The sequence below is a fragment of the Nerophis lumbriciformis genome, linkage group LG19, assembly GCF_033978685.3.
Source record: "Nerophis lumbriciformis linkage group LG19, RoL_Nlum_v2.1, whole genome shotgun sequence".
In the NCBI taxonomy this organism is placed as follows: Eukaryota; Metazoa; Chordata; class Actinopteri; order Syngnathiformes; family Syngnathidae; genus Nerophis; species Nerophis lumbriciformis.
Genome location: NC_084566.2, coordinates 7,026,700 through 7,170,878, shown reverse-complemented (window position 1 = coordinate 7,170,878; position 144,179 = coordinate 7,026,700). Strand labels below are relative to the sequence as shown.

At 38.9% G+C, this 144,179-nt stretch overlaps 7 protein-coding genes across 17 annotated transcripts in view; 6 read left to right on the top strand and 1 right to left on the bottom strand.

Annotated features, from left to right (window-relative positions):
• Window positions 1–5,253, bottom strand: part of hars (histidyl-tRNA synthetase) — a 17,088-nt gene extending 11,835 nt beyond the window's left edge. Inside the window, exons 1-5 of one of the 2 annotated variants that reach the window (XM_061979612.2) lie at window positions 5,011–5,178; window positions 4,150–4,396; window positions 3,986–4,075; window positions 1,633–1,752; window positions 1,450–1,545 (exon numbers count right to left, since the gene is read on the bottom strand). In XM_061979612.2, the coding sequence (XP_061835596.2) occupies window positions 1,450–1,545; window positions 1,633–1,752; window positions 3,986–4,075; window positions 4,150–4,260 (417 nt within the window). In that variant the 5' untranslated portion in view covers window positions 4,261–4,396; window positions 5,011–5,178. Of the gene's footprint in view, window positions 1–1,449; window positions 1,546–1,632; window positions 1,753–3,985; window positions 4,076–4,149; window positions 4,397–5,010 lie in introns of both variants that reach the window. The other variant, XM_061979613.2, reaches the window with a different exon arrangement.
• A 2,730-nt stretch (window positions 5,254–7,983) lies between these two features.
• On the top strand, window positions 7,984–32,328 carry ugl (ureidoglycolate lyase). 3 transcript variants are annotated; one of them, XM_072915185.1, is made up of 16 exons: window positions 7,984–8,122; window positions 12,286–12,352; window positions 13,924–14,052; window positions 15,092–15,310; window positions 15,828–15,918; window positions 16,068–16,144; window positions 16,242–16,352; window positions 17,515–17,574; window positions 17,884–18,040; window positions 23,342–23,540; window positions 25,930–26,008; window positions 26,295–26,387; window positions 29,188–29,260; window positions 29,320–29,387; window positions 31,236–31,357; window positions 32,140–32,328. In XM_072915185.1, exons 2-16 carry the CDS (start codon window positions 12,347–12,349, stop codon window positions 32,288–32,290), a joined length of 1,635 nt encoding a protein of 544 aa, XP_072771286.1. In that variant the 5' UTR covers window positions 7,984–8,122; window positions 12,286–12,346; the 3' UTR covers window positions 32,291–32,328. The 3 variants fall into 3 exon arrangements, with proteins under 3 accessions (XP_072771286.1, XP_072771285.1, XP_072771287.1); XM_072915184.1 differs by lacking the exon at window positions 12,286–12,352 and having other exon boundaries at window positions 8,014–8,122; XM_072915186.1 differs by lacking the exons at window positions 12,286–12,352; window positions 16,242–16,352 and having other exon boundaries at window positions 8,014–8,122.
• A 5,165-nt stretch (window positions 32,329–37,493) lies between these two features.
• On the top strand, window positions 37,494–52,300 carry slbp (stem-loop histone mRNA binding protein). Its single transcript, XM_061979909.2, has 8 exons — window positions 37,494–37,663; window positions 38,366–38,482; window positions 41,759–41,872; window positions 42,433–42,504; window positions 44,021–44,143; window positions 47,727–47,879; window positions 47,951–48,059; window positions 51,819–52,300. Exons 1-8 carry the CDS (start codon window positions 37,509–37,511, stop codon window positions 51,888–51,890), a joined length of 915 nt encoding a protein of 304 aa, XP_061835893.1. The 5' UTR covers window positions 37,494–37,508; the 3' UTR covers window positions 51,891–52,300.
• Window positions 52,301–60,442: 8,142 nt separating this feature from the next.
• On the top strand, window positions 60,443–86,682 carry immt (inner membrane protein, mitochondrial (mitofilin)). 4 transcript variants are annotated; one of them, XM_061979620.2, is made up of 15 exons: window positions 60,443–60,619; window positions 62,830–62,894; window positions 62,976–63,165; window positions 68,086–68,212; window positions 68,458–68,478; window positions 69,896–69,988; window positions 73,446–73,595; window positions 73,672–73,805; window positions 74,093–74,196; window positions 76,415–76,550; window positions 77,322–77,451; window positions 81,646–81,869; window positions 81,944–82,075; window positions 82,758–82,887; window positions 85,854–86,682. In XM_061979620.2, exons 1-15 carry the CDS (start codon window positions 60,578–60,580, stop codon window positions 86,459–86,461), a joined length of 2,286 nt encoding a protein of 761 aa, XP_061835604.2. In that variant the 5' UTR covers window positions 60,443–60,577; the 3' UTR covers window positions 86,462–86,682. The 4 variants fall into 4 exon arrangements, with proteins under 4 accessions (XP_061835604.2, XP_061835603.2, XP_061835606.2 ...); XM_061979619.2 differs by having other exon boundaries at window positions 60,444–60,619; window positions 62,973–63,165; XM_061979622.2 differs by lacking the exon at window positions 68,458–68,478 and having other exon boundaries at window positions 60,444–60,619.
• A 2,429-nt stretch (window positions 86,683–89,111) lies between these two features.
• On the top strand, window positions 89,112–113,778 carry ccdc142 (coiled-coil domain containing 142). Of its 5 annotated transcripts, none has more exons than XM_061979625.2 (19): window positions 89,112–89,342; window positions 89,605–89,673; window positions 91,632–91,660; window positions 93,735–93,780; window positions 94,758–94,978; window positions 97,229–97,432; window positions 97,608–98,312; window positions 98,451–98,704; window positions 99,880–100,172; window positions 101,080–101,166; window positions 101,323–101,505; window positions 101,888–102,054; window positions 106,669–106,815; window positions 107,223–107,337; window positions 107,710–107,890; window positions 107,972–108,082; window positions 112,738–112,838; window positions 112,912–113,080; window positions 113,514–113,778. In XM_061979625.2, the coding sequence occupies exons 1-19, from the start codon at window positions 89,210–89,212 to the stop codon at window positions 113,620–113,622; spliced, it is 3,324 nt and encodes a 1,107-aa protein (XP_061835609.2). In that variant the 5' UTR covers window positions 89,112–89,209; the 3' UTR covers window positions 113,623–113,778. The 5 variants fall into 5 exon arrangements, with proteins under 5 accessions (XP_061835609.2, XP_061835613.2, XP_061835612.2 ...); XM_061979629.2 differs by having other exon boundaries at window positions 98,448–98,704; window positions 107,247–107,337; window positions 107,713–107,890; XM_061979628.2 differs by having other exon boundaries at window positions 98,448–98,704; window positions 107,247–107,337.
• Window positions 113,779–116,235: 2,457 nt separating this feature from the next.
• Window positions 116,236–125,606, top strand: igbp1 (immunoglobulin (CD79A) binding protein 1). Its single transcript, XM_061979910.2, has 3 exons — window positions 116,236–116,747; window positions 119,951–120,277; window positions 125,069–125,606. The coding sequence occupies exons 1-3, from the start codon at window positions 116,292–116,294 to the stop codon at window positions 125,324–125,326; spliced, it is 1,041 nt and encodes a 346-aa protein (XP_061835894.1). The 5' UTR covers window positions 116,236–116,291; the 3' UTR covers window positions 125,327–125,606.
• Window positions 125,607–126,508: 902 nt separating this feature from the next.
• abhd18 (abhydrolase domain containing 18) lies at window positions 126,509–143,245 on the top strand. Its single transcript, XM_072915183.1, has 14 exons — window positions 126,509–126,614; window positions 127,413–127,521; window positions 131,656–131,740; window positions 131,817–131,917; window positions 135,580–135,655; window positions 135,792–135,878; window positions 137,299–137,324; window positions 140,312–140,450; window positions 140,829–140,918; window positions 141,183–141,284; window positions 141,597–141,820; window positions 141,898–142,028; window positions 142,111–142,273; window positions 142,888–143,245. Exons 2-14 carry the CDS (start codon window positions 127,430–127,432, stop codon window positions 142,943–142,945), a joined length of 1,374 nt encoding a protein of 457 aa, XP_072771284.1. The 5' UTR covers window positions 126,509–126,614; window positions 127,413–127,429; the 3' UTR covers window positions 142,946–143,245.
• The last annotated feature ends 934 nt before the right edge of the window (window positions 143,246–144,179 follow it).

The following is a 144,179-nucleotide window of genomic DNA, read 5'->3' as shown; positions in this document are numbered from 1 at the left end:
ATGTGTCGGTGAGCGGTCATTAATCTCTGAAACATGTCCTAAACTAAACGTTGACATGATCACTTCAAACAGTGACTAAACTAAGGAGCTAAAGCTCGCAAGAACAATCCATAGACATACTACACATCTCATCTACTTGTGTTGTTGTGAATTACATCATCGATGTAAGATCGCGGGGATGCATACTTGCCAACCTTGGGGGGCGGAGGTATATTGTAGCCAGGAAGAGTTAGGGATGCAAGGGATTCTGGGTATTTGTTCGTTGTGTTACGGTGCGGATGTTCTCCCGAAATGTGTTTGTCATTCTTGTTTGGTGTGGGTTCACAGTGTGGCGCATATTTGTAACGGTGTTAAAGTTGTTTATGCGGCCACCCTCAGTGTGACCTGTTTGGCTGTTGAACAAGTATATCTTTCAGTCACTTTCGTGTGTATGCAGAAGCCGCATACAACATATGACTGGGCCGGTAAGCTGTTTGTATGGTGAAAAAGCGGACGCGTGGACAGGTTGTAGAGGACTCTAAAGGCAGTGCCATCACGGCACGCCCTTAATATTGTTGTCCAGGTGAAAATCGGGAGTAATTCGGGAGAATGGTTGCCCCGGGAGATTTTCGGGAGGGGCACTGAAATTCTGGAGTCTCCCAGAAAAATCAGGAGGGTTGGCAAGTATGCGGGGGTGAGGGACAAGCGGTAAAAAATGGATGGATGGATGGATGGATGTAAGATCGATGTACAAGCAGCAGCCGCAACTTCAGAGTCGCTCTCTTTTTTTGTACAGCCTCCAGTCCTTTCTTTACTTGTCAAGCTGAGAACAACAGCACAGCACACTTTCCCCCTTCACAATAATACCGCTTTGCGCCACATCCGGTCTGACTGGGCTAACAAAATAAAGGTTTAAAAAAATAGTACTTTACACAAGCACTTATTGTTACATTTTCACAATTATTATGCATTGACTTAAAATATTGGTCAAAACTGTCTAAAGATGTATTGCACCAAAACATTTTTTAAATGTTTGTATTTAATTAAAAAAAACATTTTATGACATTTTAACACAAAACGCACACACTATGGTGGCTAAATAAGGTTAAAAGGTAAAAAACTGAATAAAAAACAATTAACAGAATAAAATGTTTGTGTCTTTTTAATATTGTTATTGTTGTTTAACTTTATTGTTATTACTATTATTATTTTTGGCTTATTGTGGTTTATTCATTACTCATTTATATCCGTTTTTTAACTTTATTTAAATTTAGTTTTGGTGGTAGAATAAATACTAATGTTTTAAATCAAATTAATATGTTATTATAATATAAATTTTAAAAATTGGGATTATAATTTTTTACATAATCATCCAGCCCTCACGTGATGGAAATGTATATAAAAGACGTGTAGGTGAAGGACGTGTTAGTGAAGAAAGTGTACATGAAGGACTGTTTAAGTGAAGGATACAGTAAGATCATATCTGAGGGACAGCAGTTCTCCTCCTTGGTCTTTCAGGTCGTAGATGAGCTTGGAGTCTTCTCCATACTTGCCTGTCAGTGTTTCCTACATAACAGCAAGCAAATCACATGCAAATCAAGTAAATGTTTATAAATAAATACAATTATAAGTACAAGTTTTATGAATTTTGACCTTCAGTTCAAAAACTGGAGTGTCGATGGTTTCTGCTCCATGACGTTTGAAGCAGCTGATGATAATGTTGAAAACTTTTTCTCTTATGGCCATCTGCTTGGGGTTGTAGTCCCTTGTTCCCTGACACAAAGAGAAAGATTGTACACTTCAGTGCGTCTCTACACAAAGAGTCAAAGACACTTAATGAGAACAAGATAATTCACCCCCTTCTTTTAATCCCGGAATGGTACAAACGCGCAAATCTGTACTTTAAAAGGGCGCCGAAACTGGTACTTAAAAAATGTTAAACAAAACAATTACTTTTTATTTTTATGGAACTTTTTGACATTCTAGTTGAACTGACTAATAATCTAAATACTTCAATGACATAAAATAAAACATTAAGTACCGGTAATACATTCAAAAATATGAAATACAATTTACAAATTATCCAAATTATTGCAGCATAATAGAACAAAGAGAATGTGCAAAATTCTTAAAAATTGGGGTTGTTCCAAAATGTAACCTCGCTTGCCATAACAGTCATTGGTGCATTCTCCTTTTTTTGGCCCAGTTAATACCGTGTATATAAGCACCGGTACTATTACAGAACTAGGTTTTGGTGCCACTCTCTACATGTAACTTGCCTTTTAAAAAGAAAAACTAACTTTTAGATAATAACCACATGGTACTGTGCTCTCTTGTAGTTGTTGCATTTTTCTTTGTTTCTTGCTTTGGAACAATGAGAACACAAGTCAAATTCCGTGTGTGTTAAACATACTTGGCCAATTAAGCTGAGTCTGGTTGTATGAAAAACAATACAATAGTACCACAAACAACTACAATACAGTACTTTCACGAAATAGTAATGTGAAACAATCACCTCTTCTAGCAGACTGAAAAGGACTTCTTTAAATTTATTTTTGGTTTATTCTGATTGGCATGTTACCATCTCATTAGATCCAACATGTAACACTATGTAACTGCCAAAAAGGAGAGGGCTTAAAGGGAAACTGCACTGTTTATGGAATTTTGCCGATTGTTCACAATCAATATGAAAGACATGACGACGGATGTATTTTATAATGCATTCTAACTCGTAAATAGACGTAAATAAGAGTCCGCTTATAACTAAGTATTCCGTCCATAAATCCCTCTAAAAAAAAATCTAAGGAGTGCCAACAAGACTCCATTTACATTTTAGTGATATTGTTATAAGCACTAACGCAGACAAACTATTTATAGTGGCGCTGTAATCAAAAAGAGCTAATAGCTTGTGCTGGCTGTATTGACATCAGCGGCTGCGGTGAGCTGCTTTCAGGCATCGGCGCTCAAAAGTTTATTCTACATCATAAGTAATGCCTCTCTCCTTGATAATAGAGGAATGAAGACCTAATCTGACAAGTTGGTCAACTTTAGCATCCAATTTGGACCCAGAAATGGCGAGAAAAACACGAAAAATACACTTTGTTCTAACCCCCCTTTTTTCTTCACCAGGATTATGAGTCATTCTTTTTCTAAATGGGAATATTTGAACTCCGTAGCAGTTGGCATCCGAATGACAGCAGTGACAGCACTGAGTAATAATCAGTGATGTTGTGAAGGAAAAAGCGGACGATGTGATGCGTTTTATAAATTAATGCGCCGCCAAACGCTTAAAATGATCAAAATACGTAAATATTACATGTCATTATAAATGTGCCTGTTACTACATTACGTATATACTTACAGTGTGCATATGAAACCTTAATGGAGGTGTTTGGATGTTTTTAGAGCATTTTATAGGCAGAATAGAGCGATTGCCGGAGGCTCTATTGTAAGCAGACTTTTAATCGCATTTAATTACTATTTTGAATGCATTAAAAAAAGAAAAACATACGTGTTCTTCTCGTACATAAGGATTGTGAATAATAGGTGTTATGGGTTTTTTGTTTGTTTTTGTCATAAAGAAATACAATCATGTGTGCTTACGGACTGTATCCCTGCAGAATGTATTGATCTATATTGATATATAATGTATATATTGTGTTTTTTATGTTGATTTAATAAAAATTAATTAAATAAATAATAAAAAATATTTATTTTTTTATTTATTTTTTTAATTTCTTATGCGGCCCGGTACCAATCGGTGGTTGGGGACCACTGCTCTAGGCCACCAGTTGAATAGCCCTGTACTACGCCAACTAGTGGCGGGGAGGCTTACAACTCAAAATTATGCTCACAACTTCAAACAAAACAAAAAGTTGAAACACAGCTCATGTCTCAAAATATTAGCAAGTTGGGGCAATCGTAGAGTTGAGGTATTACTATCTCAGAAGTATTACTACAGACAGAAGGCGCAGAAAGTCATTTGCACCACAGTGTGCACTGTTACCTTGGCTGTCTTCAGGACGAACTGATTCTTTCCATCGTCTCCTCCCAACTGTGCCTTCAGCTCCAGAAGTTTAGCCACTTCTTTATCAATCTGTGACGGACAAAGCAATAATAAAAATGACATCACTTTTTACAAATCATACACACATTGGAATTCAAGCCTACCTGTGCAACAGTAATTCCCAAAAAAGAACGGCGAGATTGGACAAAGTTTAAAAGTGGTAGGCCCACCATAGCAGAGCAGGTGCGCACCGCAAACATGTCCAGTATGTTCATACAACAACACAAAGTGAGCAGTGTGCCATCCAGTGGAAATGGCAGCCAAAGCAATATATTCCGTAGACGGTCATGCGATGATGATGGTGAAGGTCAGGCAGGAAGAACAGGAGAAAAGTGGTAAGCAACCCTAACACTTGGGGTGTCGAGGTATGATGCATCATCATCACAGTTGAGGAGGATAGAACATAAGAATTACCAAGTCATTCAAAGCATCCAGCCTACTGCACATACATACAACATTGCAGTAATGCAGGTATAAAATATGTACAGTACTGTGTACATTACCTCTTAAGGTGTACATTTTAATAGCCTGGCTCTCAAACGCAGTTAAGACATCTAAATCTAAAACCAATACATTCATCAATAACAACCTTTAAGTAACATTCGTGATGTAACCAGTATTTCAGCATATTAGATGAATGTGTGTATTTGCAGTGTAACCACAGGGTGTCAACGTGGGTAGCTATTGCGTCATCCTCTGAGTTCCATGTACATTACATTATTATTTCGCGTTTATCCTACTTTTGTCATGACATTGCCAGCATTTTCAAATCACGTTAGCAGAAGACAGCCAAAATACAAAAATAAGATGTTGAATTGTGATAAAATACACAAAGCGGCACTACTTTTAACAATGGCGTATAATGCATGTACAGAAGACTAATTATTGTAATAAATGAATACAGCATGTATGTATTGTTACACAAGTGTGACTTATAAAAAGCTCATGACTGAAAGATTGCTGACCTGCTCTTTGTTCGCTTTCTCAGACTTCATCTTCCGAACTATTTCACCTTGACTTTTAATAGCATCCTGAATTTTTGCTTTGCCTTCCATCGCTGCTCGAGTGACCTAAGGATAAGACGACGTTTGCTCTCAGATCGAGCATGAAAAGCAGAATTAAAGCGGAAGCGGAAGTGGAATTATTTCTTCTTCTTCTTCTTGAGGCGAGCTGGGTGGGCGGCACCTGACGTCATCACTCGGTGAACCACCATCCGGACTGGAGTGAATAATAACAATTAATTAAAGCTGCGAGCATGAATGTCACATGCGGTCACGTCGTTCCGGATGCCTCTACATTTATTTTTTTTAATTTTTTTTTTTTTTTTTTTTTTTTAACAACAAACATACATTTATAATGCACACAAAAGTCAAGGCACTTTCAACATAACCAACAATCTACACATCAGGTTGAGCAAAACATGTCAAGAAAAGAAAACAAAAGCAAATACAGATAGAGTATTAAATATTAATAAATAATAATAATATAAAATATGGGGAAAAAAGACAAAAAGGGTTACCTAAATCACTTTAAATGTTTTTAACAAGGATATCAATTTAAGGACTTTTGTCTCTTAATTAGGGATGTCCGATAATGGCTTTTTGCCGATATCCGATATTCCGATATTGTCCAACTCTTTAATTACCGATACCGATATCAACCGATATACGCAGTCGTGGAATTAACACATTATTATGCCTAATTTGGACAACCAGGTATGGTGAAGATAAGGTACTTTTTTAAAAAATTAATAAAATAAGATAAAGAAATTAAAAACATTTTCTTGAATAAAAAAAGAAAGTAAAACAATATAAAAACAGTTACATAGAAGCTAGTAATTCATGAAAATTAGTAAAATTAACTGATAAAGGTTAGTACTGTTAGTGGACCAGCAGCACGCACAATCATGTGTGCTTACGGACTGTATCCCTTGCAGACTGTATTGATATATATTGATATATAATGGGGCAGCAAGGTGGCAGGAGGGTTAGTGCGTCTGCCTCACAATACGAAGGTCCTGAGCAGTCCTGGGTTCAATCCCAGGCTGGGGATCTTTCTGTGTGGAGTTTGCATGTCCTCCCCGTGACTGCGTGGGTTCCCTCCGGGTACTCCAGCTTCCTCCCACCTCCAAAGACATGCACCTGGGGATAGGTTGATTGGCAACACTAAAAATTGGCGCTAGTGTGTGCATGTCAGTGTGAATGTTGTCTGTCTATCTGTGTTGGCCCTGTGATGAGGTGGCGACTTGTCCATAGTTATATAATAGTTATCTAAATACATCTGGTGGTAACATCTTTGTTTGTGTGTGCTGTTGCCCAAAATGGCATCGTTAATGTCCTGTACAGTAGATATTGTTGCTCATTTGACTGCTAATTTGTTTGCTCATGTCAAGCTTTGGAACAATGATAATGGAAAATGCAACTACTGTAGTGTTTGGAATCATCAGCATTATCAAAGCAGATATGATGTGATTGGTTATTGTTGTACTGCGTAGATTTTACATGTGGGAATCACAAAAACAGAACATTCAAAGCAAAGCACAACACGGAAATACATGTAAAAAAATAAGGGCATTGAACATTATTTCTTTATTAAGGACATTATGTTTAATTTGATTGACATTTTTAGAGAGATATAACATTGGCAGTGTTTGTTCTTGTGGTACCATAGTTGTATTTTTAAGTATACATATATATATATATATATATATATATATATATATATATATATATATATATATATATATATATATATATATATATATATATATATATATATATATATATATATATATATATATATATATATATATATATATATATATATATATATATATATATATATATATATATATATATATATATATATATGACCTACTCAGTGGCCTAGTGGTTAGAGTGTCCGCCCTGAGAGCGGTAGGTTGTGAGTTCAAACCCTGGCCGAGTCATACCAAAGACTATACAAATGGGACCCATTACCTCCCAGCATCAAGGGTTGGAATTGGGGGTTAAATCACCAAAAATGATTCCCGGGCACGGCACCGCTGCTGCCCACTGCTCCCCTCACCTCCCAGGGGGTGATCAAAGGGGATAGGTCAAATGTAGAGGACACATTTCACCACACCTAGTGTGTGTGTGACAATCATTGGTACTTAAACTTAACTTTTTAATATATATATATATATATATATATATATATATATGTGTGTGTGTATACTGTATATATATGTATATCAAAGGGCTGCACAAGCCATAACGACATCCTCGGCTCAGATCCCACATCAGGGCAAGAAAAAACTCAACCCAATGGGATGACAACGAGAAACCTTGGAGGGTATAAATATATATATACGTGTACCCTGCCTTCCACCCGATTGTAACTGAGATAGGCTCCATGCAGCGCCCCTGCAACCCCGAAGGGAATAAGCAGTAGAAAATGGATGGATGGATGATATATAATGTAGGAACCAGAATATTAATAACAGAAAGAAACAACCCTTTTGTGTGAATGAGTGTGAATGAGTGTAAATGGGGGAGGGAGGTTTTTTGGATTGGTGCACTAATTGTAAGTGTATCTTGTGTTTTTTATGTTGATTTAATCCAAAGACATGCACCTGGGGATAGGTTGATTGGCAACACTAAATTGGTCCTAGTGTGTGAATGTGAGTGTGAATGTTGTCTGTCTATCTGTGTTGGCCCTGCGATGAGGTAGCGACTTGTCCAGGGTGTACCACGCCTTCCGCCCGATTGTAGCTGAGATAGGCTCCAGCGCCCCCCCGCGACCCCGAAGGGAATAAGCGATAGGAAATGGATGGATAATTTAAAAAAAAAACAAACAAAAAAAACGATACCGATAATAAAAAACCAATACCGATAATTTCCGATATTACATTTTAACGCATTTATCGGCCGATAATATCGGCAGGATTTTTTTGTTTGCTACAAAGGATAAGTATTCACCGTGTTGTACATGTACTGTATGTTTATGTATCTGTAAATGGCTACCACTTTTGTTTCAGAAACGTGTGTACTTTTGTTGCTACTTCTAAGGTCATTCAGGAGATTTTGGACAAATAAGGTAAATATCTCTTCAAGCGTGCACAGTTCATTGTAAATTGATATTGAAATGTGTGTAACAAGGTACTTATGACATGTTCTTGTATTTAATAGGGCAAAAAGACACTGCAGTTATTGTATTTGATTGTGTCATACCAAAGTTAAATCTAATAGTTTTAGAAAAGAAGGTGTTTTGTTTGAAGGTAACTCATCCTTTGTAACTTGTGAGAATAAACCTTTATTATTTCATTTATATAGGGTTCAGCTATCAAAATTTACCTTTCAGAATAAAGAACCATACAAGTAGTTTTGTGTCCCGTGCTTGATAACGATTTTTCCTATCTTAACTATTCTTCTTATCTTAACTTTAAAGTTACATTTTAATTAACAAGGTTACACAGTTTAGAATTAAACACAAATCTTGGGCTTTTTTATTTTAGCAATATCTAGGGATGTCCCGATCCAGGTTTTTGCACTTCCGATCCGATACCGATTGTGTTTTTGCACTTCCGATCCGATACTGATACTGACCGATACCGATACTGGCCTATCCGAGCATGTATTAAAGTTTAAAGTTATTTAGCCTACTTAGTTGTCAGAATCATGTTGAAAATGGTTTTAGTACTCTTGATAACAACTAGCCAGCTGAATTAGGGGAGTTTGAATAATACACAATGGTTGGTAACAAGAAACTGACCTGTTTATTCAAGGATAAACACAAAATAGACAAAATTATACATGACAAACAGAAATGGCATCATTGAAACTAGGGCTGGGTGATATGGCCTTTTTTTAATATTGCGATATTTTAAGGCCATATTGCGATACACAATATATATCTCGATATTTTGCCTCAGCCTTAAATGAACACTTGATGCATATAATCACATCAGTATGATGATTCTATGTGTTTTGATTGATTGAGACTTTTATTAGTAGGTTGCACAGTGAAGTACATATTCCGTACAATTGACCACTAAATGGTAACACCCGAATAAGTTTTTCAACTTGTTTAAGTCGGGGTCCACTTAAATTGATTCATGATACAGATATATACTATCAGATATATACTATCATCATAATACAGTCATCACACAAGATAATCACATTGAATTATTTACATTATTTATAATCCAGGGTGTGGAGGGGGGCGCCGGATGTAAGTGTCAAAAAGACAGCCAAAAGAGTTTGATATGAGAATAAATCTAAAGTTAAAATATAGGGCAGAAATGCACCCATTTGCAGGAAATGTAGTCTTGATTTTCAAAATTTTCTTTCAAGGCTTGCATGTCTACATTAAAACATTCTTCTTCATACTGCATTAATATATGCTACTTTTAAACTTTCATGCAGAGAAGGAAATCACAACTAAAAAAATCACTAATTTTTTTCATACGGTGTTGATCTGGAAATTTTTGCCTCGGCATTTTGATGGTGTGGACGTGTGTCACCGAATGGAGATAAGCGTCTCGACAGACGTTACAATATTTGAACAATGATGACGAAAACTGTTTTCTCTGTCGTGTCCGTGTGTCGAAAATTGTTATGTGCTTATTTTTTTATTTGATTTTGTGCGTGGCATATAATTGCTATGGGCAGAGGACGTTTGAGCAGTGCGCAATTGCACAAGCGCGCACCTTAGAGAGAACGTTGGTCACACGGCTGCGCTAGCATCACAGCTAATGTTAGCCATGCTGCTACCTCTCTGCTGGGAGAGGGCGTATACGTATGTGACGTATGACGTGACAGTATGTGACGTATGACGTGACAGTATGTGACGTGTGTAAGAAGATGCGCTTGCTGTCTGTGAGAGGGAGACACAGAAAAGAGTGAGAAGAGCCTGTCGTGTAATGCCAGCAGCTAAAAGCAACTGCGTGAGAATCCACAGACCTGTGGATGTGTTGAAGGTGTGCTGGAAAATGCGGAACGGAAATTAGGGAGCAGCAGAAAAGTGGAATGTATTATTTAAATAGGTGCTTTGGAAAACACGGAGCGGAGTTGTTTTTTTTTAACTGGATCTGGATCGGCATTTTCCCATGCCTTGCCGATACGCATTTTTTGGCAAATATCGGCGGCCGATCCGATCCAAATATCGGATCGGGACATCCCTACAATATACAAAGCTACTTTGACTCATGGTACCGTTTAAATACCCAGATAGCAGTGGGAGTACAAAGATGGCTGCCGTAACTAAATTGTAACTGAGAATGGTAGGCTGAATAGCTATATGGTATGATGATGATGATGTTGCGTTCATGGTAATGTACTCATGTACCGGTGGCATGTTATATACCAGAGGACCAATTATATGTATGTTAAGGTACATCAAATTCAGTCATAAATAATATTAGACATATATGGCAGTACTGTTCATGCTTGTTATATATAGTATTATATTTTGTATTGATAAAACTATACAGACCAAGCTCTGACACTAATCAGAAGCGGACCACCACAATCAGACTGTCCGATACCCCATACTCTCTGAGTACTCCCCTCAAGACCTCCTGAGTGACAAGGTCAAAGGCCTTCTCCAAGTCCACAAAGCACAAGTAGACTGGTTGGGCAAACTTCCATGCACGCTCAAGGAACCTGCCGAGAGTATAGAGCTGGTCCACAGTTTCACAACCAGGACGAAAACCACACTGCTCCTCCTGAATCTGAGGTTCGAATATCCGGCGTAGCCTCCTCTCCAGTACACCTGAATAGACTTTACCGGGAAGGCTGAGGAGTGTGATCCCACAATAGTTGTAACACACCCTCTAGTTCCCCTTCTTAAAGAGAGGAACCACCACCCCGGTCTGCTAATCCAAAGGGAATCGGCCCCAAGGTCCAAGCAATGCTGCAGAGTCTTGTCAACCAAGACAGCTCCACAGTATCCAGAGCCTTAAGGAACTAGGAGCGGATCTCATCTCCTGCCACCGAGGAGCTTTTTAACTACCTCAGCAACCTCAGCCCCAGAAATAAGAGAGCCCACCACAGATTCCGCAGGCACTGCTTCTTTGTAGGAAGACATGTAGGTGGGATTGAGGAGGCCTTACATGTATTCCCTCCACCGATCCACAACGTCCTGAGTCGAGGTCAGCAGCACACCATCCCAACCATACACAATGTTGACAGTGCACTGCTTCCCCCTCTAGTGGTGGCGGATGGTGGTCCAGAGTCGCTTCGAAGCCGCACAGAAGCCGCTTTCCATTGCTTCACCGAACTCCTCTTATGTCCCGTTTTTTTCAACAGTTCGGGGGGTTCTCTGTTGTTGATAAATGGCTTTGGCTTTGCATAGTAGAGTTTTAACTTGCACTTACAGATGTAGCGACAAACTGACAGTGGTTTTCTGAAGTGTTCCTGAGCCCATGTGGTGATATCCTTTACACACTGATGTCGGTTTTTGATGCAGTACCGCCTGAGGGATCGAAGGTCACAGGCATTGCCGTTTTAGTGATTTCTCCAGATTTTCTGAACCTTTTGGTGATATTACGGACCGTAGATGGTGAAATCCCTAAATTCCTTGCAATAGCTCATTGAGAAATGTTGTTCTTAAACTGTTGCTTTTATACCCAATCATGGCACCCACCTGTTCCCAATTAGCCTGTTCACCTGTGGGATGTTCCAAATAAGTGTTTGATGAGCATTCATCAATTTTGTCAGTGTTTTTTACCACTTGGGCCAGCTATTTTGAAACATGTTGCAGGCATCAAATTACAAATGAGCTAATATTTGCAAAAAATAACAAAGTTTACCAGTTTGAACGTTATGTATCTTGTCTTCGCAGTCTATTCAATTGAATATCGATTGAAAATAATTTTCAAATCATTGTATTCTGTTTTTATTTACAATCTACACAACGTGCCAACTTCACTGGTTTTGGGTTTTGTACATAAATATACATGTTGTAATTGATTTATAGAGATATCCATCCATCTATTTTCTACCGCTTGTCCCTCTCGGGGGTGCTGGAGCCTATCCAGCACCCCCGCAAGCATAGACAACTTTACACAGGCACATTTTTTATACACACTACACAAATAGACTGTTCTAGAAACTGTAAGCAGTGTCTGTTTTAGTAACAGTAGTTTTTGTTGAAAATGTATGAATATGTCTTAATGGATGTGAAAATATGTACATTTTACTGTGTGATAGGACTTTACCCTTCTGCTATTAGCAAACATTCCTTTGTTCAAACAGTCACGAAATCATGTTGACAATCAAAGTCCACCTCACTCAGTGAACAAGATCAGCCTTCAGTATGTCTGTAAGTATCTCACTTTTTATGTTTTTATCACCTTCTTACACCTTTTCTACTGTAAAAATAAAAGTAATCAATTAAAAACACATTGTACTTGTAATGATACATGCTTGTGTAAATGAATATGCAGCAAATATATTTATACCATGTAATATCTATTTGATGTTATTTTTCATTTTTAATGGTAACATGTCGCTAGAATAAATAAATATATTCATACAAATCATGGTGCTGAAGGTACTAGAAGGTGTTTGAAGTTGACGAGGCATTCATCATGATGATAAATTATTTTTAAAATAATTTAGATAAAGAAGGATTGTGGATTTGTGGGGAAATTTGTCAGGATGCTATGGACTACGCTCATGTTAAAAATGTACAAGTCATTAATTACATACATTTGTTAATATGTATATATATATATATATATATATATATATATATATATGCATCATAAGAAAGAATTGGCTCTCTTGGTTGCTTTGTTGGGTCTGTTCCTGTCTGGCCGTGTGGCCCCCCCACCCCAGCAGATGATGGTGTGGAGCACTGCAAAGGGCAACATAGTGTTTATGTGGGTGTTGGAACTGGGTTTTTTTTGCTGTTTGACTTTTTATGGTGATATCTTATGTGCGCAATATGTCATAATAAATGCTCATTTTTTGTTTTATAGTTTTACTTTTGTTGCTGTATGTAGAAATGGCGACACTGAAGTGACATAACCATGAATGCAAACAAAAGCATAGACAACTTTACACAGGCACATTTTTTATACACACTACACAAATAGACTGTTCTAGAAACTTAATGATAACCTACTTTATCCATTTAAGAACACTTGCAAAACTCAATGATCCATTCATTCATTTTGTACAGCGCTTGTAATTAATACTAATGATAATAACAATAATTGATTGGATGTATATAGCGTCTCTCTCAACACTTAAAGCGCTTTACAAAGAAGCCATCATTCATTCACTCATAAGCTACATTTGTAGATGAGGTAACCCTAACTCACTTTGGGTGAAAGACAGAATGCACGCTGGACTGGTCACCAGCCAATCACAAAGCAAAACACTCAATTGTGTCAAGTTAAGATATTCTTGAACCTTCAGCACCAATACTGTATGTGTGCGTATGTATATGTTTGATCTTATACACATTACATATTGTCACTGTTCACATGTAAATTGAAAGTAAAGCAAACACGCTTGTAGCATATTTACAATGTGAGTGTTTAATGTTGGAGTAAACATGGTGCAACGTGTTTAGTCTCTAGTTGAACATGTAAAACTTTGGGAGAACATTCTTAAAGTTGTCCTTATTAAAGTCCTGCTGAACACACCTTGCTTATGGATGGTGTTTAGTAGGAGAGCGAGTGTCATGTTTACATTACCTTGGGAGGTTCAGTGAGTGCTTGCACAACCAAGCAAGGAAGAAGTTCAAAAATAAGTTGTGTGACCATCATACTATCAGTAATGTTAATTGTTTCAACATTGTGTTGATGAAAGAAAATGGTTTGTTTTTAAAAATCATTATTTTAACTTACAAGTGCTTGAAAACTGTATGCTTTTTGTTGACAGGCACCAGTTGGGATGGAGATTTCTCCTCCTCCACCAGGACTAGAAGCAGCCTATGAAACACTTTTCACCACCGACTGCCTGAACTTCCTGTATGAGCTGATCTCCACATTTGATGAAGCAGTGGATCAGGTAGACACTATTAATTAATAAATAATAATTCACACCTGTACATGTTTTATGCAGCATAACAATCAACAGCATATTAACATATAGAACACGCTTGTTCCTAGACTCGGATGTAAGTCTGACCTTATACTCAAATTATGTTGAAATGAACACTTAAGTCTCTCACACTGCACACAAAACACGTGAAAGACATAAATATGATCAAAAAAAATTAAATACAGGACTCAAATTAAACAGTAATAGAATATTTGTTTTACTTTTATTGCTGTGGTTTATTGGAAAGATGCAAGAAAACATTAAAAACAACATTTAAACTTCTCCTGAATCAACAAAAGACTTAGAATTGATTTTGATCTTCCAGCCAAACCATCATCTTAATAATAACAGTGCTTAGTCGACTACGGGCAAAATCTAACTAATCGAATTCAACTACGAAAATCCCTAATCAAAGCTGATCCAAACATGAAGACGTCATGAAGAATAAAGATGATATCTTTGAAAATGTAATAGGATCTGCTCCTACAAAATTTACAGTGAGTGCATAGTGATCTCATTATTGACTCTACCTGTATCTCCTTCCTATGCAAACTTCCAACAATAAAAATAAATGACTGTTTAATTTAATCTTTTTATTACTGTATTTTAAATTTACTTCATGTGTTCTCTGTACAGTGTATACTAACTTAGGTATTTATATATATATTATGTAGGTATAATTCTGACTTTCATCATAGTCTCGTAACAGAACTTGTATGTAGACCTGTGACCTATTATACTTGGCTTGCTCAAAAATGATACAGTAAGTTGAATAGAACATCTATTAGTTTATAGTATTGTACATATGGGTCAACTGGAGGCTATCATTTTGAAGGTTCAACTTGAAGTAATATTGTTTACACAAGGAACTTCCATCACTTTAGAGTTAAGAATATAACAGTTGGTGGACAACTTTACAACTTTGTAAACCTTCAGCCTTCCTGCGTAAAACACTTTGTTAAAGCCTGAGAAGTTTTGGTAATCATCTTTACTTGACTCCCTTCAGATTCTGCGGTTGCGAGTGTCCAGAAAGGCTGACTTGGACTTGTCAGGTAAACTTCCAGACTTCTTGGAGAGCACCAGGAACATCCGAAACGACTCAGCTTGGAGAGTATCACCTGTGCCTGCACGACTCCAGAGGAGACATGTGGACATTGGAGATGTGGCTCCCTGTGATACCCAGCGCTTCCTGAAAGCTCTCCAGTCCACAGCACAAGGAATACAGGTACCATTAGGAAGCTTTGACTGGTGACTAGAATGTTTTTTTGTTATTTTTTTACTTTTATGTTTTTAGTACTTACCGGTAAGCAAAACTGTGAAGACAAATTTAAATCAAATCAAATTAAATCAAGCACAAGAACAATAAATGCCTACGGGTGTTCTCAGTCATTCAGGTCATTGTCATCTCAGGGCATTCAATCACTTGCAACTGGACTGTTCAGTTTGTCTTAGAAGACGTTTCGCCTCTCATCCAAGTAGGCTTCATCAGTTCACGTTCATAGACTTAAATTGGTCAGATCGAGTCTACTATAACTAGATTTGCAAGAGAGTCTAAGACTAGATCTGACCAATCTAAGTCTATGAGCATGAACTGTTGAAGCCTACTTGGATGAGAGGGGAAACATCTTCTAAGACAAACTTAATAGTCCAGTTTCGATTAATTGAATTCCCTGATAAATGAACAATAAACTCAATTAAGCCTATATCCAATTAGAATGCACTGTTCGATTTTTCTTTTGAAGGTTGACTTTGATGATGGCAATTGTCCGACATTTCACAACCAGATCAAAGGAATTCATAATGTTTTATTGGCGGTGCACGGCCGTTTACCTGGTAAGTGTTCGTTTTACCTCTTTGGTGTTTTATCTGTTTAGTTTTTTTTCCTGGCAGGTGTTTTTTTTATATCTGGTTAATGTTTTTCCTGCTGAATTTTGACAGAAACAAAATATCTTCTTATTGATGTCTTTCCATGTTTTAAACAGATGTGCCACACATAAGTCAGGCTCCTGTGCTCATGATTCGTCCACGTGCTTGGAATATGGTGGAGCACAATATGATGGTACAGCATCTGTGTTTTCTTTCACATCATGTAAATGAGTGCTGATACCTGCAATAAGTTTTGAGAAAAGTCAGTCTTTTTTTAAAATTATTTTTAGGTGAAGGGGAAGGAAGTTCCTGGTCCTCTGTTTGACTTTGGGCTGATCTTTTTTCACTGTGGAAAAACTCTGTTGGAAAGCAAGAGTGGGCCCTATTTCTACCTGTCCAAAGTAATGTAATTTATAACACTTTTATGTACATGAAAAACAATATGTCACATATTTTGTCATCAAGGGATGAACAATGTAAGGATTTCAATGCAAACCGTGGGAACAGTTGGTAATGGTTATGTGCAGTAAAAAAAAAAATATTATGAACTCAATTCACCTTAATGTGTGTTCCTAAATTTGCGTTCCACGTCTAAGATAAAGAGAGCAGTTATGGTTTTGGTTTACAGAGTATCAATCAAAGTTTATTTATATAGCCCTAAATCACGAGTGTCTCAAAGGGCTGCGCAAGCCACAACGACATCCTCGGCTCAGAACCCACATCAGGGCAAGAAAAAACTCAACCCAATGGGATACAATGAGAAACCTTGGAGGGGACCTGCTCTCGACATGGAAAGCGTGGAATACACATTTAAGAACACACATGATTTTGGCAAACATATGATGACTTTTGCTACAGTATAGCCTGTCTAAATGCTAAATTTCATTTTCATTGGTGTTTTAGAACAAGACAGTAAATTACATTTTCTTCATTATTTCTACTGTTTATTCTTTTGACATTGAATAGTTGAATCATTTTGAAACATAAACAACGTGACTGCAAGATGTTTATTTCATGCTATAAATCACAAATGGCTATTCAGATAAAGAAAGTTAGCTAAGAGAATAAACATTGTTTATACTCGTTATGATTTTTGCATTTGGAGCAGTTAGAAGTGGAGAGGGAGTTAAAGAGACAGATATTGGCTATAAAATCCAAGGCAGAATCCACTAAAGCAGAAACAAAAAGGAAATTTCAAGCTGCTCAGAAATTTGCCAGGAAGGCTCATGTCAGAGCCATCAAAGCAAAAATGCCAAAGTAATGTGTAAATAATGTAAATAACTAGATAAACCATCTGTGGCTGTGAAGTGATTACTAATAAGGTTGTAAATACTGTAAAGAGTAGCCTAACCCTTGTGGTTCATGTGGATGTGAACACAAGTTGTAATTACTATAGTGACTAAATAACATAGTGACTGAAACAGACATATTGATTCATTTGGATGAATGGTGTATGCATTTATGTAGACTCTGTTGATAATTTTTCAATTATTTAAACACTAAAACATAAAATATAAGATTATTATTATAATCATACAATGATTTCTTCTGTTTGTGTTTCAGGTGGAAAGCTTTTTGGAGGCCAGATTATGGAACACTGTATTTATTTGGACACAAAACAAGGTTCAGTCTTATTAATAAATAAATAAGTTCCTCTTTTTATATATTCTCTCTATGATTATATATGACTTTGTAATGGATATTGTTTAAACTGTATTCAATCCACATTGTGATATGTTGATCAGATATTGCTAACAACTTTATATATATATATATATATATATATATATATATATATATATATATATATATATATATATATATATATATATATATATATATATATATATATAAGCCAGACTACATTTGTTGATCATTTTATTATTATTTATTGGATCTGTTAATGATTAATTTGAATATGTGTGCGTTTAGCTGCTTCTTCCTCAGGGCAGCATCAAGGCGACGGTTCTCATCGAAAACATTTTAGCAGCGTTTGAAATGGAGGAAATTCTTTATGAGCTGCGAGAGCACTCAGCAGGACTGAACTGCGGAATATGGGATTATTCTGCCTCTTTTATCAATAAATTTGGTGAGTTTCAGTCATCAACAATATGACTACATATTGAAATCTCGAACTGCTTTAGTAAAATGGAATAAAAGCTCAGCAAAATGGTAGACAGGAAGTTGAGAGTCACTTTTTAATCAGAGAATTTCGTCAAACCATGTCAAGACACCTCTCATATCAATCACATACTTACAGCTTCACAATAATACCGCTAAATAATAGCGAAAGAATGTCTTACATTTTGATCATACTTTGTCAAAGATGTTTTGTAATGTAATCTGGGATATTTCTACCTAAATAAATGTTTTCTGGCATATTGAAATAAAGTGTGTATCCTTTTACAACATTATGATTGGCAGTCCGCAATTTCAGAATGTTTAGCAGACTGAATATTAAATTTTATCAATAAACAAAGAAGTTTGAAACATTATCATGCAGAGATGTTATTGATATGTGAAACTGGTGTCTAATAGTGGTGTAGCTCCTCTAAATGCAAGTACTTCTACAGCAGGAAAACAAACTCTGTTTTCCTGCAAAGTACAAAATCTGGCAAGACACCAATGCACTGCAGGTAATTTTTTTTTGTGATTGAAAGCGTCCTATTTGTATTGAGCTGTTTAAAAAAGCATTATGTTTAAAACACATTTCATTAAAGCAAACTAATTGTACAGTCATGGTAATAAAAACATTCTAGGGTACACTTATTAATGACGAAAAAAGAATATCTGAATAATCGATAAGTAATTTTAATGTTCAATTATTTTTTATTTCAAATATTATAAATGTTATATATAGCCCTAATATGTATGTACATATTTTATAATATATATTTATAATGTGTGTGTGCGTGCATGCGTGCGTGCATGTATATATGTATATAGATATATACGATATGTATAGGTATTTCTGATCTAGTAGTTTATATATATATATATATTCAGTGTTGGGACTAACGCGTTACAAAGTAACGCGTTACTGTAACGCGTTACTGTAACGCCGTTAGTTTCGGCGGTAACTAGTAATCTAACGCGTTATTTTTTATATTCAGTAACTCAGTTACCGTTACTACATGATGCGTTACTGCAATTTTTTACGTTATTTTTTATGTAGTATCGGCTAGAAACTGAGGATCTGATCGTGTTATATCGCAGCGAAGCAATGACATGCTTCTGATTCTTCCTCTGCGCTCTCTGTGTGTGTGTGTGTGTGTCTGGGTTTGGGGACGGGAGGGGAGGGGGGTGCGCAATACAACGTAAACCGTTGGCCAACCAAAAAGTAACCACGGAACACTATACGTACGGTATAGTGTTCTGTGGTTACTTTTTGGTTGGCCAAGCGGACGTGACGACAGGCTGTCCTCACTCAGGTCCGCACGGACCGGGAGGGGGCGTGCCTTAAGTCCGGCTGGAAATCGGGAGAAATTTGGAGAATGGTTGTCCCAGGGAGAGGCACTGAAATTCGGGAGGGTTGGCAAGTATGAGATATTCTCACTTCTTTTCTTTTGTCGAGCACAAAGAAAAGAACATTTTAGTTAAATGTAAGTTGTGTCTTGGATCAAATATCCCGTCTACTGCCCAAAACAACAATTCAAATCTGCCTGGTTAGGCTCTGTGTATGTCACGTGTGCCTTCCTTAGGTGAAGCCAGCTTTACAGCTATGTTGTTGATTGATTGATTGATTGAAACTTTTATTAGTAGATTCCGTACAATTGACCACTAAATGGTAACACCCAAATAAGTTTTTTAACTTGTTTAAGTTGGGGTCCACTTAAATTGATTCATGATGCAGATATATACTATCAAATATATACTAACATCATAATACAGTCATCACATAAGATAATCATCAGAGTATATACATTGAATTATTTACATTATTTACAATCCTGGGTGTGGGATATGGAGGGGGGGTGGGAGGGGGTTTGGTTTGGTTGGTATCAACACTTCAGTCATCAAAGAAATGGACATTGAAACAGTGTAGGACTGACTTGGTAGGATATGTATAGCAAGTAGTGGACATAGAGAGAGAGATCAAAAAGTATAAGAAAAAGTATCTACATTTAATTATTTACAATCCGAAGAGGTATTATGAGGAAGGGAGGGTGTTAGTTTAGGGTTGAAGTTGCCTGGAGGTGTTCTTTTAGTGCGGTTTTGAAGAAGTATAGAGACGCCCTTTCTTGTATACCTGTTGGGAATGCATTCCACATTGATGTGGCATAGAAGGAGAATGAGTTAAGACCTTTGTTAGTTCGGAATCTGGGTTTAATGTGGTTAGTGTTAGTGTTAGTGTTAGTGTTAGTGTTATTATGCTGTTTGTTACTTATGTATGTTATGTTGCAGCTATTTAAAATAGTTTTGTCAATTTGTTCTGGCCTGAAATAAATTGGCCCTTTGAAACATATCTTTGTCTTTGTGTGTTGTATGTAGACCACATTGCTTAGCAGAGTTCAGTGATGCAAATGCATGTCAAGTTGATCAACAGATTGTATTATTCTCCAGTGCAATAACAGTACTGAAATGAAGGCTAAAAGAGCATTAATGGGAGCTTTAAAAAAAAAGAAGTAGAAGAAGTAACTAAATAGTTACTTTTCACAGTAACGCATTACTTTTTGGTGCAAGTATCTGAGTTAGTAACTGAGTTACTTTTGAAATAAAGTAACTAGTAACTGTAACTAGTTACTGGTTTTCAGTAACTAACCCAACACTATATATTAGGGGTGTGGGAAAAAATCGATTCGAATTCAAATCGGGTGTGGGAAAAAATCGATTTGAATTCAAATCGCAATTCTCATGTTGTGCGATTCAGAATTGATTCTCAATTTTAAAAAATCGATTTTTAAATAGGTTTTTTTTAAATTATTTTTAATTTTTAATTTTTAATTTTTTTATTAATCAATCCAACAAAACAATACACAGCAATACCATAACAATGCAATCCAATTCCAAAACCAAACCCGACCCAGCAACACAGAGCAATTGAGAGGAGACACAAACACAACACAGAACAAACCAAAAGTAGTGAAACAAAAATGAATATTATCAACAACAGTATCAATATTAGTTACAATTTCAACATAGTAGTGATTAAAAATCCCTCATTGACATTATCATTTGACATTTACAAAAAATTTAAAAAAAGAACAATAGTGTCACAGTGGCTTACACTTGCATCGCATCTCATAAGCTTGACAACACACTGTGTCCAATATTTTCACAAAGATAAAATAAGTCATATTTTTGGTTCATTTAATAGTTGAAACAAATTTACATTATTGCAATCAGTTGATAAAACATTGTCCTTTACAATTATAAAAGCTTTTTACAAAAATCTACTACTCTTCTTGCATGTCAGCAGACTGGGGTAGATCCTGCTGAAATCCTATGTATTGAATGAATAGAGAATCGTTTTGAATCGGGGAAAAAAATCGTTTTTGAATCGAGAATCGTGTTGAATTGAAAAAAAAAAATCGATTCTGAATCGTATCGTGACCCCAAGAATCGATATTGAATCGAATCATGGGACACCCAAAGATTCACAGCCCTAAAATATATATATATATATATATATATATATATATATATACCGTATATATATATATATATATTAGGGCTGTCAAACAATTAAAATATATATTTGTGATTAATCACAATTTGTAGATAGTTAACTCAAAATTATTTGTGTGTTATCACAGATAGATATATTTTTTCATCATTAATAAGTGCACCCCAAACAGATCATTTTCAAGTTTTTAATACCAATTATTTTTAATGAATTGTTTTTTAAACATTATGCTTTTTTAAACAGCTTAGCAAAAATAAATGAACGATATTTATTATCATTGCACAAGGACAACAACATTTTGTTTTCAGCACAAACTCATTCAAGATTACGCAAACACTGTACAGGGTTACAGAACAGGAATGCTGATGGGTCGCCACTTATGGCGCCCTGTAGGACATATACATTCTTTTAATGACAATAAAATAAAATGATTGCCGTGCGTTGGTCTCTTGCAAGATTTTGTATGTTGTAGGAATACATAATTTGTATTGCTGCTGTAGAAGCACTTGCATTCAGAAGAATGAAGCTACACTTCTGTGTATAGATACCATTTTCACGCAGTAATAACACAAAATGTGGATTGTTATGATCATGGTTTTATTGGCAAAGACGTTTGGTAATGTATTCTGTGATATTTCTACATGAATACATGCTTCTGGTATTCTGTACATTGCATGTTGCAAAAGTTAATTGTATTGATATCGCTCTATGACGATGTGTTTACCTTTTTTATTCATCAATAAAGGGTAATGTTCAGCCTGCTAAACCTCTTGTAATTAAGGACTAGCAACCAGAACATGCTATAAAAGAATATACACAATATTTTAGCCTGCCAGAAAAATTCACCATATAAATAACTCAACTGATATACTAGCATTTGTTTAGGTAGAAATATCACAGATTTAATTTCAAAACCTCTTTGACAAAACATGATCATAATGCAAGACATTTTTCATTTTGTTAGTGTAGTTGACCGGATGTGATGATGTGATTATTGTTTATCCATCCCATCTAACTAATTCAGTTACAGGACCGTAACAATCTACATTTTATGTTATCAATGCAGTGAACCGTAATCTTAACACGGAAGTGAAGTTTTACCCCTCTGAATGCAAACGCTCCAGCAGACATTGCTATAGCGATGACGGCTTACGACGATCATGAATTAAAATAGTCTTGTCTTGTCCGTAGAACGACTTACCATGACTTTGGACCTGGGCTTTCCATAATGTACCCTTTTATTTGTCCATTTCGGCTCGCTATTTTTCCTCGCTTGTGGCTCAACGGTAACTGAACGCAGATACATTTTACCATGCTACGGAATAATAGGCGCCGATCCCGTGGGTGCTTCGGGGCCCGAGCACCCACGGACAATGCCGAGCACCCACGCTGGATTGATGGAAAATTATTTCTCACCACCAAGCAAAAACTGCGCATGCTCAGAAAAGTAGCGTCAAATTTACCGCCCGTCCGAGCACCCACTGGCAGAAATGTAGATCGGCGCATCAAAAAAATGTGTGCTGTTAAAGACTTTGACTGCCTTAATATATCCATCCATCCATTTTCTACCGCTTGTCCCTTTTGGGGTTGTATCAATATATATATATATATATGTGTGTGTGTGTGTGTTATATAGTAGTATTTATTTATATGTGTTTGTGATATAGTAGTATTTAGATAAATGTATTTGTGATTTATAGGAACATTTAGATAAGTGTATTTGTGATATAGTACTATTTATATGTATATGTTTTTGTCACATAGGTCACAGACGTGACTTCCTTCTTCCTGACCGCAGTAAATATGTCAACATGGAGAAGTATTTTCTGCGTACTTACATGTACTTGTTGGTTGAGACGTGTCATCGACGTGCAGCTTTGGCAACAGGAGGTATGGCAGCTCTTCTGCTTCCCGAGGACCCCAACAGCAACTCCTACAAGACATTGATGGCTACTGTTAGCAGGTACAAGACCCACAATTATGAACGAATGATACACACATATTTTCTTTATCCACATCTTAAATATTTCAGGTCACTCTTGTTCTAAGAGCATCACATACGTGTAATTTCAAATGATATAAATAGGAAAAATTAGAGGGGGGAAAAAACTCGTATTTGAGGCAATTATGCCACCAATCAATTTGATTCAATGTAACTTAGTTAATACACACCTGGTCGACCAGAGAATAAGAAGACGTAGCAGGACGGCTCAGTGTTGCCTATTTAGTTACTTTGTTGCTATAACTAGTAAGTGTTCTAGTCCTAGTTTCTTTGGGAAACTAGGAGTGTAATGTTAAATAATATTCTTCTAGTTCTACTAAATTTTGAATAATAAAAAATAGGTAAGCGTAGTGTTCTACTAACTAAGTCATTAATAAGACACCCAAAGCTTCTTAAGATACAATGGACACAATGTTGTTGCTTTCGTGGGGTCGCGCATAGCTGCGATGGCTGCGTTCCCAAGGATGCAGGAGCAGCGTGCAGGTCGGAATCTATTTTAATTCCACAAGACATGGCAAAAAATACAAAACTTAGACGCTTGCATAGCATGAAGACAAAACACAAACAGTGGCCAAGGGCAAACAGCATGAAAGCGTGGCAAAAACAAGAAAACGCAACTGTCGCGTGTAGCAAACATTGATCCAGCGACTAAGGCTGGGTGACTAAAGAATATAAAGGAGAGTGGTTAACTAAGGGGCAGTACAGTAGTACAGGGGTTAGTGCATGTGCCTCACAATACAAAGGTCCTGGGTTTGATCCCGGGGCTCGGGACTGCCTGGGTCCCCTCTGGGTACTCCGGCTTCCTCCCACCTCCAAAGACATGGACCTGGGGATAGGTTGATTGGCAACACTAAATTGGCCCTAGTGTTTGAATGTGAATGTTGTCTGTATATCTGTGTTTGCCCTGCAATGAGGTGACAACTTGTCCAAAGTGTACCCCGCCTACTGCCCGAATTACATTGATTGATTGATTGAGACTTTTATTAGTAGATTGCACAGTACAATACATATTCCGTACAATTGACCACTAAATGGTAACACCCGAATAAGATTTTCAACTTGTTTAAGTCGGGGTCCACGTTAATCAATTCATGGTAAAGACATAGGCTCCAGCACCCCCCGCAACTCCAAAAGGGACAAGCGGAAGAAAATGGATGGATGGTTAACTAAGGACCCAGGTGGTGAGACCACTAATCATTAAACAGAGGACAGGTGTGTCCATTCTGTCCCAAAGGCAACAAGAAAGGTAAACAGAGGAAGCAGCGCTGAGGACAAAACAGAACACTAAACTGGGAAGAATAACCAAAACACAAAACAAGACACGACCCAGGACATCGGATCATGACACATGTAGTACAAGGTGTCTGATAGAAAAAAAATATTACTTTGTATGTGATATCAATTAAACCATGGCTTTGTATGTGATAGACATAGAAATATTACTGTGTAGGTGATACTGTAGAAATATAAAAATTACTTTGAATGTGATGGAAATGGAAATAATACTTTGAATGTAATAGAAATAGAAACAATACTTTGAATGTTATGACACAGAAATAATACTTTGACTGTGAAGATGATTTGAAATTTGACATTTGATTAAGGGCTATACAAGTAAACTTTGATTGATTGAAATGAATTATACATCTGATGAGTACTTGTCAGTGCAGTGAAATATGACATATTTTCCTGGTTCTGGTCAGAACTTGTGCAGCAGCATTTTGGATCAGTTGAAGTGTTTTTACAGACTTGCTTTGGCAACAAATAAAGCAGAGCGTTGCAGCTTTCCAACCTTAAAGTCACCAAAGCATAAACTAGTTTTTAGGAAGTTTCTCATTTGTTTGATGTTTGGCAGGTGAAAACATGTTGTAGTAGATTGATCTAAAATGTCATCTTTTGCATGGATTTAAATGACATTAACAGGTGTTAGTAAAACTTCATGTTCCATAATTTTCACACAGCCAAGAAAAAAAATGCATCATAGCAAAATTCACTTCATTAATAATGAGCCCACCTTCATTCACGACCTAAAACAATTTTGTCGAACTTGTGTCCATTGGCTGGATGCGGAATATGGATAAGAGAAACCTGGGTAACTTCCAACGCATAGAAAAGCACTTGTGGGTGAACGGGAGATTAGGGCCCTTGAAGTGCTTAAAGTCATGCATGACTCTTTACTCATGAGGTAGCCTTTTTCATGATTTCTGTGTAAAAATTATGGAACATAAAGTTTTACTAACACTTGTGAATGTCATTAAATTCCATGAAAAAATATAACTCTTTAGATTTTAAAAGGCCTTATCAATCCATGCAGTGCTTCTAAACTAATTGTTTTCTGTCTTCCCTTCAGAATGAAAATGCTTGAGATCAAGGCAGGTGTTGATGGTTTCATGGTCTACGACCTGAAACTCATCCAGCCTATGCAGGAAGTAAGTACAATAAGATATCTATCCATCCATCCATCCATTTTCTACCGCTTATTCCCTTTGGGGTCGCGGGGGGTGCTGGAGCCTATCTCAGCTACAATCGGGCGGAAGGCGGGGTACACCCTGGACAAGTCGCCACCTCATCTCAGGGCCAACACAGATAGACGGACAACATTCACACTCACATTCACACACTAGGGCCAATTTTAGTGTTGCCAATCAAATCTAATCTAATCATTGTCAATGTCCACGTCTTCTCCAATAAAATACAATGAAAATCATCTGTCAGCTGTTTCAGATCCTCACTGAAGGTGATAACCAGCTTCACAAGCCTGTCAACCATGTCAAGGTGACTGCCAATGACCTTCTAACCATGCCTCTGGTAGGTCATGTGACATTTCAATTGTACAATTTACATGGAGAGGAAAGAAAGGTTAGCTATAGCGAATACAATCAACGAGAGACCAGGAAGCACCACTAGTTCTAGCTAGCATAAAAGAAAATACAGGTGACGACACATTGTGGTCAGTACACCAAGATCTGGCTTCTTTCTGCTGCTGCTGCTGAGCTTTTAAAGGCTCAATGTGTGCAGGTGGCTCCGCCCCAGAACACCAAAAATTGACCCTAAAACAGAGAGCTAAAAGACTGGCACAGGTGTGGTAAAACAGGCCTTATTTGGTTTTTCACTTTATTTTATAGTGCATTTTAAGTTGTTCAATACTTTTTCGAACAAATGTGACTAAAAGGACAAACAATTAGTTTTTGTTTTCAGATTTTATTCATTAAATCTAGTTGGAATATTAAAGCTCCAAAAGTTTGTGTTTGACTTGGACAACTACACATTTATTTTAAATAAAGATCACACAGCTGGAGCTAAGCTAACAAAAGTTAGAAATGATAACAAAAAGCACATAGGAAGACCAAACTAAATGACAAAGATACGAAAATAAGAGACGTAACATTGAGGCACAGCAGGAAGAAGCATGAAAAGCAAATAGAAAAACATACATCATAACGTAGAAGACGGTAGTAAAAAGGAAAATAGGAAAAACAAACAACAAAACTTGGTTGCAAAGAACAAAGTGGAGTTTGATGAGTAAAAGCAACTCTCACTGCTCTAAAGTTTTTACATTGTATCTGATGGTATATGAAAATATCAAATGGTATCTGATGATATCAGATGCATTAGATGGTGTCTGAAGGTATCTGGTGGTATCAGACGGTATCAAATGGTATCTGAAGGTATCAGATCGTATCTGAAGGTATCAGATTATATCTGAGGGTATCAGATTGTATCTGAAGGTATTTGATAACAATTGAAGGTATCAGATGGTATCTGAAGTAAGGTATCAGATGGTATCTGAAGGTATGATATGGTACAGTACCAGACGGTATCAGATGGTATCTGAAGGTATCAGATGTATCAGATGGTATCTGAAGGTATCAGATGGTATCCGAAGGTTTCTGATGTTATCCCAAGGTATCACAAGGGCATATTCTTGATATCAATCTACGACCAGATGAGAGGTGTAGCTTAAAGCAATCCTGCAGGGGGGCTCTTTCACTGCTCCGTTTGCAGGTTCAACTAAGAAAACCTGGTTACAACCTTTACTTCCAATACATTTTCAAGCTTGAAGAGTTGAACCAGAGGGCCTCAATAAATTAACCAATATTTGGTTAGTTTCTTTGAGGTTTCAACGTCAACTTTCAGGGCTGCTGACGGGTCAGCCAACTTCCGGGGCCCCTTAAAAAGGTGGGAAACAGGTAAATATTGGGGTAGGGGCAATGAGTAAAGAAAATTAACTCAGCTGTGCTCTTAAAAAAAGTAAACAAAACAACACAATCTTGCAAATCAGATTTGACAATAAATATCAGTCCTAATAAATTTAATTTGTTATCCAATAAAAAGAATCACAATAATAGTATCCAATTATATTATTACCAGTCCTATATCTAATTGCTGTAAAAAAAGATGCGGAAAAATAGCACTTTTAATTACCATTTTATTAGCACAAGAGGTTGTACACCACCAACATCATGTAACGTCTCACAGCATGGAAGTCTTTTATCAACACCTGCTTTTCAAGTCTTAAATAAGCCAACTATGTTTGCAATACAAGGTGCAATGCAGTTATGTCATCATGCAAACACTACACAGATCCATCACTGTGTTTCCATTCATTACATATACACACAGCTGGAAATAATTTGTGTGATCGAGTAGGTTACTCTGGATGTAGAATGCTGATCTGATATATTCTTAGGAGAAGGACTCTGGTCAGAGAGTAGGACACAGGGAGGCTTTCAGGCGCTCTTTAATGGTGAAGTTGGACAATTCGGGTGTGTGTGTGTATGTGTGGTATTCTAGTCAGGAACGCACACAATGCTGTTTACACCATCACCCACGAGCCAATATTACTCTTATTAGTGTGCGCGACTTTAAGGTACTTTTGAGGAGGAAATATTTTTGTGTTACAAACTTTTGTGTGGTGTTGTTTCCCTACTTGTTTTTATTCCAAGATGACTATCAGAGCTTAACCGTGTCTTTCTTTTTGCATAGCAGCACCAGCGGCACTTGAAGTGTATGTAAATGGTAAATGGTAAATTGGTTATACTTGTATAGGCTTTTCTACCTTCAAGGTACTCCAAGCGCTTTGACTCTTTCCACTTCACCCATTCACACACACATTCACACACTGATGGCGGGAGCTGCCATGCAAGGCCCTAACCACGACCCGTCAGGAGCAAGGGTGAAGTGTCTTGCTCAAGGACACAACGGACATGACGAGGTTGGTAGAAGGTTGTCATTAAACCAGGAACCCTCAGGTTGCTGACATGGCCATTCCCCCAACTGCGCCACGCCGTCCCCAGTGTTTTATAATTACAACAGTAAGCTGGATAAAAAAACAAAAACAATCATTTGTCCAAAATCTTAACGATCCTCATAGACTGACCCAAATTACGAACCGGTACCAAAAAATACAGAAACTTGTGTAAAACCCTAGGTTTGAGTTTTAAAAAGTAAACAACAAGTAGTTGTTATGATTTCTCGAGTATCAAGGTTGCCAAAGACTCATGAGCAAGGCAGCAGATGAGGACTGCACTGAGTTGGGATGTCATTGAGGTATGGAGGAGCCATGTTGTAGAACATTGTGTTTATTGTTCATAATTATATCTTCTAGGGAGGAGTTACCCTTTATGGGTTGAAATATAACATTGCTGTTGGAGTCCTCTTCATTCATGCTTGGCTGTCTGGTAAGTCTGTTTTTAAGTCACAATTTGGACAAGTACATAAATCATGTCTTGTTTTCTAGGAAAAGGACATTTTTACTATAAAGGCCAGGTAGAAGATTCCGCCACAGCAGAAATTTCTCGATCGCAGGTACGGTGACAGATGAAATGCACCTTTTTGTAAACATGTAACATACATTCATATATTCAATTCAAAAGTTTGTATTTGTTCTATGAATTAGAATATTCACTGAGAATAAATACAAGTGATTAATGAGAATAATCACTGAGAATAAAAAAAAACTGATGAATGAGAATCTTTATACAGTCATAGCAGAAGTAAGGTGAGAGAGAATGAGAAAAAGTATATAATTACCTGTTGTAACGGTGAGGAAAGTAAAACAAACACTTAGGGCATTGTTTATTAAAGGTTTGCGTGTGCTAAAACACGTGCAAACCTGATAGCACACGCAAAGCTGATCTACTAAATGTGTGCAAAGTGTATTGCGTCTTAAGTGAGCAGAATAAGCTGTGCAATCCACTTTGCGTCTGCGCCTTCATTAATATGCAAAATATTTGCTGATCATCAAAACGCCCACAATACTGGGAGGAGAAAATGCAAGTATAATTATTTAGCACGCGCGATGTGATTTATCAACACACATCACTGTTTTGCAAGCATTATTTGGCGTTTTATTTAACTCGTATCAGAAGGACGTGCATACTGACAGTTCCACACACAGCTGCAGGATCAGTGCATGCGCTGCAAAGACAGACGATGTCCATTTGTGTGTCAACATTTTGAACGGTTAGGAATAAAAATATTAGACATATCGTATATTCAGCCATTTCATTTTATAATTTAATTGCAGCTGGATTACTTATGGGTGTAGTGAAATGAATTCAGTTGATGCATTCTGGTGTCTGCTGGCTTTTATTTTTAACGTCATTGATTTTTTTAAATGTAGGAAATATATCACCATATATACCTGCGACATTAAAAGACATCTTTTATTGTGCATTTTCCTGCATTTGAGTCTTTCAATCCACAGCCTCTTGCACAGAATTTGAAAGTAAACGAAAACTGTCAGATAGTGTCAGTGTTCATTAATTTGTCTAGATTGCGATTGACAAAAGGTGTTACAGATTATAGATGTGTGCTGCTGGTTCAACACATCACACACAGGTAGGAGCGTGACAACATGAATGTGAAGAAAATAATCATCTGTCTCCGTAGTAAAAGCCCTGTATGCACGCAAAATCCTCATTTAAATAAAGCGGTCTGCACCACTTTGTTTTATTGCACACACAGTGTTAGTACGGTAGATCACATGCAATACACCCACTCAAAGTACCGTACACGCTTTTTTATTTTTTGCATACGCTGTCAAGTGCGTGGTATTTGGATCTTTTTACTGTTACTTTTTACTGAATGACAATATTTGCTGAAGACCAGAAAAGTAATATTTAATTTTTTTTTTTTTTTAATATTGCACAATTTTCTAACAAATCTAATTTGTTGTGTTGTGTAACTGTAAATAGTTTGTAAATGTTTGCAACAAAAAACAAATGCTTAAATACCAATCTGTTCCATGTTGGTTGGTTGGTTGGTTGGTCGGTTGGTTGGTTGGTTGGTTGACCTTATTAATAGAGCCAAATAAATTGTTAGCATTTATTATACCTTTATGTGTAAGTTAGACATTGTAAAATGTATTTTGGTAATATATCAATCTGAGAAGTTATGAGTGGGGATGAGAATTTGGGTTCTTTTAAGGGAGTTGGTTCTTCTGACTTGGCTGTCGAAAAAGAAACATCATCCCTATCACTACTTATGGCAACTACCGGTATACATATTATAAAGAGTAATATTTACTCTACTATTGGAACTTGAATGTGAAAGCTAATCACTATCATCAATAATAATTGAAATTGTTATGTCTTCTCGTCTCTTGACCTGTGCCACGGATAATATGTATGTATATCGATGTGCTTATCACAGGTGTGGCAGTGGATCCGTCATCAGGCTTCACTTGAGGATGAGGAGAAGCTGGTGAGTCGACAGCTGGTGTCTGAGCTGACCACTGAGATGCTGATGGAGTTCTGGCCAACCTGCTCTGTTCGGTATTTCATCAACTCTCTCTGTACTCCAATCTCACACGAAAGTCTTCAAATGTTTTGCTAGTTTACTTTTACAAGATGTTAATATTTCATATCAATACTATCATCTGAAGGCAACATTTTACAATGAAGCCCTTGGCCTTTCCTCATACACTGAAAGCAGAGAAAGTGAATTCCATAGTACTATTTTTTATTTTAGACCACAAATTTCATCAAACACAGCCTGTGTAGTATTTGTCCTTATGTATAATTATGTCCATCCATCCATCCATTTTCTACCGCTTATTCCCTTCGGGGTCGCGGGGGGTGCTGGAGCCTATCTCAGCTACAATCGGGCGGAAGGTGGGGTACACCCTGGACAAGTCGCCACCTCATCACAGGGCCAACACAAATAGACAGACAACATTCACACTCACATTCACACACTAGGGCCAATTTAGTATTGCCAATCAACCTATCCTATGTATTATCTATATTATTCTACATTATGCTGCAGAAGCCTCATGAACCCTTGAAGCTTTCCTTGAAATCAAGCTTTGGGGATTCAGTGAAAGCAACATCAGTGACATTTGGTAGAAGAGTGAAGTCAAAGCAACATATGTCACTAAGCTCTACTTTTATCTTTCAGCAATAAGAATACAATTAAATAAATACTCTATTTACTGTTTGTGTTTATTAGCATACTCATTTAAAGTCTGTACAAACATAAATATTGTTGTTATTAACTGACTTACAGGGTTTGTTCATCTACAACAATATTTTGATTTTGTGTTGTCATGTTTAAGGGAGAGACAGAAGTTCCAGACAGCTGCAGACATGTTCTTGGAAGTTGTTCTACGAAGAGATTTCCCCGAATTCATCACCTCCTTCTTGAACCAGGACCACACATTTCTCAGCTCCCAGAACACCCAACACATCAAACATGCCAAGTTATGATATACTAAAATTCAAAACAATAAACATTACCAACTCTACTTTTTAGACATGTTGTTTCTGTGTGTGTGTGTGTTTGTGTGTGCGTGCGTGCGTACGCTTGTGTGTGTGTACTGGACGCAAAGCTCTCTTATATAATAAAACACAGGTAATTACAAAAAATAATAATACAACAATCAAGATCAATCAAGAGTCATTAATCCGATAAAATTAGAACTGAGGAGTTGGTATTGTTTTTTTTAGTTTATTTTCAAATGTAGTTTTGTAAAAACAGTGGCCCAAATTTACGAGGATTAAGAAATACTTTATTTAGGAAAAAAATATTTTTAATATGATTTAAATAAATAATGATTTAGAGTCAAAAGATTTTCTTCCACCATACATGGTCAAAATTATACATTATTATTTCACACACTCTGACCTTAGCTTTAAGTTTTTCCTCAACCAGACACTTTTTGTATCTATCAGCAGCATTCTGACATAATTTTCTCTGAATGCTTGACCAGTCTGCTAGATGAATTCTGGCATTGATTTTACAAACAGTCAATAGTTTGTGTGCTGCGGCATTCAATCGATCACAACTGGACTGTTTGGTTTGTGTTAGAAGACGTTTCGCCTCTCATTCGAGTAAGCTTCATCAGTTCATGCTCATATACTTTGGATTGATCAGATCTAGTCTTGGACTTAGTTTGGTCAGATGTAGTCTAGCGGCTAGTGTCAAAACCCCAAATATTTACACTCCAAAACCAGTAGGGTGTGCCTGGCCAAGGATGGTTTTGCCCTATTGTAGTGAGAAAAACAACTGTTTTGATGCAAACGAGCAATCCTACTGTCAAAGCCAACGACCGTCGTTGAAGTGTAATTTCCCCCTCGTTAGATTTGAGGTATTGTGTGGCAGAACGATCGCAGTGGATCGACTACTAACAGTCCAAAATAGTCGGAATCACCCACATTAGAATTTCATTCAGTTGTAAACGAATAGCACAAATGGTATTCTGGTCACAGAAGGTGACCGAATGTTTATCATGATATGTTCAATGTGGTCTTGTGAAATGTGTTATTAGTGAGACATTTAAATAGCCTCAATACAAAAAAGTTAAATGTTCAAAGATTTGTTGTTTGTTTTTTATACTAATATAAAATAAAACACACCATAATAGCTGACAACAACAAATTCAGAAATTGGGACAGTTTTACACTGACTTTTAGGCCACCTGTGATTGTTGCAGGTGGAGAAAGGGTGTTTAGCACACTCAAACTAGTTAAGAACTATGTCAGAAACACAACAAGCCAAAAAGGCTAAATAGCCTTGCGAGACTGATTGATTGATTGATTGATTGAGACTTTTATTAGTAGGTTGCACAGTGAAGTACATATTCCATACAATTGACCACTAAATGGTAACACCCGAATACGTTTTTCAACTTGTTTAAGTCAGGGTCCACTTAAATTGATTCATGATACAGATATATACTATCAGATATATACTATCATCATAATGCAGTCATCACACAAGATAATCACATTGAATTATTTACATTGTTTACAATCCGGGGTGGGGGGGTTAGGTTTGGTTGTTATCATCAGTCATCAACAATTGAGAACAGAGAAATGGATATTGGAACAGTGTAGGTCTGACTTGGTAGGATATGGACAGCAAGTAGTGGGCAGAGAGAGAGAGAGATCAGAAGGCATAAGAAAAAGTATCTGCATTTGATTGTTTACGTTTGATTATTAACAATCCGGGGAGGGTGTTAGTTTAGGGTTGTAGCTGCCTGGAGGTGAACTTTTATTGCGGTTTTGAAGGAGGATAGAGATGCACTTTCTTTTATACCTGTTGGGAGCGCATTCCACATTGATGTGGCATAGAAAGAGAATGAGTTAAGACCTTTGTTAGTTCGGAATCTGGGTTTAACGTGGTTAGTGGAGCTCCCCCTGGTGTTGTGGTTATGGCGGTCATTTACGTTAAGGAAGTAGTTTGACATGTACTTCGGTATCAGGGAGGTGTAGCGGATTTTATAGACTAGGCTCAGTGCAAGTTGTTTTACTCTGTCCTCCACCCTGAGCCAGCCCACTTTGGAGATGTGGGTAGGAGTGAGGTGGGATCTGGGGTGGAAATGAGGTGGGATCTGGGGTGGAGACTTACAATAAAAAGTCAGCTAAGCCAACAATTGGACTTTTATCAATCAATCAATCAATGTTTATTTATATAGCCCTAAATCACAAGTGTCTCAAAGGGCTGCACAAGCCACAACGACATCCTCGGTACAAAGCCCACATAAGGGCAAGGAAAAACTCACCCCAGTGGGACGTCGATGTGAATGACTATGAGAAACCTTGGAGAGGACCGCATATGTGGGTAACACCCCCCCCCCCCCTCACCCCCAACAAAAAGGCCCGGCGTTGGGCTTTCTGATGACACTTACAGTGAACAACAAGCCAATTTAAACTTTAATTGAGATTAGATGAGACTCGTTGTTTTTTTATATTTGTTTTAACAACGTATTACTACATGTTTATACATTTTACATGCTTTATTTTATTTGCACATTTAAGGTAAATGTTACATATTTACCTGTGGACTATCTTGAGCAAGGACAATTTGTTTGTTTTCCATGTCAGTGCTTGATTAATAAATACAATAAAATGCTGTCACGCTTGCAGGGCCGCATGTTAGCGGTAGTTGTTGTGATTTCGAGATTCAAATAGAATGCATGAATGCAGATTCCCGGTAAAATAATATATAATAACACTAGTAGTCAAACTCTTAACAAACACTCTCGTGCAGGGATGTGCACGTAAAACAGAACACTAGTGCGGTTGGGAGTGCGCAAAAAGACTATACGGAAACTCATAACAAGACACTAATTAAACTAAAACAGGAAAATAGACCAAAATAAGAGTGCTAGACCGGGACTAAATCATCAAACACAGGAAAATGCCAAAAAACTCAAAATAAGGCATGGTCTCTCTCTCTCTCTCTCTCTCTCTCTCTCTCTCTCTCTCTCTCTCTCTCTCTCTCTCTCTCTCTCTCTCGCTGTCTCTCATTTCAATTTCAATTCAATTTAAAGGGGCTTTATTGGCATGGGAAACATACGTTTACATTGCCAAAGCCAGCATTAGAACACATTTAAAACAATTAAAATGTATCAAACTTAAACACCTATCGAAATTAAAACTATGTACAATTAAAATATAGGTATGGTATACTATTATATAATAAAGAAATCTGTGGACAGAGTCGTGTTACATTGCACCTTAAAAAAACACTAATTAAAATAAAATAATAGTAGAATAAAGTAATAGTGCGTCTGCCTCACAGTACGAAAGTCCTGGGTTCGAGCCTGTGCTCGAGATCTTTCTGTGTGGAGTTTGCATGTTCTCCCTGTGACTGCGTGGGTTCCCTCTGGGTACTCCGACTTCCTCCCACCTCCAAAAAAACATGCACCTGGGGATAGGTTGATTGGCAACACTAAATTGGCCCGAGTGTGTGAATGTGTGTGTGAATGTTGTCTGTCTATCTGTGTTGGCCCTGCGATGAGGTGGCGACTTGTCCAGGGTGTATACTTGCCAACCCTCCCGAATTTCAGTGCCTCTCCCGAAAATCTCCCGGGACAACCATTCTCCCGAATTTCTCCCGATTTCCAGCCGGACTTAAGGCACGCCCCCTCCAGGTCCGTGTGGACCTGAGTGAGGACAGCCTGTCGTCATGTCCGCTTGGCCAACCAAAAAGTAACCACAGAACAATAGTGTTCTGTGGTTACTTTTTGGTTGGCCAACGGTTTACGTTGTATTGCACACCCTGACGGCAAGTGTGGGAGTCGTTTCTGAAGTATGAAGTAAAGAGACGTAACTTCGTCACCTCGCCTGGTTATTGACTCCAACCCAGAATATTACACTGCCCATAGCTATGCTCCTTCAAAGGCTGTGCTACTGGCTGCAAAGCATCGCACTTTCAAATACAACAATGAGTGTTGGGGTGTTATGTATGTATATGTGTAAATAAATGAACACTGACATTCAAGTATTTATTTTATTTATATGTATATATATATATATATACACATACATATATATAAATATATATATATATATATATAAATATATATATATAAATATATATATATATATATATATATATATACATATATATATATATATATATATTTATAGCTAGAATTCACTGAAAGTCAAGTATTTATTTTATATATATATATATATATATATATATATATATATATATATATATATATATAAGAAATACTTGACTTTCAGTGAATTCTAGCTATAAATATACTCCTCCCCCTTAACCCCGGCCCCGCCCACCTCACCACCCCTCCACCCCCAAATCTCCCGAATTTGGAGGTCTCAAGGTTGTACACCCTTGCCGGGTGTACGCCGCCTTCCGCCCGAATGCAGCTGAGATAGGCTCTCGCACCCCCGCGACCCCAAAAAGGGACAAGCGGTAGAAAATGGACATGAAAGTAAGGATAACTTGTAAATAGCTCTCTCTCTCTCTCTCTCTCTCTCTCTCTCTCTCTCTCTCTCTCTCTCTCTCTCTCTCTCTCTCTCTCAGGCACACTTGGCTCTCCCCCCTCCCAGTTCCAGGAGAGTCAGCACAGATGGTATTTAAAGCGATCCCGAAGGGAATAAGCGGTAGACAATGGATGGATGGATATATTGTTATCTTGGACTCTTTACTCATTACTTTTTTCTCAAACAGTTGTGTGTAGTAGAACGGAGTAAGGAAATTATTTGCCATTCTTTATAATCTTACGTTGATTTATATTGTTGTAAGTAGCTAATAAAAATATATTTATTCGCGTTACCATGAGTTGATTAAGTTGAAAAACTTACTCGGGTGTTACCATTTAGTGGTCAATTTAGTGGTGCAATCTACTAATACAACTTTCAATCAATCAAATCGTACAACCTTTGTCCTGGGTTATCATAATAATAATCAATTAAGTAGAGGCAAATTCATGAACTTATTTTGCCATGACGTTTCACGTAGAATGTATCAATATTCCTGTATTTACTTGGTATCGGATCGATACCAGGATTCTTGGTATCGCCCAGGCCTACAGTTTACTTGATATTAGATCGATGGCGAAATGTCCAGTATAGCTTGCTCCTGTTTCATTGGTTATCCATGCGCATGCGCGTTGTCCTTCGAAAGGGCTATGACGTGCCCAGCCATATAGCAGCCTTTTCCGGTCACATGACCCTAGTAGGAGAGTTTGGCCGCGTAAGTCGTGTTGGCGGGTGTTTGTTGTCTGTTCGTCCTGGATTAACACAATTTAATTTGAGCGTTAACAACAACATGTCTGACTGGATCAAACGCACAACACTTGACAGGAGCGCACCGGCAAATAGGTAACGTCATTGTTGACATTTGATATTAACTAAATTAGTATCATGCCAACCTTTTAAACATGTAAGCAGCCATCATAGTGTGTTCCTGCATCTTATAATATTTGTGCTAATGGCCAAAAAATGAGATAAAATACGCCAGTTTAAGCCTTTTTTGAGCTAATAGAAGCTAACAAAGCTTGGAAGACATCTTTTGTGGACGGACCATCAACCGGAAGTGGGAATCTAAAGGCGGGAGAAAGCAGGTTTAACAAAAGACGTTTTGTCGCGTTGCCACTCAACATTTTCTTATTTTTAATGTTTGGTTTTGTACTAAATTGTAAAATAATCAACATGATTTCAGTCAGTCAGTGAAGACACAATGCTGTATCGTTTATTATTGTCATTTGAACCTATTTTTCATTTCTTTTGCAGTTCCAATTAAAACAAAAACTTAGGGGGAAAAAAGAGTAACGCATTTAAAATAGCTGTACATAAAATAAACACAGAAAAATAAGTCAAATCAAGGCAAAATGATGGAATATTATGTGTGATGTTAAAAGTCTACATTAGATAAACATTTCTAGTTCCATAAACTGATGATAAGCAGTTAACAACCTTCTAGTAATGTAAACATAGAGGACAAGTAGATTAGGGTATGAATGATGTATTGTTTTTTTAGATAATCATGGAACTATATGATGAATATCCACTGTTTTTGTGTAGGACGCTCGGCTCATCGCGCTCGTCCAACTGCAGGAAAAGAGCGGTCGACGGTAGCTTGAGGTCCAGAAAGGATGAAGGTGAAGAGGATGATGCTCATACTGACAACAGAAATGCCAGGTAAGACGTGTGTGTACTTCACTCTCTACTCTGTTATACTCTGTATTAGGGCTGGGCGATATGGCCTTTTATTAATATCTCGATATTTTTAGGCCATGTCACGATACACGATATACCGTATTTTCCGCACTATAAGGCGCACCGGATTATTAGCCGCACCTTCTATGAATTACATATTTCATAATTTTGTCCACCAATAAGCCGACCCGGACTATAAGCCGCGCCTACGCTGCGCTAAAGTGAATGTCAAAAAAACGCTGCGCTAAAGTGAATGTCAAAAAAACAGTCAGATAGTTCAGTCAAACTTTAATAATATATTGAAAACCAGCGTTCTAACAACTCTGTCCCAAAATGTACGCAAATGTGCAATCACAAACATAGTAAAATTCAAAATGGTGTAGAGCAATAGTAACATAATGTTGCTCGAACGTTAATGTCACAACACACAAAATAAACATAGCGCTCACCTTCTGAAGTTATTCTTCATTCGTAAATCCTTCGAATTCTTCGTCTTCGGTGTCCGAATTGAAAAGTTGCGCAAGCGTGGTATCCAAAATGGCCGGTTCCGTCTCGTCGAAGTCATCGGGAGTCAGTGTCGCTGTTGTTCTGTGAATCCTGCCTTCCGGAAAGCTCGGACCACAGTTGTGACCGAAATATCTGCCCAGGCATTTACGATCCACTGGCAAATGTTGGCGTATGTCGTCCGGCGCTGTCTGCCCGTCTTAGTGAAGGTGTGTTCGCCTTCGGAGCTGTGTGAAAAAAGCCACCCGGCCTCTTCGCGTAAACTTCCCTTAACCACTCGCTCATCTTTTCTTCATCCATCCATCCCTTCGAGTTAGCTTTTATGATGACGCCGGCTGGAAAGGTCTCTTTTGGCAAGGTCTTCCTTTTGAATATCACCATGGGTGGAAGTTAGCATGGCAAGCTAGAACCACAGTGAAGGATGACTTCTCATTCCCTGTGGTGCGAATATTCACCGTACGTGCTCCCGTTCCACAGTGCGGTTCACAGGAATATCAGTTGCTGTGAAATACGGTAGTAATCCGTGTGCGGATGGAGAGATTGCGTCTTTTTATGAACCGGATCGCTTAGTAGGAGCCATTTTGTGGTCTTTACAGATGTAAACAGGAAATGAAACGTACGGTGATATCCGCGCGTTTTTTCTTCTTCTTCCGGGGGCGGGTAGAAGAAGAAGCGCTTCCTGTTCTATGGGGGCGGGTGCTTTCCTTGGCGGTTGCTTGCGTAGAAGAAGAAGCGCTTCCTGTTCTACCGGGAAAAAAGATGGCGGCTGTTTACCGAAGTTGCGAGATCGAAACTTTATGAAAATGAATCGTAATAAAGCGCACCGGGTTATAAGGCGCACTGTCAGCTTTTGAGAACATTTGTGGTTTTTAGGTGCGCCTTATAGTGCGGAAAATACGGTATATCTCGATATTGTGCCTTAGCCTTGAATTAACACTTCATGCATATAATCACACCAGTATGATGATTCTATGTGTCTACATTAAAGCATTCTTGTTCATACTGCATTAATATATGCTCATTTTAAACTTTAATGCAGAGAGGGAAATCACAACTAAGTCAATTTACCAAAATTGTACGTATTAAACAGTTATTAAGCAGTGGCACAAACATTCATGTAATTTCAAAACAGAAAGTGCAAGATTGTCAGAAACATTTTAAAACAAGCTATTAGTGCACTTTTGTGCATGATGTCACTAAGATGACATATCAAAACAACACTAAATTAAAGTGCACTTTTTGTACAGAACACCGCTACAATAGTTTAAAACAAATAAAGTGCACTTTTGTGCATGATGTCACACAAGATATTTCAATAACTCAAATAATAATAGGAAATCTAATAGTGTATGTCCTTCGCTATGTGGTAGGTTACTGCAGACGTTATCTCCTTCTGTTTTTGACAATTTTTTTCATACTGTGTTGATCTGGAAATGGAAGACGCCGGGCTCAATTGGGTCTAAGGCTGCAACTAACAACTAATTTGATAATCGATTAATCTGTCGATTATTACTTCGATTAATAATCGGATAAAAGAGACAAACTAAATTTCTATCCTTTACAGTATTTTATTGAAAAAAAACAGCATACTGGCACCATACTTATTTTGATTATTGTTTCTCAGCTGTTTGTAAATGTTGCAGTTTATAAATAAAGGTTAAAACAAAAAAAGTAGCCTCAGCGCATGCGCATAGCATAGATCCACCGAATCAATGACTAAATTAATCGCCAACTATTTTTATAATCGATTAGTTGTTGCAGCCCTAATTGGGTCAGTGCATTTTGTTGGTGTGGCACCGGCCAAGATTTTGACATGCAGAGTTTCAAGCACTCTTCATTCTCTAGCGGGTGACTTTTCAAATGATGCTACACATTAGCAGTGCTGCTACTTTTTATAGCAACGCTTTTGCAGCATAGTTGACATATTACGGTTGTCTGTTCAACATCTTCCCACTTGAAGCAAAACCACCGCCAGACGATGGACCCCATGCTGTTTTTCTTGGGAGTTAATTCTTCATTTGTTACCAGATTCGCACCTTCTTTCTCTCGTATTACCACTCGCACTGCTCCGCTAGCACCACAGCTAATGTTACCCATGTAGCTACCTCTCTATTCCGCGAGAGCGTATGACGTTGCACGCGCGACAATATGTGACGTATGTAAGAAGGTGCGCTTGTTTTATCTCTCTGTGAGAAGGAGAGACAAGAAAGAGTGAGAAACGCCTGTAGTGTAATGCCCGCACCTAGAGTGTACGCCCTGAGAGAGTGTCCGCCCTGAGATCGGTAGGTTGTAAGTTCAAACCCCGGCCGAGTCATACCAAAGACTATAAAAATGGGACCCATTACCTCCCTGCTTGGCACTCAGCATCAAGGGTTGGAGGTTAAATCACCAAAAATGATTCCCGGGCGCAGCCACCACTGCTGCCTACTGCTCCCCTCTCCCCCCAGGGGGTGAATAAGGGGATGGGTCAAATGCAGAGGACAAATTTCACCACACCTAGTGTGTGTGTGACAATCATTGGTACTTTAGCTTTAACTTTAAAAGCAACTGTGTGAGAACATATACTCGAATACTCACGATATAGTCATTTTCTATATCGCACAGAGACAAACCCACGATATATCGAGTATATTTGATATATCGCCCAGCCCTACTCTGTATATGTTTTAATGTATTTTTACATTCATGGTGTTCATAGCTGATCGTTGTGCTTTTCTATCACACTGCAATAAAGGATTTATTTTTCTTGTCCAGTTTTACCACTCCAGAGGGCAGAGTTCCTGTGTCTCGCTGTGCTCGACCGGCCGACTGGGCGAGTCAGGTGGAGGAAGACGAGATGAGGAGAGATGTTCACAGGGACATGCAGCGGTACCAAACTACTTTATCTTTGAACGTAGAATCTTTCTTCTTTGTGCTGTTATTAATGAGAGCATAGCATAACTCTGTCAGCTGAAAGCACTTACAGGCTGGAAAGTAACCTTCACTTAGGAACTCTGTAGGATAAACAATGTGAGCCAGCTACACTTTGTGAAGGATGGATCCAACTCTTTTTTTCATCATATTATTCTAATACACATTTTCGGCCAAAATTTTAGCGGATGTTTTTTATTTAGTTATCTTATATCCTCTCGGTTGTCGTACGGCCAAACATTACACATTGCCAGATGCCTTACTATTATTATCTTATACTGTTTTGTTTTTTTACTTCTGTTGTGTATTTTTATTATTAGACAAGAACATTGGCAGAGCCTTTTTGATTTCCTTGTGTTTTAAGCAAGGCTGTCCTTGACTAAATGTTTTCATACTCCAATCTGATTTTTTTGTATGCTAGCAAGTATGTTAGAAAGAGCAATAAATAAAAAGACTGGTGTTGAACATTTAAATGTGATTGTTTGTATTTGTTGCTAAGCTAGTATTGACCTTTTTAGTTACAGGAGGAGAATACTTGCTGCTGATGTCACTCAGAGAGAGAGAAAAACCTCTTCTGGCTCTTCTGGCAGGTGTGTTACCTCTCCTACATGACAAAATAAAGTAATTTATTAGAACTTAGTCTTTCCTCTACTGTTATATTATGTCATGTTTAATGTTGTTTAATTTATTAAGCACCGGGTGAACACAGAAGTAATTCAGGATGTTACAGAATCTCACAACGCCCCATTCAATTTGAATTCCGTTACTTGGGGTGACCATTCGAATCAAAATCGATTTCTACGACCTTATATAGGGTATAAGTAACGATAAAACCTGTACGTGTATACGCGCAGTGAGTATGCTAATAAACTAGTAGGCCTAAAAACATCTTTTTGAAAACTAATTCTTGAAAACTTTGAATCAATTCAGAATCATAATGAAAAATAATCGAGATTTGGACAAGACCCAATTTTCTTCTGGCACATTGAGAGGTCTTGTAAGGATACTTTCATATAGAACATTGTTTTGATTAAAGGGAACCTATTATGCAAATCTAACTTTTCTTACCTATTGGTACCTGCATTTGTTGTGTATTTGGGATCAGCATAAGTCCCGAAAATGTTTTATCAAACTGGAGGCGTTGCAGAGATGTTTATAAAACTATGTTGTCTTCCTTCATACTTCCTCCAAACGAGCCGTTTGGAATTTGTTCTGTCCTGACGTCAGCGGATATCTCCATATACTGTATGTTTGAAATGTACTTAAAGATCTTTGCGTGAGTCCGCCGTTGTAGTCCGATACTGTAGTCAATGAGTTCCTTCTTTTTCTCTATCCTCTTGTCGTGGGGCAGACTGGCTTGTACATGCATATGTTGTAGTTTTTAGCGCTTCCATATGGAGTCTACTGACTGATATAAGTTTGTATTATACGCTACTTTGTATTAGAAATGACAACAGCGGAAAATGCATATGCATGTAGTTTGCTCCACAACAAGAGGATAGAAAAAAGAAACTTATTAACTGCAATGGTGGACTTGAGCAAAGCAGTTTGGGTACATTTCTACCATGTATGGAGATAATTGCCGGCATCACAATTGGGGCAAATTCAAAACAGCTTTTTTTGGTGTAAGTAAGAAAAAAGGCAAGATTGTATTTAAAATATCTCTGCCATGCTTTGATGGTTTGGGTTCACATTTTCACGACTTCTGCAGATCCCAAATACCAAACGCGGGTACCAATAGGTAAGAAAAGTTGGTTTTGAATATTCCTTTTATTTATTTTTAAAAGTCTTTTTTTGTGGCCGATTGTAACTCAAAGACGACTTCTGCGCCTCTGCTCGCTGTGCGTGATAGTGAGCAAGGCAGCACAAGAAGCGGACAGTTAGAAGAATTTTTTGGGCAAGGAACTTGATTCACTTTCTGCACAATTGTAGTAAATGAATCATTTGGATGACATTGTTGTGAGGGGGTTTCTATTGCTTTCCATTATGAAAGTTTGTGTGTTGGTCAGTCAACCTGCGATGAGTCTCCAATAAGCCTTGCTTTCATAGAGCTGCAAAGTGTGAGTGATGTCAGTACCTTGTTAAAAATGTTTTTTTCTTGTGCAGCTGCGACTCTAAAGAGGGTGATCAAGTGGAGATGGATGAGTCTGTGTTGCTACGACGACAGAAACAAATCAACTATGGCAAGAACACTCTGGCCTATGACCGATACATCAAAGAAGTTCCCAAGTACGGACAAATACACATCCTAACCAAAAAGTAGTACACAATATTAATAAGGCATACCCACTAATTTGTATCACTCTTAATAAGCAGTACCTTACATTATATTACTCATAATAATAAGTGTTCAGTACTACTAATAGTAAGCAGTACCGGTACTTAGCAAATATACTACTTATAACTGGCTATATATCGTAATAGAAGATAAAAAAAAGGGGGGGGGGGGGGTTTCTATGCATATTCTAAATTATTTTGGCCTAAATTAATTTGTATCAATGTTTTGTATGTGTTATGGCGCATATTTGTCTTATTTTCTATTCTATTGTGATGATTAATAATAACCAAGCGGGTCTTTCGTTTACGGGTTAATGTTGAACATCGCTAATGATAACACAGAAGCTGTTCTTAGCGCTATCTTTACCGCGACAATCACGTTGACCAACTTTTGACAGAACAACTTTTGATGCACTTCATCTTAAACTCCTGCCTCATCAATAACACATCGCTATATTGGTGAGACTTTGACATGAGTGATATCAAAAGGCGACAGACTTGATGTAACTCGGGGCGCCATAATTGCTAACAAGACTGCTGTCAACTCAATTTGAGTGAAAATATCTCATCTTGATGGCGTTTCTCAGCATTTTAAGGTGAGATTAAAAATAGATTATTTAGATAAATTAATTACAGGTCATAATTAATCACTTGACAGCACTATTTCCTTTTAACAGGGCTCTGATGATGTTAAAAACCTTTTTGGAAGATCGTTAAGTTTTTTTTAATGTTTTGTTTATTTTCTACCGTAATCTTCGAAAATCATTGAACAATTATTCAACAAAAGATTGGACAAAAAAACAAAAGTGAAACACTCACAGAGAACCAATATGGATACAGAGCTAATATTTCAACATCAATGGCATTAATCAAAATAACAGAGGAAGTTGCCAATGCAATAGATAGTAAACCGTGTGCAGCTAGTATTTATGGATCTAACAAAACCTTTTGACACAATTAATCATGATATCTTAATCAACAAATTAGAACGGTATTGTATCAGATCATTGGTTTTGAACTGGGTAAGAAGCTACTTAACCAACAGAAAGCAATACCGTATTTTCCGCACTATAAGGCGCACCGGATTATTAGCCGCACCTTCAATGAATGGCATATTTCATAACTTTGTCCACCAATAAGCCGCCCCGGACTATAAGCCGCGCCTACGCTGCGCTAAAGGGAATGTCAAAAAAACAGTCAGATAGGTCAGTCAAACTTTAATAATATATTAAAAACCAGCGTTCTAACAACTCTGTTCACTCCCAAAATGTACGCAAATGTGCAATCACAAACATAGTAAAATTCAAAATAGTGCAGAGCAATAGCAACATAATGTTGCTCGAACGTTAATGTCACAACACACAAAATAAACATAGCGCTCACTTTCTGAAGTTATTCTTCATTCGTAAATCCTTCGTCTTCGGTGTCCGAAGTGAAAAGTTGGGCAAATTTACGATCCACTGGCAGATGTTGGCGTCGTCTGGCGCTGCCTCCTCGTCTTAGTGAAGGTGTGTTCGCCTTCTGTCATCCATTGTTCCCACGCAGTTAGCAGTCTAGCTTCGAATGCCCTGTTGACACCAATATCTAGCGGCTGGAGGTCTTTTGTCAATCCACCCGGAATGACGGCGAGTATTGAATTAAGCGCGTAAGCGTGTCTCTCAATGTGCTGTTATGAGCTAGCAAATATAACAACTACACTACCCAGCATGCAACGATAGTTACGAGCATGCGCGGTAGCCCTGAGAAGCGTTGTATGCTGGCAGTTAGAATGTGGTTATGAGCACGCTGTGAGTAAACGTTGAGAACTCAGTTAACACGCCTCGTCTGCATTATTTATAATTAGACAGACAACACACTTAATAGGAGCCATTTTGGGGTCTTTACATAAACACACAAATGGAAATGAAACGTCACATATCCCAGCATGCACCGCGCGCTTCTTCTACGGGGAAAAAAGATGGCGGCTGTTTACCGTAGTTGCGAGACCTAAACTTTATGAAAATGAATCTTAATATTTATCCATATATAAAGCGCACCGGGTTATAAGGCGCACTGTCAGCTTTTGAGAAAATTTGTGGTTTTTAGGTGCGCCTTATAGTGCGGAAAATACGGTACATAAAGACAGGTGAAATATATGTAAACAGCACTAAATATACCTTGCAATGTACCCCAGGGATCAATTTTGGGACCAGAATTGTTACATTTTTATACAAACGACATCTGTAAAATTACTAAGGACTTAAAATTAGTGCTATTTGCAGGTGACACAACTGTGTTTTTTCCAGGATAGAACACACAGAAGCTAATACAGATACAAAAATAAATTAAAGAAACGGTTTGACAAAAACAGACTATCCTTAGACCTCAGCAAAACTAAAATAATGCTATTCGGTAACAGAACAAGAGAACGTCGGATACAAATAGACGGAGTAGACATTGACAGCGTAACAAAAATCTAATTTTTAGGTGTCATAAAAGATGATAAAATGAACTGGAAATTGCATTTAAAATATACAACATATGGTGGCAAGACATATTTCAATAATGAATAAAGCAAAATGTTTTAAATCGAGACCAAAAATCTTTTTACATTCTCTACTGCTCACTAGTGTTACCATATCTGAGTTACTGTGTAGAAATATGAAGAAATAACTACAAATGTACACTTCATTCACTAATTGTGTTACAAAAAAAATCTGTTAAAATAATACCTAATGTTGGATATAGAGAACATACAAACACTTTATTAATTAAATAAAAAATTCAACGACTTGGTGCACTTGCAAACAGTTAAAATTAAATACAAAGCAAATAATAATCTGCTACCCAAGAATGTACAACAATTCTTCACAACGAAAGAGGAGAAATATAACCTAAGTCTAACTTAAAATATGTGTATGCATGTACAACACATAAAACCCTTAGCTTTTCAGTATGTGGAATTAACTTATGGAATGAATTAAGCAAAAAAGGCAAACAATGTACTAATATGATCCAGTTTAAAATGCTGTTCAAAGTACAAGTGTTCACAAAGTACAAGGAAGAAGAATTATGATACTGTAAATGTATTGAACTTATTGAAAATGTTATCATTCATCTCATTAAGGGTATCATAACGGACTTACCGTAACTATTTATGAAGAGAACTGTTGTATTTAGAATTCATTGATGGAAATTGTGTACAGTACGTGAACATTTGTGGGAGCAGTTGCTGTGAAATAGAAAGTGTGTAGGATTAAATAAGCTTCACTTCTTCCTGTTACTACATGTTGTAAGGGGGGAGGGAAATGAAGATGTGTACAATATGTGATATATCTTATTGAAACTTGACACATGTTCGAAATTAACTTAAACTCAGACTCAAAACTATGAAAATATTAGATTTATTGATAATAATCCTACTTTGCGGAAGTTCTCTGACCAGTAATAATACTCATCAGCAGTGAGTATTATTATGCAAGTATTAAGTAGTAAACTAATATTACTAGTAACCAGTATTAAGTAATATAAGTAAAGTATGTTGTGTGATTTACAGACACATGCGACAGGCAGGTGTTCATCCGAAGACTCCTAATAAGTTTCGTAAATACAGTCGTCGTTCGTGGGATCAGCAGATCAAACTTTGGAGGGTAAAACTTCACGCTTGGGACCCGCCAGCAGAGGAGCAGCAAGAGCGTGTTGATGCCATGTAAGTAAAGATGATGATGATGATGTACAGTCTATACTGTACAATACTCTTCATGTACTTTGCTCCTGCAGTGAAGAGCTGGGTCTGGACGACTTGATGGACATCGAGCTGGACTTCCCCTTGTTGTCGGATTCTGGGAACGGCTCCTGCTCGCTCACTACACACAACGTGGCACTAGAGGTGAGCTTTACTGGGTTCAAGTATCATCAATAATATTTACTGGGTGTTTTGTTCATGATATTTAAATATCATTATATATTTACTGGGTGTCATTAAATATCATAGCAGGCTACCCGTTTCCAGTCATCAAAAATATCTATCTTTTCAACAAAGCAAGCTTTAACAGGTCATCTTTAGGCTAATACTATAGTATTTCACACTTGTAGTATTGTCTTACAGTAAAGACTATTTCGTGTATTGAATTAGAGCTGTCGAAAATAGTACTTAATTAGCATTGAAAGCACTTCAACACATAACAGAGTAGAGCTGATCAATTAATTGAAAAATAAATCTAAACCGACATTTAGACCTTCTAACTAATGCAAAACTGCCCTGTCAGTTATTTCTTTTTTTTGCCCACTTATAGACAGTGCCCTTAAAATACACTAGAGCTTGTTTAGTTACATGGAGTACAGCCAGGTGTCGCAAAAGTGTGAAGGCTGCCAGAAAAGCAGAAGAAGAACAAACTGTTCAATCCAATTTGGACACAGTCTCATTGGGCTACTGTTTGTTTATTTACCTGTATCAATGCGGATTTGAGCTTATTTAGAAAAGTTTATAGGCAAATATGTAAGCAAACATTAATAAATATTTAAAATGAAAGAGTGGATTTATACACTCTTGAGGAAATACATTTTTGAAAGATTTAAAGCGTCATCACCAAGACATTACTGCTCGCCTCAACCTCTCTTCCTTTAACACTTAGAATGATTAAATACCGGTAATAAAAGATTGAAAGCACATCATGTCAAGCATGGTCCGATTGTATTCTACAACATGATGAAAATGATATTTTTAAGACCCATTTCCTTTAACACACTTTCGTTTTTCCCTGACTTTATTACCTTTATGAACCACTTCTTTTGGGACGCTATGAAAGCTCTTCCCTGTTTGTCTATTTGAACGATTGGACCACCCAAGACCAGAACAGCAGTACAGCATTTTTTCCTCAAACTACACTCACTCACTTGTTTTAATGCAACGCTCAAGTCACGTCATATGCAACCCAGCAATAACTATTAACAATGATGTAATTGCGCTTGAACGTAGCACGCATTAGCTGTGTGTTCTGTTGTTAGCTATCCAAATCGCTATCATTAGCTAGCGTTGCCTATCATTAAATGTATATTCTATCATAAAACAACATGACTGCAAATTGTTAGTTACTTCTCTTGGACTGTTTTTATGTCTGCATGCGCTTCCCACGTGTATGTGTGTACGAGATGACAATCCTGAACGCTAGACTAATTCCTCGGGCTGACAAGCAATTTTTATTCAATATAATTATTGTGAAAAATGTAGACTTTTTTCTTTTTTTTAACTGTTATTTAAGCTTTTTTTTTTTTTTGGTGGCTAAGTGAGAATTTCAGCTGTTAATTGAACTTTATTCTGTAACTTTTAATCAAATCCAAAGGGGCTTGATAGGTTGGTTGAACAACAAAAGTGAGCGTTGTCTTCTTATTACAGAAGTGAGAGACAGTGTCAGTGTCAGGAAGACGTCACAAAGTAAGAAGTGAGTGGCTGGAAGGACCTTCAGTTCAGGGAGGTGTCAGGAGATGTACAAGTCTTGTAGCAAGTATTTGCAGGTTGGCAGCTGAAAAGAGTCAGGCAAGAGCACATGAAGACAGCTAAACTTTGACCAAACCAGACACATGACATGAGGGTGGAAGTACCGTAACTGCATTGAAAGTGGCATGAAAACATCACAAGGTGGCTCCAGTACACAAAAAAAGCTAGATGAGTGAGTTAGTGAAGTGAATTATATTTATATAGTGTTTTTTTCTCTCGTCTCAAAGCGCTTTACGTAGTGAAAACCATTATCTACATCTTTAAGCTCCATTTGAACCTGTGAGCTGGAAATGACTCCAGTTTGTCATCAATTCTAGCCATACCTAAGTAATAAACAAACAATCTGGCTAACTGTACATGCGTTATCTTATGGCGTGATAACTCGTCTCTGACACTATATAAGTCCTGGAAAATTGTTTAAGGAAATTGTGCAAACCCTGCATGACTTGATTTAATACAAACATTTATCAGGTATGTGGTTTTTTCGTCTGGAGTCGGAAATCTGTCTTTTTTTATCTCTGTAAAAAAAAAAGTTTCCTTTTTTTTCTGACCTGTGTGTTAAAATCTTGATCAGTCTCTTTGCCCTACCTGCCAACAACTACTGTTTTCCCGTAATGAGTATGGTTTTTGATAATCCAGTGGTAAAAAGTACGGTTTTCCAATAAAAATGATTAACTTAAAAATCGAAGCTACGTAGCGAAGCAATTCCACGGGCAGGGGGCAAAATATACAGGAAACAACAATGATGATTGGTTTGTTTGCATATAAGGAAATCCATGTTGGTTTGGTTGGTTGGTTTACTATGATGAGTCACGATTGGTTAAGATTAGTGCAAAATATTACGGACAGGTCAATCACAGGCAAGATAGGGTGTCGAACCAGAAAGGGAAATTACAACAGACGCGCACAACCCAAATGACGACGAGAGAGCCTGAGAAGAGAAGAGAAGAGGGAATGTTCAAGCGGGCGATTTATATATATTTTTTTTTAAAAACTAATGGAAGATGGCATAGGGGGATTCTCTTCTTTAGATTTTTCTTTTAGCGATGTAGACGACGTCCAGGAATCCCACAATGCGTCTACTTGGCTACATTTGGATAAATGTTTGCGTCTGGATAAAACAATTCCCAACACATTCATTTTAGTTGTTCATCACGTAAGCCCAAATTGGAATACACATTTAAGAACACACATGATTTTGGCAGGCATGTGATGACTTTTGCTACAGTATAGCCTGTCTAAATGCTACATTTCATTTTCATTGGTGTTTTAGAACAAGACAGTAGCATAGATTTTGTTAATTATTTCTACTGTTTATATTTTGACATTGAATAGTTGAATCCTTTTTTAAACAAACAATGTGACTGCAAGATATTTATTTCATGCTATAAATCACAAATGGCTATTCGGATAAAGGAAGTTAGCTAATAGAATAAACATTATTTGTAGTCTTTATGATTTTTGCATCTGGAACAGTTAGAAGTGGAGAGAGAGTCGAAGAGACAGAAATTGGCTATAAAATCCAGGGCAGAATCCACTAAAGCAGAAACAAAAAGGAAAATGCAAGCTGCTCAAACATTTGCCAGGAATGCTCATGTTAGAGCCAATAAAGCAAAAATGCCAAAGTAATGTGTAAATAATGTAAATAACTAGATGAACCATCTGCGGCTGGGAAGTGAACACTAGTAAGGTTGTAAATACTGTATAGAGTAGGCTAACCCATGTGGTTGTGAACACAAGTTGTAATTACTGTAGTGACTAAATAACATAGTGACTGAAGCAGACATTGTGATTCATTTGGATGGATGGGATATGTATTTATGTAAACTCTGTTGATCATTTTTCAATTCTTTAAACACTAAAACATCTTTAAAGGGTGCCTTTTTTGTTAATTTTTGCATGATCAATTGCTGAAAAACCAGGAGCTTCGGGGGGTTGCCTCCCTTGTCCCCCCACCTCCGGCTTATTTTCAGTCTTTTTCATTCAGTTCAAATCACATGCCTGGTTTAGTTATGAAATTACTCATGATTAACAAAAATGACTGCGTGATTTTCAATTGGTCCTTTATTGAAAATAAGTATTCACATTTTGAGTGCAACAATTAATGCTATATATATTTTTGAGAAATTATTAGTTTCTCTTCTGCTTCAGGATGAAGACTGCTCTGGAACTCCTGTCAAAGTGCAGAAGATGGAAACAACTGTGGACCTCAACACCGCATAGCACGCGTCTATTAAACAACGCTTTTACTTCACTACTCCCAATAGTACAAATTTTACACATTAGTGTTTAGTTCTGTCTCTTCAAAAATGTTTTTACTTCACTACTCCCAACCGTACAACTTTTACACATTAGTTCTTTAAACAAATTACATTCTCAGGGATTGTTTCTTTACAATACTATAGCATCATAATTGGGTTTATTCATCGAAGCATTTAAATCACACATTCAGTTGCAGATTTGGGCGCATTTAAGACAAATCATTTTCTTTTTAAGACTGCATTGTAAGATGATATTGCCGTGTAGAATTTCAAAAGCTGAGTTGCATTGGGCTTTTTTTTACACTTGTGTTTTTTTTTTAAATAGAAGTGTTGTTTTGCTTCATGGTGAATATGTTGAAATAAAAAAATAATTATGTATAAGTAAGTATATGTCCTTGTATTGTTGAAATTGTTTGACATGCGTGTAGTGCTACAGGAAATCAGTGTTTTTAGGGGCCCCCAAACGTGCACTCCTTTGTACCAACTTGACCAAATAGAGCAAAGCAAGCATCACAGGTAAACTACTGCTAAATGTTTATTTCGACATGTCCTGCTTTTAAAACAAACCAGTTACAGCATTTGTCAAAATAGTATTCTTTATTGTAATACAAAACAGGTCCTTCATGTTAGACATCAAACTTTGAAGTCAAATAGCAAGTTCATAATGTATTTCTCCACGTGCATGGTGATGCCAAAGTAATTTTTCTACTGTCCAAAGTAACTTGAAAAGGGCATTGAGACAGGCAAGGAGAGTGTACAAGGTGCGACTGGGGGAGAAACTGCAGAATAACAAAACACGTGAAGCGTGGAGACTAAACCATGAGGACCATTACTTGCTACAAAGAGAAGGCCGGTAATGCAGAATAGTTTAACCGCTTTTACAAAAGGTTTGACTCCTACCCTGTCCACTCTGCTACTGCTGTGACCTGGACTGCGTCACCCAGCATCTTGTCCTGCTCCACCCAGCAGGTACACCATCCTTGCTGCTGCTGTGAAAGCTTTCACTGTGGAGGGGGTCCGTGAGGAGCTAAGAAAGCTCCAGGGGAGGAAGTCTGCTGGTCCTGATGGAGTAACACAAAGGCTGCTTAAGGAATGTGCATCGGAGTTAGCTGTGCCTCCACATACCATCTTCAACAAAAGTCTTCAAACTGGATGCGTCCCTGCTGACTGGAAAACTTCCTGCCGAGTGAGGCTGGTAGGGTGCAAGGACTGCAGACCAGTAGCACTAACATCTGTCATTATGAAGACCTTTGAGAGGCTAGGACTCTGTCTGCTCAAACCACAGGTATAGCAGGCTCTTGACCCCCTACAATTTGCCTACCAGGAGGACATGGGAGTGGACGACGCCATCCTCTTCAAGCTATATCGGTCCAGTCCTTCCTGGAGGGAACTGGAAGTTATGAGGCTGATTTTCTCTGACTTCACTAGTGCGTTTAACACCATCCAGCCTCTCTTACTAAGGGAGAAACTGGTGAGGATCGGAGTTGATCCTATTTTTACCAACTGGATCTATAACTACCCAACGGGACGGTCACAGTGTGTCGGGCTAGGGAGGAGCGTTTCAGAAACTGGTAAGCAATACGGGGGCACCACAGGGTACCGTTCTGGCCCCCTTCCTCTTCACAATTTATACCGCAGACTTTGCACACAAATTTGCTGCATGCCACATAACAAAGTATTTTGATGATACCGCCCTTGTGGCTTATGTGAGGGGAGGGGATGAAACCGACTACAACGTCCCGATGGCTGCTTTCTCAGACTGGAGCAAGAGAAATTGTCTTATCCTTTAACGCGCCAAAGACCTAAGAGATGAGCATTGACTGTTGAAGGAGTTCCTCCCATCAGTTGGTCTAGATCGGGGGCAGCAACCCACGGCTCTAGAGCCGCATGCGGCTCTTTAGCACCGACCGAGTGGCTCCCTGGACCTCTTTCAGAGATGTGTGAAAATGGAAAAAGATGGAGAATTTTTTTTTTTTTTTTTTTTTGTTAATATATTTTCTGTCGGAGAACAAACATGACACAAACCTTCTTAATTGTTAGAAATCCCACTGTTTATGTGATACATGCTTCACTGACGAGCAGGCCCGGCCCTAACCAATCTGGCGCCCTAGGCAAGATTTTAGGTGGCGCCCCCCCCACATCGGCAGTGAAGTGTATATACTCACAAGAACCCGAATAGCTTTGTCTTTGACCTTTTTTTTTTACATACAACTATACCTAATATATAAAGGGGTGGAAAGTGACTATTACCTGCAGGGCAAACATTAGCTAACCAGAAGGCAATAATGTAAACAAAAAACACCTGCTTAAAAGATCTAATACAAATGTCCCTGAGGAATGTAAGGTGGGAGTACTGTAATTACCTAACGTTACATTATTATTTTCCATAACAATTTAGCCCCCTCCACAATATTAACCCGACGTTAAAACCAGAGGTGGGTAGTAACGCGCTACATTTACTCCGTTACATCTACTTGAGTAACTTTTGGGATAAATTGTACTTCTAAGAGTAGTTTTAATGCAACATACTTTTACTTTTACTTGAGTATATTTATAGAGAAGAAACGCTACTTTTACTCCGCTACTTTTATCTACATTCAGCTCGCTACTCGCTACTAATTTTAATCGATCTGTTAATGCACGCTTTGTTTGTTTTGGTCTGTCAGACAGACCTTCATAGTGCCTGCGTTTCAACAAATACAGTCACTGGTGACGTTCACTCCGTTCCACCAATCAGATGCAGTCACTGGTGACGTTGGACCAATCAAACAGAGCCAGGCGGTCACATGACCTGACTCAAACAAGTTGAAAAACCTATTGGGGTGTTACCATTTAGTGGTCAATTGTACGAAATATGTACTGTACTGTGCAATCTACTAATACAAGTTTCAATCAATCAATCAAAAGTGTGAAGGAAAAAATACACTTTTTTATTTCAAACGTACATCCCGTCACAAGCCTAAAGACTGACTGCACAGTTCCTGTCTTCACAATAAAAGTGCCGCTCCATCGCACCTGCGCTTTCAAAATAAGAGTCTCCGAAAGCCAGCGCAAACAAGCTAGCAAGCTACGGAGTTTGCCGCCAATATATTTCTTGTAAAGTGTGTGAAAACGAATATGGAAGCTGGACAAATAAGATGCCAAAAACCAACCACTTTCATGTGGTATTAGACACAAAGGAGGAACTTTTCTTCTCCTCCATTTGAAAACGTGGACATTAAGCACTGCTGTCTGATTACAATCAATGCAAGTCATCAGAATCAGGTAATACACCAACTTATATTCTTGTCTTCATGAAAGAAAGGAATCTATATGTGTTAAACATGCATGTATATTCATTAAAACACCTTTAACATGTAAACAAAAACGGCAAAATAAATAAATATAAATGATATACTGTATATATCAATGTATGTGTATATATATATATATATATATATATATATATATATATATATATATATATATATATATATATATGATATGTGTGTGTATGTTACTCATCAGCTACTCAGTACTTGAGTAGTTTTTTCACAACATACTTTTTACTTTTACTCAAGTAAATATTTGGGTGACTACTCCTTACTTTTACTTGAGTAATAAATCTCTAAAGTAACAGTACTCTTACTTGAGTACAATTTCTGGCTACTCTACCCACCTCTGGTTAAAACAGAACTAGCAATTGCCGAATCATGTAACATTAGCTTAATGCTAAAAAGCCAGGTTACTATCACATTCTGTAACAGACAAATAATTTCATGTAGGCTAACGTTACCTACCTGCTACCTCTGTCTTTTCTCGTTTCTCCTCTTCTTTTCTCTTTTTTCTTCCCTGGGCACCTGACAGTTTTGGCCGTTTTGACATCTTGTGTTGATTTTTTGATGTGGTGACGTCCAAAAAGAGATACGGGAAGGGAGGGGGCGCACCGTGCGGGGGGAGGAGGGGGGGGGGGGGGGGGGGGGCGTAATGTTGTAACAAATAATATTTCTATTAAATAGGCTTTACTTTGCATTTTAATTAACGTGAGATTATTTTTTTGTATTTAGAAATAATAGTAACAACTTTTTTTTTTTTTTTTTCTCCAACATTTGTGGCACTGGCATGGCGCCCCCTGATGGACGGCGCCCTTAGCATTTGCCTATACGGCCTATGCCACGGGCCGGCCCTGCTGACGAGAGTATTTGGCAAGCACCGTTTTGTCCTACTAATTTCAGCGATCCTTGAACTCATCGTAGTTTGTTTACATGAACATTTTTCTCCGATGCTTCCACAGAAAGACATGTTTTATGCCACTCCTTTGTCTCATTTTGTCTACCAAACATTGTATGCTGTGCGTGAATGCACAAAGGTGAGCTTTGTTGATTTAAATGATTTGCTGGAGAGCTTACCAGGCACATTTGGTCAATCCATGACTACTGTAAGCTAACATGCTATTTAGGCTAGCTGTATGTACATATTGCATCATTATGCCTCGTTTGTAAGTATATTTGAGCTAATTCAATTTCCTTTACTTATGTCCTCTGCATATTTAATTTATATTTGCATGTCTCATGACACATTATCTGTATGTACTATTGGCTGCATTTCTGATAGTTATTTTTGTGCCATGTTGTTCCAGACCACAGCAAACGTTACCCAGCTTGCAACGATTGCAATAAATCCATTAGAAGAAGAGAACCTGCTGTTTCCTTAAACTTGGACACACACATCTATACCTTTGGCCCTTCTGGGCCATCTCATTCTGTGAGAAGCCTCCATTTTACTAATGATTTCCAATGCCGCCAAAATGTGTAGAATAAAAATTAAAATACAACATTTCTGTCAACAAAGATTTGCGTCAGCCTTTGATAGCAGGCTAATATAACTAATATAGACACTTACATCATGTGTTGCCTTCATTTTAACACTTATATAAGGCTTTTAATTTTTTGCAGCTCCAGACAGATATTTTTATTTTGGATTTTTGGTCCAATATGGCTCTTTCAACATTTTGGGTTGCCGACCTGTGGTCTAGATAAATGGACAGGACATTGAAGTGGTCCAGTCTTTCAAGTACCTGGGAGTCCACCTGGACCAGAAACTGGACTGGTCAACAGGCAAATGCTTTTTATAAGAAAGGGCAGAGGAGACTGAGGTCTTTTGATGTGAGCGGTCTGATGCAGCTGTGCCATTTTCTTTGGTGTTGTGTGTTGGGGTGGCAGCATGATCTCGAGAGCTAACCGGTTGGAGAGATTGTTCAGGAAATGTGTCTCTGTGATGGAGAAAATGTGGACTCTGGGATCTGTGCTTGAGAGAAGGAGGGCTCTCATGCAGGGCATCCCCAGACATCTTTTGTGTGACACTATGGCTGCTGAGAGGAGTAACCGTAGCAACAGGCTCCTCTCATTACACTGCAGAACAGACGGTTTAAAAGAGATATTTTGTTCCTTCGGCCATAAGACTGTACAACAGATCTGTTTGAACTATGCATGTGCATTTCATTACTGTCGTCGGTATCTTCGAGAAGTAAGTATTTATTATTGTTGTTGGAATAAATGGATATGCTTTTATGCTACCAGACATCTGAATTTCCCCTATTGTGGATCAATAAAGTATTTATATATCTGTCTTTTGTTCAACCAATATATATATATTTTGATTACTGCATCTGGTACATATTCATCAGTTTGACCCAAAAAATCACTTTGTAAGATTTAAATATGCATGTCTTCACATTACAAATTAAGAACTGAAGAAAACTAATATAATCCACTTTAAGAAACGCTTCAAACTTAAAGTGTCTACAAAGAAGAAGAACCATGATAAACATTCTGAATTTATTTCATCCATCCATTCATTTTCTAGATAATCTTATTGATATCACCATATGAAATATACCTTCACTAATTATTATTTATTTTTAATGTTAGTACTTATGGAGTCTATTGTGAATACATTGAGAACAGGAAGTTAACAACAGTTTTAGCATACTGCTATGCAAAGGAAAAGGGGTAGGATTGAATAAGCTCTGCTTCTTCCTACTCCTTTTCGAACATGTTGAATAGAGCAGTGTTTTTCAACCACTGTGCCGCGGCACACTAGCGTACTGTGAGAGATTATGTAATTTCACCTAATTGGGTTTTGCAAACCAGTAATTATAATCCGCAAATGTGCCGTTGTTGAGTGTCTGTGCTGTCTGGAGCTCGGCAGAGTAACCGTGTAATACTCTTCCATATCAGCAGGTGGCAGCAGGTAGTTCATTGCTTTGTAGATGTTGGGAACGACGACGATGGTTTGCAGGTAAAAAGGTATCTAACGCTTAAACCAAAAATAAACAAAAGGCGAGTGTCACTAAGAAAAAGCCTTGAAGCTTAAGGATGGCTATGCAAAACGAAGCTAAAACTGAACTGGCTGCAAAGTAAACAAAAACAGAATGCTGGACGACAGCAAAGACTTACAGCGTGTGGAGCAGACGGCGTCCACAAAGTACATCCGTACATGCCATGACAATTGACACCAAAATAGGAGCGCAAGACAAGAACTAAAACACTACACACAGGAAAACAGCAAAAAACTCAAAGTAAGTCGGGGCGTGATGTGACAGGTCGTGACAGTACACCTACTTTGAGACAAGAGCGATAGTGATGCATGGTTGGTTATGGTTTGAATATATATCCAACAATTGCGAGAACGACATTTTACTGTCAATATCGGTTGCTGAGTTTCATTGTTTAATGTTTTCTGCTGGTCTTGAGCCTCGGGACTTTTTCAATGAAAAAAATGTGCCTTTGCTCAGAAAAGGTTGAAAAACACTGGAGTAGAGAAATTGGAAATTGTGATGTATCATATTGTATGCATGCATGTTCGAAATAAACACAAACTCAACTCATCTACAGGTAAAAGCCAGTAAATTAGAATATTTTGAAAAACTTGATTTATTTCAGTAATTGCATTCAAAAGGTGTAACTTGTACATTATATTTATTCATTGCACACAGACTGATGCATTCAAATGTTTATTTCATTTAATTTTGATGATTTGAAGTGGCAACAAATGAAAATCCAAAATTCCGTGTGTCACAAAATTAGAATATTACTTAAGGCTAATACAAAAAAGGGATTTTTAGAAATGTTGGCCAACTGAAAAGTATGAAAATGAAAAATATGAGCATGTACAATACTCAATACTTGGTTGGAGCTCCTTTTGCCTCAATTACTGCGTTAATGCGGCGTGGCATGGAGTCGATGAGTTTCTGGCACTGCTCAGGTGTTATGAGAGCCCAGGTTGCTCTGATAGTGGCCTTCAACTCTTCTGCCTTTTTGGGTCTGGCATTCTGCATCTTCCTTTTCACAATACCCCACAGATTTTCTATGGGGCTAAGGTCAGGGGAGTTGGCGGGCCAATTTAGAACAGAAATACCATGGTCCGTAAACCAGGCACGGGTAGATTTTGCGCTGTGTGCAGGCGCCAAGTCCTGTTGGAACTTGAAATCTCCATCTCCATAGAGCAGGTCAGCAGCAGGAAGCATGAAGTGCTCTAAAACTTGCTGGTAGACGGCTGCGTTGACCCTGGATCTCAGGAAACAGAGTGTACCGACACCAGCAGATGACATGGCACCCCAAACCATCACCCAACCATGCAAACTTTGCATTTCCTTTGGAAATCGAGGTCCCAGAGTCTGGAGGAAGACAGGAGAGGCACAGGATCCACGTTGCCTGCAGTCTTGTGTAAAGTTTCCACCATCAGTGATGGTTTGGGGTGCCATGTCATCTGCTGGTGTCGGTCCACTCTGTTTCCTGAGATCCAGGGTCAACGCAGCCGTCTACCAGCAAGTTTTAGAGCACTTCATGCTTCCTGCTGCTGACCTGCTCTATGGAGATGGAGATTTCAAGTTCCAACAGGACTTGGCGCCTGCACACAGCGCAAAATCTACCCGTGCCTGGTTTACGGACCATGGTATTTCTGTTCTAAATTGGCCCGCCAACTCCCCTGACCTTAGCCCCATAGAAAATCTGTGGGGTATTGTGCAAAGGAAGATGCAGAATGCCAGACCCAAAAACGCAGAAGAGTTGAAGGCCACTATCAGAGCAACCTGGGCTCTCATAACACCTGAGCAGTGCCAGAAACTCATCGACTCCATGCCACGCCGCATTAACGCAGTAATTGAGGCAAAAGGAGCTCCAACCAAGTATTGAGTATTGTACATGCTCATATTTTTCATTTTCATACTTTTCAGTTGGCCAACATTTCTAAAAATCCCTTTTTTGTATTAGCCTTAAGTAATATTCTAATTTTGTGACACACGGAATTTTGGATTTTCATTTGTTGCCACTTCAAATCATCAAAATTAAATGAAATAAACATTTGAATGCATCAGTCTGTGTGCAATGAATAAATATAATGTACAAGTTACACCTTTTGAATGCAATTACTGAAATAAATCAAGTTTTTCAAAATATTCTAATTTACTGGCTTTTACCTGTATATTTAGTGTGTGCCATGTATGCCTCCACACGCATGGTGGCGCTAGATTTAAATGTTTGTTCATTGGTGACATGTTGACGAAGAAGACGTCAGCCCAGCAGGCTAAAGTCGAAGAAGAGTAACTGCCACTGAATTCACTATCCATCTTAATTCAGTTGTCTTTAAGGAATACAGGGATCGAGGACCATGCTGAGAGTTTGTCTCAGAGGTGCGAATTCCACACTCCAGGTAAGACATCCGCTCGACCGCACCTTTCTTTTGTCTGCTTGTAGAACGTTGCATGTTAGCATTAGCATGGTAGTGAGAGGAGTTGTCATTCAGTGACCCACAGCCAGGCTCCTATGACCGCAGTGGATTTATTGTATAATTACCTACAAATAAATAAATAAAAACCGTTAACGTGGACATGCGGGATGACAATAATACGACAAGAGTGAACATTTACTTATTAAAATAGTTTAATGTGTTCGCACTCGTGCGCATGACGTCACAGCTAATTGTCCCAGGTCCAATCAACGCCCATCCATCCATTTCCTACCGCTTGTCCCTTTCGGGGTCACGGGGGGTGCTGGAGCCTATCTCAGCTGCATTCGGACGGAAGGCGGTGTACACCCTGGACAAGTCGCCATCTCATCGCAGGATAGACAGACAACATTCACACTCACATTCACACATTAGTGCCAATTTAGTGTTGCCAATCAACCTATCCCCAAGTGCATGTCTTTGGAATCCAATCAAAAGTATTGCGAGATCTCGGAATAGTTTTTTTTTCCTATGTCAGTGAACCGGAAGTGAAACAGACACAGCTATGGAGGAGCGGGAGCCTACCCATCATCTGTGCTCTGTTGTGGGACCATAATACGATTTGATGTCTTTATATGTTAGGCCTATACTAGAGTAGAAATCAATAACCTTCTCCCACGGATGATGGGTAGGCTTCTCCATCGCTGTGTCTGTTTCACTTCCGGTTCACCATCGCTCTTTTACTTCTGGTTCACTGACATAGGAAAAAAACCTTTTGCGAGATATCTCGCAAAAAATGTATTGCGAGATATCTCGCAAAAAATGTATTGCGAGATATCTCGCAAAAAATGTATTGCGAGATATCTCGCAAAAAGCATTGCGAGATATCTCGCAAAAAGCATTGCGAGATATCTCGCAAAAAGCATTGCGAGATATCTCGCAAAAAGCATTGCGAGATATCTCGCAAAAAATGCATTGCGTGATATCTCGCGAAAAATGCATTGCGTGATATCTCGCGAAAAATGCATTGCGTGATATCTCGCGAAAAATGCATTGCGTGATATCTCGCGAAAAGTATTGCGAGATATCTTTAGGGCAGACCTGGGCAAATTAAGGCCCGGGGGCCACTTGCGGCCCGTGAAGCTTTTCAATCTGGCCCGCCGGACATTCCCAAATAATTTTTTTATATATTTAAGATGGAAAGTGTAGCTGCCATTATGATGTGCAGTGATGTCTTCAAATGACCGTAAGTCTTGAAGTATTTCAATGGTTGGAATCTGCACTGTTACCATCAATTGATTTACGTGGACCCCGACTTAAACACAAAACTTATGCGGGTGTTACCATTTAGTGGTCAATTGTACGGAATATGTACTGTACTGTGCAATCTACTAATAAAAGTTTCAATCAATCAATCAATCAAAACTTTTGCATGATATTTTAGTGACTAGTGTTGTCCTGATACCAATATTATTTCGATACTTTTCTAAATAAAGGGGACCAGAAAAAATTGCATTATTGACTTTATTTTAACAAAAAATCTTAGGGTGTGGCCGACCGGTACTTTTCAGAGGCGGTATGGTACCAAATATGATTCATTAGCACCGCGGTACTATACTAATACCCGTATACCGTACAACCCTACTAGTTACTATGGTAATCTACGTCACAGCAGGTCAGATGAGGCACCAAGCAGTGTGGGTGGGGAGCGTTTCCACAGAGTGTTTCCAGAGCAGCCAGCCTGAAATGTGGGTGTCAGGGACAGACGCGGAAGGAGATTTTTACAACAAAGTTCTAAAGCTTAGTGATATATCAGATTGTAGGTGGGTTTTGTTTTTTTACCCTTCGCGTTCATGTCTCGCTGTGTTTGTTGCATTTGGCTTGATTGTAAAATATATCGATTGAGAGGGGGTGTGACGTTTATATGTTGTCAATATTCAGGGTTTTATCGGTCATAGAAATTTTTTAAATTCCATTCCCTTTTTAAGGCGGTCTGTCACAATATTTTTAGCATTCAATCAGACTTTATTGTGAGGTTTTGTATTAGTTTTCCTAAAAATAGATATACCGGCCCCCAGACACATTTTTTTCTCTAAATTTGGCCCCCGAGTCAAAATAATTGCCCCGGCCTGCTTTAGGGGCTCCATAATTTTCCCTGTTTTAAGGTTGTACTTTTTGTTTGACAACGTTTGTAGAACTATGGGAGAATCCCTGTGAACAACCTGCAGCACTGCAGACACTACACAAATGGAGCAAGCAGGTAATAATGTGCACATATGATGTTAATGCTAGTTGGAAAGTATGCACATTGTAAGGTTATTCTTCTCTTGTCATCTAGCAGTAGTGCTGCCAAGGTGGTCACGTTGGGCTTGGTGACGGTCGGCGGTGGCGTTGGAGGAACAATACTGTACGCCAAATGGGACCACAAGTTCAGATCAGCAGTGGAGAAAAATGTTCCCTATTCAGATTGGCTTTTAGGTCTTGCTTTGGGACCTGCTCCCCAAAAAACTGCACTTCCTTTCAAAAAACAGGTAAGGCCTCGTCCGGATAATCTTTGGGTAAAGGTTAGCTGAGGCTTTATCAAATCCCAGTATGTTTTATACATTGTTTAACTGTTTGCCACAGGTCTGCTTTTAAATTGTGGTAATGGTCCAAAGATGTTGTAAATCAATTTGCATGATTGGCCATAGGGATGGACTGAATGACCTCAAATCCATATCGTGATACACATTCCTACCTCTTGTATGAACATAACACCCATCCATCCATCCATTTTCTACCGCGTATTCCCTTTGGGGTCGCGGGGGGCGCTGGAGCCTATCTCAGCTACAATCGGGCGGAAGGCGGGGTACACCCTGGACAAGTCGCCACCTCATCGCATGGCCAACACAGATAGACAGACAACATTCACACTCACATCCACACACTAGGGCCAATTTAGTGTTGCCAATCAACTTATCCCCAGGTGCATGTCTTTGGAAGTGGGAGGAAGCCAGAGTACCCGGGGGGAACCCACGCAGTCACGGGGAGAACATGCAAACTCCACACAGAAAGATCCCGAGCCCAGGATTGAACCCAAGACTACTCAGGACCTTCGTATTGTGAGGCAGATGCACTAACCCCTCTGCCCACCGTGCCATAACACATCAGAATATATTCTTTGGCATGTAAATTATATTGCAACCATTTCAAAACAGGCTACAGAATACACATGTCCCTTCTTTGGCTGCTGACATATGTGGTGATGAGATATTATGAATACTGACAATATTTCCTGTTTAGGAAAAAAGTTGTCTTTTGGGTAGATGTTTTTCAAGCAGATGTCACTGACTTTGAGCTCAAAAAGAGCAAACCATGGCATCACCTTTGTGACTAGGAATACAATCATTAAATCAGTTTTACTATTAACCATGATTAAAAAGGTCAGTTATATAATGGCAAAGGCTCTACTACACCATCTGTTTCAGTCCTCCTCACTGGCGATAAACGGACATTATGCTTTTACGGTATTCACGGCACAATCTGCATGGAACAAAAAAAAAGTTACACCAGCGGTGCACACGTTTGTACGCATCTATCGAAAGACACACCAGTATGCTACATTATCTTAGAAATGGCAGCAGGACAAAGCAGTGTACTTTCACTACCCAAAAAAAGCTAAAGTCGGCAGTGTGGGAACATTTTGGGTAACTAAAAAATGACCAGGGAGTAGTCATTGTTGTGAAATTAATCAATGCATAATAATTGTGAAACCGTGATTATTACACAGACTATGTATAATTGTACAGTCAAAATCTATAATCGTTACATCCCTAATTGTGACTGATAATGGTAATAACCAATTTTGCTAGATGGTGGTTTTTTGCTACAGTTTTTTTTGGTGTGGTTATGGCCGGCAATAAACAGTTTTGCTCATTAAAGTGATTGATGGACATCCCGTCCTCCTTAAAATGTCTCGACAGATGTTAAATCAATTGAACAGTTTTGATGATCATTGTTTTATCTTTTATGGCCACTTGTTGTCACCTGTCATTTACAGAGTTGCATTGCCAAATTCCATCCATCCATGTTTATTTATTTATTTTAGAGTTTTGGTTGGATTTTATTTTGTGTGCGGGCCGCGGCATAGATTTGATATGCGCACAGGACGAATGGGCAGTGTACACTTGCACAGGCACGCACCTTAGAGGGAACATTGATTATGGGGCTCCATTCCCAAATATGCATAATAGTACCAACATGTAAGAACAGTTGGTTTTGCATAACAGACTCCCTTTAAAAGGGAACTGCACTTATTTGGGAATTTTGCCTAACGTTCACAATCGTTATGAAAGACATGACGACGACGGATTAAAAAAAATGCATTCTATATATTAAATAAATGCGATCAAAAGTCTGCTTACAATGAAGCCTATTCAGGACGTTAAATTTTGCCCATAGAGCCCCTAAAAAAACAACCAAACACCTTTGTTAAGATTTTATATACATGATGTAGCTATACATGTAATGTAGTAACGGGCACATTTATAATAACATTTAATATTTACTCTTCACTGATTTTGGCTCACTGCAGACTTTATGAGAGCCAACAAACGTTATAAAACATCACTTACTGTATATGGTTTGCTGTCATTAGGCTCCTGACTGCTAGGATGTTCATATACGTATTCCCATTTAGATGAAGAATATCTCAAAATCGTTTGGAAAAAGCGGGGTGGGGACAAGCGTTTTTCGTATCGTCCTCGCCAGTTCCAGGTCCTATATGGCGGTCAAAGTGTCCCAACTTGTCGGATTATCTCCTCTACTGTCCAGGTGTGATGCATGATTTATGAAGTAACTTACAGGGACCAGGGAAGCCAGGAAGCAGCAGACCACTCGATGTAGGCTTAGGGCGAAACGGACGTAATCACGGCAACCGAGGTGAATCATGGCACCGCTATAAATAGTTTGTCTGCGTTAGTGCTTATAATAACAATATCACTAACACTTGGTTAATATTCAAGTCACGAAATATAAATTGAGTATACAGTAGTTGGCGCTTTTTGAATGGTTATTTATCAGATTTTATGGGCGGAATAGTGGAGCTCCCATTGGCTCTGCTTTAAGCAGACTTTTATTTCAATCAATCAATCAATCAATCTTTATTTATATAGCCCTAAATCACAAGTGTCTCAAAGGGCTGCACAAGCCACAACGACATCCTCGGTACAAAGCCCACATACGGGCAAGGAAAAACTCACCCCAGTGGGACGTCGATGTGAATGACTATGAGAAACCTTGGAGAGGACCGCATATGTGGGTAACCCCCCCCCTCTAGGGGAGACCGAAAGCAATGGATGTCGAGTGGGTCTGACATAATATTGTGAGAGTCCAGTCCATAGTGGATCCAACATAATAGTAAGAGTCCAGTCCATAGTGGGGCCAGCAGGACACCATCCCGAGCGGAGACGGGTCAGCAGCGCAGAGATGTTCCCTGCCGATGCACAAGCGAGCGGTCCACCCCGGGTCCCGACTCTGGACAGCCAGCACTTCATCCATGGCCACCGGACCTGTGCCCCCCCCCCCCCCCTCAAGGAAAAGGGGAGCAGAGGAGAAAAGAAAAGAAACGGCAGATCAACTGGTCTAACAGGGGGGCTATTTAAAGGCTAGAGTATACAAATGAGTTTTAAGATGGGACTTAAATGCTTCTACTGAGGTAGCATCTCTAATTGTTACCGGGAGGGCATTCCATAGTACTGGAGCCCGAATAGAAAACGCTCTATAGCCCGCAGACTTTTTTTGGGCTCTGGGAATCACTAATAAGCCGGAGTTCTTTGAACGCAGATTTCTTGCCGGGACATATGGTACAATGCAATCGACAAGATAGGACGGAGCTAGACCGTGTAGTATTTTATACGTAAGTAGTAAAACCTTAAAGTCACATCTTAAGTGCACAGGAAGCCAGTGCAGGTGAGCCAGTATAGGCGTAATATGATCAAACTTTCTTGTTCTTGTCAAAAGTCTAGCAGCCGCATTTTGTACCAACTGTAATTTTTTAATACTAGACATAGGGAGACCCGAAAATAATACGTTACAGTAGTCGAGACGAGACGTAACGAACGCATGAATAATGATCTCAGCGTCGCTAGTGGATAAAATAGAACGAATTTTAGCGATATTACGGAGATGAAAGAAGGCCGTTTTAGTAACACTCTTAATGTGTGATTCAAACGAGAGAGTTGGGTCGAAGATAATACCCAGATTCTTTACTGATTCGCCTTGTGTAATTGTTTGGTTGTCAAATGTTAAGGTGGTATTATTAAATAAATGACGGTGTTTAGCAGGACCGATAATCAGCATTTCCGTTTTCTTGGCGTTGAGTTGCAAGAAGTTAGCGCACATCCATTGTTTAATTTCATTAAGACACGCCTCCAGCTGACTACAATCCGGCGTGTTGGTCAGCTTTAGGGGCATGTAGAGTTGGGTGTCATCAGCATAGCAATGAAAGCTAACACCGTATTTGCGTATGATGTGGCCTAGCGGCAGCATGTAAATACTAAAGAGTGCAGGGCCAAGAACCGAACCCTGAGGAACTCCGCACGTTACCTTAACATAGTCCGAGGTCACATTTTTATGGGAGACGCATTGCATCCTGTCAGTAAGATAAGAGTTAAACCACGACAAAGCTAAGTCTGACATACCAATACGTGTTTTGATACGCTCTAATAAAATATTATGATCGACGGTATCGAAAGCAGCGCTAAGATCAAGAAGCAGCAACATAGATGACGCATCAGAATCCATCGTTAGCAGTAGATCATTAAAATTTACGTTTATTTAATATTTAGAATGCATAAAAAAAAAAATCCATCTGTCGTCATGTCTTTCATAATGATTGTGAACGATAGGCAAAGTCCCCCAAAAAGTGCAATACCCCTTTAAAAATCCACCAAGGAAATTGCTTAATCACATTGCCCGGTTACAAGAAAAGAAAAGAAAGCTTTAGTTTTACATGGAATAGCAAATTATTGAATTGCTGATTAAACATAACTGTCATTACTGTGAAAATCAATCATTTGAAATACTTACACTTATGTGCTTTCTGCTCAGCCATATTGTCAGCAAATGCGCTGGGATAGGAACTTTCTAATAACACTTGGTTGCAAGTGTGATGGGAGCACACTTTGTTTCGAAGGCTATACACCCTTGGATCTAGGCCTTTCCCTTAGCCTGTCAAGATTAAGGCACTTTAAGCAAGTAGAGGACTGGGATCAGCCTAAGTAACTGTGGCAATCCATTTTTTACGTGGACTGGCCACCATAAACAAAGAAATTAATGTAGGATAAACTCTGGCTATTCATTTGTATCCAATGCAACTATTCATGAATTAGTTTGCGGTCAACTGCACTGTCATACACTCAATATTTCAAATGAATAGCCTAATATATTTACTCATTTTCCCTGTTGTACAGACTGAGCAGCTCCAGCCTTCGTCAATGATGGAAAAAACAATGAAGGCATCTAAATCCAAGCCAGAGAAGAAGGTGAAGGAGTCGTCTGAGAGTCCACCGTCAGTTCAGCCTACACAGAGCCTGCAGGGTAAATCTTCTTAATCATGAAGCATTATTAGAAATTGTAGTGGTCAAAGAAAGTATTGTTGTTACATGTTCAAACTTGGCAAAAGTCTGTCTTTTCTGGTAATGAGAAGTTTGAATGTTTCCACCTGTTGGTGGAGGATAAAGCAGATTCCTGCCTACAACATGAAATGGAGATAAAGTAATGTTGCTAACATTATGGATACATTGGTAATGGTTCAAATGTGTGAATTTTGTTTTGTTTTCAAGCAGTCACAGACATATCTGAGGGTAAGCGGTCCTCTGATGCTTTAGTGGGTTAGTCTATTTAGTATTTATGTAGGAATAGTGACTGTTCTACTACTAGTTTTTGTTCCTTCCACAAATGTTTACTGTTTACTGTTGTTGACTGACATTTAAAATACAAACAGAACAGATTGGATCTTAATTTAAAAGTCAAAAAAGTCCTCTTAGAATTCATTGCTAGAATTACAATGTCATGTCATGTAGTATACGGACCTGATCTAAGATCCAAATGTCTCGTGCTAAACAACGTGTGCAAACTATAAAATTGTGTGTACTGTTAGTGGGCGTGTTGCGTGGGATCTACTAAGACTGCATGATATCGTGTGAAAAAGTGTCCCAGCCAGCCCTATTTACCGGTAAATGAGAATTATTTTGTGTACTACTTGCATTATGTGCTCATGAAAACACTCTTTTCCCTCCACATTTTTTGCCATGCTGTATACCCTGCGGGGTTTTGCAGTGTTGAACAAGCAGCACACATCTATAATTTGTAACACATTTTATGCAATATAAAATTGCAATCAACAACCGAAACTATTTTTAGGACACTGACTGCATGCTCTTCAGTGTGGCGATGGACCATCACAACACAGCAGCGCATTCATGAATCTAGAAGGATCCAAATCCAAAAAAAATAACATTGCAAGACGTTTTTTCATATCAGAGATGTATCATAATTTATTTCCTACTGTATGTGAAAATGAACGGCATACACAACATCAACAGACACCAAAACATGTCAATTGAGTTTGTTTTATTCAGCCCATTAAGTCATCCAGCAGCTAGAACATTATTAAATGATATTGCTGAAAGGACGATATGTCTAATATTTTTATATCTGGCAGTCCAAATATGTTGAGACGCACACACACGCATGCAGGACAGAGAATTATCTGTCCAGCTGTATTTACAGCGTGATACCCTCCTTTGTCACAGCCATATTCGTAACTGTCAGTTTGCACATAGATTTCAGACGTGCTTAACAAAGACGCAACATGGCACCTGCAAAACATTTTTTTTCTTGATAAATCACCTTGCGCGTGCTAAATGATTATATTTGCATCTTCTCCTCTCAATATTGTGAGCGGTCTGATAATCAGCATTTATTCTGCATATTCATAAAGACAGACACGCTAAATGGATTGCGCTCCTCTTTTTGCTCACTCAAGAGACAGTCCTCTGCACACAAGCTTAGTAGATCAGCTTTGCGTGTGCTATCAAGTTTGCACATGTTTTAGTACGCGGAAACCTTGGGTAGATCAGGCCCTTACTGTCTAAATTACCAAAGTGATCTTATGTCAACATTTAGATGTCGTAGCAGTAGGATTTAGTCTTGCTTTACAACCCTCATAAATTAGATTTTTATGAATGCATTCATACCGTTTTTTTGTATTCTATCCAGAGTCATCAGCGGAGGCGACTCATATAATTTCAGCCATCAGTGAGGTTCCATCAGTCCCTGCTCCATGCGACTCTGAGTTGACACCTGTCAAAGGTAGGACCTCTTTTCCATACAGTGAGTATTCATAGCCCTTGAACTTTTCCACATGTTGTCCTGTTTTGACCACACACATAAATATAATATTTGGGGATTTTATGTGAAAGACTAACAAAAAGTAACACACTATTGTGAGGTAGAAGGAAAACGATACATAAATATATACAGTAACATTATATACATTTATTTTATAAGGCGCCGTTCAAGGCACTCAAGGTCGCCATACAACACTTACAAGCAATTAACAATTATAATAAAACAGTTAAAAATGTAAGCATAAATAAAGCTTGCAGTAGTGAAGGCATAAGCATCAACAGAAAAAACTAAAAAAAACAAAACTAATTTTTTCAGGTCAAGAACTATGACTACGTTTACACTGCTTATACACTGATTATATCGGGTGATTATTTGATTGTGATTAATTTGAATTCAATCAAGCATATATTTTCTCTATCAGACATGGCAGAACTGCATGGAGCAATTTGCCTTTATTGGCCGTTATCCTGTGTGTGTATTTGTGTACGTTTACGTGTGTTGCGAAAGTTAGGCTTGTCGCAACATAATTAATGTTCAATCAGCGTTGTGCCTCCTCCCTCTTTCACAGCTGGTTGTGCACCCCAGAAGAATAAAATAAAGACATTTGACCAACACTCGCATAGAAGTTGAAACACAACATTTAGATGGACAGACTTCCGTCTCACTGTCTGGCTGTAGCTCACCAGCAGTCCTGCCCTCAATGCGGACTCGCAAGCAGGCACAGAATGTCTTTGTGACTGAACTACTCTATTGGTTCAGTCTGGGAGAATAAACACACTGACTAATTTATTTAGAAAAATGCATTTTTATATCTACATATTTTTGAATCAGACTTTTTTTTTTGTGTTTGCAAAGATTCAACTCTGCTAATGTAACATGTATTAAAACGCTCTGCAGACATTTTTTGTTTGTGGATAAAAAAAACATTTTGTTCCTGAAATATTTATTAAACGTGTCTTATGTGTTAGTACACATTATTTTACACTACCTCAAATTTAAACTGCATTTTAATGTACTTTCATTAAATGTATGCTAGAGTATTTGAGTTTTAAAAAACTCCACAATCTGGGTCACTGTTTGTCGTTTGCCAAACACTGGTGAGAAACACTGATGTATACAAGTAGTCAAATATTACAAATAATAATTAACCATTTGGAGATGTTTAGTAAATGTTAGCTTGTAATTAAAGTCTTATAGTATTCAGTGCACCACTGATTCTTTGTTTACTGCAGAATGCAGTTTGTGATGACAAGCAAAATAACAAAAATATTTTAAAGAGAAAGAAGTTGTTCTCTTTACCCCCACAAAACCTACCGAAAAAGAAGCAAAACTGTGGCACTAAAACTGAGGTACAGACCGAAGCATGGGTTACCTCTACTGTTGCTCCTTTAGTAAACACAATCATAGATATGAACAAAATTACACTTGTCAGCTGTTAGCATATATTACCTTGATCAACTATGGTGGAAATATCTGTTAACAGATACTGCAGTAGTAAATTGTAGGGATGAAACAATACTCTGTATAATCCCGCACGGTACAATAATAAAAATTAAAAAAATGGTGATATTAATCGAGATTGGATGATATGAAAAAAATACCGATAATCGCAAAAAATGTTCTTGCTATATCGCCCAGCCCTACCTCGACATCACTTGCATGATAAGGTCAAAACAAAGGAAATTAAAATAAAATAAAGGTTGCAACATCTTAAAAATGTGTGTTTTGTTTAGTTTTTTTTACATGAAAATGAATGAAAGTAATATAATGTATGGATGTATGTATGTATGTAGGAACAACTGGATGTTGTGATGAAGTATCTACTTCCACTGGCGGGCTGCGTTTTTCCCCGTGCACATGAATGACATAGCTTGCCCAAAGATGACGAAAAAGTCGTATTTGGGTCGCATTTCCGTTTATACTGATGTCACAATTGAAAATATCAGATTCCAATCGGATACGGACTACCTCTTGATGTGGCCCAAATCTGATGCGAAAAGATCAGATTTGGGCCACATCAAGAGGTAGTCCGAATCCGATTGGAATCTGATATTTTAAGCACATTGGAGGGTTTTAGACTGGCAAAAAAAATCTGATTTGGTGTGCAGTGGAAACGGGGCTTTTTGAAATAAGTGTCAATCTTTTCAGCATTGAAGGGGTCCCTTTTTAAGATGCAAAGGACTGACCCCTGCGTCAATGCCAACCGCAGTCATTAGAATGAACTCCCCCCTCATTAGCATTCAACCCAAAATCACCTTTCAGCTGTAGTAATGGCACAAAGGGGGCACCTGAAACGGAAAGTTGTTATCCCTGTTGTTTTTTGTTAGAGGCTAAAAGTCTATAGTCTTAAGAATGAATGGTTGAAAGTACTGTGTTGTATGTAGGCAATAGGTGGTGACGCAGACCACCTCCTCTGTTTAGGGATGGCTTTCCTTACTCTCCTTCCAAACCATCCATTGTCCCTGTCGAAATAATGTACATGTTTTCCTTAAAGGAGTGCGGTTTCTCTTTGAGGTGCAAGTAGACAGCGTAGTCTTTACCTGAAAAGTTTGTCCATCTGTGTTGACATGTGCCAGCTTTTTGCATGTTTTGTTTCCCCAATATATCCATAGATATAATAACTGGGATAGATTCAGAACAACTAAAACTCCTAATTAGACCTCTCAAAACATACTATTGCTAAAAAAAAAGCTTTCCTCCAGGCCTTCTGGGCACTCTAACTTTGATTGTCTCTTTGTGTGATTCCTGAGGATTTGACTGTAGATAAATTGGGAGGTGTTTTTACATATAATAAAAAAGCTATTGGTAAGAAATTTGTTCAGATTTGGAAAAAAAAGCTTAACTAATTGAACAGTGCTCTGTGAGATGTTCAAAGCTTGGAAATCTTTGTTTAACCTAATACTTCTCCACAATTTTCACATTAAAACCACAATAATCATTGCATCATATTCCTGACCTGTCGTGTTTCTTGGTCGCCGTGGTGCTGTTTGCTCCCTCATATTCCCCTAACACACCTCTGAGGCTGTCACAGAACAGCAGTTTTTATACCTACATTACACACGGATGGACTTTATTTAATCGTTTCTCCAACGCATAATTCAACAATCAGACAGCTTCTGAAGGCCATTGGTTTCACTCAGTGTAAAGGGGTTAAATACTTTTTCACGCCACACTAAAAATCAAGTATTTTTTCCCCCAAATTTCATTTGTGTGCTGTTTTATGGTGGTTTTTCACACAGGATTATTTCAACTACATTTGTTTTTTGTTGCAAAATGCAAAAAAGTTAAAAGATAGAACTATAAAAAGTGTTTCAAATCACAAGTACATGCTACATACTAGCATTCTGATCCATCAATGTAATACATACCTGTCTGTGCACTGTAGCCACCATCATGTAGTGTTGATGTGTCTATCCAGATGAGTGCAAGGAGTGCCATGGACATGAAAAGGCTGCAGAAACAGCTGCCGTTTCTACTGAATTAATAGAACCACTCAAAGAGCGTCCCGTAGAAGAGGTGACTGCTCGACTGGCTCAGCAAGACCAAGAAGAACTGGACATCCTTGCATGTAAGCCAGCAGTATAAACATTTGCTAAACTCTTACAATATACAGTGCCAAGAGCTAATGTCTGTGTGATTTTCAGTGGTGTCAGCTAATCTTGATGACTCGTTAGCCAGCTCGGCTAAAGATACACTGCAGGCCATAGGCGCTCAGGAGGCAGCCCTGCAGGCCATTGCAAGGCACACACAAAAACTGAAGGAAGCTATGGAAGCAGAGGTACTCTTACTAGCATGTACTGCTGATGTATGCTGTATCCTCAGTGGCCAACTTAAAAGTGCTTGATTTAATATGCATTGGAGTTTGCTTTTTAAATGTCAAGATTATCGACAGTTTTTTTTTTTCAACATCCATAATACATATACATTGTGAATGTCCTTTATCGTCAATCAAATCTTTACACGCGCTATTTAAATGTTGTTGTTTTTTACATACATGACAGTGGTCCTGGCTTTGTATGTTCCACAGTCTTGTGTTCATCTAAAAATAAATGTTTCCCATTGCAGGTTCCACCTCAGGAGAAGTCGTCCCAGTGGAAGGATTTAGAAGCTTGTCTTGCCAATAGAACATCCGCTGTCGATGAGGCCAAGGCTGCTCTGCTAAAAGCCAAGTAAGAAGAGCTGTTGTTATGGATATTTTTCACATGGTCTCTCTGAAAAGTACCTTCAGCTAAAATTGTTGTGATAAATTTTGGGATGGATTTATTCTCTGTATATAACTAGTAGGGATGTGCCGATCGAGTCCCCCGCCTGACAAACTAGCACCTATTGTATATCTCCATATACAGTGTGGAGCTGCTTTTTTAAATTAATAATAATTACCTCCATTATGGCAAATAAACTGTATTTTTTGATATCATAATTAGTATTATTATCAAGTATTGGGACAAGGCTAAACATATTACACACTGAGAACAAGCAGGAGCAGGCATGCTAATTGCTAAGGTAGCTGGAAACAACACCAAGAAATGTGCTTAGTAAGTTTAAAACAACTAGATGGAGCCACGTTGCAGCAGAATGTAAGCAGTTATAAGCAGTTATTAAAATAATAAGAGTCTAGAGACAGGATAATATAACAACAACAGTTGGTATGTCAGCATTGTCACAATCAGTACACGGCATTTCAGCGAGCGGATCAATCCATATTGATTCCTGAGCGTAGCTGCTGCTCACTGCTCCCCTCAACTCCCAGGGGGTGGAACAAAGGGATGGGTCAAATGCAAACAGTAATTTCACCACATCTAGTGTGTGTGTGAGTATCAGTGGTACTTTAAATTGGTGATGTCAACACAAGGCTAAAATTAGTATATGATCGATACTAGAATGATTAAATCGATATTTGTATTTTATCAAAATATTTTTATTGCTTTGTTAGTGTTTACAAATTCAGAGAGTAAGTCTCTGAACACAGATGGACTTTTCTCAATCAAATACAATAAGGAACTTTAGTTTAAATGTTGTGTTGATATTGTTAAACTGTCAATAGCACTCACCAGAAATCCATGGACAAATTTACAGTCAGTACATGTAATCTGTATTGGTATTAGTATCAGTCGATCTCATTCATGGATGATCGGTATCGGCAGCATAAATCCTTGATCAGAACATCCCTATTAACTAGGGGTGTAACAGTACACAGAAATTTTGGTTCGGTACGTACCTCAATTTAGAGATCACGCTTCGGTTCGTTTTCGGTACAGTAAGAAAACAACAAAATATTAATTTTTTGGTTATTTATTTACCAAATTTGTAAACAATGGCTTTGTCCTTTTAACATTGGGAACACTATAATAATTCTGCCCATGTTAATCAACATTAAACTGCCTCAAGTTGTTGCTCAGATTAAATAAAATGACAAAACTTTTCTTCTACATATAAAAAGTGCAACATTAAACAGTTTCAAGTCAACTCATCATGCTTAATTTATTACAGCATTTGAGAAGCCTGTAGTTGATTTTTATTATGTAAATGTTATATTTTTATCAACATGTGATAGTAGGGACCCTGCCATTCAAAACTAGGCTGCTACATTACTAATGATTACACACACGCACACACACCGCACAATGAGCTAACACACACACACACTGCAAAATGAGCTAACGTTACGCTAAAAGCTAATTAGCCTTCACCTCAAGCCAGGACTGCAAGCGAGCTGAGCTGCAGTTTGTTTCTAGAACGGGCTCATAATGATGTTACTAGTAGTTGACTGGGAGGTGTTTATTTTAATTTGGGGAGAGTCCGCTGCCTGATGCTCACCTGCTAAACACCTATCTGCTAACCCCACCGCAGAAGCACTGACTACATGCGCTCTGAATACGCACTGCTGATTGGCTGTTACCGCTCTGAATACGCACTGCTAATTAGCTGTTACCGCTATAGTTGTAACCAATCAGATGGTTGTGTGGGTGGGACAATGCTGGGTGCTGTGTAGGAGACAGAGGCGGAAAGCAGAGCAGCTTGTTAAGATTTTAGCTTTGGCGGCTACTTCATATGTTTGTGTGGAAACTCGTTCAGTACACCTCCGAACCGATACGGTTCAATACAAATACACGTACCGTTACACCCCTACTATTAACTAGTTATCATGTGTTTACTTCCTAATCAAGTGTTCTGTTCAGTTTTTCTGTTAGCTACTTTATTCTGGGTCAGACAATGACAATGTGGGTAGCATTAAAATTGAAAGATGTATTGATTAGTATTTTCGGGGAACCATTATTGATTTATCATTGTTTTGTTAATACCAAACATGTAGTTTATAGTTGGACTTTTGTAAACTTCAGCTAATGATGTACATTCCATTTAGCAACTTTGTATCTCTCACTTTAGTGAGTCTTTGGACAGTCTCAAAGCTGTCATTGTCAAATCCAAAGAGAAGAACGTCCCTGCTGTCCGCCCGCTTGTGTTAGCTGCTGAGGAGAATCTCCATAAGATGGTGGTGGACTTGGATAAAGTGCTTAATAGGGTAAGATAGACAAAAAGACTTGTACATGTTTGTCATTTTGCTGAAACGTTGTCTTGAAGAGACAGTAATGTACACTTCTGCCCTTGCAGAAAGCAGCATTAATATGAGATAAAGCAAATATTGTCAATATTGTCTAATTAATTGGACCTTCTTGAGATAAATGAGATGTGATAAGTTTAAAATATTGTCACTTTTTGTCAAACACCACAAAAAATCATGTTAAGAGTTAAACAGTCTCATTGATTTCACACACTTGATTTTTGTGCTCTGCTTAAATTATGACGGAAAATATAAACTATGACATCAATTTTTTGTTTACAACTATAGCCGCTTCACCATATCGGGATATCTTTATTGTTAGCCATGCACCGTATGGTGAGATTTCCACGTGGTACATTTCTCTATGACATTAAAGTATCAAGCATTGTGGCTGCTTGCTTGTTTTACTTTTTGGTCAATGGTTGCCACAGCAAGACAATGGTATGATTTGGGTTTTACACTTCCTGATGCAACACTCTCATTTATCCTGGCTTGGAAGGGTACCCCTACACCACCAGGGCAAAAGTATGAAGCCTAACCACCTATTTGAATTAAAGTGGCCACTTTTGAAAGATAAAGCAAAGCAATAGATAATTGTTAAAAAATTAAGACATACAATTAAATTTAATTCTGTAGATTTAAGTTTATTTGTCTTGTTTTACCCTACAAACACCACAAGCTAAAACCTAATAATATTTTCATAATGAAGCCGCTTGTGTATGTTTTGTGTAGGTGCAGTTTGCAGAGTCGGAAGCTAAAATTGTGTCTCAGTACAGTGAATTGGTTCAGGAAGCCAAGCTCCAGTTCCAGAGAGAAGTGAGCAGCCTTACACCGGAGATTCAGGCCAATTGGAAGGGACTCAGTAAGACCACACATTCACACAACTTAATGTAGTCTTGATGTTGTAACCCGTTCATAGCTGGTTACTTACCGCTGCAACGCAGTTCCAGCTACAGTACACTTCTGTTAAAGTGTACTATAAACACTTATTCTACCGTTGTTTCCCTACTTTACGTTCAAGCTAGCTTAGCGATTAGCATGGCCTCTCGTCTTCTCTTGTTCGGTTTTGCTAAGTGTCTTGCATGCTTAAATATTCCTTATTTAGGTGCGCTTTCCATTGTGTCTCAAAGATGACGTGTCCTGCACTTCTTAGTTTGACATTTTAAAACACTCTTTATAACTTTATAACCAACCCTAGTGTGTGAGTGTGTGAATGTTGTCTATCTGTGTTGGCCCTGTGATGAGGGGGCGACTTTTCCAGGGTGTACCCTCCTTTCGCCCGAATGCAGCTGAGATAGGCTCCAGCACCCCCCGCGACCCCGAAAGGGACAAGCAGTAGAAAATGGATGGATGGATGTTCATGAATTGATTCATTTTCGTTTATGTCTGAATACATGTAAGAATTGGAAATGTCCCCCACCTCTAGTAGAATATCTATAGGCATGTATGCCGATCTTATTGCACCTAATCTTGGCAGAGGTCTTCAAGTCAGCGTGTCCTGTGGCCTTCGAAGGCTTCTATTCTCTCCTTACCAGCATCTGAAAAGAGGAAGACTTGCCTAAGGAAGTCACGGGTGCCATGGTTGTCACTCTATTCAAGAATAGGAGCAGCATGACTGCTTGTAACAACTACCGGGCCATATCCCTCCTCTCTATGGCTGGGAAAATACTGTCTCAAGTCATGCTAAACATCCTAATCAAAATGTCTGAGAACGAAACCTGTCCAAGACCAAGTGTCGACCTGATTTTCTCTGTCACCAGGTGCATGAGAAATGCATAGAATGAAACATGAACTTGGTGGTCTTCATAGACCTTACAAAGGATTTTGACACGGTGATCATCCTGTCCAAGCTTAGATGTCCAGACAAGTTTGTGAACCTCGTACGACCATTTGACCGGGCAAGTCTTCTCAGGTGGAGAAATATCGGCGCTGGTCCCGTTTTTTTTTTTCCAAGCAGTTTTTCAACTTGCATACTCAGCTATGCAATCAGAGATCTTGATCTTGGGCTATACAGACTTGATGACTTACTATTTTACCTGAGCCGAAGATTGTTCTTGGAAGTGTTGTTTGCTGCACTCATACACAAGGAGTCTGTCCCCCAGCTCATCGTTAACAAGTTCACTGAAGCCACCTGCCTTTTTGGTCTCACGATCAACTTGGGTAAGACAGAAGTACTGTTCGAACTAGCACCTGCCTCCACCGCTTTTCCACCACAATCTCCATTGAGGGTAACGATCTGAAGACCGTGGATGACTTTAGGTACTATGGTTTAAGAAATCATTATCTGTAGAGCCATTCAAGCGCGATGTGGTTTCCGAGTTTTCACTCTAAACCAGCACAACTTTTAGCAGTCCAAAAAAAAGAGCAAGGTGTGCAGCCTCCTCTACAGATGCGAGATGTTGCCCTTGTTTAAAAGACCTGCCGCTTTTAGATTGGCTACCATCTACGGGCCCACACCAAGTAGAGGACAACATACGTGAGTCATCATTGGACTGATAGACAACCAAGAGAAAGAGAGAGCAGATCTTTCTACATTTATGCACTGGAACAGAAAAAAATACCCTTAGTCCCTTCTGTCCCCATTGTTGATGTGAATATTCTCATTACTTTTGCTAAGTGTGTTTTGTGGACTTGGAGAAGGCATTCGACCGTGTCCCTCGGGAAGTCCTGTGGGGAGTGCTCAGAGAGTACGGGGTATCGGACTGTCTGATTGTGGCAGTCCGCTCCCTGTATGATCAGTGCCAGAGCTTGGTCCGCATTGCCGGTAGTAAGTCGGACACGTTTCCAGTGAGGGTTGGACTCCGCCAAGGCTGCCCTTTGTCACCGATTCTGTTCATAACTTTTATGGACAGAATTTCTAGGCGCAGTCAAGGCGTTGAGGGGATCTGGTTTGGTGGCTGCAGGATTAGGTCTCTGCTTTTTGCAGATGATGTGGTCCTGATGGCTTCGTCTGGCCAGGATCTTCAGCTCTCACTGGATCGGTTCGCAGCTGAGTGTGAAGCGGCTGGGATGAGAATCAGCACCTCCAAGTCCGAATCCATGGTTCTCGCCCGGAAAAGGGTGGAGTGCCATCTCCGGGTTGGGGAGGAGATCTTGCCCCAAGTGGAGGAGTTCAAGTACCTCGGAGTCTTGTTCACGAGTGAGGGAAGAGTGGATCGTGAGATCGACAGGCGGATCGGTGCGGCGTCTTCAGTAATGCGGACGCTGTATCGATCCGTTGTGGTGAAGAAGGAGCTGAGCCGGAAGGCAAAGCTCTCAATTTACCGGTCGATCTACGTTCCTATCCTCACCTATGGTCATGAGCTTTGGGTTATGACCGAAAGGACAAGATCACGGGTACAAGCGGCCGAAATGAGTTTCCTCCGCCGGGTAGCGGGGCTCTCCCTTAGAGATCGGGTGAGAAGCTCTGCCATCCGGGAGGAGCTCAAAGTAAAGCCGCTGCTCCTCCACATCGAGAGGAGCCAGATGAGGTGGTTCAGGCATCTGGTCAGGATGCCACCCGAACGCCTCCCTAGGGAGGTGTTTAGGGCACGTCCGACCGGTAGGAGGCCGCGGGGAAGACCCAGGACACGTTGGGAAGACTATGTCTCCCGGCTGGCCTGGGAACGCCTCGGGGTCCCACAGGAAGAGCTGGACGAAGTGGCTGGGGAGAGGGAAGTCTGGGCTTCCCTGCTTAGGCTGCTGCCCCCGCGACCCGACCTCGGATAAGCGGAAGAAGATGGATGCATGGATGGACAAATGCAACCAAAATCAGCAAGGGTTGAATGGAGGCCACTGGACTCTTCTTTTTTGTTGAAGAAGTCTCATCCAAAAAGCTTCTTCACTTCAAAATTTTAGGTTACACAGCAGAGAAGATTTGTTTCTTTTGTCCCGGAGTCAGCAGTTTATTTTTGTCTTGAAGAGAATGGGCCTTTTTTTGAGGACGACAATGTCCAAATTCGGCACAGTAAGGTCCACTATTTTGAAAGAGGTGTGCAATAGTCGTCTGTTCAAGTAAAGAGGCCCTCTCTAAACAGAAGAAGGCTTACGTCTCACTTATCATATGCTTATATTATTGCCCAGATATTGCCTCATTCCACGGGAAGAGTGACAATTTAGAGGTTGTTTTACCACCGGGCAGACCGACGAATCATTGGCCTTTTGGACCAAGGCTCACCAAAGCAGTAAAATCAACCCTAATTTGACCACCCCTAGGGAGATTACCCTCCTCCCTGAAGCCTAAATAGGAAAACGATTTCTAAAATGTTTAAGTTGAGAAGTATTTTGGCTGAAAGGTGAAATGTCCAGTTGCTCCCATTCCCATTCTTCATCCTTGCTGAATACTAAGACTCTATACTTAAACTAGGACAATTTCTAAAATTCTTTATTGTACATTTTTCAATAAATGCAAAATGTACGGACAACTCGAGATACCTTTTTTCTCTCACTCTGTACTCTGGAGCTAATTTCCAAACTCAAGAGAGAGACTTGCTGCTGCGTCCACATGCGCCACCATCACTGATAATAAAAACATAACTGGCCTTATCTTTTAATAATTCGTATTTATTCCTGGTAATAGACATGCACCCTAAAGTTTTTATGGAAATTATTCAATAATCCTTTATCATCTTCCTGACAATATTAACTGGTCCTCTACCATCTTAAAGGCTTTTAATACGGTTTAATTTTTGCCTCATGCAGGCCGAATATTTGAAGAGTTACAATCTGTCTTGAGGCAGCCTTTTAAGTTCTTCCACACTAAACTCTTGCGACCACCTTGCTTTTTGTTTCAATAACGGACATATAAAAATTAGTTAGCTTTGTTTTCATTGTAAAATAGACATTACAACAAAATGTTCCAACACTTGTTGGAACTTGCATCACCTTGCATCAGTCATACCCTCTACCCCTACCTCCATACACAAAATGTATAAATGGCATGCAACATAAATGAATAAGGTGCAGTTATTTTAATATTTTATCTCTTAAATCTACTTGGATCAGTACCATCAGGGGGAGCATGTGTATATTTACAAAGCTGTAAAATAACTAACATAAGTGTCTTTTTGTGTGTTAGCTGGTAAGCTGTCCACTGATGACCTGAATGCGCTCATCGCCCATGCACACCGTCGCATTGACCAGCTAAACCAAGAGCTGGCTGAGCAAAGAGTGAGGGAGCAGGTCCACATCGATGCGGCCCTGGAGCAACAGAGGTTAGAGCACCTGAAAGCCCATGATGAAAGTGTCAACACGTCTCTGCAGCATATCAAGGAAGAGGCGAGGCTGCAACAGGAGAGAAAGGTACTGTGCTGAGAGGAAAACCAATTCAATCTGAATGTCATGAAACTTGATATACTGTATGTATTTATGTGCAGCTGTCTGAGTTGAGGGAGGTAATGGAGGCAGAGATGAGGACTCAACTTCGGCGTCAGGCAGCTGCTCACACAGACCACGTCCAAGATGTCCTCAAAGTACAGGAGCAGGAATTGAGAGCTGAATCTGAGCAGGTCATTCAGCTCCACGTCACCCATGCGTGCATTGATTTAGAATTTTTAAGAGTACATTTTTATACAGCTTTAGCCATTTGGTCTTCACTAAAGATCATGAGCATGTCCCCTTTTTCACATCATTATTGCTCTACTACTGTATCCATACACTTTGTTCAGGCTTCACAGCCAGATATGTTTTACTCAACCATTCAAACAGTATTATCTTCAAATATGTGAAACTGAAATCCCTTCTAAGCTAATGAGAGGAAATAAGTGAGAGTAGGTATTGATTTGTTTGCGGGAGAGATACTAATGGAAGACACTTGCATCCTGTTGACTCAATTCATGGCTAATTACTGGTACTCAGACGTCACATACAATGTGGAAAATAAGTAACCTTAACCCTTACAAAGGTATGAACAGTTTATCATTTTTATGCTAGCTTTATTCTAGCAGAAAATTGTTTATAAATTTGTGCTTGTGATTGAGTGAAATAATTATTTGATCCCAACACAAAAGTTGACTTAGATTATTTTTGTAGAGTTGCAAACAATCACAGGAGGTATTTTTGCCCAATCCTTTTACAGGTAGGGTTAGGCTTAGGCTCGTGTTCCAGATGTCTTGGAGTTTTTAGTTAGTGGTGCTCCTAGGCTGTCAGCAAAGACAAAGGCTGTCTTCTTAAACTTCCTGTGCTGTCTAGGTCCTAAACAGTAAGCTGCTGGAACAAGAGACCCAATACCGTCAGCTGAGCCAGGAGCAGCTGGATAACTTCACTCTGGATATGAACACTGCCCACGCAAGACTTAAAGGAGTGGAGGAAGCCATTGACAGTAAGATGCTAAACATCCATTTACACTCTACATGCTGGAAAGAAAATACAATCCTACATCAAAATCTCAACATTCCCAAGGCTGTATCAGTAGGAATTGAGGCCCTGTCTGCATGGGAACGTAGTCTACAGCTAACGAGACTATTTATAACTTACAATACTATTCTACGGTACCATTTTATAGTTAACGATACATATCTACAATACTTTTTTATAACTAACAATCCTTTTTTATAACTAACAATGCTATTCTATAACTTACAATACTATTATTTAGCTAACAAGTCTATTCTATAGCAATACTATTCTGATACTTTTCTATGACTTTCTATGATTTATGATACTAATCTATAATCTATACCTGATATTGTACTATAGCTAATGATACTATTCTGTAGCTAACAATACGATTGTAAAGCTAACAATACAATTCTATAAAGATACTATTTTACAATACGTTTATCCAACTTATACTATTCTACAATAATTATATAACTAATGATACTATTCTATAGCTAACGATACTTTTCTAAGATATTATTCTATAGCTAACTACTATTCTATAATGATATTATTCTGTAGCTAACCTTTTACACAACTTTCAAGCTGACATGTATTTGTCAGTATGGAAAGACTGCATATTTCCAGATATTATTGTTTTATGTGGGATGTGTGTGACTCTTAAGGATGGAAACGGCCACCAAACATCATAATGTAACAACTTAAGTTCCTGTATGTAATATTTCAGTGTCAATCAGATATGATGAAATGGTTTCAAGCTTATCCGTAAAAGTAAGACTTAAATTATTTTGTTGTGTTGTTAGTTTTTATCAGTTGTCTTTTTTTCAGTTTGCAGGATAATTGACCAGTACTACTTAACGTACAGTGGGAAACATGACTATCTAGATTTGTCTAGGGATTATCTCATTCATCAGGTTATTGTATTCAGTGGCGTGTTCAGACTTTTTTTCAGGGGTGGCACTTAGTTCTGCAGGGGGGGCACCCGTAAAACGGTCAGTCTACCCCAGGAGCAGATCTAGCTACTATAGTAGTTTACCATGGTTTCCACCACCAAAGATGGCGTGAATCTTCTGGTAAGACAATTGCTAACATTAAACAATATTGCAAAGTATTGAGCTATGACAGTACATCAGACAACTTGCAACAGTTGGCACAAAATACTAATACAGTATTTCAACCTTCCTCTTTAGTTAAGTGAAATTATAACATGTATAAACTTGTATTTCAATTTAAAGAGATTGGGTCCTCATTCAAATTGACTCTTTACATTGCTGTCTATTAAATAACTTAAAATGTTACACAGTGTGCCTTTAAAAGTATTTGGCAAAAACAAACAACTGTATTGAGTAGAACTAAAATCACGGTGGAATAACAAAAGATGGTGGCGTTCAAATTGGATGAATGCGCCTGTTCTTGTGTTGGCAGGCAAACACCTTAATAAAATCATCCAGGTGCAAGTCCTTAGCTCTTTTTAACTCAATGCTTAGGATACCTAAATGGCCAAGCCTCGTGTCAACCATGAGTTTTTATGACCGTTAGAGCTGAAAAGCTACGTTTACATGCAGCACTGCTTACAGTTAGGGCTACAGCTATTTTACAAGATCTAAACAGTTCATGGAACACTTCCCGATAAGGTTTTAAAAACACAGTCAGAACTATTATGCTCTGACAGAAAATCATACACACATCAAATTCAAAAGCGAAATATCGGAGTTATTGCTAAAAGTAGCAGTTTAAACACGCTTGTTTGAAAAATATATTGTAACTAAATGACTTTAAATGACTTACGTTTAGTCAATAAAGGACCACGGATGTCTGGAACCCGGCTGCTCATCGTCAGTCAAAAGATAATGCCCGCCACCCGGATATGCACGCATCGATTAAGATTGTCCACAAATATGTCTGCACACTGCGCGTTGGATAAGATTGTCCGCCACCCATATATGTGCGCGCCGGCCGAATCAGACGATTAATATTGGCCTCCAACAAGAGTGCGCCGGATAAGATTGCCCGCCACTTCAACATGAAGTATAAACGATGAAACATTGAATATTAACAGTATGTGAACCATTGCTTACTGCCCTGACGACCTCCATGCTCCTAAGTTTTGTAATCAATCAGACATTTCTAGCCATCCATCTATTTTATATCGATGTCCCTATTGTCACTTAAGCAACTGAAATGCATCATACATGTCCAACCAAGTATGTAGAGTGTTTTGCATATATTACCCATCAGGCCAAGCAAACGTTTTTTTTAAATGGGTGTATTTTTGAATTGTGTAGGGTACTATTAGACATTTTTTATAATGTCCACATAGTTCAGTGAGCAAGTTGTGTTTTTGTATCACATATTTTAACGTTCTGTGTTTGAAACTCATGGTCTAATTAATCAAAAACAAAGGTTGTACGAATTGGTACCTATATATAGAGTATGTGCACTTGCTCCTTGTGTAGTACATGTGATCAATAATAATTCTAGTGGCTCTCACGTCATGAATATATGCATGAATATTGCACTCCATGTTTTAAAAAATGTAACTGTGGACAACTCATGTACGATAGATTGGTGCCTCTTGATATGACATAAGTAATTGATTGGCATAGCACTAGATGGAGCTTAAGTCCAACACTTACCACGGTTTAAAAATCACTGTTTCAAATCTTTTCGCCTCTGACTGGGGTGGTACCAGGGTGGCATACCACCCCCAGACACGCCACCGATCGTATTCTCATGCTGTTCAATTGATAGCAACTAAATTGTTCAGCAAAACAAATGTTATTTATTCATAATTTCCTCTTATTATTAATGTCATTAAGGTTTTTGAGCATTAAGTTATTTAAAAAATGGCAGATTTGTATTTTTAGTTTTTAGTAGTTAAAATACGTTAATTTACCGATGGCTTAAGGTGTGTTACTGAGTGTGTTTGTGTGTGTGTGTGTTCAGGTCACGTAGTGGCAGAGGAGGAGGCTCGTAAAGCCCACCAGCTGTGGCTCAGTGTGGAGGCTCTCAACTACACATTGAAAACAGCTGAAGCCGCATCGCCCACCAAGCCACTAGAAGGCGCCGCTCAGGCCGTGCGGGACAGTTGCCATGACAACACGTTTGCCTCTGCTCTTGCTTCAGCACTTCCCCAGGAATCTCTGCAGCGTGGCGTCTACAGCGAAGCCTCTCTCCGCGCACGCTTTTACGGTCTGCGCTCGCTGGTTCGCAGAGTTGCCCTCATCGACGAATCTCACAACTCCTTGTACCAGTACTTTCTGTCCTATCTGCAAGCTGCGCTGCTGTTTGAGAATAAACAGGAAGCACCTCCCGCCCAGCTAAGCAGTGAGGATTTAGACCCGTTCAAGCTGCTGTCGTACGCCAGTTACTGCCTGGAGCATGGAGATCTGGAGTTGGCAGCTAAACTGCTCAACCAGATGACCGGAGAGGCCAGGAGAGTAGTAGAGGACTGGCTGCATGAAGCCAGACTCACCTTAGAAACCAGGCAGGTGGTCACTTTGTTGTCTGCTTACGCTAACGCTGTGGGCTTGGGAACCACACAGGCTCCATAGTCTCACGTTCCATCTTAGAGTTCGATTTTACACGCTTCATAAGTACTCACGATTTGCAGTCAATGATGTTCCTCTTTAAAGCTGTCTAAATTTCACATTAAACGTCAACCACTTATTTATTTCTTCTCTGTCCAAGTGGAAAAGAAAATGTAATTCATTCTAATCTTGCTTAAATATATATTTTTCTCAATAATGCACATCACAATAAATCAGTAATAAGACGGTGGGAGTTGTTTATTTTTCAGTCACATTTCAGTCATACAGCAATATTTATGAGAGGCAATCATCAGCATTTCTAATTTTACATATTCATATAATAAGTACTGTATTTGTTTGGAATAAGTATTATATTTGCAAATAAGTACATATTTTATTTGCTGGGAGGTAAATTTTGTATTTAATAGATAATGAGTATTGTATTTGCTAGGACGGCACTTTTTTTGTCCTTAGGGATCACAAGAATCAATTAGCAAATGTACATTTAAGTGGTGTATAACGCCTCACTAGGAAAAGTCATTAAGTCATTAAAAGTTGTAACATAATCATATTTTGATAAGCGTACTACTCACTATTGCTCTGTTAGTCTAATACAGGGGCGTCAAACTCAAATACAGAGTGGGCCAAAATTTAAAACTGAACAAAGCCGCGGGCTAAGGTTGAACAAATTTTCCTTTTTAATAGGGAGCCAAACAAGTTTTGCATTGAATATTGAACAAGCAAGGCTTATGTAACTTTATAGAGACATGCAAAATTTAGTTTCAAATATTAACAATAATTAAAAAGTATCAATGGCATATCAAATACAATTTAAATAAAAATGTAATGCCTCCTCTCTATATGCAGCCTTCTAAAGTAAATATCGAAATAAACTTTTTCCACAGGCTAATAATACATTTGAAAATAAAATAACAATAATGAATTCATCAAACATTCAAGCCTTGAAGTAGCAAGAGAAAGTGCATGAATAAAAAACGTTAATTATTGCTCAGTTTGCTACACTGATTTGCTTTAACACTGAATATGGACCAAGCAACGCTTGTATAACTTAATAGTGCAAAATCAACTTTCAAAAAACAAACAAAAAAACATCAATGGTATATTAAATAAAATTTGAATAAAACATTGAATGCCTCTTTTCTATTTGCAGCCTTCTGAGGTAAATATAAACATTAACTTGGTGGGCAGGGGCGAGGTTTGGTGGTAGCGGGGGTGTATATTGTAGCGTCCCGAAAGAGTTAGTGCTGCAAGGGGTTCTGGTTATTTGTTATGTTGTGTTTATGTTGTGTTACAGTGCGGATGTTCTCCCGAAATGTGTTTGTCATTCTTGTTTGGTGTGGGTTCACAGTGTGGCGCATATTTGTAACAGTGTTAAAGTTGTTTATACCGCCACCCTCAGTGTGACCTGTATGGCTGTTGATCAAGCATGCCTTGCATTCACTTGTGTGTGTGTGTACAGCCGCATATATTATGCGACTAGGCCGGCACGCTGTTTGTATGGAGGAAAAGCGGACGTGACGACAGGTTGTAGAAGACGTTGAAGGCAGTGCCTTTAAGGCACGTCCCCAATAATATTGTCCGGGTCGAAATTGGGAGAAATTCGGGAGGGGCACTAAAATTTGTGAGTCTCTCGGGAAAATCGTGAGGGCTGGCAAGTATGAGTATTAGCGGTGAATGCCGCCGCTGTATAATACTGGCGGGCCAGCTCTAATTGTGGCTCCGAAATGACAACACAGGCACGGCTTCTTAAAGACGGGCTCTTTACTTGGGTTTGTGCCGTGAAAACTACAGGACAAGACATGAAATACAATGCTTTAGACATAGTTCATTCACAGGAAAATAAAGCGCTAAACAAAATACCTACCTCGTGGCCGCCTGCCACTTCGGAGGTTCTTGGGCAGCAAATATTTCAGTCTTGTGCAGACTAAATGAGCGTACAATAATTAAACCAATGTACTTTATAAATATACAGAACAATTTGACACAATATGACAAATACCTTGTTCAGCTAGCTAAATGTTCTTGTTGCTGCTAATGGCTCGCTCAAAGTCCTTTGCATGTCTGGGCGAATGCAGGTCTCGCAGCCTCCAATACTAAACCAAAACCTCGCGAGAATAGCGGCGAATTGCCCTTTTTATAGTAAACAAAATGTGTCTTATTTACAAAAAATGTAACATGAATTCACAACCATAATAATTTTCAACAAAAAATATTAACCCTTAAAACAAAAATATTAAGTGTAAGTTTCAACGACACTTACACTAATGTTGATTTGATATTGCCTCAAGGGCCAAATGAAATTACACGGTGGGCCAAATTTGGCCCGCGGGCCAGAGTTTGACACCCATGGTCTAATATAATTGGTTAGTATTAACTGCGGGGCTAAGGACGGTATAATTATGAAGTATGAATACGTGCAATGCTGAAACGTACAACGTTGTACTTATATCATGTATAATTCAGTCTAAAAACTATTATACGTTGTACTTACAAAATGTGTAATTCAGTCTAAAAACTATTCACAACGGCATGTCTGTCTCTGAAATGGTTTAGCGGTGCCACAAGATGGCGGCAGTGCAACAACAAACCTGCAGAAGAAGAAAGAACTACGGAAGCCATCTTCTTTTCCATGACAACCAATGACGAGGTCGGCTCCGGTTGGCTGCTGTCCTAAGGTCGAGGTCTTGCGAGCTATGGCTATTTTTAACACGGAGATAAAGAAGGAGGACAATTACCCTAAAATGTTGTTATATGTCACGAAAACATGACATAGTTAATGGACGAATAAAGAAAGAAGATATTTGTGTCAAATGTTTGATGGAAGGAAAAGGAGACATGCTTGATGGACGAGGAAACACGGAGGACTTTGGCTGCTACAGTAATTGTGTGTTAACTTTGTTTGCTTTTAACTTAATAGTTGTAAAGTAGTATAATAGTAGTTTAGAATTCACAAACTTGTACCTTCTTACGCATTTTCCAAACTCGCCAAACGTAGAAATACTAGTTGTATCATCATCATCAAAACCTTTTATCTTTCCATGTTTTGAAATGTAGATTTATTGTCGTAATTTAACATGTCTGCCGCATTTAGAAGCTTCCAAACCATTGTCATCTTTAGTTCAAATCTACTTCTGTTTTGTACACAGACGAGCCTGCAATGCATGAAAGTAATGTGGACTTTGTCAAACATCCTGATGCAAGAGCTTCTAGAACAGGTGATCCATTTAACATATGTTTCTTTGGGGTACATTTAACATATAGTAATATATCAGTGGATATATGTTTCTTTGGGGCACATTTAACACATTATGACAATGTAACATTGAATATAAAGTGCACCCGGAAAGTATTCACAGCGCTCTCCTTTTCCACATTTTGTTTCATTACAGCCCTATTCCAAAATGGAATGATATTAATAATATAATATTTTAAATTTTGCAAATGTATTAAAAATGTTCACAGCCTTTGCTCAATACCTGATGCACCTTTGGCAGAAATGACAGCCACCAGCATGACACACCTATCTTTGGGCAGGTTTGCTCATTCCTCTTTGCAGCACCTCCCAAGCTCAATCAGCTTGGATGGCAAGCGTTGGTTTCCATCCAGGATGTCTCTGTAAATTGCATTCATATTTGCCTCTATCCTGACAAGTCTCTCAGTTCACACCACTGAAAACATCCCCACAGCATGATGCTGGCACCACCATGCTTCACTGTGGAGACGGTATTGGCCTGGTGATGAGCGGTGCCTGGTTTCCTCCAAACATGATGTCTGGTATTCATGCCAAAAAGTTCAGTCTTTATGTCATCAGACCAGATAATGTTGTTTCTCATAGTCTAAGAGTCTTTCAGGTGCATTTTGGCAAACTTTTGACTTAGAAATGGTTTCCGTTTGGCCACTCTACCATACAGGCCTGGGTAGTAGATTGCTGCAGAGAATGTTGTCCTTCTGGAAGGTTCTCCTCTCTCCATAGAGAAATGCTGTAACTCTGACAGAGTGACCATTGGGTTCTTGGTCACTTCACTGACTAGATTAAAATGAATGCAGCCATGTACAGAGACATCCTGGATGAAAACCAACACTTCCCATCCAATCTGAGAAGTGCTGCAAAAATTAATGGGCAAAGAATAATGGGCAAAACTACCCAAATATAGCTGGGCCAAGATTGTGGCATGGTATTCAAAAAGTAATTGCTGCCTAAGGTGCATCAACAAAGTATTGAGCAAAGGCTGTGAATACTTATGAACATGTGGATTGTTGTTTTAATACATTTGCGGGAAAACATTTTTTTTCACATTTTCATTACGGGGTATTGTCTGTAGAATTTTGAGGACAATCATTAATTCCGTTTTGGAATATGCCTGTAACATAACAAAATGTGGAAAAAGTGATGCACTGTGAATACTTTCCGGGTGCACTGTATGTTACTGTGGTGTACATTTAACATATTATAATAATATATCATTGACATTTTATTTTGTTGTACATTTAACATATGATAATATATCATTGAATATATGTTGCTTTGTTTTACCTTCAACATATTATGATCATAAATTATTAAATATACATTACTTTGGTGTACATTTAGCATATGATAATACATCATTAAATATGTTACTTTGTTCACATTAACATATGATATCATATCATTAATTATATGTTACATTGTTGTACCTTTACATATAATATATCATTAGGTTACTTTGGTATACATTTAACATATGATAGTATATCACTGAATATATGTTACGTTGGTGTACATTTGAATATCTTATGATGAATTAACACATTATGATAATATATCATTAAATATATAGATATATTACCTAACTGGAAAACAACAATAAGGGAATTCCAAAATGTAGCTTTATTCAGATCTGATCTATTGTATAAAAATGTAATCCTTCTGATTAAGGTTTTTGATTACAGAATAACAAAAAAACATTTGTGTTAATGTTTCAAGTATTTCCCTTTTAAAATAAACTGAACACAAGTAAAAAAGTTTATTTCAAAGTTGATTTAGTGTTTCATGAGGGAAGTTACTCACAATGAAAAACATTGTATGTTAGCAAACATGGTCACTTTAACATGATTTCACTTTTAACAAGTCTTTGACTGAATATTGCTTTCATATTTGATGACTCTTTGGATTTTTTTTTACCTCTTTCAGGAGAATCTGAATCTTCAGAAGGGGAGAAGGTTAGTGTTTTTTGTCCAATAAAATACATTGCTTCCTTTGTGTATAATGTATTGCACTCAGGATTTACCATAATAACCCTATAAGGGACAAGCGGTAGAAAATGGATGGATGGATGTTCATGCATGCATTGAAGACATATTCAATACCAGTTAAATATTATTATAGTAATATACATTTTAGATATATTTAGTGAAATAGTATAATATATACAGCATCAAACAATCATACATTATTTTGTTTAAGTCAACTCTTAGAAGGGAAAATAACAGAAAAAAATGGATTGATAACATCATAACAATAATCAATAAGTGCTGTCAAGACTTTAAGAAATGTTGCTCCTGGTGAACCATAACCTCCAGCCTTCCAACTAAATCATGATGTTGTTGCTGAACAAACTCACAATATCCACAAACAACTTTGCTCCACTTCTGTTGCCTCTCTGCTCACTTAAACCTTCTCCACACGACCAGCCTTTTCCCATTTTTGTACTCACCACTCTGTCGGAAATCTTCGATCTCACCCATAAATCCAAATCCCCCACATGTCATTTAGATCCCCTTTCCACTACCCCGTCATTTTTCAAAATAGCAGCTGTTTCTCCAATTTTGAAGAAACCTGGTCCGAATCCCAACAATTACCGGTACAATAACCTGCGTCCCATTCCCAAATCACCTTTCATCTCAAAAATTCTCAAAAAAACGGTTGCATCCCAATTGTACCTTCACCGAACCTGAAACTCCCTCTATGAACCTTTCCAGTTTGGTTTTCGCCCCCGTCACAATACAGAAACTGCCCTATTAAAAAATCACGAACAACCTCCTGACTACAGCTGATTCCAGACTTCTCGCTGTCCTCATCCTCCTGGACCTGAGTGCAGCCTTCGACTCCATCTCTCATCCAATTCTCCTCAATAGACTCTCATCCATTGGCATCATCAACACCCCACTGGACATGTCTCACTCCCAACTCAGAGGCCGCACTCAGTTCATACATCTTATATCCTTTAAATCCGATCATCCTGCAGTCATACCACAAGAATCTGTCTTAGGCCCCCTTCATCACTTACCTTCTTCCCCTTGGCCATATCTTTTGTGAATTTAACATTGACATCCACTGCTCTACCAAGCCTAATGTCACACTTCCACCCTCACCTACTGCTTATTTGAAATGAAATCCTGGTGCACCTCAAACTTAATCAAATTAAACAGTGATAAAACTGAAATTATTCTTATTGGTACAAATCCACACTTTGCAAAGTCAACAGTTTCTCCCTAACTATCGACAACTCCCCAGTTTTCCTCTCCCCTTAGGTTAAGAGTTTGGTATTCCAGTCTCACATCAATAACATCACTTGTTCTGTTTCCACCTCCGTAATATTAACCGGCTCCGCCCTTCTCTTACTGTCCATGCTGCCAGCACCCTTGTTCACAGTATGGTCACCTCCCACATTACTGTAACTCCCTTCTCTTCAGCCTCCCCCAGAAGTCTCTCCACAAGCTCCAACTGCTTCATAACTCTGTTGCACGAATCGTAATTAAAACGCCTTCATTCCATCACATCACACTCATCCTGCAAAGACTTCACTGGCTCCCAGTCAGGCAAAACAATTGACAAAATCCTTTTAAATACTTTCACGGCCATCCACAACTTCACCTCTCCTTATTTGTTTGATCTCCTCCACATCGCAACACCAGCAGGCTCCCTTAGAACCTCCTTTTCCATCCACCTCGCTGTGCCATCAAACCGCCTCATCCCCATTAGAAGCAGAGCTTTCAGTCACTCTACTCCCAAACTGGAGCTGTCTCCCATTCGACATCCGCAATATTGACTCCATTCATTCATTTCAATCTAGACTCAAAACCCACCTGTTCAAAATTGCATAATCACCATAACTGCTTCTGCAGTGGTCTTTCTTTGTTACACATTGATTTGATTCTTTGTTGTTTTATCATTATCTTTTAATTATTTTATCTGTATGTTGTAATGTGTACTTGGGTTTTTGGAAAGGTGCTTATAAATAAATGTATCATTTGTCAGTCTGAAAAGACATGACAGTTTTGTTTTGTCTTTCAGAAGACATGCACATCCTGCACAGCGGCAGAAGATCACAACACGAACGGTACAGTGTAAATACAGTATTTATTTTATCTTGGAAACTGTACTTAGAGTTATGTCCAATCATCGGATTATGAATCATTCATTATTTCAAATCAGGATGCAATGATTACACTCTCATGATGCACTCTAATATTCATTCCATTAGATCATCTTTACCTCTAATTACAGCACACATTTGCTTCCGCAATGTCACAACATATATTTATGTTAACACTTCCAGTATCTTGTATTGATGATTTGTGGAGCTGCACAGTTTTGGACAAAAATAAAATCCCGATTTTGTTCTCTCTGAATTTTCGATAACGGTTTTGATTTAACTAGGGCTGCATGATTGTGAAAAAAACAAAAACAATTGCAATTGTTCTGCTAAAAATTGCGATTGCGATTAAATTTTCCTTCGCTTGGAAAGGAGTCAGCTTAGGTGGTTCGGGCATCTCGTGCAGATGCCTCACGAGCGTCTCCCTAGGGAGGTCCTCGTTGCACGTCCCACTGAGAGGGGACCCCGGGGAAGGCCAAGGACCAGATGGGGGGATTAAATCTCCTCTCTGGCTGAGGAACGCTTCGGGATCTACCAGGAGGAAGTTGCTAATGTTGCTCTGGAGAGGGAAGTCTGGGGGTCTCTGCTGGAGCTGTTGTCCCTGCGACCCCATTCCGGATAAGCGGTTGAAGATGAATGGATGGATGGTTTAAATTTTCCATTTTTAGTTTTGATATACAGTATTTCAATGCATAAACGGCGAAAAAGATTAGTTAAGGAGGTCCTTCTATTTTTGGATTGTACATTACCCTTAAAACTGATATATTATTATAATATGTACTGACTTAAGAGGAAAACTGTAAATCATGAATACCACATTTATATCCATTATGACTGTAAAAAAAAACACAACTAGTCAGCATTCAGTAGTTTTCAATTGATTTTAATCATTTAATGTGTCGTATGAGTCTCATCACTTCCTTTAAATGTCTACCTCACAGGTTCATGGTCACAGAGGACCATCTCTCGTTTATTGCAAAGCACCTTCAATCCCCGTATGAGATGGCTGTTCGATTATAGCGAGGAGGATGAAGAGGAGGAAGAAGGAAACTTGGTCATGGCCTACAACCTGGTGTCCCGGTCCTCTGCACGTCTGCTACGTTTGCAGCAGGTGCTTCTGAGTGTACCAATGCTGTGGCAACATGTCAGCGCTTCTTCCAAGGTTAGCGCCTTGTAATTATACAATATATAAAACACCACTTTTGTTCTGATTTTGCAATGTTTGAAACAACATAAGCATTACAATTCAAGTGACAATAGAACTCCAATGTCTTGAAACACTTTGTTTAATTGCAAGGTATGCTGAAAAAAATAAATGCACATCCAAATCGTGATTCCCACTTAAACTGATTCTAAAAAGATTAATAATTTTCAAGAATCGATTAAAAAATATATATGTGTGTGTGTGTATGTATATATAGATTAATCGCTACTTCAGCAATGAAGGTTCATTTATTTATTTTTTTCATTTATTTATTTATTTCAGGCAATGACATAAAAAAGTACAAAGTTGACAACACATAATAATATAAATTAATGTAGTGCAAAAGGTAATGTATAGTATGTAATGCATGCTTGTCCAGTTTTGCTGAAAGGGAGTGGGAAGAAGATAATTTATTTAATCCCACCCCCAGTTCTCCATTCAGTGATTATTCACATGAGTTTCACTCTTACTTTGTTGAAGGATTATAATACAGATGTTGTATCATAGTGGCATTACCACAGGTAACAATAGTTATTACACTGTAACAATAATTTGTATTAACAATGTAGGAATAATGAATATACCAACAATGGTAATAGACAACATAGCAATAATAGTAATAGACAACATAGCAATAATGGTAAGGAAACATTGAGCACATGTTAACACTTTGAGACAGAGTACAGCAGCAGGTCAAATTAAAGACCCTCATCGCTATATTTGAACCACACCCCATGTTTGTATAATAGTTTAAATTGATTAATAGTTTGGCATTGCTTGTGTTGTAAGTCCAGTTTGTTCCATAGTTTTACGCCGCATACAGACACACAAAAACATTTACGAGTGGTTTGAGCTCTAGTTCTAGCTCTCTAGGTTGGCTTATACCATTCAGCAATTCCATATATATATATATATATATATATATATATATATATAATGTCTTGAGGAGCCATAACCTACTTTGAAATTATTTTATTATAATTTTTATACCTAATAATTTATTGTGAGAATTTGGTGTGGGTTTTCGCCGGGTACTCCCGACTTCCTCCCACATGCCAATAAAATGCATGTTAGGGTAATTAAAGACTGAAACTTGTCCATTGGTGTGAATGGTTGTTTGTCTTTATGTGCTTTGTGATTGGCTGGCGACCATGGTGTAGCTCGCCTCTCGCTCAAAGTCAGCTGAGATAGGCTCCAGTTTACCCGTGATAAGCCGCTTAATGGATGGATGGTTTGAATCGAGGATCGTGTTAAATCGGTAACCGATTATGAATCAAATCGTCACCCCAAGAATCGGAATTAAATGGAGAGTTGTTGTAAGATTAACATAACTAATTACGGCATTTTGTGTTTGTGTAGGAGTCATCAGCATGGCACATATTAGCAATATTTCTACAAAAGTGCTCAAAGTCTATCAAATATTTTTCGCACAGGATGCATTATTTTGTTGATGTATGATACCTGGGACTTCTTCAGTGCAAAGGTGTTTCTGAGCCACCCACATTTCCTGATATGAAGCTGAAGAAAGCAGTATGCTTCTATATGTTTCAACCCGGCTATAAAATCTTAGCAATGTTCAAATATTTGGATGTTTCTGTAGGTTGTAGTTATCTTATTGTTTGGGGCGGTATAGCTCAGTTGGTAGAGTGGCCGTGCCAGCAACTTGAGGGTTCCAGGTCCGATCCCCGCGGCCGGCATCCTAGTCACTGCCGTTGTGTCCTTGGGCAAGACAGTTTACCCACCTGCTCCCAGTGCCAACCACACTGGTTTAAATGTAACTTAGATATTGGGTTTCACCATTTAAAGCGCTTTGAGTCACTAGAGAAAAAGCACTATATAAATATTATTCACTTCACTTCACTTCAGCTCATTTAAAGGGGTCATCCTAAGGTTTTTTTTTCTCCATCTAAAACACTTTCTTGCGTGTCTACATAAAATGTAATGGTAGTTCTTTGGTCAAAATGTTGCATAGATTATGTTTCACATACCATCTTCAAGCCACTTTCTGACCGTCTCTTTAGGATGCGCCCATTTGTTGGTTTTGCCTAATAGGTCCCCTCTTAAGTAAATAAACAAATGATATTCAGAAATATGATTACATTTCAATGTGAACAATCCAAGGTTGGCTTAAAGTATCATTCAGCAAATGATTTGAAAGAGTTGTTTTGGCTTGTTCTGCACACATTTTTCTCCCTCTCCTTTGTCCAGGTCTGTGTCAAAGTCTGTTCAGCAGGCAGCGAGATTCTTTTGAACGAACACTACCGAGCTCTGTGTAAGCTGATGGAGCAGAGATCATTGCTGCTGTTCATTCATGAATACTCCAGGAGGGCTCGTCTCACTGCTGCATACATCTCCAAAGTGGGCCAACTACTTGAAGATCTCCTTAGGAAGTCACACTTGACTTCGAAGCAGGTCTGTTGAAATGCATGTTGTTTTAATGCTCTGTTAAGTGGTGTGAATGGATGTGAAAGCCACCACTACCATCAGAGTGATGATGCCACGTGAACAATTAAGAAAGAAAAATGTTTGGAAAATAATAAGACTCAGTGGAAATTTGCTTCAAATAACACAATTATTTCTTCTGCAGACTCCACATTTGTGCTCTTCAGTCGGGGTCCATCTTAGCTCCTTGTGCCAGGAGTTCCGGATCCATGTCAACCACTGGTCTTGTCTGTCTGCAAAAGTCCAGTCAGACCGTTATCTGAGGCGAGCTCTAAGCCAGCAGAACAAGTTGCTGGGAGACATCAGACAGACTCTTGACTTGCTTGGACTGCAGGCACTGGTTTTGATGGAACGTTATGTGCATGCTGTCCTGTCTGCTGTAGCGCAGTCTGATTTGGACCACATTCAAAAAGACGTCCTGGAAGATATTTTGGACAGTACAGACCTGTACAGCCAAGTAGTGGAGGAGCAGAGATTACAACACAGCATCACTGAGCTGAGAAGTCAAGTATTACAACAAGGATGTTATCCCACCCAGATGACCTGTCAAGGACATCATCACACTGCGGTCTCAGTCAAAGACCTGTTGCATATGTTTTCAGTCCAACATGCTAACACGGCAGCTATTCAGCTCCATAACTGGGCCTCTAAGCAGTGTGTGTGTGTGTGTCAGTCACTAACTAAACAAGCCAGATTTCCTTCACCATCAAATTGGGTGCACGACACATTCTTTATTTCTTGCTCCTCTATTGGGACATGCCATCCTTACACTCCTGAACTTCATGTGGAAAAAGAAAGACATCATCCTGATTCAGACAAGACCAGCTTTTCTCCTATCAAAGAGTCCAGTGTGAGTAATGTCTCCTATCAGTGCCAGAAGTGTCTAACCTATCAATAATGAGAAAGCTAGTTAAGAAAGTCAGCACATTTGCCACCTGCAACCTGCAAGTCTTTATTAAACATCCCTCTGTTCCACTTTTGCCAGCAGGACCGCTCCAAAGTAGAGCTTCTTATTAATATACTTGCTTCCTCCAATGATCTACTGGCTCCACTGTTCCGCCAAGCAGACGCATCAATAGCAGAAGCACCAAGTATGCAGATGTTACCCGGTGCTGTAAGCAATGGAAAAGCAGATCCAAAACATGCAGCGTTAAAACAAAGCATCAAGGATTGCAGTATCAAAGGAAATGTCCAAGAAGTTGTTGAACTGGAGATTACCTCTCGGCCAGCAGTCCATTACAGGTAACTGCTGCACTCCTTACAATAAAAATACAGACTGTAATATGATGTATACTGTACACCAAGGGCCTGATCTACTAAGATCCAAATACCACGTGCTAAACAGCATGTGCAATCTATAAAATAAAGTGTACCATTAGTAACGCGTGTTGCGTGCGATCTAACATTGCACGTGCTACTTATAACCTCCTTATTTAAATGAGAGTTTTGTGTGTACTTTGTGGATTTCACCATGGAGACACTCCACCATATACTGCACATTCATGTTACCATGTTCTCCTACCTGTGGCGTTTTGCTATGGTTTCAAACAAGCAGGAGAGATGTACCACTTTTTATGGGCATTTTAGAAGCAGTCCTGCTTTGTATCCATAATGAAACCAATTTTTTTGTGCACTGCAAATGGGATAGAAGCTGCACTCAAAAAATGCAAACTTGAAGAGGTTTTTTTTCATATAGGAGATATTTTAATAATCGTTATTCTATGTGACAAAATATAACACCAATTAAACAAAACTCTACAGGACACCAAAACGCATCAGTTGAATTTGTTTTAATCGGCCCCTTAAGTCACCCAACATGCAGCTATAGAACTATGAAAGGATATTGCTGAATAAACAATATGTCTAATATGTTTTATTTCTGACAGTCCAAATGTGTTGACACACACGTAGGACAGAAGTTTCTTTGTCCATCATCTGTCTTTGCAGCATGAGCACCTCTTTCTCACAGCCATGTGTGTAACTGTCAGTTTGTACTTACTTTTCAGACGTGCAAACTAAAATGCAAAATGGTGATCAGTGTTGATAAATCACATTCCGCGTGCATTCGGTATAATTTATTAGCATCTTCTCCTCTCAGTATTGAAAGCATTTTGATGATCAGCATATATTCTCTATATTCATGAAGACAGAAACGCAACATGGATTGCACACCTGAATTTTCTAATTTAAGAGACGCAATCCACTTTGCACACGTTTAGTAGATCAGCTTTGCGTGTACTATCAAGTTTGCACTAGTACATGCAAACCTTTAGTAAATCAAGCCCCAAGTCTGACATTGATTGACGTAATGTTGTTTTTGTTCATAACCTTATGGAATGGAATATGAATGAATATATTCCATTACTGCACACATATTACCTCATCCAAAGATATTGTCTGTTGCTACTCTTCTTCAGCTCAGCCTCTGCACAGCATGGCCCTGAAGAGGCTGTGGGAACAGATGGTAAAACTGCTGAGCATGAGAATGCTGGGCGCCCTCGCTCCGTTCAGTGGTCGGACCTGGGTCAATCAGTGGCATTTGATGATCTGTTGGGACAGTACCATGCGTTGCTGTGGGATCGCTGCAGAAAAGCACTGTGGCTACAGATGCATGTGCCACAAGCAGGAAGACGTGCAGGCAGCTTCAACCTTCACGACAACCACAGGAACTTTCAAGTCCTACAGATGATTATCCAGGCCTCAAAGACAGGTGAGAATATGTGTTTGGATTCAAATATTCATAGTACCAATAAAAATATGCATTCATCGTTCGTCGTTCATCTGCTTGCTTGTACTTTATAAATGGAAACTTATACAAATTATTGTGTGTCTCATTTAGGACATTTACATCTTTAAAAATTAAATGTCACTCATTTCAGAAAGTGAAAGTCATATATTGTAGATTCAATTTATATAGAGTGAAATATTTCAGGACTTATGTCTTGCAATTTGTATGATTATATCTTACAGATCATGAAAAAAAAATGTGCAGTGCCTGTAGATATTACATTTCCCAGCTCATTGGATAGATTAAATGGATAATACAGCAATGATCCCATCAGATCACCTCAAATGACATGATAATGTACAGATTAGCTCTAATTTCATGCCCATACTGTGTTTACAGTCCCCAGGGGGCACATTTGCATGATACATATATATGATCTTAATACAATAAATATGATATTATTGTACATTGACGCCCCCCCCCCCCACACACACACTTAAATAAAAGATATTACATTACACAGGCTGAAGAAAGTTACGGTGGAAAATATACATTCTATTGCTGCTGACTAAAATGTGTGACTCATTTTGCATATATATTTTTTTATGACAAGATGATGCCTGCCATAACTGTATGTCACTGCATATTAATATAGTCTCAGATTAATTTATTTTCTGTAGTGCTAAAGTAAAAAATATATATTATATGATATTTTACCATGTCTGCAGTAAAGAAGAGATTCATGGAGTGTTACCCTTAAAATCACATTGGCTCTTAGGATATTCGACCTAGAAAACCTCTGCCTTATCCTATCTTCTGTCCTAGACATCATTTTTATTATTATTATCTGTTATTTTTTTATTGTTATCAGCTGTTTTTTGTATTGCAGATGAACTTCCAAAGGAGGGCAGAGCCATGCTGGAGGAGTTCAGTCTAAGCATGTTAGTCAGCACAGTACATGCTCAGTGGGACTACGGTTAGTGTCTTTAAAACACCACATATTTTTACCTCATTACTGACTTGGACTCAAGTGTGGTTACATCATCTGCAGCAGGAGGTTTATATTCTTAATTGGGGTGGGGGGATACTTTCAGGCTGTCTTTTTAATGTAATGTGTCTTGTCTTTCTTCAGTGGTGTGCAGAAGTTTAGGTGCAGCTTTGAAAGACAAGTGTCAAACATGTGTCAGTCATCGTGGCAGGCCTTTGATGCCATCATCAAATCACAACGAGAGCATGATGATGTCGATGACTGCGGAAAACTTGCTGCAGCTTTTTCCACCTCTGCTGTCCTCTGTGTCCTACTGCAGCACACCAGGTAAACACACACACATCTGCGGTATTACATTGGTTTGGATTGGTAGCAAGAATACAAAAAGGATATATATCTAAAATCTGTATCCTCCTCAGGAGTCAGTAAGCATGTGATAATCAGTAATTAAATAATCAATCAACGTTTATTGGTAAAGGACCTTACAACATCACAATGGTGCCCAAAGTGCTTAACATTATCAAATCATTTGACGTCACCTGTTCGTTAAACACACATCAAAGCTTGACATCTGCAACTCAAAATTGTATCAAGTTCCATCAATAGTATTAATCTTTACAAAGACACCATGTAATTTGTGGTTTGGCAGCAATATTTTGAAATGTTCTGTTACACTGCACTTGATAAGACAGTTTCACTCTTTGTCCAGGTTCTTTTGACTTCTTCCCATCATGGAGCACTTTCTGCAGAAGGACCATTAACTTGATGTTAGCCACAGTGCAACTATCCACTGTGTGGATCATGTCTAAGGCCTACCAGTTCCTCTCTTCGTGGAGCCTAAACAAGTTCCTACTCATTACACAAGGAGACCTCAATGTAAGATGGCAATCACTACACTTGTTGGTATCCATCTTCTTCGGCTTATCCGGGTTGCAGGGTAGTAGGCTCAGTAGGGAAACCCAGACTTCTTGGTCTCCAGCCACCTCTTCCAGGTCCACCGGTGTGCAAGCTGTGAGACATAATCCCTCCAGCCTGTCCTAGGTCTACCCCGAGGCTTCCTCCTGGCTGGTCATGTCAGGAACACCTGACTAGGGAGGTGTCTAGGAACTAGATGCCCGAGCCACCTCAAATGGTTGCTCTCTCTGTGAAAGAGCAGTATCTGTACTTTAGCTCCTCCTGGATGACTGAGCTCCTCACCCTATGTCTAAGTGTGAGTCCAGACAGCCGGGTGCTTGTATCCGTGATCTTGCTCTTCTGGTCACTATTCATAGCTCATCACCATTGTTGAGGGTAAGGGTTTGGATGGACCGGTAAATTGGGAGTTTTGCCTTCTGGCTCAGCTCACTGTTCACAACTATGGTCCGATACAGCGACCACATTACTGCAGAGGCGATGCTGATCCACGCCGACATACTTGAACTCCTCCACCTGAAAAAAGCCCTCACTACAAACCCAAAGGGTGCCATTCACCACTTCCCAATTAAGAACCAGGACCTCAGATTTGCAGGTGCTAAGTCTCATCCCAGAAGCTTCGCACTCAGTTGTGATCCCATCTTTCTCAAATAGCTCAGACAGGGTCCTAAAGTCCCCAAACTGGACACCCTCAACACCTTGGCCGTGTCTACAAATTCTGTCTCTAAAATTATGAAAAAAAAGAGTGATAAAAGGCAGCCTTAATGGAGGCCAACCTTCACCATGAAAAGGCTTGACTTGCTGCTGGAAAAAAGAACCAGACTCCTGCTTTGGTTGTGCAAAGGACCGAATGTCACGTAATAACCTTCGGTCATGTCCTCAGACTCTGCTTCCTCTTTGTAAGATGTGTCAGTGAGGTTGAGAAGAGTCCCAAATCATTCCTTTTACTCCCCAATTATATCCTCATTTGAGATCGGTAGGCCTCCGTCCCAACTGTAAACAGGGTGGAAAGGACACCCCCCCCCCCCTTTTCTCAACAAGAACATCTTTTTAACTGGCCAAAAATCTTACTCATGGCCCTCACAGAACTACTCCCACACCCAGGTTTTTGTTTTGATTACCACCTAAGCCGTGACCCGCCGACACTGCTGGTACAGTGTCTGTCAGCTGTTTGAGGAGTTCAACAAGCCAGCCATGCTTGGTAAGCTTGATGGTTTCCATAACCTCAGCTATCCACCATCGGATTCGAGGTTTGCCACCACGACTGGCAGCCAACCACCTTGTGACCAAAGCTCTGCCTAAACCAGGGGTCGGCAACCCGCGGCTCCGGAGCCGCATGCGGCTCTTTGATCACTCTGATGCGGCTCAGCAGCTTACTTGCTGAACCCCCCAATTTTCCCGTGAGACTTCCGGATTTCAGTGCCTCTCACAGAAAACTCCCGGGATTAATATTCACCGATTTTCACCCTTACAGCTATAATAAGGGCGTGCCATGATGGTATAACATTTGGCGCCCTCTACAATCTGTATTAACAGCATGCCAGCCCAACACTTGTTATACAATATACATCTTCTGCTTGCACACGTACGTGACAGCAAGGCATACTTGGTCAACAGCCACACAGGTTACACTGACGGTGACCATATAAAACGACTTTAACACTCTTACTAATAATGCGCCACACTTTGAACCAAAACCAAACAAGAATGACAAACACATTTCGGGAGAACATCTGCACCTTAACGCAACATAAACACAACAGGACTAATACCCAGAATCCCATGCAGCCCTAACTCTTCCGGGCTACATTATACACCCCTGCTACCACCAGACCCCCCCCCCCCCCCCTCTCTGTGCGTCGGTTGAGGTGGGCGGGGTTTGGTAGCGGGGGTGTATAATGTATCCCGGAAGAGTTAGGACTGCATGGGATTCTGGGTATTTGTCCTGTTGTGTTTATGTTGTGTTACGGTGCAGATGTTCTCCCGAAATGTGTTTGTCATTCTTGTTTGGTGTGGGTTCACAGTGTGGCGCATTATTAGTAAGAGTGTTAAAAACATTTTTTATACCGCCACCGTCAGTGTAACCTGTGTGGTTGTTGAGCAAGTATGCCTTGCTGTCACCTACGTGAGCAAGCGGAAGCTCCATTCAACATGTGGCTGAACAGGCACGCTTGTTGTTGTGGGCGCTATATGCTGTACCATCACAGCACGCATGACGCTGACAAGCGCCATTCATTTAAAACCCGCGTGCCGCACCAGCTTAAAGATTCCATATTAAGGTGTGGGCAGCGTGTCTGAGACCCCTGGTTTATACATAGCACAAAGCAAAAAAAAACTTTGTATGCAGTGTTATTTCATTTAAAATCTCAAAAATGTTTGCGGCTCCCATTGTTTTCTATAATTTGTGAAACTGGTCAAAATGGCTCTTTGACTGGTAAAGGTTGCCGACCCCTGGCCTAAACAATGGCGTAAAGTGTGGGGGGGGGGGGGGCTCACTCAAGAGAATTCTTTCAGCTCCTCAAATTGTTTTGTTGCTTAATTTTATTTTTTACTGATGTAAATATATAATTCATTGGGTTTTATGGATGTGCACGACATGTAACAGGTGCAAAAACTAAAACTAAATTATAAAATACTAAAACAACCATATCACTTAGACCAAGGGGTCTTCAACGTTTGCCAGGCAAAAGACCCCCAAACTGATTGACAGAAAGCGAGGACTCTGTACTTATATATCCTGTATGAAATTGTGATTGTGTTTTGATTCTAAAGGTACCTTGTCGTTGTGCAATACTAGAATATTCAAATAATACAGTATGGCGCTGCTAATCGCTAGCTGGCAACGAGCACACTAATGGCAAGTTGGAAACTTGTTAGATTTGTGCGCTTATCTCTGGCTACCTTAAATGCTGACATGAATATTATAATATAAACATTCAGTAGTGTTTTTATTTCAAACCTGCAAAGTACAGTGAGTAGGGTGGCCATGCCACTGCCATTGCTAAACAGTGTGTTGGAGAAAGGTTAAAAGGGACCTCTGATGAATTTTGTCAAGACATGCACCTGGGGATAGGTTGATTGGCAACACTAAATTGGCCCTAGTGTGTGAATGTGAGTGTGAATGTTGTCTGTGTTGGCCCTGCGATGAGGTGGCGACTTGTCCAGGGTGTACACCGCCTTCCGCCCGATTGTAGCTGAGATAGGCTCCAGCGCCCCCCGCGACCCCAAAAGGAATAAGCAGTAGAAAATGGATGGATGGATGGATGGATGAATTATGTGTGCTGTTTCAATGTTTGACACTTGTGTAAAACAACACCAAATAATACGTTTTGCGCGCAGTTTTAAATGCCTGTGTTCGCATGGTTTTTGCTGTCTGGCTACGTTATGACGTCACAGCGAGGTGAATGCACTTATTTGGACATTAAGTCAAGCTTTCAGCCATAGGGAGAATAGCTCTTTCTGGCTCTGTTTCAGGCTAAGGAAAAAAACAAAGCAACCGACGTGCGACATGCAGTGACGTAAATTATGCAGCTCTGAATCAATCGGAGAGTGTGCAGATGTATCTAATGTTGTGACCGCTAAATTACATAAAATAAATTACACACTAAAGCATATCCAATACATATTATCTAGAGTTTAGACTACAAGAAAGTGTGTTAAATGTACATTCAAAATCATCATAGATTCCCTTTAATGTGTATTCAAAGACATGTAAATTTGTGGAATAATTGCCATGGGAGTATAAACATTTATTTTTATTTTTATTACACGACCCTTCTGCAGTACCTCTGCAGACCCCTGGAGGTCACGGACCCCTGTTGAAGAACTCTGATTTAGACAAGAAGGTCCAATCTGCCCCATCTGTCAAGCATCTTCCCCCGCAGTCTAATCCAATTCATCACCAGCTGGTGATCACCTGACAGCTCAGCCCCTCCCCTTACCCGTGTGTCCAAAACAGCATGTCTGATGATACGACTATAAAGTCCATCACAGACCTGCGACCAAAGGTTTCCTGATTCTTATAGACATCCTTATGTTGAAACACAGTGATTTTTATGGACAAACTGAGGTTAGCACAGAATAACGTAACACTACACAGCGTGGCTCGGGTGGTAGAGCGGCTGTGCCTGCAAGTTGAGGGTTCCAGGTTCGATCCCAGCTTCCTCCATTCTAGTCCTGTCCGTTGTGTCCTTCTGATGGGTTGTGGTTAGGGCCTTGCATGGCAGCTCCCACCATCAGTGTGTGAATGTGTGAATTTGGAAATACTGTCAAAGCGCTTTGAGTACCTTGAAGCGCGAAAAGCACTGTACAAGTATAATCCATTTACCATTTTAAACATGTTTTGATCAGGGAGGCTCTTGAGTTTGTATTTGTACCAAAATGACAATATATTGCCTCATACACATAGGTCACAATGTCACTTAACACCAAAGGTGTTTGATGTGGTTGAATAAGTCATTCTGGATGTACTGTAGTATCAAGTCCAGGAGAAACTAGAGTGTCAATCCCTCCTCTGATTACTCTATGAATGACCTGCAATGTAATACAAATAACTACTGACTTGTTTATTGACTGCAGATGCTGAGAGAGTCGCTTGACACAATGGTGCTACAGACTAAGTCCTTGATGCTGAACTCCAACCATCTGTCCACTCATCACATTCACAAGCAGCTTTTACTCAAACAGCAGTTGACAAAGCTTGAGAGTGCTGTATCCCAACTGCAGGTGACTTCATCCGCTCTACTTTCTATGCCAACACACTGTAGGTGAACGTCTTACAATGAAAAATGAGGAGCTGAGCCCTCTGCATCTGTGATTTCGGCCATGACTGTGTAGGTGCTTTGTGTCGGCATCCTGGTGGCCATGGTCTTTGAACTTCTGGTGCAGATGGTTCCTCTGATAATGTTTCTTTACCTGGCTCCTTTATACTTAGCCATGCATTTATGTGTGTGTGATGGTGTGTCCCCGGTGATGTGGTGTATGGGGGAAGGTGGGTCACCCGAGCATTGAGTTTTAAGTCTATAAAGCACATTGTGTTGCATTTGTTTTATGTATAAAAATGCTTTATAAAAAGTGATTGATGTGTTACTACTTTGTTTTCCCCCACATTACCCACTGCTGATTATCATCAGGACTTTTCTTTTCTGGTTTTGGAGACGTTTTCCAAGGACTGCAAAAGAATATCTGCTGATGTCTTTGAGCAAACCATGCCCTCTGCTGGACACTGGAGACCTAACCACAGGCCAGGTACTCAACTCATGCAATTTTGCTGAATCAGTTCTTGGCCGATACTACTACTACTTTACAATACTACTACTTGATGTCTACCAGGTTCATATTGAGAGTAAGGAAATCAAAAGGCTTTGTTTTGTGGAAGTGCATTAGTTGATGTACTTGAGGTACACTTTGACTACATTAAGTTTTGGTTGCTTTTATTGTCACATCCATTAAGTTGAGACATGCTTTACATTGAAAGGTTGTTCTTCTTTTTTGTTGGCGTCGTCCTATAGAACACTGCTAAAGCTCTAGTACCTCCTGATGTCTTGTGGTCACCGTGACTTATTATCCATGCTATGTTCTTCTATTTTATGAAGTCATTGAACATTGTATTTTGCTTAGCAGACTTTCCAAGCAGTCCCAGTGGGTATGCATCTCTAGCAGCTCAGAATGTCATTGGTCAGGTTTTGGAGGGTGTGACATCACTGTCTGATGACGCCCGCACCCAAGCTCTCAGTTTAAGCATGACTGCCTTCATGGAGGCATGGATGGAACACATCCTGAAGCACAAGATCAAATTCAGGTATGTCCGACACTCACGTTACCGCTGTGCGAAAAAGGGTGAGTGAATTGTGTGCTAACATGTTCCCTGCTTCCTCACCAGTGTCCAGGGAGCGCTCCAACTCAAGCAGGACTTTGATTCTATCAAGGAATTGATCTGCTCAGACACATACGCTCTGCCAGAGGAACTCCTTCGCCGAATACTCAGCCTCAGGTATTGCTCCAGCAAAATCTTAGTGATGAACCCCTGGGGATTATTCCAGAAAGTGATAGAATAATAACTCTGAGCATTGTTCCCTCTAATTTTTCATGTGTGTGAGCAAACACAAAAATTCCCTGAGCATTCAGTGGAGCACATGTGACATTAGACGTGCACACTGTGGCCGTACCAGCAGCACACCTGTCCCAAACCTGACATTATAACAATTTAAATGTCTTATTATTATAATCAAATGACAGAATATTATTTTCTAATATAGGTGTGTTGGCCCACTTACAATGAAAATGACTAAAAAATGTTCTTCATGAGCTATGTGCCAGTATTGTATGTCTGAGTGGGGGTTTAGAAATAATGTGTACTCCTTTCAGGGAGCACATTTAGTTCCCCTTAAAATACTCACATGTTGCACATTTAGATGTAAGCATTGGATAAAGTGTACATTTCTGTAACTCTCTGTCTGTAAAATATATCTTTTATGAGCTATTATGTAATCTAGTAACAGCATTTCCTGATTAATATCTATAAATTACCATTCTTAATAAATGACAGTAAAATCTCTTGTGACCACTTGGTGCCACCTCTTACTCAAAATTGCATTGCAAAATCATACACAATAAATTATGTGTTTATTTTGTTTAGAGTCCAGATGGGATTAAAATTTTGTGTGCAGCATAGATTTGCTGTGCACATAAATGTGTGAGCAGTGCACAATAGCGCAGGCGCGCACGTTAGAGGGAACGTTGACTCTGGGTATGTTATCCTCAAAATGAGGGAAACTGGGTTTTCATTTCAGAAAGGGTTAGGTAATACTCACCAATCAATCACCATAAAGATGAACTCTCTGCCTAACCTGCTCAATGTCAACCTTTTTTTCCAAGAAACCCCAACTTCAACTTGAACTTCTCTTTTCTTCTTCCATTATTCTTGTCACACCTCATTTAGTTTCTTTCAGCTCACTCACTATCTTGCTTTTTTCCATTAAACCTTCTGCTTGGTTTCTTTGCTCTACATTTTGACATTTTATCAGGAGACGCTTATAACATTTCAATATCTCCTATTTCCTTTATCTTCTATTTCATATTATTAAGCTAACGTTGGAAAATCAACATCTTCAAATTTCAGAATGACTGTTTTCTATAAACATTTTCTTCTCATGAACTCTTTTAACATTTCTTATTCTCTTGTTTCTTCCTCTCTCTTTCCATCTTTTATTCCAACATACTATACAATATACCTTGTTGTCCTACTTAGGGTTAGCCACAATGACAGCAAAGAGTAGGTCAACAGGCATTCAATGTCAACAATTACAAACTGTATTGCACATTACACTCTCCTTTTTTATCTCCATACAGTCACAGCAACCTTCCCAAATCTCAAATCTTTGCAAAAAACAGCTTGACGGGTAAACTAGCGACCTCTCGTGTCACGCCCAGCTTGGTGACTAAGCTTTATTGATCATGAGTTTTTACTGTGGTCCTAACTCAGAGCCAACATACTCAGGGTCGATTAAACTAACTCACAGGAGCTGTTCTAAAACCCCAAACTTTGTGTTTTCAATCATAGCGATGTCAACTCAGGGTTCAGGGTTACTGTAGGCTCCGAGTTGCCCCATGTTTAATGACATTTAGTGGCTTCTGGTTGCAGGGGATCCAGGTGACATCCTGCGACCACATCATTTCCTTCCTCTAAAATCTCCTCTGGCTTCCAATTCAGCATCACATACAGTTTAAAATATACTTACTCACTTTCAAAGCAAAGTTCCGGAAGAACTTTGAACATGTCACGAGGGAGGTGCTGGACATTGAGTCCGAGTGGACCATGTTCCGCACCTCTATTGTCGAGGCGGCTGATTGGAGCTGTGGCCGCAAGGTAGTTGGTGCCTGTCGTGGCGGTAATCCTAGAACCCGTTGGTGGACACCGGCGGTGAGGGATGCCGTCAAGCTGAAGAAGAAGTCCTATCGGGTTCTTTTGGCTCATGGGACTCCTGAGGCAGCGGACAGGTACCGACAGGCCAAGCGGTGTGCGGCTTCAGCGGTCGCGGGGGCAAAAACTCGGACATGGGAGGAGTTCGGGGAAGCCATGGAAAACGACTTCCGGACGGCTTCGAAGCGATTCTGGACCACCAACCGCCGCCTCAGGAAGGGGAAGCAGTGCACTACCAACACCGTGTATGGTGCGGATGGTGTTCTGCTGACCTCGACTGCGGAAGTTGTGGATCGGTGGAGGGAATACTTCGAAGACCTCCTCAATCCCACCAACACGTCTTCCTATGAGGAAGCAGTGCCTGGGGAATCTGTGGTGGGCTCTCCTATTTCTGGGGCTGAGGTTGCTGAGGTAGTTAAAAAGCTCCTTGGTGGCAAGGCCCCGGGGGTGGATGAGATCCGCCCGGAGTTCCTTAAGGCTCTGGATGCTGTAGGGCTGTCTTGGTTGACAAGACTCTGCAGCATCGCGTGGACATCGGGGGCAGTACCTCTGGATTGGCAGACCGGGGTGGTGGTTCCTCTTTTTAAAAAGGGGAACCGGAGGGTGTGTTCTAACTATCGTGGGATCACACTCCTCAGCCTTCCCGGTAAGGTCTATTCAGGTGTACTGGAGAGGAGGCTACGCCGGATAGTCGAACCTCGGATTCAGGAGGAACAGTGTGGTTTTCGTCCTGGTCGTGGAACTGTGGACCAGCTCTATACTCTCGGCAGGGTCCTTGAGGGTGCATGGGAGTTTGCCCAACCAGTCTACATGTGCTTTGTGGACTTGGATAAGGCATTCGACCGTGTCCCTCGGGAAGTCCTGTGGGGAGTGCTCAGAGAGTATGGGGTTTCGGACTGTCTGATTGTGGCGGTCCGCTCCCTGTATGATCAGTGTCAGAGCTTGGTTCGCATTGCCGGCAGTAAGTCGGACACGTTTCCGGTGAGGGTTGGACTCCGCCAAGGCTGCCCTTTGTCACCGATTCTGTTTATAACTTTTATGGACAGAATTTCTAGGCGCAGTCAAGACGTTGAGGGGATCTGGTTTGGTGGCTGCAGGATTAGGTCTCTGCTTTTTGCAGATGATTTGGTCCTGATGGCTTCATCTGGCCAGGATCTTCAGCTCTCACTGGATCGGTTCGCAGCTGAGTGTGAAGCGACTGGGATGAGAATCAGCACCTCCAAGTCCGAGTCCATGGTTCTCGCCCGGAAAAGGGTGGAGTGCCATCTCCGGGTTGGGGAGGAGATCTTGCCCCAAGTGGAGGAGTTCAAGTACCTCGGAGTCTTGTTCACGAGTGAGGGAAGAGTGGATCGTGAGATCGACAGGCGGATCGGTGCGGCGTCTTCAGTAATGCGGACGCTGTATCGATCTGTTTTGGTGAAGAAGGAGCTGAGCCGGAAGGCAAAGCTCTCAATTTACCGGTCGATCTACGTTCCCATCCTCACCTATGGTCATGAGCTTTGGGTTATGACCGAAAGGACAAGATCACGGGTACAAGCGGCCGAAATGAGTTTCCTCCGCCGGGTGGCGGGGCTCTCCCTTAGAGATAGGGTGAGAAGCTCTGCCATCCGGGGGGAGCTCAAAGTAAAGCCGCTGCTCCTCCACATCGAGAGGAGCCAGATGAGGTGGTTCGGGCATCTGGTCAGGATGCCACCCGAGCGCCTCCCTAAGGAGGTGTTTAGGGCACGTCCGACCGGTAGGAGGCCACGAGGAAGACCCAGGACACGTTGGGAAGACTATGTCTCCCGGCTGGCCTGGGAACGCCTCGGGATCCCCGGGAGGAGCTGGACGAAGTGGCTGGGGAGAGGGAAGTCTGGGCTTCCCTGCTTAGGCTGCTGCCCCCGCGACCCAACCTTGGATAAGCGGAAGAAGATGGATGGATGGACTTTCAAAGCACTACACAATCTAGTTACCCTCGACCCCACATAATTTCTCCACCTGCACTCCCCAAGCCATCCATCCACTCTGCTTGTCTGACGCCAACATCCTGATACCACCCTCAATCAATGGCCAAGCAGCAGACCTGAGGCAACAGAACTTTTTGTTTCGCTGCACCCTCACTTTGGAACTCTGCTGTAACCGTTCCACTTTCAAGATGAAAGATTTTGATCTAGCTTTAAATCTTTGATGCTTTTATTTTATTCAACACATACTGTAGTTGTTTTCTGTTGTTTAGAGAATGACTGATATTTTCTGTATTTATTGCATTTTTGTATTTTATTAATTCTACTTTTATTGCTTATTGTTAAGTGTCTTTGAGGTTTTAGAAAAGTGCTCCTAAAGAAAATATATTATTTCTATAACACGCCCAAAGAAACAATATTGAGACAGAATAATGTGTTTGTGGTATTTTACACACAAATGAATGAGCAGATCTGATCAATGGCAGCAGTTTGGATGTACAGTATGCTGAGGATGCAGGTACAGTATGGTGTATGCTAGTTAGACTGAGTGTGGACCAGTAAGGCCAAACCATGCCATGTCAGCAAACATAAACTGTCCACCCCTCAAAATCATAAGGTATCCCCCATTTTTCACCTTTAATCAAACATTAAAGCCAAATACGCTTCACCTTTATCATCAATTTATTTCATCATGTATTTGGTTGAAAACAGAAATGTAATGGTAACTCTTTCACAATACATGAACAAGACTTTGATTTGGTTGCTATTTCCTTTTGTGTGCAGAGTTTTTCAGCAAGTGGACTCTGCAGTTTTGTGCTTGCTTCAGCAGCCACATGTCAAACCGTACCTGCACAGCAGAGCCTGGGAGCCTTTCACACACTGCTGTGAGTCCTGCATTAACCCATAGGAACACCAATTAAGTCACTAATGCTATCCATATACATGTGATCTTCGTAGGTGCCTCTAAGAGTAGCACCGACAGCTTGAATGCAGCAGTGGGGAGCAGTATAAGTAATCTGAGGGTGGTGGACAGAGACTACATGACCCAATCCGACCCTTCAGTTGTGACAACTGACATCCCCTCGGTGGATCCGTTTATTCCTGGAGAGCCTTACCTTGCCCCAAGGTTAGATGTTGACGCTTGTATAACTTTAAACATGTTGAAAATGTTGTTAACATGAGACTCCATTTGTTGTTTTGGTGCATGTCAATTATAGAAAATGGATGCTACAAAAAAAGTTCATTTAGGACAAAGAGACCTATTAAAGGTGCAGTAAGGTTCATCCTTTGAGTAAAGCATGAACCAGTAGTTAACATTTTTTGCATTTTATGATGTGAGTTTGTACTGGCTGCAGGTTGTAATCATGGAAATGATTAAGAAATGAATAAGTAAATCTTAAAATATTGCATTGTGTGTACTAAGTAGTGAATCTACATAATATAAATGGTTCAATTTTCAGATTGAAACACTGAAATACATTCATTGAAAGACACCTGAATATTCAAACTTGTTTGTATTTGTATGTTGTGAAGTAAGCCAACTTTTCCTGTGCTTCCAGCTTGGCTCTGGGTGCTCGTCAGCAGCAGTGGTTGGACTTAAGAATTCAGAACGGTTGTCGCCGCTGGAGGTTGCCAGGACTACAGTGTCTTTCTAGGTCGGATCCCTAAACAGAACTCAGCCGAACACAACTAAATGGTGCTTTGTCACAGGCAATAACGATCACTTGAAACGCACTTTTTAATTAAAAATAGTGTTAGATCTTTGCACCGTTATTTCATTGAACCACAAATAAACATTTGAAATGTGAAGGCTTTCAAATAAAGTCAAACATTGAATTTCTAATAAGGTTTTGTGTTTGTATATTCATTTCTGATGTTGATGACCCAGAAAAAAAGAAATTAGGTGTGATGTTAGCATGTTGTTTTGATGTCACTTTAGAGTGTATTTATAGATGCATCATCTTGCTTGTATTCAAGAAAACTACACTAAAATACTTAGAAATTCATAGGCCCTTGTTTTTTCTCTAATTTCACATTCAAAAAAATTACGTATGACAAAGTTGACAGTCAACAAGCTATTTGGCTGTTAGGTATACATCACAAGTGTCAAACTCAAGGCCTGCAAAAGCCTGGAAAAAATGTGTGTCAATAGTTACTTAATTTGTTTTACTAAATGCATTCGTTCTTTAATTACCTCTACAGGCTTAGTGGCCACATGAGTGGACAGCACCTTTTAGCTCTTATTTCCAAAATTGTGTACACTACGGAATTGGGGTCTTATGGCCGCTTATGTGGACACTTATACTGCCATCTGGTGGTGTCAGAAGAGTATAAAATACAATGGAATTTGGAAAAAAAAGTGTAAAAATAAGAATTAGCATGTAACTAAACATGAAGTACACGTTTGTGTACTTATGGACTAAGTACATCATATAAAAAGATGATTCTTAGTTTTTATTCTAATTAGGGTCCAATAAGTCCAAATAGCAAAGAGAAATAAAATTTAAAAAAAAGCATGTAAACAAACAGCTTGGGCCTTAAGAGGTTAAGTTTTGACAAAAAGAAATGCATATATTTTAAACTTTAACATGATCTGATCAGGCCAAATATGATATTTACTGTACTGCTAAAATAGTTTTGTAAAATTAGTTAAATGTCTGCCTGTCACCGTTAGGGGGAGCTACACTAACCACGTTAAACCCAGATTCCGATCTAACAAAGGTCTTAACTCATTCTCCTTCTATGCCACATCAATATGGAATGCACTCCCAACAGGTGTAAAAGAAAGGGCATCTCTATCCTCCTTCAAAACCGCACTAAAAGAACACCTCCAGGCAACTTCAACCCTAAACTAACACCCTCCCTTCCACATCCTACCTCCCTGGATTGTAAATAATCAAATGTAATTAATCAAATGTAGATCCTTATTCTTATGCTTTCTGATCTCTCTCTATGTCCACTACTTGCTGTACATATCCTACCAAGTCAGTCCTACACTGTTACAATGTCCATTTCTCTGATGATGCTATTGTTGATGACTGAAGTGTTGATATCAACCAAACCTAAACCCCCCCACACACCCCACACCCCGGATTGTAAATAATGTAAATAATTCGATGTATACTCTGATGATTATCTTGTGTGATGACTGTATTATGATGATAGTATATATGTGTATCTTGAATCAATCAGTGGACCCCGACTTAAACAAGTTGAAAAACGTATTCGAGTGTTACCATTTAGTGGTCAATTGTACGGAATATGTACTGCACTCTGCAATCTACTAATAAAAGTTTCAATCAATCAATCAATCAATCAATCAATCAGTTACTCATGATTTCAAGGCAAGGTATCCATTAATTAGTACATACAAAATATATAATCAAATGCTTAGGCAATTGTGTAATATTATCATGAGGTGATAATACAGTAATATCCATCCATCCATCCATCTTCTTCCGCTTATCCGAGGTCGGGTCGCGGGGGCAGCAGCCTAAGCAGGGAAGCCCAGACTTCCCTCTCCCCAGCCACTTCGTCCAGCTCCTCCCGGGGGATCCCGAGGCGTTCCCAGGCCAGCCGGGAGACATAGTCTTCCCAACGTGTCCTGGGTCTTCCTCGTGGCCTCCTACCGGTCGGACATGCCCTAAACACCTCCTTAGGGAGGCGCTCGGGTGGCATCCTGACCAGATGCCCGAACCACCTCATCTGGCTCCTCTCGATGCGGAGGAGCAGCGGCTTTACTTTGAGCTCCCCCCGGATGACAGAGCTTCTCACCCTATCTCTAAGGGAGAGCCCCGCCACCCGGCGGAGGAAACTCATTTCGGCCACTTGTACCCGTGATCTTGTCCTTTCGGTCATAACCCAAAGCTCATGACCATAGGTGAGGATGGGAACGTAGATCGACCGGTAAATTGAGAGCTTTGCCTTCCGGCTCAGCTCCTTCTTCACCACAACGGATCGATACAGCGTCCGCATTACTGAAGACGCCGCACCGATCCGCCTGTCGATCTCACGATCCACTCTTCCCTCACTCGTGAACAAGACTCCGAGGTACTTGAACTCCTCCACTTGGGGCAAGATCTCCTCCCCAACCCGGAGATGGCACTCCACCCTTACAGTAATATATAAGTACAATACATATATATACAATGTAATATAAGTACAGATAATATCAGTGCTGTCAAATGTTTTTTTCAAATCACATATCACACACACATGTATTTCCTATAACGGAAAATATGAAGGTTGTGTGGCGATACTTACCGTTAGATGGCAGTATCATCCATGTTATTGTGCTCCTCAAAACGAAGAAGACAGATCCCGGAAGTGGAGCCAATATGGCGGCGTGTGGAAGTAGTAACGGCGTTAGACAGGACCAGAATTCTGACACAGAAACTCCCAAATTATCGGACTTATTTGACCGAGGATGGAAGACATTTGTGGAGATAGACAACACGAATGACCCTCTTGCTTGTAACAGTGTTCAAGTGCGCGTTAAACGTGCTATCAACATGTTAGAAGAAGCGTCCAGAATGGCGGCTCAGCTGGACTTGTTTAGTCCCAATGAAGAACTGGACGAGGTTGCCACAGCAGACTTGAAATATCTCCTGTGTCCTGCACTCTTAGGAGCCCTCACCATGAAGCAGACCGGTCGAGACAAACGATTAGAGATAGTGCGAGCGGCCCGCGTTTACTTTATGGATTTTCTGAAGAGATGCAAAGACTATAACGTATCCCAATTTCATCTGCCAGAGTCCGTCACTGAAAGCGCAGCAGAAAACGTCCCCTGTAAAGTAAGTGCACGAAGTACTTTTATTCACATTGACCATATTGCAAACAACCATATTTTACATCTGGAAAATAATCTCACTACTCCACTTTTTCCACTTGTGATAGCCTCATTCCAAAATGCGATAAATTACATTTTTCCTCAAAATTCTACACACAACTCCCTACTTATGACAACATGGAAAAACGTTTGTGAAATGTTTGCAATTCGTTTAAAAAAATAGAGCTGGGAATCTTGGACGATAGGAATGTTAATACATGAACATTTCATATCATGTTATTATTATAACAGTATTGTTGAACGTGCTACATACCGTATTTTCCGCACTATAAGGCGCACCGGATTATTAGCCGCACCTTCAATGAATTACATATTTCATAACTTTGTCCACCAATAAGCCGCCCCGGATTATAAGCCGCGCCTACGCTGTGCTAAAGGGAATGTCAAAAAAACAGTCAGATAGTTCAGTCAAACTTTAATAATATATTGAAAACCAGCGTTCTAACAACTCTGTCCCAAAATGTACGCAAATGTGCAATCACAAACATAGTAAAATTCAAAATGGTGTAGAGCAATAGTAACATAATGTTGCTCGAACGTTAATGTCACAACACACAAAATAAACATAGCGCTCACCTTCTGAAGTTATTCTTCATTCGTAAATCCTTCGAATTCTTCGTCTTCGGTGTCCGAATTGAAAAGTTGCGCAAGCGTGGTATCCAAAATGGCCGGTTCCGTCTCGTCGAAGTCATCGGGAGTCAGTGTCGCTGTTGTTCTGTGAATCCTGCCTTCCGGAAAGCTCGGACCACAGTTGTGACCGAAATATCTGCCCAGGCATTTACGATCCACTGGCAAATGTTGGCATATGTCGTCCGGCGCTGTCTGCCCGTCTTAGTGAAGGTGTGTTCGCCTTCGGAGCTGTGTGAAAAAAGCCACCCGGCCTCTTCGCGTAAACTTCCCTTAACCACTCGCTCATCTTTTCTTCATCCATCCATCCCTTCGAGTTAGCTTTTATGATGACGCCGGCTGGAAAGGTCTCTTTTGGCAAGGTCTTCCTTTTGAATATCACCATGGGTGGAAGTTAGCATGGCAAGCTAGAACCACAGTGAAGGATGACTTCTCATTCCCTGTGGTGCGAATATTCACCGTACGTGCTCCCGTTCCACAGTGCGGTTCACAGGAATATCAGTTGCTGTGAAATACGGTAGTAATCCGTGTGCGGATGGAGAGATTGCGTCTTTTTATGAACCGGATCCTTTTCGCTTAGTAGGAGCCATTTTGTGGTCTTTACAGATGTAAACAGGAAATGAAACGTACGGTGATATCCGCGCGTTTTTTCTTCTTCTTCCGGGGGCGGGCGGTAGCTTACAGTAGAAGAAGAAGCGCTTCCTGTTCTATGGGGGCGGGTGCTTACCTTGGCGGTTGCTTGCGTAGAAGAAGAAGCGCTTCCTGTTCTACCGGGAAAAAAGATGGCGGCTGTTTACCGAAGTTGCGAGATCGAAACTTTATGAAAATGAATCGTAATAAAGCGCACCGGGTTATAAGGCGCACTGTTAGCTTTTGAGAAAATTTGTGGTTTTTAGGTGCGCCTTATAGTGCGGAAAATACGGTAAGCTTAAATACTTTAACCAAGTTATATACTCAAATTACTATATACCGTATTTTCGGAGTATAAGTCGCACCGGCCGAAAATGCAAATAAAGAAGGAAAAAAACATATAAGTCGCACTGGAGTATAAGTCGCATTTTTTTGGAGAAATATATTTAATAAAACCCAACACCAATAATAGACATTTGAAAGGCAATTTAAAATAAATAAAGAATAGTGAACAACAGGCTGAATAAGTGTACGTTATATGACGCATAAATAACCAACTGTTATTGGGGCGGCATAGCTCGGTTGGTAGAGTGGCCGTGCCAGCAACTTGAGGGTTCCAGGTTCGATCCCCGCTTCTGCCATCCTAGTCATTGCCGTTGTGTCCCTGGGCAAGACACTTTACCCACCTGCTCCCAGTGTCACCCACACTGGTTTAAATGTAACTTAGATATTGCGTTTCACTATGTAAAGCGCTTTTAGTCACTAGAGAAAAGCGCTATATAAATATAATTCACATCACAATTCACAGTTCACAACTGAGAACGTGCCTGGCATGTTAATGTAACGTATTATGGTAAGAGTCATTCAAATAACTATAACATATAGAACATGCTATACGTTTACCAAACAATCTGTCACTCCTAATCGCTAAATTCGATGAAATCTTATACGTCTGGTCTCTTACGTGAATGAGCTAAATAATATTATTTGATATTTTATGGTAATGTGTTAATAATTTCACACATAAGTCACTCCTGAGTATAAGTCGCACCCCCGGCCAAACTATGAAAAAAACTGCGACTTATAGTCCGAAGAATACGGTAATTGATATACTATATAGATAAAAATACGGTATATGTATATATATATATATATATATATATATATATATAACAATGAATTAATAACAGACACACTGTACTCTACTGGACAGAAGAAGCATTACATATTGTTCTGGGTTGAGCCATATCAATATTTGATTGTTTAAATGTGTGTCTTTTTCCGTTTTCGTTTGGAAAGGTTTTAGAGTGCTTCTCAAACCTAATTTCCACTGAATGCATAACGGCTGCTGAACAAAACCACCACAGAACAGCCCCACCATCCACAGTCCGGCAATCCCCACCACCTCTCTGTTTCGGCTTCGTCGTGCAGCAAAATAGTGCTGACTTTTTATGAGATCTTGCGAATCTCTGCGTAATCACGAGATAAGAAGAGTTGTAGTGAAACAAATCTGTCCTTCCAGAGAAGCAGAAGCAAATAAACTCAGTCCTGCCCATAATTAAGAAAAAAGAATAAAGGTTATCAAAAAAAATCCTGTTTTATTTCAACTATTTTCCCTGTAGTATGCATGCAGGCTAGAAAGTATGTTTTATTTACTCACTCAAACAAAAAAATTAATCGATTCCTAAAATAATTGATAGCTCCAATCTTAATTTTAAATACAAAATAATCACAATTATCTTATTGGCCATGATCCTGAAGCCATATTCACAAGGCGTTTTTTAAAAGTAAAATTCAGATCGAGTGCTTTATGGAAAACATCCGCCTCTTGTTGACAGTGTATTGTAAAAAAGCAGCTGTTATTAACAACAATATTACTTCTTTTTCCAGCCTATGCCCCCTGCATCAAACTTGGCAGCTATGGCCGCACAAAGACAAGCTAAAATTCAGCGATATAGTGAGAAGAAAGAGCTGGAAGCCAGACTGGCTGATGTGCAGAAAGCTGTGGAAAGTGGACACGCCGACGACGAAACCAGCCGCGATTTTTACTTGCTGAATGTCCGCAAATGGGTGATCGCCTGTCTGGATGAAATCCAGAGCATAGACCAGGAGATAGAAATACTGAAAAACATGGATGGTCAGCTTGGGGTTACACCGTCTGCTGGACCAAGCAGACCCCCCATGAAGACTTTCATCCTCACCAAGGACGCCATGCAGGTGAGACTGCACTAACTGCAGGAACACCTCTTGTTAGCGTACATGACACCTGCGGTTAACATTTTTCACTAGACAACTTTTTGATACAATGTAGCGTAGTCAGTGTACAGCTTGTATAACAGTGTACATTTACTGTCACCTCAAAAGGAGTCAACACTAGGGTTGCACGATACAGACAATATACATTTGGCCAACGATAGTGCTTTTAATACTATTGTTGTATATATGATACTGCATGTTGATGACGCATTCTAGTGGTGTCACGCAAATTTGACCGCGACAAGTGAACGAACGGTTCATCCTCAATGTAATGTAGCTATTTTGCTAGCTGCTAACGTCCCTACCCAATCGGCCGGGCACGATTATTGACGCAGATATTTGGTATTTTGACGTACCGTATTTTTCGGACTATAAGTCGCTCCAGAGTATAAGTCACACCAGCCGAAAATGCATAATAAAGAAGGAAAAAAACATATATAAGTCGCACTGGAGTATAAGTCGCATTTTTTGGGGAATTTTATTTGATAAAACCCAACACCAAGAATAGACGTTTGAAAGGCAATTTAAAATAAAGAATAGTGAACAACAGGCTGAATAAGTGTACGTTATATGACACATAAATAACCAACTGAGAACGTGCCTGGTATGTTAACGTAACATATTATGGTAAGAGTCATTCAAATAACTATAACATATAGAACATGCTATACGTTTACCAAACAATCTGTCCCTCCTAATTGCTAAATCCCATGAAATCTTATACGTCTAGTCTCTTACGTGAATGAGCTAAATAATATTTCATATTTTACGGTAATGTGTTAATTTCACACATAAGTCGCTCCTGAGTATAAGTCGCACCCCCGGCCAAACTATGAAAAAAACTGCGACTTATAGTCCGAAAAATACGGTATATCAGTATCTCTTTTTTAGCAGTATTGGCTTTTTAATTTTTTAAATTTCATTTAACTTTATTTACAGCTAAAACAGAAATACATCAGCATATACAATATGACACCAGTCATTTTCCCTTTTTCTAATGCAATGCTAGTTGCCTACAGTACGTCTCCTCTTCATACTTGTCAAAACTTCCCAATTCTGCCTGGAAATCCAGTTTTTGTCCTTCTTTCCTGGCATCTCTTGGCCCAGTTTTGTTTGTTTTCATTACTACAGTGATCGAGTCGCTCGACAAGCCTCTGTCCACTACACTCGGAGCATGGGCTCATTAAAGGAGCGCCGCGATTTTCACGTTTCATGATTCAATGCAACTGAGATAGGCTCCAGCGGCCCCAAAAGGGACAAGCGGTAGAAAATGGATGGATGGATGATTCAATCAAAAAACAATGCGGCAGAGATGGATGGACATGAAGACGACAGAAAAGATACCGCTGCCAAAAATCCAAACTTTGTGCAAATGTCTCGACAAATAGAATACTTACATAAGTAAAGAAGAGCAGTCAGCAGCTCACACATTGTCATACATTTTGTAACATCGAGAAATAAATTATGTCAGCTAGCTTGAAAAATGTCTTAAATATATGCTACAACGTATTAAATCCATAAACCGATATAAGATTTTGTATATGACAAGTTATTGTGATGTTGATAAATCCCATATTTTTATAAATTTTCCCAGAAGATTTCCCACATTTTAAATGCTAATGTTGATGCTCCTCCACTCGCAGAATTAGACACGTATAAGGTGTTTGTGAAATCCCCTGATATTTTTTGGTTGGCTAATCAAATAGCATCTAGTGTACAATTAATATTCCTGTTTAAACAGTAAATGGGCTGTTCCGCATCGTAAACGTAGAAGATACAATGAATGCAATATAATTTGAAATGATTACTTACTTGTGTAGTGATGCCTACATGAGGAGGAGTTGCTTTTGATGGGTATTTTGTTCCAGGAAAATTGTTGAAATATTTGCGTTTTTGTGGGCATGCTCAGTAGCGGTGGGTTACAGATTCCGATGGGTTGCGGGAATCGACAGAACACCACCACCATATTTGACATTGGGGATGATGTGTGCAGAGTGATGTGCAGTGTTTGTTCTCCACCACACAAAGGGCCTGATTTACTAAGGTCCAAACACCACATGGTAATCATGCTAATGTTTTATATATATTTAAAAAACGAATGATATTATTGATAATAACATATATTGTTTCTTATATTGTTGAAATCAACTTTATTGGCCAAGTATGTTTAACACAGTGGTGGGCTGTCAGGGCTAGTAAGGCCTTCTCTGCTGGCTTAACATAACCAGAAATCATGATCATTATTAAAGATAAAAGTATTTTTTTATTTACTTTCCAGAAATATCTAAAAATATTCATATTCTCTTCATGTCATATTATGCTCCTTGCAACGCTGTTGTTTTTAGGTTATAGAGTTTTTAATCCAATCAGAATTCAGCTATCTTATGTTGCCATGCTGTACGAAATCTGCCCGAAGCCTTCAGAATCAACAATGCTGGCGTCCATGCACTGTAAGTGAACGGGCACATACAGTGATAGACAGTTGTGATAGCCAATCAGATTACGAGTTGTTGTCAGTAAGGCCTTCTAGCTGGTCCAAGGCAGATATATATATAGTGATGTTATGAGCTAGGTAACATAAGAACTCCGTTACCCATCATGCCACAGCAGTGAAGCGCATGCTCAGTAGCTGCGTTTAGCCATGCCGGCAGCCGGATGTTTTTGATGAGCACCTTGTGGAGTAAACTTTAAGAACTCAGCCAACACGCCTCGTCTGCATATTTTATGATTAGACAAGACAACACATATATTTGCAAGGCCATTTTCAAGAAGGATATTTAAAGAGAAACTACATCTTGTGAGACAATGTCAGCCAACCCCGGAAGCTCAAATGGGTTCTACAGATTGTGAGTTCAGATATTTTATTTCTTTATTTTTTCACGTTTAATATGTTTTGTGCTATTTTAATTTTGACAGTACCACATAAGATATGTTTTAATTGCTAATGCAGGTTTATTGATTTTTAAAGGCGCCAGAAAATAACCTGTTATGTACACTGTTGGTGGTGATTCATTGTCCAATAGTGCGTAAATGTGTTTCTGTATAGTATTTCTCTGTGGTCTCTTTGTTCATTGTGATTTCAATTGTTGCTGCTTATTGTAAAAGGTAGCACAGGCTACATACACAAAATTCTGCCGTCCCTGAATGTTGCAAATTAGTTTGCCAAATATATAAATAGTCTTTTGAATTAGAGATGACAAAAATAGCTTGTGGTGTTTGTAGCTATTCTCCACAATGAAGTCACTGTAAAACTAATCACTCTAAGGAAATAACATTATATACACATGAAGTGCACTTTCATGTAGAAATCACGTTAAATTAATAATTTAGTTTGGAAGGTTCCCTCCGGGTTCTCCGGCTTCCTCCTACCTCCAAAGACATGCACCTGGGAATAGGTTGATTGGCAACACTAAATTTGCCCGAGAGTGTGAATGTGAGTGTGAATGTTGTCTGTCTATCTGTGTTGGCCCTGCGATGAGGTGGCGACTTGTCCAGGGTGTACACCGCCTTCCGCCCAAATGCAGCTGAGATAGGCTCCAGCACCCTCACGACCCTGAACGGAACAAGCGGTAGAAAATGGATGGATGGATAAACTGAAAAACGCAATACAGTTATGCCGGTTGAAGGTTGAGCTCTAATGCCACTCGCTTAATGCTAATGGTCAAGCTAACCAAAATTAGCCACACACATGCACTCTCCACAGAGACTTCCAAACGGAGGTTCGAAGACGTAAACGGGCGTAAGATGTTATTGTCTGTAGTAATATCAAAAGAATGAGGGTTGTTTACACAGGCTCAAACAAGAAAGGCCTTAATTAATGTAAAATACGTTCCTCTTCAACCCTATCTCTTTACTTTTGCTGGGTATCAACTCCGAACAGGTGCGCGACCAGCTGTATCGCTCCTGACAGGAGATTTGGATGCAGGTTTTTTTTGGTTTTTTTTCTAAAATGAAGCACAGCGGAACATTTTTGTGATTTCTGAGATATTTTTAAACATTTTTATGGCCAATTGTACGGAAATTATAGACTATATAGTATATCAATTACCGTATTTTTCGGACTATAAGTCGCAATGTTTTTCACAGTTTGGCCGGGGGTGCGACTTATACTCAGGAGCGACTTATGTGTGAAATTATTAACACATTACCGTAAAATATCAAATAATATTATTTAGCTCATTCACGTAAGAGACTAGACGTATAAGATTTCATGGGTATTAGCGATTAGGAGTGACAGATTGTTTGGTAAATATATAGCATGTTCTATATGTTATAGTTATTTGAATGACTCTTACCATAATATGTTACGTTAACATACCAGGCACGTTCTCAGTTGGTTATTTATGCCTCATATAACGTACACTTATTCAGCCTGTTGTTCACTATTCTTTATTTATTTTAAATTGCCTTTCAAACGTCTATTCTTGGTGTTGGGTTTTATCAAATACATTTCCCCCAAAAATGCGACTTATACTCCAGTGCGACTTATGTTTTTTTTTTTCCTTTATTATGCATTTTCGGCTTATACTCTGGCGCGATTTATACTCCGAAAAATACGGTAATATTATGTATTACTTACATTTGTTAAATGTAAAAAAAAAAAAGAATTTATATTTACATGTAGGGGAAACCCTGAATATATATGTATATGTATAATCTGTGTGTGTGTAAATGTGTATGTTGCCATGTTACACATTAATAAGGGATAGTGTGTATAATAGTGTGTATATGTGACTTGTGTGTGATTGACAGGCCCAAGTGTTTGGCGCAGGTTATCCCAGTCTTCCCACCATGACGGTGGACGACTGGTACGAGCAGCATAGCAAACATGGAGTTCTACCTGATCAAGGTGTTCCTAGGAGGCTCGCTGCGGACGAAGATGCTGACTCGAGAGAGGAAGAGGAAGAAGAGCAAAAGGATGATAAAGAAAGTGTGATGAAAGCCAGGAAGTGGGACGACTGGAAGGATGATCATCGCAGAGGTTATGGAAATCGTCACAATATGGGCTAGATGTCAGCAAAACATGATTGGTTGGTCAATAATAATAACTATAACAACAGCCATTTAGGAATCCATGAAGTCCTAAACCTCAAATGACCACAAAAATAGGAACTTTTCAACCATCAGACTTTGTTGTATTTGATGTGTTCCAGTCATTGATCCAATGTACTGCATATACTGTACTTATCTTTCTTGTGTATTCTTAACTGTGTGTTCCATACTCAGATGGAACAATTAAAGCTACGGCAGATTAAATTAAGAAAATAACACACCTATATTATTATTGCAATTTGATGTGTGATGGCAAGTTATTTTATTAAGCTCTGCACCGACCTACTCAGTGGCCTAGTGGTTAGAGTGTCTTCCCTGAGATCGGTAGGTTGTGAGTTCAAACCCCGGCCGAGTCATACCAAAGACTATAAAAATGGGACCCATTACCTCCCTGCTTGGCACTCAGCATCAAGGGTTGGACTTGGGGGTTAAATCACCAAAAATGATTCCCAGGCGCGGCCACCGCTGCTGCCCACTGCTCCCCTCACCACCCAGGGGGTGATCAAGGGTGATGGGTCAAATGCAGAGAATAATTTCGCCACACCTAGTGTGTGTGTGACAATCATTGGTACTTTAACTTTAACTTAACCATGTAATAAATGGCACATTTAGTTTAAAATAGAATGAATGAAAATTACATTATGTATTTAATATAAAATAAATACAATTTACTTCATATATGCAATATAGATCGAATACAAAGTGCATCCAATATTTAATATTAAATAAATGAAAATAACATATTTTGAAATACAACAGGATACAAGTTCCAATTTAGTCTGCTGTCTTTTAGTTTATGTTGGCAGAAAAACACGAACAGTTATATTCGGATAATGGAAAGATTTAATCCATTTATATGTGTATGCTACTTAATGATGTATTTGCTAAGATATAAGTCATCACCATAAAAGGAGGCTGTCACTTTCAAACAAGTAAACTATTTCATACTAATTTGACAATTCGTCCAAGCACAGTCAATATATTTTAAAAAGTGCATTATTATTTCAGTTACAAAAATGAATATGCGCTACATTTTCACTATATTTACAAAAGTGAGCTAATGTACCAAAAACTGGAGAAGTTGCAGTTCGACGCGAGGCCTGAGGGTGGCAGTAAAGCGACGTCATTATCAATGAAGCACACGGATAAAGAAGAAGTCGTCCTGTGACGTCATATCAGAACAACTGTATAAAGGTCTCTGCCAACTCCTTATAGCAACGCACACAACGTTCATGCACAACGTGAGGTAATTTATTTATAATTAGTCATTCTCTATCAGTAAAGGTTTCTTTTACTGAAACTTTATCCTACGGACACACTGAAAACTACAGTGAATGACCAATGCTCAGCTAATGCTAACTGTCAATGCTAGTGGTTAACATCAACTTTTTTAGCAGTCATATAATGTACTGCCTTTACTTCTTAATCTGGATATTGATATAAACGTGCTTGTTATGGGTATTCAGACACATTATTGTTGTTACGTTTTACTTTGCGCTTGCCGTCCATACTGTCATTACGGTAACTCCACTCTGGAAATTCTGATTAAAGGTCGCCAGTTCCACACGCACGCTCACGCACGCGCGTTTCAATCACATGACAATGTGTCAGTGGTACACTACTTTTGGTGAATGCACAGTGAACCATATCGTAATATAATGAGCACATGAATATACATTTCAGTATATTCAGTCTCATATATGTCAACTTACACTACTTTTAGTGAGGGAACAATAGTGCTAATATAACAAACAAATGTTTATACGATATGACAGTTACAATGTGCTTTACTAAAATACTAAACAGACTTTCACACAGCTGAGCATAAATTAATGGAGAGTTTTCAGTGTCAAGAATTGATTTAAAAAGGTGCGTGTTTGTCAAATAGGCTGATTTTTACAAGCATTTGAAGGTGTTTGCTGAGGTCAGCATGTTTTGTTGCCACGGTGAACACAACATTTTTATTTAGGTCATTTGACAGTGGTTTTGTCAACTGTGATGATGAAGTAATGCAAGCTCATGGAAATGTTGTTTGTTTCTTGAGATGCCTGCTGCTGGTCCATGGGTGTGAGTCGACTGGATGTTTTTTACAGAAGGCTGCTCCTCACCAAACTCTTCATCGGAGGATGGGGGAAACCTGAAGACCTGAAGAGGTAGTGAAACAATACATGAACATCACAGAGGTATCAACATTTACAGTACATTACTATTATCTGTGTTGGCCCTGCGATGAGGTGGCGACTTGTCCTTACGCCCGAGTGCAGGCGTGCCCGCGACCCTGAGACAAACAAGTGGTAGAAATGGATGGCTGGATAGTATAGATGTGCTGATCGATCAGCCATTGATTAGTATCGGACAATTTTCCTGAAAGTATTTGATTGCCATTGCTGATTTATGCCAATCACAAACAGGGATCCCTTCTGTCTGACACTAATTATTTTTAGTCCCTCGGATGACAAGCGGCTAGCAGCTAAATCATGTGTCTCCATACCCTGTGTGAAGCAGCTCCCCCTTAGTTAAAAATGATCACCTCCATTATTGAAAATAAATTGCATTTCTTTTGATTTTGTCAAATTCTGAACAGTATGTTTGGAGCAAGTTTAAAAGAAGACAAAATTGTTTTATAAATATCAACACCACCACAATGTGGTTTGATTTTAGTACATGTTCTTGACTTATGGGGATCCCAAATACACAAAAACAGGTACCAACAGGTAACAAAAGTTGGTTTTGCATAATAGGACCCTTTTAGATCAAGGGTCAGAGGTTTAAGAGACATTTTTAACATTTAATATACAATATATTTTTGTCAGAACCACAAATGATAAATAGTATATTATTGGGATATATGATATTCTGGCTGTTAAGAATAGCAATTTACATCAAACTGAACCAAAAACTGTGTCACATACCTGTAATAACATCCAAATTAGGGATGTCCCGATCCAAATTTTTGGCCTCCAATCTGATCCAATTTCCAGTTCTGATCCAATACTTTGACAATATATTATGGAACTGAAAATATTTTAGAGCAAATAACTAAAGTAAACACAATAAAACATTTCTATAAACCGAATCTTATTAAATGTACAATTTGCTAGTAATGGTGTAAATAAGTTGATTAAATAAATGTGTGGTATTGAATGATACATTCAATTATTTTATCAAAATAAAGTGGCTGGTGCACAATAAGTAAACAAAAGCAAAAACTAATATTGGCTGCCATTTAAATCCTTTGGGTTTTGTATGGAAGTTAATTTGTGTCTTTATTACAAAAGCTTTTTTTGACACTAAATTTATGTAACTGAATTTTTTGCGTTTGAATTTTGTGAACTGAAATTTTTTGCTGACAATTTAATTTAAAAAAAATTGTGAACAAAATGCGTGTGTTTAAAAATTATGTATTTTAAAATTCAGAGTATAAAAGTTCAGAGTAAAAAAAATTCTGTGTGTAAACATTCGGTGCTGAAAAGTTGAGTGTTCAAAAATTCAGTGTAGAAAAATTTGCTGCTTCAAAAAGCAAGGCTCACTTCCAGTAAATTAAGACTGCAGCAATCGATCCTGTCTCAGAACCAGCCAATGAGGTGTCAAGTTTGAAGTCACTTGACACAAATCTTGCAAAACAGCATAAAAAAGGCAGTTAACTTGGCTACCTGAGCTTAATACAACATAATCAACAGTTCAATGCGGCCCACTGGATATTTTTAAACTATAGAAATGATTCCAATGGTTAGAATCTGCACTTTTGAGTGATATACGAGTTACCATAAGAAGCTCTCCTCCATGCAGACAAGGCACGGGCAGAGTGCGCTGGGCTTCTTTACACAGCAACAAGCCTACCGCCCGAATGCAGCTGAGATAGGCTCCAGCACTCCCCGCGACCCCGAAAGGGACAAGCCGTAGAAAATAGATGGATGGATGTTTGGATGTTTTTTTTACTTTGTGTTAATGTTTCGCTGTTTTTGTTGCATCATGGTCACTTTTGCTCGATTATAAAGTATGTCGATCAAGGAGGTGGTCTGGAAAGTAGAGGAGCAACATTCATATATTCTCAATATTCAGTGTTTTATTGTTCATAGTTAATATTTTAAATCTTTCATTCTGTATATTTAAGTACATTCTGACTGTCTTATTCAGTAAAAAACTAAAATGTAATTATTTTTTGAGATGGTCTATAATGTTTTTCGTATCAATTCTTATTGTGTAAGTATTTGTGTCATCGTGTGATCAACTTTTATCCGTTTTTGTGGAATCTTTGGGATTTTTTACTAATATACAGCAATATACAGTGTTTAAAGTGTTCATAAAAAGAGATCCAAGCACATACAGTAGATTAAATGGCCTGTGATATATAGTGCTGCATAACCTGCCTCTTTGTAAGACTCGTGTCACATGACTTTTAATTTGACACCTCATTGGCTGGTTTTGAGAAAGGATCGATTGCTTCAGTCTTAATTCACTGAAACTGCGGTAGAAAATGGATGGATGGGTCTTGCGTTTTGCAGAAACACATTTTTCTGCACTGAATTTTTCAGCACTACATTTTTTTATACTGAATTTTTAAACTAAACATTTTTAAAACACGCATTATACTAACACATTCTTTTTAAATAAAATTGTCAGCATAATTTAATGCAAAAAATTCAGTTCACAAAATTCAAACGCAAAAAATTCAGCGTCAAAAAAAAGCATTTGTATTAAAGACACAAAGTAACTTTCATAGTTTAGCCCTCAAAGCCTTCCTGTACCCTGACTTTGTCAACAATAACATAACAAAAACAATAATTATATTCTAATAATAATCAGAACAAGAAAAAGATAAATATCGATCTGAATAAGTTTGTGTCGTTTATACACTTATACCGTACAAGGTATCGATCGTATCGACATCTGGATTGATCACCTCTACTTTACATTGAAGCTTTAGCAGTTATCTTCTTGTGTCGTCTTCCTCGGTATGTGTGTGTAACATGCTTAACTATTCCTTTTCCTCCAGTCTTCCAGTGATCTGAAATAATTAATATTTCTTATTGTTAATATTATTATTTTCCACCATGGGGGTGAGGAATAGTATCTTAAAATCGCTTCTCACTGTGGATAGACATGTTCGTTGCAGCTTGCTCTCAAATTGCACTTAGAACTGCATGATTTTGAGAAAAAACCTAATTGCTAATTACTGCCAAAAATTGCAATAGCGATTTGATTTGCGATTTTTATATTTTAATTTAAAAATGCACAAAAGTGCTTAAATGATAAGTGAAGGAAGTCAGTTAACTGTCTGTCAATCAACATATTCTTGTCTCAAGTAGCCGCACATTAAAACAATATGCAATAATTTACTTTAAACAATATTTGGGTTTATGTATACAACACCCATGTTTGCTTACACTGTCCTTGGCCGCTCATTGCTTCATTGTCGTCCAGTTACCAGGCCTCTCTCTTACTGCTTTACCGGAGAAGTTCCTTCAGCCATTTTACTTTGCCACCATTAAAAAAAATCAGATACTTTACAGTAATACAATGCAAGTGTTGTTTGTTATTAGCACACTGACTGCATCGGCTGCAGCGCACACAGAGCTGTTTCCTGGAACCACTTTTGATTGGTCAGCAGGCCAAGGGTGCAAGGCTCTATAATTCTGATTCAATTGGAGAGAGAAAATGAAAAGACCTCAACCTCTTGCGATTGATAATTGCAATAACTAAAACCTCAATGTCGATTCAATGTGAAATAATTGTCCAGCCCTAACACGCAACCTCCTTGAATTCGTGCAACTCTTACTTGTGTGTAACAAGGTACAGTATATGAAATGTATTTGCGTCTCCCTGAGAGTGTGCATCTTTTTTGAAATAATTATTTACGTGAGTACAATCTTTAGTCACGTAAACACTGGGACACAGTTGCCAAAGAGATCGACTTTGCTTGTTAGCTCATCAGCCGATTGCCAATCAGTCAAAAAAGGCAAATATGGCCGCCAATGCAATGATTATTGTAGAGTAATGCAACGCAAGTGGTGTTTGTTTTTAACACAATGTCTGCATTGGCTGTAGAGCACAAAACTTGCTGTTCCCTGTAACCCTTTTTAATTGACCCGCAACCCAGGGACGCAAGGCTTGACAATTCCAATTCAAAGACAAGAGGGGATAAAAAGACAAAAAACCTTTGCCTCTTGCATTATTGCTGTAATTAAAACCTCAAAATCGTGCAATTCTACTTCCAACATCACTGGCTTGACAAGGAGATTCCACTTGAGATGTGCAAGATGATGTTGAACTGTTGTGTTCCACAGAATCTTTGAGTTCCGTAAGGTGATAGCAGACAGGGAGAGGTGTAAATCTTTGGTGCCCAAGGACTACCCCGTTTATATCAACAAGGTAGACATATTTTCCATAACCATTGTGTTTGTTGTTATAGAATGTTGTATGAGTCTTCTTTTGTGTTTGTGAACAGACAGAGGAGCACACAGATTGTTACATCCATGACGGTGTCTTCATTTCACCTCTCGACCACTTGGTGCCTGGAATTCTGCCTCCAGAGGCCGTAAAAGCAAGGTATGGATACGTTTTTGGTACGACGTAGAAAGGTTTCATGTTTTGTTTGTCGACGGCTAGATGGACTTGGTATACCTGTGATATTATCTGTAAAGTATGTTTTGTTTGTACACTGCTAGCTTGTCTGTGTATTTATCTTATTACGAACCTTACTCTTCTTGTCAGTTAGAACTATGAAAGCAGACCTTACACAGTCCAGAAAAGGCGGCTGTGAATAATTATGATTATAATCGCAATTAGTATTTATCATTAAATGATTGAGGTCCTACTTTATCAGTAATAACTTTAGCTGTTGTTGACTTATTTTCCTCATAACAATCCATCTCTATATCTGTCTCATTAGTGTATCTTTCATACTTACAGTCTTCATTTGATATTGTGTTAGGCCAAAATATACAAAGAATGCTCCTTTGGAATGACATCCTAACAGCTTCTGGAGATCATTTATTGTAATCCTCCAACATGTAGAGCCATACAAGAGAGCAGAGAAGACACAGCTCTGGGATACCTCTTGTTAATACTGCTGGGTGTGCCTTTGCTGATTTTTCCGTTGCACAATTCACTGTTGTGCAGACATTTAGAAAACAAGCAAGCTTGTTCGAAAAATAAGCCACAGGATTTTTTTGAGAGCCAGCTAAGGCTAAATAATAATACACACCAAGCTGTCATCAAACAACATGGTGTCTTGGCAATTGATGGCATGGCAGACTATGTTTAAAAAAAAAAAGCACAATCAAGCTTGAGGATTTTAGGCACTTCCCTCCTTCTGAAACTGCACTAACCTTCAAGACTCATGCCAAAACCTACCTTTTATCTTGAATTATTTTTTTAATTCAATGTCAAGTTGTTTTGTGTTCCTAATTGCTATTTCCTATAATGTATTGCCTTATTCTACATGTTATTTATTTGCATTGCTTATTGTAAAGTGTCATTGAGTTATCAGAAAAGCACTTGTAAATAAAATGTATTATCAGGTTTATTACCTCATAGCTGGCTGTGTCAACAGGTACAGCAGCACTCGCACATATCCTGGTGTGTATGTGTGCACTTTCATGCGCTTCTGCAAATATTTCCCAAAAAAGTAACCTGTTGATCCCCACAGAACCAGAGTAAAGTACTCCTGCACACTTAAACATCTGCAGGATGTACCCCCTATACTTAGTAAGGGGCATATGACTTCAGGTCAAATGTCTGAAGAGGTACAGGACTTTCAAAAGTTTGGTAACCACTGTGCATGAGCTGAATTCAATTGAATTATTTATTTAAAATAGGGACATCACATATTAGTGAACATATATGTAATATGTAAATAGGTCAGGCAATACGAAATGTGAGACAGGGTAGTTTTACCCTGCGGATGATGTGTTTTTGCATTAGTAATTCTTGCAAAAGGCTAATTTCCACCTGTAGTCCCAAGACAGGTTGGTGTATACCGTACATACAATCAAACGACAATAATATTCCCACAAAATAGAATAGTCAGGATAAACACAGCAGACTAAGTAACATTCAGGTAATATAAAGGAGAGTTAAAAAACAGTTAATTCCTTTAAAAAGAACCTAACAATTAGATAAAAAATAAAATAAAAAGGAGGAATGTATATGTATTGCATTGCACATTGCCAAGATAATGTGTCATGATATTTTGCACACAGCCCAAATAAAGTGTCATGATGTATTGTAATGTCAGATGTAAAAGTATAGATGTGTAAATTATTTTATAAGTGCTCATTTTATGACATTGTGTTTATTTGTGTGATCACAAATCTGTTAACCTTTGAACCAGGCATTTGACTTTATACACTTAAAGTGATTGAGAGCTGACTCTGTCCTAGACTGTCCACTAGGCAAGATGGATGAGGTGGCTGACATAAGGATGTAGGCTAAGTCGACATCCATAATGTTCGATCCCTCTCACTCCATGTTTGACCCTGTGGAGACCTGAGTAGTTCCTTCAGCAACACAGCCACAACAGTGCAGGAAGGAGCGCTATCATAGGTCATTTCTACCTACAACACCTGAGTAGCTCCTTCAGCAACACACTGTTACATCCACTGTGTAGGAAGGAGCACTACGGCAGGTCATTTCTACCCACAGCCATAATAGTCAACAACACACTAATGTGAATTATGTAATTTTACAGCGTGTGCAATATATAAAATAGCGTACACTATTAATAGGCGTGTTGTGTGTGGTTTACTAACACTGCATGTGCAATTGTAAAGTGGTGCAGAACACCTTATTTAAGTTAGGATTTTGTGTAAACTAGACAGGGCATCAGAGACACTTATTTACTGCACATTCATTTTATCATGCTCCTACCGATGGCGTTATGCTATGTTGTCAAACATGCAGGAGACATGTACCACTTTTATGGGAATATTAGAAGCAGTCGGGCAATTAATCTTCTTTTACCGCTGAAGGTGCTCATTGGTGAGAGGCTGCACTTACTCCAGCTCAAAACGCAAAAAAATGCATACTAAAAGACGTTTTTTTTCATATAAGAAATATTTTAATAATATATAGTCTATGTAAAATAAACATTAAACATATTAAATGACATCAAAACACATAAATGGAATTTGTTTTAATAAGTCCTTAAATCCTCTAGCAACTATAACATTTTAAAAAGATGTTGCTGAATCGACAATATGTCTATTTTCTTTTATTCCTGACCGCCAAAAATGTTAACACACACACACACGTAAGACGGAGGATTCTCATCTGTCCATCGTCTGTCTGTGCAGCGCAAGCACAGATCCTGCAGCTGTGTGAAACTGTCAGTTTGCACGTCCTTTTGACACGTGCTAAATAAACCGCTAAACCGTGATGGATGTTGATAAATCACAGTGCGTGTGCTAAATAATTATATTTGCATCTTCTCCTTCCAGTATTGTGGGTGTTTTGATGATCAGCATGTAGTTTGCATGTTAATATAGACCAGCGTATGTAGCACTTGGCTTCACTGTAACCACAGTGGGAGACAAGGAAAGACTGTCGTGTTGTTTCCTTAAATTTTAATAAACTTACAATGTTATGCAGAGGTATAGTTAAAACAATTTTATAGGCAAATTATACTATTTGTAGTCACGGTGGAAAGTGGGGGGCTCGAAATATTTTCTTCTTCCTGGGGGCAGCTATGCAGAAAATGTTTGAGAAGCACTGATATAGACAGAGACATGCCTTATTCTGCTCACTTAACAGAAGCAATCCACTTTGCACACGTTTAGTAGATCAGCTTAGCGTATGCTATCAAGTTTGCACGTGCTTGAGACGAGTACACGCAAACCTTTAGTAAATCGGGCCCAATGTGCGTAGTTTGGAACCAATGTTATTATTATTACTCATTTTATTTTTTCATTGTTTTTTTATTAGATTATACCTTTTTTTTTTACTGTAGGTAAAATCTGCCCTGCAACCAAATAATTTCCATAATGGAGTTTGAGTAAAGTCTATCCTAATGTATCTATGGTGGCTTATTTTGCAGCTCTACTGAATCAATAAGCAAAAACACTGAGTCACTGTGTGTTTAATCCAACTTAAACTGAGACAGTGTAGGAAAGCTCAATACATTGACTGAAATTCTTCACCTCAAACTGAATCATACTAAAACTAGGATGTATGAAAACTGAGGTACTACTGTACTTGTATTTCGTTTTCAGGTTTCAGTTTATAGTTCCAAAGAGATGGCAATGCAACAGGCCAGTATGTATCCACCTGGCAGGCACTGGCGACCATGTAAGATCCTTTAATGTATTTATTTTAATATACCATGTATTTATTGTATTTAAATTCATGTATTTCTACTCCATGTTTATATTCCATGTGTTTATTGTATTTATATTGTGTTCATGTCCTAATTTGTTTATTGTAGTTTTTCTGGCGTCGAAGGACTCTGATGGCCAGACCCATGATCAAAGAGGCAGGAATGGCTTCCCTGCTTCTGGAGAACCCTTATTATATCCTTCTTTACTGAAATTATAACACTGTTACACACATTCTAGCGGCTGTATAAGTTGTAGTTGGACTTTCAATGCATAGTTTTGATTTGAAACGTTTGTGAGGACACATAAAACTATGATTATATTGATAATATGGCTATCAAAGTTAACATGTTAATGAAGGTTATTCCACCATCCCTTTTAACCAATTAAAGATTTTATTGCCATTAACCCCAAATCCCTGAAAGGTGTCTGGCAAAGAACTTATATAAATAGTATTACTATAGCAGATGTATAAATGTATAGTTTAAATAAGTAGTATTAGTGTGTACATCTATAAATGTACACTTATTACAATTAGTGTAGTACATGTACAGTATAAATGTACAGATTATACAAGTAGCTTTAATGTATACATGTATAAATGCAACTTATACAAGTAGTATTACTGTGTAAATGTCTAAATGTAAGTTTATACAAGTAGTATTAATGTATGCATGTATAAATGTACAGTTTATACAAGTAGTATTAATGTAGCACATGTATAAATGTAGGTTTATACAAATATTATTACTGTACATGTATAAATGTAAGTTTGTACACGTAATTTAGTGTAGTACATGTACCGGTATAAATAAACAGTTTATACAAGTAGTATTTGGGTATACATGTATAAATCTACAGTTTTTACAAATAGTATTTGTGTAGTACATGTATAAATGTACAGTTTGTACAAGTAGTCGTAATGTAGTACATGTATAAATGTACAGTTTATACGAATAGTATTACTGTGTACATGTATAAATGTAGGTTTATACACATAGTATTACTGAGTACATGTATAAATGTAAGTTTATACAAGTAGTAATTGTGTGTACCTGTTTTATCTACAGTTTTTACAAGTAGTATTTGTGTAGTACATGTGCAGTTTATACAATTAGTGTTAGTGTATATAGTGGATAGACAAAATATTATGTACACTCTACCGTTATGAATAAGCACTTCCATCTAAAATAAAACATTGATAACACAAAAGGAGTTACATGTCCTCATTAATGTGGATACATATTTGTTTATAAAAACAAACATGTTTTTGTTAACATGAACATGAACATGATGTGAAATGTGTTTCATAAACACGTAAAGTGCATTTATTTTATTCCCATTATATTCACTCTTTTTGATTATATTAAATGAAACACAACAAATATAGATTATAAATAAATGATATTAAATTTAAAGTAATCCCCTGCGACCCTCTGATTAATCTCGTTAAATTTTTAAATCATCTGACAGCATTACACAAACATTATGCTACCAACATGGACCCTCGTTTAAAATATAAATGTTGCAGAAGTATTTGACTGTCATCTGAATTCTGCTATGTATGTTTCTGTTGTCCACTTCCAAAATGTGTAATCTTTGACAAGTTTTCCACATGGCTATCGTAAACCGAAGGACCAGAGGTCAATTTCAAATGCTCAATCCCTGACACACACAAACATTTACACTCATAACTACTGTTTACACTCAGCCTTACACAGTGGTGTGCAGTCAAGGCCAGCAAGGCCTTCTCTGTTGGCCTAACATAAATCATGATCACAAATTATTAAAAGTTTATTTTATTTTTAATTTACTTACCATACATATATAAAAGTATTCATAATTTTCTCTTCATGTCATATTAAGCTCCAGTGTTGCTTGTTTTTACGTTAGAGCTCTTATTCAATCAGCGCTGTATGAATGCTGCCAGAGGCTTTCTGACTCAACATTAGCAGCGGCTGTGCAGTGTAAATGAACAGAGACATTCAGTTGATAGACAGTTGGGGTAGCCAATCAGATCACAAGTTGTTGACAGTAGCCCATCTAGGTAGCCTTACGTTAAACGAGACTGTGATTGAATACTCACTTGTCACTTCAAAGTGAGTATCCAATCACAAGTTGTGATTTGCAAAAGCAGGAAGTAGCACCGCAGTCAAATCACCGGTATTCACCTTTTCAACCAACAAAGAAGGAGAGCAAAACGTTGATTAGGTGGCAAATAATATTTGCAAAGCCATTTTCAAGAAGGATATTTAAATAGAAACTACGGTAGATCTTGTGAGAAGAGGCCTACTCTGGAAGCAAGATAAGCTGTCCCGGCAGTGAAATGGTTTGCCCGCCACTTTCACTCAAATCAACCAACTACGAGCTGTACCACTGGCTCATACAGTGTCTGATGGGTTCTACAAATTGTGAGTTCAAATATTTAATTTCTTTATTTTTTCACGTTTAATATGTTTTTTACAATTATTTTAATTTTGACAGTACCAAGTAAGATATGTTTTAATTGCTGATGCGGATTTATCGATTTTTATATGCGCCGAAAAATAGCCCGTTTTCTACACTGTTGAGGTGCTTCAATGCCCGGTAGTGTGAAAGTGTGTTGCAGTATAGTATTTCTCCAGCCGTGGTCATGTGGTGACATAAATTATGGTATTTTTAGAGGTGTTTATTGAAGTCGGACTAAGTAAGACATCACTGAAGGACTAGGTGGGAAAAGTACGGCCCGCCACTGGCCTTACATAACACATTACAGTAACTACTTATTACCAAGACAATCAGCCTTACATAACACCAGAATTTCCAGGAACTACTTATTAACAGTGTTGGGTTAGTTACTGAAAACCAGTAACTACTTACAGTCACTAGTTACTTTATTTCAAAAGTAACTCAGTTACTAACTCAGTTACTTACACCAAAAAGTAATGCGTTACTGTGAAAAGTAACTATTTGGTTACTTATATATATATATATATATATATTTTTTTTTAAATTTAAGGCCCCCTTTAATGCCCTTTGAGCCTTCATTTCAGTACTGTTATTGCACTGGAGAATAATACAATCTGTTGATCAACTTGACATGCATTTGCATCACTGAACTCTGCTAAGCAATGTGGTCTATTTACAACACACAAAGACAAAGATATGTTTCAAAGGGCCAATTTGTTTCAGGCCAGAACAAATTGACAAAACTATTTTAAATAGCTGCAACATAACATACATAAGTAACAAACAGCATAATAACAACATAGCTGTAAACCAAGGAAGGCACACACTACATACACAAAGCCTAACCAGGCGTTTTTCTCTCTCAAGGAATTCTGAAATAAAATCATGTCTAAAGCCCAGAACACTACACATTTCCCCAGTTTTAGTTTAGAGATAAGGAAAGATTGGCCTGGCCCACTAGCATCCCTCTTTATGTTTGTGAACTTTATAGTCTATACATTTAGAGTGATGTGATAATCAAACACTCTAGAAGTCTAGAATGAAAGAGCAACAGTATATAAGAGAATTGACAGAGTGTGTGTACCTTCAGTACTGAATGATGAGCAGACGCAGAGTTTGGAGTGTTTTCTTTAGCTCGCTTTCCATTTTTATGTACTCACTGTCCAGGTGCCATTTGACACCCGGTATCATGCTAATTAGCTGCCTGAAAGCGGGTGACTCCACTGTAGAAATAGCCTGCATGTCTTCTAGCACACACGCTGCAATGGCTGTTTCAATGTTGTCCTGGCTGGCAGTGCCTTGTTAAAATCCAGCCGCTGTTGCTTAGGAGGTGAAGTGTGTCTCTCTTTACTAGCTTTGTCGAAGCATGTTGCTTTTGTAGCTGTTTCAGCAGATTTGAATTGCTAGGATAGGATCTTTGATCCAAGACACAACTTACATTTAACTAAAATGTTATTTTCTTTGTGGTCGACAAAAGAAAAGTACCGGTAGTGAGAATATCTCCATGTTAAGAAACTCGGCTTTGCCAAGATGTAAAAACACACAAGCCCCCTCCCTCCCACACACACACACACATACACACACACACAAAGCGCGCCTTTTCTCCGTCGCCTCTTCTGCAGCGCTTCAATAAAACACACTCAGATCTTCTCAGTTTCTAGCCGATACTACATAAAAAATGACGTAAAATAGCGCAGTAACGCATCATGTAGTAACGGTAACTGAGTTACTGAATATAAAAAATAACGCGTTAGATTACGAGTTACCGCCGAAAGTAACGGCGTTACAGTAACACGTTAATTTGTAACGCGTTAGTCCCAACACTGCTTATTAATAGGACAATCTGCCTCATGTAACACCAGTATGACCAGGAACTACTTATACCAGGACAATCAGCCTAATGTAACACCAACATTACCTACAACTACTTATCACCAGGACAATCTAACACCAAGCGACCCCGAGCAGGACAGTTATCCTCACACAACACCAACATGACCAGGAACTTCTTATTACCAGGACAGTTAGCCTCATACAACACCGACATTACTGGGAACTTGAACTACCAGGAATATCTGACATTACCTGAAAGTTAATCAAAATCTGCCTATAACATTTTGAGTTATGTTGCTTTGTGTTTTTGTTCATCACAAACATAACCACATGATGTCATCTGTTTCAGGCGATCCTGTCTAAAAAACGTGTCAGACTTGTTTGTGATGGGAGGAGCTCTGATGTTGGAGTCCTCTGTGCTTCTTCATTGGCTGGAAAGTGAGGGTTACTCTCCTGTGGGAATGACAGGCATCTCTATGGGAGGATATGTAAGTGCAACATCATCAGATCTTGCATGCCTCTGCAATTCCTCTCAACTAGGCTGTAGGCTGGAATTTCAGCTGTTAATGGATTTTATGTTTTATATGCAGTGTTGTACAATTATAAATATATATATACATAAATATATCATAAATATATATATTTCTGTATATACGACCCCGAGAGGGACAAGTGGTAGAAAATGGATAGATAGATATAAATGTGTGTGTATATATATATATATATATATATATATATATATATATATATATATATATATATATATATATATATATATATATATATATATATATATTTATTGTCGGTATGATAAAATGTTCTTCTATTCAAGCTTTTATTTTAAAATTCTTTGTGTTTGACCCAAGATGTCATCATTAGCAGTGACGAACTGGCCGAAGCCCATCCCTCTTATTCCCTGCCTGTCCTGGTCTACCGCCTCCAGTGTATTCACCACGGTAGTTATGCTCCTAAACCACAGTATTCCTCATAATTTTTTATTACAGGGCTCCAACTATATGATTATTATTATAATAAAAAAGGTGTGAAATATATTCCATATTATTTAACAAGATGAAAGGAACTATGATTTACATTTGCCCAATTTAGGAAGATACCAAAGTAATAACACACTTTTGAGGATAATTTCACATGTACTACTGTTTTGTACATGGAATTCATTCTTTTTCTCTAAAATATTTTTTCTTCTGTGTGTTTTCTAGGGTGTGCTGAGTAAAGCAGTCAAATGGACAGAGCTGGAGAAGCAATATGCTATTAATTCTGTGTATGAAGAAGAGATAATTAATCTGTTGGAGTATTGTGGGGTTTGTTGTCTTCCTTTGTACACATCCCACATTATTTGAGATTAAGTATTATTCTGTATGTACATGTCAGCATAACCAATATATATATATGTGAAATCAAGTATTTACACTATATGTACATGGAATCGTAAACAATAATTTGAAATGAAGTATTTACATGTTTAAATGTAATTACATACAATAATTTAATTCATTTCTGTTTTAAATCAAGTATTTACACATATAATTATTGACAATATTGGCTCTTTGTAAAAAGACAACTTGTTAAGAGCTTGATTGACAACTTTTGGTTTTCATCTTTGTTGTCATCAGGCGGACTCCTTCAAGATGACTGAAAGAAATGTGAAGGACTCTTTGATGGGTTCTTTAGAGCATGAACTGAAGCTGCAGAAAGAAGTCCGAGTGGGTCCGTACTGCAGACCGGAAAGAAAGATGGAGACTGGAGCGAGCCTGTGGATTGGTGAACGTTGTGGAGACAATGTTGAGCGTTTATTATCAGTGGACAACACCAGAACAACTTCAGACATCTTACCCAGGTGATCATGCCAATATGGTTAATGCGTATGCATGATGTATATTATTTTCTTTTGTCTCAAACGTGTTTGCTTTTCAGTGCGTTTGAAGCCAACAAAGTAATTAGTGGGACTCATTTGGTGAAAAACAGCCGACCGTCATTACACAGGGAGTCCATCAGCTTCATGAAGGGAGTAATGGACGAGTGTACACACATGGCCAACTTCTCTGGTTAGTCATTGCCATTTACTTCATGACTTCCATGATGTCATTACTGTCAGACAAATATTATTCCTACTCATTTCCCTGCTAGTGCCTGTGGACACCAGTCTCATCATCGTGCTGCAGGCGAGAGAAGATGCCTATGTCCCTCGGACAGGAGTCCTCAGCCTGCAGGAAATTTGGCCCGGATGTGAAGTTCGTTTTCTGAATGGAGGACATATCAGCGCTTATCTGTTCAAACAAAGCATCTTCAGGTATCAAAGAAAGTCATCTTGATAGCCAGCAACATTCAGTTCATTTAACATAAGCTTAACACGGTCAGACATGAATGGAACATTTGGACTTAAAATAACTACCGTAAGTCACCTTTTCCACACCACCTTATATACATGCATGTATTTATTTACATGTATACACAGAGTAGTACATGTATGTATGAAATTATTATTAACAAACATAACTATTCAGTTGTATCAATGTTCAGTGGTTTCAGGTGATCCCATGACCATGGTGATAGTAGTATTAGTAAATAAAAAGAATGATTATAACTATTATTAGTGAAATGAACAATACGGGGAGCTGGAGTCCATCCCAGCTGACATGGCCAAAATAGACCCTGGACTGGTCGTCAGTGAACGACCGGACACATACAATATACACTACATATTCTATAAACAAGCTTTCACACTCACACAGTCAGGGTGTGAAGTAATCCCATGCTAACTGCATGAAAGTGTGATGACTGAACCACTACAATCACAATGTTTTGCATTTTACATGCTTTTTTGAAAGGTGCCTTTATTTTTGATGTATTTAAAGTTGACTCCTTTATTTTTAGTGTACTTATTGACTCGTGTTTTCTTTTTAGGCAGGCCATATATGATGCATTCAACAGATTCTGCCAGAAATATCCTAACATGGTATAACTATGGCAACGTGATCTCCCTGTGACATGTTCAGCAAGATGGTACTGAGCGTGTGTGTGTGTGTGTGCGTGCACATGTTTTTTTGATGTGCAATGTAATCATGTGACCTTGTGACCATAAAAGTGGAATTGGCAGACATTTTGGTCATGTAATTTTTGATAATATATGTTGTATTGTAGAATTGACAGTCATCCACTTGCATGTCATCACTTTTATAACAAACAGAATAAGTTTTTAAAATTTTCATTTGCTTGAAGTTGTGATTGTGACTGCCCTTAAACACACATTTTGCCAATTGAAGCCATTTGTGTACTTGTCTCTTTTTCTAGAATACTCTTTCTATGACCAGAGGTGGGTAGTAACGCGCTACATTTACTCCGTTACATCTACTTGAGTAACTTTTGGGATAAATTGTACTTCTAAGAGTAGTTTTAATGCAACATACTTTTACTTTTACTTGAGTATATTTATAGAGAAGAAACGCTACTTTTACTCCGCTACTTTTATCTACATTCAGCTCGCTACTCGCTACTCATTTTTATCGATCTGTTAATGCACGCTTTGTTTGTTTTGGTCTGTCAGACAGACCTTCATAGTGCCTGCGTTTCAACAAATACAGTCACTGGTGACGTTCACTCCGTTCCACCAATCAGATGCAGTCACTGGTGACGTTGGACCAATCAAACAGAGCCAGGCGGTCACATGACCTGACTTAAACAAGTTGAAAAACTTATTGGGGTGTTACCATTTAGTGGTCAATTGTACGGAATATGTACTGTACTGTGCAATCTACTAATAAAAGTTTCAATCAATCAATCAAAAGTGTGAAGGAAAAAAGACCCTTTTTTATTTCAATCGTACATCCCGTCAAAAGCCTAAAGACTGACTGCACAGTTCCTGTCTTCACAATAAAAGTGCCGCTCCATCGCGCCTGCGCTTTCAAAACAAGAGTCTCCGAAAGCCAGCGCAAACAAGCTAGCAAGCTACGGAATTTGCCGCCAATGTATTTCTTGTAAAGTGTATAAAAACGAATATGGAAGCTGGACAAATAAAATGCCAAAAACCAACCACTTTCATGTGGTATTAGACAGAAAGGAGGAACTTTGTTTCTCCTCCATTTGAAAACGTGGACGCTATCAGCACTACTGTCTGATTACAATCAATGCAAGTCATCAGAATCAGGTAATACACCAACTTATATTCTTGTCTTCATGAAAGAAAGGAATCTATATGT

Bases quoted from the DNA above. Each gene is read 5' to 3' on its own strand.
- ugl (XM_072915184.1), top strand. From the start codon at position 8,042: ATGGCTACCACTTTTGTTTCAGAAACGTGTGTACTTTTGTTGCTACTT. The intron at 14,053-15,091 runs GTAGACACTATT...GACTCCCTTCAG, and splicing joins TTGATGAAGCAGTGGATCAG to ATTCTGCGGTTGCGAGTGTC. The intron at 26,388-29,187 runs GTAGGTCATGTG...TATATCTTCTAG, and splicing joins ACCTTCTAACCATGCCTCTG to GGAGGAGTTACCCTTTATGG.
- slbp (XM_061979909.2), top strand. From the start codon at position 37,509: ATGACCCTAGTAGGAGAGTTTGGCCGCGTAAGTCGTGTTGGCGGGTGT. The intron at 42,505-44,020 runs GTGTGTTACCTC...TTTCTTGTGCAG, and splicing joins TCTTCTGGCTCTTCTGGCAG to CTGCGACTCTAAAGAGGGTG. The intron at 47,880-47,950 runs GTAAGTAAAGAT...TTGCTCCTGCAG, and splicing joins CAAGAGCGTGTTGATGCCAT to TGAAGAGCTGGGTCTGGACG.
- immt (XM_061979619.2), top strand. From the start codon at position 60,578: ATGCTGAGAGTTTGTCTCAGAGGTGCGAATTCCACACTCCAG. The intron at 60,620-62,829 runs GTAAGACATCCG...CAACGTTTGTAG, and splicing joins GTGCGAATTCCACACTCCAG to AACTATGGGAGAATCCCTGT. The intron at 82,076-82,757 runs GTCATTCAGCTC...TGTGCTGTCTAG, and splicing joins TGAGAGCTGAATCTGAGCAG to GTCCTAAACAGTAAGCTGCT.
- ccdc142 (XM_061979623.2), top strand. From the start codon at position 89,210: ATGTCACGAAAACATGACATAGTTAATGGACGAATAAAGAAAGAAGAT. The intron at 89,674-91,631 runs GTGATCCATTTA...TACCTCTTTCAG, and splicing joins TGCAAGAGCTTCTAGAACAG to GAGAATCTGAATCTTCAGAA. The intron at 107,338-107,709 runs GTACTCAACTCA...TATTTTGCTTAG, and splicing joins GAGACCTAACCACAGGCCAG to CAGACTTTCCAAGCAGTCCC.
- igbp1 (XM_061979910.2), top strand. From the start codon at position 116,292: ATGGCGGCGTGTGGAAGTAGTAACGGCGTTAGACAGGACCAGAATTCT. The intron at 116,748-119,950 runs GTAAGTGCACGA...TTCTTTTTCCAG, and splicing joins CAGAAAACGTCCCCTGTAAA to CCTATGCCCCCTGCATCAAA. The intron at 120,278-125,068 runs GTGAGACTGCAC...TGTGATTGACAG, and splicing joins TCACCAAGGACGCCATGCAG to GCCCAAGTGTTTGGCGCAGG.
- abhd18 (XM_072915183.1), top strand. From the start codon at position 127,430: ATGGGTGTGAGTCGACTGGATGTTTTTTACAGAAGGCTGCTCCTCACC. The intron at 135,879-137,298 runs ATCCTTCTTTAC...AGTTTTCCACAT, and splicing joins TTCTGGAGAACCCTTATTAT to GGCTATCGTAAACCGAAGGA. The intron at 141,285-141,596 runs GTTTGTTGTCTT...TGTTGTCATCAG, and splicing joins ATCTGTTGGAGTATTGTGGG to GCGGACTCCTTCAAGATGAC.